The sequence below is a fragment of the Atractosteus spatula genome, chromosome 12, assembly GCF_055471065.1.
Source record: "Atractosteus spatula isolate fAtrSpa1 chromosome 12, fAtrSpa1.hap1, whole genome shotgun sequence".
Lineage (NCBI taxonomy): Eukaryota > Metazoa > Chordata > Actinopteri > Semionotiformes > Lepisosteidae > Atractosteus > Atractosteus spatula.
The window spans coordinates 15,686,064-15,810,919 of record NC_142717.1 but is presented as its reverse complement, the minus strand read 5'-3'; the positions used below and the strand labels follow the sequence as shown (position 1 = coordinate 15,810,919).

Below are 124,856 nucleotides of genomic sequence, written 5' to 3'. Positions count from 1 at the left end.
AAACTAGGGTCACACCTCCCCACTCAGTGACAGACTATCAATCCAGTCACTGTTTTTTCCTTTTCAACAAGGCTCCACAAACGGTACCCTCATACAATGCCAGATCACCACAGGTGGCTTTGTTCTACCCTGCACAAAAGCATGCCCGATTTTCTTCAGCAAAACTGGACTACCAGTTGTGATGTTAGACTGGTCCAAATCAATGCCCAATGTCTTCAGTTGGCACTGCATTGCGAACTCCCAGGCAAGTTCAAATTGGTGCTGTCAAATCTTGTTGCTGCTGCCCTGGTCATGCAGTGTCTCACAACTTACCCAGTCTTCTGATGCAGCCTGAGTGTTACAAGGGCTCTGGTCTGATGATGACATAGGAGTCTCGCAGTGCTCCTCCAGGTCCAATTCAATGCTCAAACCTGTCGGATCAGGGACCCAGACACCAGGCTACTGACACCAGCCAGCACAGTCAGCACTGCTTAGTCTGGGAAGGCTGCTTTTGCTGCTGCTGTCCTCTGTGTCTCTTGTCTACTGGATCTTCAGTCTTAGGCATGTTGTAGAAGCTAGGTGGAAGAAAACTAAGATTCATCCTTAGGTTATTTTCCTTTGGTTGTAGAGAGCTGTTGCTTTGGAGCTGATGGCTGCGTGGCAGTCTCTGTATTGAGCGGTGGATCACTGTTTGCTGTCTTCTGTACAGTAGAACATTCTACCATGGACTGTTCTAGCCTTGATACTTGATCATCCAGAAAGACCAGAAAATTTGATTTTCCAGGGTTTACCACCAGCAGAACAGTTCTTTCACGCTTAGTGAGCAACTCACTCTCCCTATTTCTGATCCATCTACCTGGTCAGCTCTAGGGTCGCACACCTCTACCTTTTCACTAACAACTTTCACTGAAATCCATCTGCTGCTCAAACTTCCTCAGGTCTTCCTTTTTCATCTCACAGGGATTTCAATGTAGGTTCAGATGACACCTCTACATCTATCAAACTTGCTTTTGACTTGTAATTTTTTTCTTCTATTTTCTCTTCTCTTTTCTTCCTCTCGTCTCCTCCACTAAAGCTACCAATCTCTCCTCTGATCTTATAGTCTTTACATCCAAATTTAAAAAACAGTTATCTATTTTATTTCCTAGTTCTCTGTGAGTGACTTTTATTTCATTATCTAGCTTTTGCAATTTAGTTTTTATTTTGTTTTTTAGCCTTCCCTCTGAGTTAGTTAAGGTGGGTACTGTAGCTGCGTCAGCATGGGTAGGCTGCAAAGGAACAAGTAATAGGTTTATTCCATGCTGAAAAGAGAAGAAAGAAAACACAACATTTCAGTACATCCATAGCTTGTTGTGTCAATGCCACTGTAAGGTTAAAGTGAACTGTTGCTCAAATGTAAAAAAAATGTAAATTATTACTCTTCACTCACAAAACTGTTTAAATGAGAGGATCAAACACTAAGTCCAATTGTAACAAATGGAGGATTATGAAAATCAGGAATTGACTGAGCAGTTTAGTCAATAAGTAAAATAATTTTTATAACCCCCAACTTGTAAATGATTTCTCCAGAATATGCCCGAGCAGTTGCTAAAGTTAGAGATGTAATTTTTTATCTCTGGCACAGACTTGTTGAAGAAAGTAATTATCCAGGCACACTTGGATAAATAAATATATACTGTATGTACAGTATTTAAATATTTAATGATGACAAGACACAGACTACACTACACACAACAAAACACGTTATTACGTTTACGGCATGTACAAAGAAGGCGTTAAGACTTCTACTAAGTATTAAACTCTTTAATAATGCCTACAGAGGCCAAGTAAGAGGTAAGCTGCCTTATACTGTATTGATTAATAATTGCAATACAACTTCTCTCTCTCTGCAAACCCGGGTGCCACAAAATAAAAGGGAGCCCATCTCCCTATTCAAAAAATGCACATCTAAGCAGGAAAGACGTCTCTAACCAAGGTATCTTATACCCAGGAAACCCAAGTTCCCTAAAAAACAAAGAATAGCATGGTCTCTCCAGAAAAGTGAAAAATACTTAGTTTTGTTTGAAGTAGGGGCTCAAGCTTCAAGTTCCAACTCTTCCTGACTCCTCTCTTGTTTCTCACCTATTTCTCTTCTCTCTCCTCATTTGACCAGCAGCCATATCACTCTGTAACTCACAAATGGCAACCCACTGAAGCTAAGCAGGTAGGAGCCTGGTCACTATCTGGATGCGAGACCTCCTGGGAAAAACTATGGTTGCTGCTGGAAGAGGTGTTAGGGGGTGCTCATTTTGTGGTCCATGTGGGTCCTAATGCCCCAGTATAGTGATGGGGACACTATACTATAAACAGGTGCTGTCCTTTGGATGAGATGTAAAACTGAGGTCCTGACTCTCTGTATAAAAAGTAAAACTTTATAAAAAGCTATATTGTTTTAACCTTTTCTATGAATACTTGCTGTCTATATTGCGGTAAAAAAACATATGGCATTATGTTGTATTTACTGTGCAGTATTGTTTATAGTATACTCCCAGTTAATTGGATGCTATCATATTGGCATTGCTGTGGATATGACTTTATGTGTGTGGCATATCTTTGTTCAAGTTTTAAAACTACACAAAGAAAAAACGTGTCTCTCAATTGTTAAAAAAGTGTAAAACACAAAGTGCAGACAGTGCATCAAGACAATATACAAACAAACAGTAGACAATGTACAAGTAAACAAGTAACAACATGTAAACAATGACTGCAGATGTGCAATAAATAAAATTATAATGAGGTAGATGGTGTAGGTGTGGTCTGAGGAGCATGGCCAAATGTGTTCGCCAATCACACTGCTTGTGGATAAAGCTATTGAAGAGTCTGGTGGTAAGTGTCTGTATGCTCTTGTACCTCTTGCCTGAGAGCAGTGGGGCGATCTTAGCCAATGATCTTCTGGGCCACATTCACCATTCTATGCAGTGTTTTTCTCTCTTGAGAAGAGGTGTTGCCGTACCACACGGTGATCCTGTTGGTGAGGATGCTCTCGATGGTGTAGTGGTAGAAATTCACTAACACAGGTACTGGTTTCCCCCATCGCTTGAGGCACCTCAGGAAATAAAGGCACTGCTGAGCCTTCTTCAAGATAATGTCCGTGTTCACAGTCCAGGTTAGGTCATTAGAAATGTGAATTTCTAAAAACCTTAAGCTGGTGACTGTTTTCACTTCCGTTCCATCAGTACTGAGTGGGCTGTGAGTGTGTGGCCTGTGTCTCTGAAAGTCCACTATTAGTTCTTTTGTTTTACTCACGTTCAAGTCCAAGGCTGTATGTAGAGCTAGAGAGACAGCATCATCCAATGATCTGTTGTTCTGGTAGGCGAACTGCAAGGGGTCCAGGGACTCTGTGATGGAGGAGTTGATGTGTGACAACACCAGCTTCTCCAGGCATTTTATCATCACAGATGTTAATGCTACTGGGCGGTAATCGTTCAGGGACGTCACTTTTGCCTTTTTAGGGAGGCAACTATTCAGTTTATAGAAAAATTCCCCCAGAGCCACATAACATTGTCCATGCCCTTCTTGTGTCTAATTTCAAGGCAGTAACCCTATAACAAAAGGGAATAGTGTATTGGTCCTTGATTATGGTTAAACAATACATACTGTACAGTGTCTGGTAGAGTTTCAGAATCATGACTTCCCATCAAGGTTTGGTACCAATCATAAGGGGAACTCCAAGGACTTTCTTGTTTGAAATAAACTGTGCTCCAGCAAATAATGTACAGTATATCGCCTTCTGCAACACTTTACATGATAAGGACATTGTTTAATTGGGGTGGCTGTAGGAAAGTGATATAGGAATGTATAAATGTTGTTATTACATGTAATAGTCCACCAATTGTCTCTACCCATTTTCCTAGGTTGTAGGACTCTTCCGGATGTTATAGTGTTGGCGACAGAAAGAAAGAGAAAACCAGAGAGAATGGGGGGACAATTGGGAGATAGTTAGCGCGAGAGAAAGATGTCAGATCGGTACTGTAATGTGCTGTACAAACTAACTTTTCTTTAATACATAGTTCATTGTGCCACACCCGCCTCCATGTCATTCTTTGCTTCATGCGAAGATACAACAGTGGCGTTACCCACTTCTTCTCACTATACAGTATGACACAAACGTGAGTCAGAGTGTCTATTAACAAGACAATGCGCCATCCAATAAATTTAACTATGTCTTATTTTTTTCCATTTAAGCTAAATGTGGCAAATAGAAAGTCAAATCAGTCAGGATCTTGGAGTTTAATAAGCGAGAGCTTTGGTCTAAAATACTTAGCATTACAAGACCGTCTAGACCGCATCTAGACAGTATACATTAGTAAACATTGGCTCACTTAAAGGTGTAACATGTCTGTCTTCACTGTCATGGTACAGTTTCAACATATTGATAAGCTGTTCACAAGTTACTGGAAATTTTAAAATAATCCTTCCTTTGTTTACTTAAGAATTCCATGAAGAAATACTTAATCATGACACCATCACTTCTAATACTTTCCTCCAGAAACACACACTCACGCTGGAGCCAATTTTGCCAGAAAAAAACCTCCCAGTAAGTCTTTGGACTGTACAGTACTGTACATTACAATATAAGGTTTCGAGTTTTAAATTTAAAGTTAAATTGTTTGCTGATTAGTGGTTGATGAAATTTGGAAAAAGACAAAATATAGATTTTCTCAACGTGGATGTAAACCTGAAAGAGGCACATCACGTTCACATCTATAATAATAATAAAAAAACTATTTCTATATATTCGGCTATGTAAAGCACAAAACAGTCTATGAGTGTTTCATTGTCTTTTACCACTATAAGGACAATAAAAGATTTCAAAAATTGAATGCCAAAATGTTTCCAAAATATCCACAAGTGATATTTTTGGCTGCTTAGTTACATGTTTCCCTATTAACATTCCCTGTCTAGTGGTATTAAATCAGTACAACCTTTAGTGCTCTTACTACATATTCTTAGAAAAGGATTAAACATGATAGTTTTTTTATGAAGTACAGTATATAAACTTTATAATGTTAGAACAAGCACATTAAAACTTTTCCAAAATACCTACTGTAAATTATAAAGTTAAAGACTCCGATAAATAAAATATTTATGAAGAAGGTGGAATACTGTGTACTTTTTTATATTCAACTACCACTACCATCCACTGTATGTAAATTAGGTATTTATTATGTTGTACTGTACTTCTGTTTTGATTTTCCAGTACCAAAATTTACCTTTAGATTTTCTCAATGCAGAGGAAAACCTGGCACATCGCGTTCACATCAAGCTACAGTATAATAATAAACTCTTTTTATATATCCAATTGAGTAATTTTGTGTTTAGAGAATAGACCTACTTTTTAATTAATATAATATTTAACATACTGTAATACACAGTTTAAAATTAATAAAAGTCTAAGCAGTATACAACTTACATTCTATAAATGGAAAAAAATGTCACAAGGGGCTCAGCATTGACCAGGAGTGCTTTCATATGCCACTTTTTAAAAAAATGGGGTGTGCTATGGTGCAATAGGGCATGCACGCTGCAATATCCAGCACAGATTCTGAATGGCTGGATCTGTAACCCAAGATAAACTTTCCAATTGTTTTTAATCAGGGGAACCCCTACATCTCTGAAAACATCCTCTCTGCTTTGAAGCTGGAAGTGTTTAAACTGGCAGGTGTCACAGACTTTATTTATACTCTTAGAGATATTTCCAAGTCACCTAAAGCTGTAACAATATATTTATTTATAATATACAGTTTAGTTCCAATTTTTTTGCTGTATAAACTTTTCAATACAAAAAGGAATATAAAAATAGAGGTGATTAAAGGGATGCGGTTCTGAGAATCATGCTATAGAATCTGTGACTTAAATCTTGGAAACCTGAAATATTCCAATTTTTTCATTATGCTGGATTTGTTGATGATATACAGTACGTGGCAAGGCTCCCTCTGTGTCCCTAAGGATCAGAGCAGAGGTATATTAAAAATTTAGAATCCCGCTTAGCATCCTATTTATGCACCTGTGTTACACAATACAGATAAGTAATACAGACCATGACACAGCTTAAAAGGCTTTCCGCGTCACATTATTCAGAGTCACTGTGGTGTTTCCCAGATTAGACAGTTGTTCACTTAATGTTCACTTATTCCTAACAGAATCAAATTTAGATATGTAGGTTTTCTCAAATCATCAGAGACAATTTCAAAATACTTCAATAATGTTTTAGTATTCCAATCAATCAATTTGTCACTGAGTGTTTAATGGCTCATCTGAGCTCCCAGTGGGAAAAATAAACCTCTGAGGATGCCAGACAAACAGTTGCCTCTCTTCCAGGAAATAGCTTTGTGGTAGATTAATTAAAATGGATTGTGCAGTTGGTTGGTTTGTAACCATGCCAGTGAAGGTGCCTTTTGTGTTGCAAGTTGATTGGAATGAGGCAGTGGGCACCTTATGCACCTACCTTTAGGTTTAGAAGGTTGTCATCAGGTGGATCATGAGTTGTATTTTCAAAGTCCACGCTAATATCCTGCCTGAATATGTTTTTAGAGGGGTAGCATAGTGATGCAGTGGTTAGCATTGCTGTCTCACAATGCTGGGGCCATGGGTTAAATTCATGGGGTGCTATCTGCATTATGTTTGTATGTTTTTCCTGTGTTCGTGTGGTTTGCCTCAATGTACTATACCATGTTTCCTCCCATAATCTAAAGAAATAATGATAAGTTAATTGGATTCTGTAAAATAGACCCTAGAATGAGATGCTTGTATTCCTGCATGTGTCCTGCAATGAACTGGTATCCCATTCAGGATGCAGTGTGTATCTAACCTTGAGCCCATTGCTTGAAGCATCCCCTGCCACACTGTATTGGATAAAGCAGCTAAGAAAATGGATAGATGGACCTTTCGTAGTATTTTCAGTATTTTACTGAGATATTTCTGCCAGAAATATATTTTAGAATTTAAAAAGTGGTTTTACATTAAGTTTCTTTTTGAATTCTGTACACAAATGGTGATTTTAATTAATGTGCATTTTTTCCTTGTTGAAAATATATTTGAAAGGAAGTATGAGGGATTGAGAGGTGGATTTAAGAGAAAGACAGCTATTATGGAGTAGACCAAGTTTAAATGAGACAATCATGGTCTAACATAATAACTGGCACACAGAGAGAGTAGATTCCACATAAGGGAGAGGAGCAGATAGGATAAGCTCTTTTTAGAATTGACCACTCATCAGGGCTAATGGAGCAGCCAGGAAGAAAAAAGTTTTAGTGTTTATTAAGGCTCCAGCATGGGATGAAGGTAAGAGCTCCAGAGGGAGTTCTCAGTTAACCTGTCTCACAGGCCTGTGGGAACTCAGTAAGTCTTAAGAAAATATAGCTTGGGATTGGCAACTTATGGCATCAGTGTCATCACTGGAACACAAAGGGATTTTTAATGACACTTGTAAAAGTCGTAAAAAACTATGACTGTTCTGTAATTCTCTACAACATTCTAACTTTGGTGTAAAACTTGGTTTATTTACTGCATTATTTTTAGTTGGGCTAGCCTATTGTTTTCATAGGAAAGCTTGCAATCTCTGCCACTGATAACATTTTTTATACTTAAAGTCAAACATTTTGGACAAAATGGGGGTTACACAGAAAGCAAAGTTAGATGTTTACTCATTTCAGATATTTTGGAGAGACGAATATGGATTTGCTCAACATAAAGACGTGTTGTTTGTTTTCCGAGTGCGTACTGTAAATACAGAATAAGCAACATACTGTACAGTACCACAATTAGCAATTCTTGTGAGATCATGTTACTTATACGGAATTCGAGAAGAGCTGTGCTGCCAAAACAGTAGGTGATCTAGCTAAGACGTTTATTAATCATTTTGCAGAAAGAGGAAATTACATCAACAAAATATAATATATGCCCCAGCTATGGTCGGGTCAAACAAAAGGATTCATAAAGATCATTCATCAGGAAAAGTTTGTGCCAAGATTTTAAATTATGAGTTTAATTATGTGTGACTAAAGTAGTGAACAACAATACATTTTCTTGTTGCTCAATCTGCCTTGACACAGAAGCAGTTTTAAATTATACTTTGAACCTGAGATGGGAGAACCTGGCAAAGGCAAGGTTTATTAATTTTAGATATATTTTAATATTACACTTTTATTCAAAACGTAAGTCGGGATATGATTGACATTGTAGGGACAAGACCTATTATTTCACTTAGAATTAAGTTTCATAAAAGATTTCTAAAAAAAGATTTCTAAAATTCTTTGTGTGCCTTGACCAAGAAGCTGGTGCTTGTCTCTAAATGCAGATGAATGTGACTAAAGAGGCACCTCTGATAAGAGACATTGTAAACCTGAATCAATGCTATATATTTAACGACATATAACGCAGATGGGCTCCAGGAGGTCTCCAGGGTGGTTTCATCCCAAAACCACAATGGTCAATATCCATCACCTAAAGTAAGATACTCCAATGAGTGATCTGTAGGGTGAATGCCAGAATGATAACAATGATTCCTACAGGAATGGCTGAGATGATAGCATGCTTAAAAAACAACATGCATAACAGACAACAAATGGAATATCTCTGGAAAACGATCTGCCAGGTAGCGAATGCTGATTGTTCATTCAAGGATTACAAGGATAATTTCTTACAATATATAGCTTGTTGTGGTGTGCTTTTATTTTGCTGCTGATTTTAGGTTATATCAATCTATTGCATATTTAGATTTCGTGTGTGAAAGATGTTCGATTGGATCCTAAAAGCTGTCAAATATTGAACTAACTAGAATAATCCATTAAGTATTTGTTCTCAGATAAAAGTGTAGTAGATCTTTATTCTCAGGCATGACATTTAATTTGTCAGACCAAAATAATAAATGTCAAATAACTGCATTATTTTTATTGTTTAATTGTATGACCTATTCAGCAGGATTGACTACTAAATTATTTTATTTAGAAATGATTTTATTTAGGGCAAATTAGATTAGTCACCATTTTGCCTTTTATAGTCTCCAGTTTGCATTTTTATAAGTAATGGTTTGAATCCTAATGAGAAACTGGTTCAAAAATTAACTTTTTAGCAGAACTATATTGGAATGGATTAAGAATCAAAAGAGCATATCCTTGAGTGTCCCAGTCAAAGACAAAGTCAAACTTGATTTGAATCCTGTTGTCCATAAGCGATCACCTAGCATCTTAGAGATATGGGGAAAAACTGAACCAGGACAATAAATAAAAATGGTAGAGACTTGTGCAAAAAGACTTGTGTAATTGTTGCCAAAGGTTCTTCCACCAAATATTGAGTTAAGCAGCTTATTTCAGAATTACATTTTTTCTTTAGTTTTGTTAACAGTTAATTACAGTTAAAATATTCAGCTCAATCCTGCAGGTGTTGAGTAAAATATTGAAATATTGTTACAAGTATTGTGACTATGAAAGTGTCTTTAAGAATCCTGATCGATGGTAACACCTCAGCATTCGCAGTTCTTGGGAGCTTCAACAAAAGGAGATTTTTGCTGAGATGTAAGGGTGCAAGATTCAGTGATCAAAGCAAACATAAAGTTTACCTTTGTTTTGTCACTCCCTGACTGGGAGAGACTTGTATCATGCATAGCCAGGAGCAACCAGCATATTGGCATGGGGATTTAGCCTTCCACCAGACCTGTGCAAACAAGATCTGGTCATCACTTAATTAGAACAAATATTTATCAATGAGGCAGTCAATACACTGGTTAAGTGGAATATTTAAGGTAGAACTCTCCAATAGATCAGTGTTCCGACATTTAAGCTGTACTGCTAAAGGCTACGGGTAACACTCTTCTAAAACTACGACCTTAACTACTGTATCTAGGAAGCACCAATCCAGTGGAGACATCATTTTCTAGGTATCTCTTTCACTAACACTTCTGAAACTCAGCCCGCTGCTGGTCCCACTTTATATCCTCCTAAATCTCCTCAGGTATTTTCTTGGCAAAATCTTTACAAATTGGAGGGTATGATTATTTATTTTACTTGTTTTTTAATCCACTTGATCTATTTCTTGTATTTCTCTTCTTTTATAACCCCTATTTGTCACAATATGAACTTTTTATGTTAAAAACATGCTTATGTATAATTTTGGAATAATTTTTGAAATAATGCCTAATTAATACAAAACAACAGTTTTCTGATCAAAATGAAGCACAATTGTCAATTTGTCTTATGAGTTGATCTCAATAATTGTAGTGACCTAGTTAAAACACTGAATGATTTATTGGTGAGACATGGGTTCCCCAGCTATTTGTTTCCATTACACGGAATTCAATACTACTAGAGTGGTTTAGGTTATATCTTACTGAGTTTGGTTTCATTAGGTGTCTCTGAATTACAATTATCTACTGTTACCTGCTTTGGCCTTAAAAGGTTTATTTTTAATAATTTTAAAAAAATATTTCTGTTATATTTGAATGGACTTTTATGAACAGTCCAATTTAACAAGAAGAATAAGGAAGCACTGGAAGTCTGGGTAAGTCTGGGTAAGGGATTGTGTTCTCTTTTATCAAGCCCCAGTGAAATTAATTGTTAGGGATTCGGTACGAGGGACCGAACCAGTGAGTGAACCCACTTGCAGGAGCGAACAAAGCCAAGCCGTAATCGTAGGAACGAGCCGAGAGTCCAGGGGAAGCCAGATATCCGAAAGGGAACGAGTACCAAAGCCGAAGCGTGATCCGAAGTCGTAGTCAGTAGAGCAATCCGATAATCCAGGGGTAGCCAGTGATCCGAAACAGAGCGAAAGTAACCAAGCCAAACCGAGATCCGAAAAGCCGAAGTCCAAAGGGAAAAACCGCAAACCGAAAGCCAAGACGAACACAGAGTAGAAGTAGCGCAACCAGGAAGCTCGAACGGAAAAACCAATACTGAGCAACGAGGTAGGGAAGGACAGGTGTTTAAGTAGGATGAGACGGGGGTGTGGTGGTGAATGGGAAAACTAATAGGTGAACTGATGGATAGGGGCTACGCCTACTTCTGCCTCCTCCGTTGCCGGGAGGCAGGGATCGTAACATTAATGATTGTCCCATTGTTAGGAACATCAACATTCACTTTTCAGGCATCATTGGATAGTTTATTTTACTTTTTAAATGTGTATTAGATTATTGTACTCTGCAAGTTTGCTGTGGTTTCACTTCAGGATTCTTGTGGGAAATTTGGACAGAACATTACTGATGGGGAAAAATGTTTGTGATTTTGTTCTGCAAACAATTTATCCCTTGAGATAAGAGACTGCTTTTTCTTTCTTTATGCTGGTTGGGAATAGTTTTAAATATGTTCTTATTCATGGTCAATATATTTCAGGTTAAGCTGGTGCTGAGGATAAGTTATGCTGCTGCAAATATTCCTCAAATATTCCTTGCTGGGTCCTCTGTCTCTCCTCTTACTCATCAGCTAAACTGAGATGCACAGTTCTGACTGTGGTGGTTATCCAGCTGAATGAAATAAAATCCGACATTTTGGTCTTCAGGCTTCTTCATGTTCAACTGACAGGCCATACTCCAGGTTACACAGGAATCACAGCTAGTAGATGTTGCTCATCACTACCTCTGGTTCTTCATGATTTATTTTAAAACAACTGCCGTAAAGCATAAAGCTTTTTCCTGAGTCAAGGTCAGACTCTCATAAGAAATACTGAATAATTTTCTGATTTACTCTGTTTAGAATCATACAGATAAGATAAGTATTTTTTTGAGTCCATAATGTTCAGTTGTTCAAGAAGAGATCTGCTTTTGACAGGATAAAACACATTTTATCCAACACAAGATAAAATAAAGATAAGATTGGGTACGCAATATGGGATTGTGACTGAGTGATAAGTTTTTACTAAATTATGGGAAGTGCCATTCTAGTGATTGACGTCACTGTGTGTTCTTGGGAAGGTGTGGATAGCACATTCTCTGGAGGAGGGATGATGATGGCCTGGAATATTCTGTCAGTGGTCTGACTTTTCTGACATTTGTGTTGGCTGAGAGGAGATTTTACCATCCATGGGATTGACTATTGAGTGATTAGCTAATAAATACTATTACATGGCCACTTATTCAACTAAACGTATGAGGTGGAATTCTCTAATCCTGTTACAGTGTATCTGAGTTTACTGACCTGGTCAATGGGTACAATTAAGAAGGAAGTGCTGCATTTCTGAAAACAAGCATCTCGGTGAAAAAAATTGTCTTTGCTCTCCTTTATGAACTGGCAGCATTTGGCCCAGATGTTTTCAGCTCTAGTTTAATTCTCTAACTAAACTACTTTCAGACCTCTGTAACCATAATTTAATTGTTGGCATTGACATTGAAGCAGGTAATCCTGTTTCTTTTAAAAACAGGATGTGTAGACAACAGGGAATGACTTACATCAGAGCATGGTTTACTCAACACTTTGTAACCCTTTTAAACCCTTGGAAGATTCTTAGATTTCTGTAAAATATTGTTTCCTTAAGGATTTTAATTTTTGCTTCTAAATCTCTGACAATTAGTTAGTTATAATATTATTCTTCTAGTGTCTCTCACAAATCTCACAAATTATAATGCATGTTTTTTCTCCTTCTATTTGCTGCTATTTTCACCAATGAAGATGCTTCAATACTACTCATGTAGAAAGAATCAATTTTTATTTTATTGAATGACTACAAATTCAGTGGATATCTCACTTCTTTCGATGGATTTCAGTCATTGTTTTGTTAGTGACAATGCCCATATTTTATAGAATTTAATAAAAGGCTTTATTAGGAGTCCCACTACATAATCTTCTAGATTTAGGACTCTGCAACAATTAAAGATTTGCAAGTATTCTTGACATCAAAAGTACAAATAGAGTTATAGACTTAGATTCAATCTTAGTAAATTGTATTTTTTTGGTATTCAGAATTAAATAGTTCTAACATCCCCCATGACATGGACAAATGAAGGCTTTCTGTTGCCATGTTCCTGAGAGTCAATCAGCTTCTCTGGGAGGGTCTATTTTTTCTGATCAAATTGAAGGAAGCATTGCTGTGTTTGAACAAAAGCAAATCCCCTAGATTGGATGGCTGAGTTATTTCTCTTGGATGAGATGGAATACTTACTATTTAAGATGATGTGAACATACAGAGGTAACTGGTCCTTTAAAAGAGACAAATGTTCAATTATTTGATTAATATAGAAAACATGCCACATTTCTTTGTGCCAGCTATTGACCATGCCTAATAAATTCTGATGTTAAGCTGCATGTGTCCTTGCATGTATACTCGATAATTACATAAATCAATTCATCATAACCAAACAGGATTTAATAAAATTTGGTTAGTGGCAAACATGTTTGTCTTCTTCCTATCATTTAAGATCGTATGGTGGATTATCTCTGGTCAATTTTATTTCATATGACATAGGTGACAATTCATTAAAATAATAAAACTTTTATATTCAGATCCATTTGCGATGGTGATCTATAAATATACCAGTCCTCATTTGTTTTTAAACTATTTAGGATTGGAAACTGAGAGACACAGTGGCCAGTTGTTAGCATTGCTGCTGTGCAGTGATGGGGCCCTGCATTCAGTTCTAGACCTGAGGTTCTATTTGTGTGGAGTTTCCATGGGTATCCTTTGGGTACTCTGGTTTCCACCCACAGTCCAAAGACATATTGGTAGGTTAATTGGCTTCTGGGAAAATTTCCAGTTGGGAGTGTGTGTGTTTGTCTGTGTGTGCTCTGGGATGAACCAGTGTCTAGTCCAAGATGTATTCCGCCTTGCGCCTTGCACCCTCTCAAACGCCATAATATTCCCAAACCCACTGTTTCACGATCCCATTCCTAACTGAACCCATCACATTCTCACAGGCACCAGATTCCACAGATTCTCCCTCCTGAACCAATTATCCAACCATGTCCCTCTCCCTTCACTATTTACACATGCACCAAACCTTGCTTACTATTGAAAAGCCTCCGTTAGAGTTTTCTAGTGTGTGTTTTTGTCTTGTTGGATTTCCCGTTTTTTGGACTTTTTGGACTTTTCCCTTTTGATCTCGTCTCTGGGATTTCGCCTTTTGGACTGTCTCGGCTCTTTCTGGTTTACTGATCTCTAGCTTCTCCTATCGACCTTGCTTCTGGATTACGATTTTGGTTTGTTTGCCTCTGCATCCCACAGAGCTCACAGCTACGCACAGGATCCTTGGAGAACTACCTGCCGGATCCCTGACAGAATAGTGAGCCACAATATGGATCCCGTGAGCCAAAATCAATTTGACGTTCTCCAGGAACACTCCCAGACTCTGGGCCAACTAACTACGGCAGTCCAGCAACTAGTGAACCATGTCGCACGATCACCACCTCCACAACCTGCAGCTCCCGTTCCTGCCCCCCCGACTCCTGCACCTGTAAATCCATTACCCCCACCCCCCCAAAAAAAGATTTGATGGAGACCCCTCCAAGTGTCAGGGTTTTCTGACTCAATGTTGTATGGCTTTTCACATCCGCCCAGACTGCTTCCCAACGCATACAGTAAGAATTGCCTTTATGGTATCTTACCTCACTGGATGAACTCTGGATTGGGCCGCGCATCTCCTTTCTCCATTCTCCATTCCTCCTTGGAATGCTCCAGAGACTTCCAACTTTTACCTTATTGAAGCTGCCCTTCATTTGGTTTCCAGGCACATTCACTGGCATCACCTTACTGTTGCACGCCTCACTTCCCTCACTCAAGGATCCCATTCCCTTCAGGACTACATCACTGAGTTCCGCTTCCTGGCTGCTCTTGTCCCTTGAAATCACAAAACCCTTATTCACCAGTTCCGCCTTGGATTATCGGTTGAATTTAAGGATCTTGTTATGCAGCTACCCCTGGGACTTCCCATCACTTGAGGCTTTCATCGCACGAGTTTTGAACTTGAGATTAGGCTTCATCAATGTAAATTGGATAATTGAACCCCCTTCACCCCCTCCTGTCCTCCTTCTTTTTCTAGATTACCCCCTGAAGAGAGAAGCCGCCGAATCGATGAGGGACGCTGTCTTTACTGCGGTTTTCCTGATTACCTCCAGCCTTCTGCCCCAGATTTCCCCCCCCACACCTTTCCACCCACAGCCAGGGTCAGTATTACTTCCTCTTCCTCATCTGGATCGGAGCTTTTTCTCCTAGCTGACCTTTCATGGAACAAGGAGCGAATTCCTCTCTCTGTTTTTGTTGATTCGGGATCCGAGGGGAATTTCTTGGACTCCGGACTCGCTTCGTCTTGCAACATTCCTCTGTTACACATCACGCCTCCTATCCGTCTGCTTACGCTTGATGGATCCCCCCTCTCCCCTGTTTTGGTGAAATGGCAGACACCTCCTCTCAATCTCCGTATTGGAGCCACCCACCAGGAAGTTATTCAGTTCCTTATCATCCAGTCCCCTTCTCACCCAGTGGTTCTTGGTCTCCCTTGGTTACAGACACACAACCCATGCATTTCCTGGTCGGAAAGCAAACTCACTGCCTGGGGAGCTCACTGTCTTTCTCATTGCTGTGTACTTTCCGTTTCCTGTATTTCTCACAATAATCTCTCCAAAATACCTTCTCACTACTCTGATCTACACCTGGCATTTAGTAAACAGAAGGCTCTATCCCTCTGTTCTCACCACCCTTATGATTGCCCTATAGATTTAATTCCAGGAGTCCTTCCTCCCAAGGGTCATATCTATTCCCTCTCCTGTGAGGAGACGCAGGCTATGGAGATCTGTTTAGGAATCTTTAAACTCTGGCTTCATTCTCCCCTCTTCCTCACCTGCCTGCGCTGGTTTCTTTTTCGTTAAAAAGAAAGACGGGTCCCTCAGACCCTGCATTGACTATCGCGGTCTGAATAATATAACAATTAAGAATAATTACATCCTTCCTTTAATTACGTCGGCTCTGGAATCACTCCAAGGATCTACTATTTTTTCCAAATTGGATCTCCGCAGAACTTTGAGAGAATTCGAGAGGGTGATGAATGGAAAACGGCGTTCATTACTACCCAGCAGCCATATCACCCTGCATCTCACAGCTGGCAGCCCACTGAAGCTAAGCAGGTGTGAGCCTGGTCAGTACCTGGATGGGAGACCTCCTGGGAAAAACTAAGGTTGCTGCTGGAAGAGGTGTTAGTGGGGCCAGCAGGGGGCACTCACCCTGCAGTCTGTGTGGGTCCTAATGCCCCAGTATAGTGACGGGGACACTATACTGTAAACAGGTGCCGTCCTTCGGATGAGATGTAAAACCGAGATCCTGACTCTCTGTGATCATTAAAAATCCCAGGGCGTTTCTCGAAAAGAGTAGGGGTGTAACCCCGGTGTCCTGACCAAATTTCCCATTGGCCCTTACCAGTCATGGCCTCCTAATAATCCCCATTTATAAATTGGTTTCATTACTCTGCTCTCCTCCCCACTGATAGCTGATGTGTGGTGAACGTTCTGGCGCACTATGGCTGCCGTCGCATCATCCAGGTGGATACTGCACCTTGGTGGTGGTGGAGGGGAGTCCCCATTACCTGTAAAGTGCTTTGAGTGGAGTGTCCAGAAAATCGCTATATAAGTGTAAGCAATTATTATTATTACTCACAGTCATTATGAGTACCAGGTAATGCCATTTGGGTTGGCAAATGCTCCTATTGTCTTTCAGGGCTTCATGAATGACGTTTTTAGGGATGTCTTACACAAATATGCCCTGGTGTATTTGGATGATATTCTCACATTTTCCAGCAGTCTCCAGGATCATACTGTATCTCCCATATGCATGAGGTGCTTCACTGTTTGATACAGAACAAACTACATCAAACTGGACAAATGTACTTTAATGTTCCCAGAATTCATTTCCTTGTCTACATCATCTCATCTTTTTCCAAGAAGCTGTCTCGGGCCGAAGTCAATTATGATGTCAGAGACAGGGAACTCCTGACTATCAAACTTGCCCTGGAGGAATGGCGACATTGGCTGGAGGGGGCACTACACCCTTTCACTATCCTCACAGACCATAAAAATCTTTTCTAATTGCAGGCTGCCAAATGGTTAAACCAGGCTGGCTGGTCGCTTTTCTTCTCTAGATTCCGCTTCTTCATTACTTATACACCAGAGTCCAAGAATGTAAAGGCTGACGCCCTATCTCATCTCCATGACCCACCTGACTTTGTGGATCCTCCTGAACCTGTTATACCCCTTGAGAAATTAATTGCCGCAATTAGATGGGACCTGGAGAACCTGATCAAATGTGCACTTACAAACCAAACTGTTCCTCCCCAATGCCCCAATGCCCCCCGGCCAGACTTTTTGTTCCTGACTCCATTCGTTCGACTGTTCTCCATTGGGGTGGCCATCTATGAAGATGAACGTTATTGGGTTGAAAGAACCAACCAAGCCCTTCTCACTTACCTCCGAGCTTATGTCTCCGCTTCACAAGACAACTGGACCTCTCTTCTCCCATGGGTGGAATCTGCACATAATTCTCTCTCCTCTTCCATGACTGGGATGTCCCCCTTCTATTGTTCCCTGGGATACCAACTGTCCCTTCTCCCGGATTCTCTTCCTGACTCAGATATTCCCTCCCACCAAACCTGCCTCATCTCCCTAAAGAAGATTTGGAGGCATGTCAGATCCTCCCTTCTCAAATGCTCCTTGAGACAGAAGGCCACTGCTGATCTTCACCGACGATCTGTTCCCAGGTTACGGCGAGGGCAATTCGTCTGGCTGTCTACCAGGAATTTACCCCTTAGGCAACCTTCACATAAATTGGGACCCCGTTATATTGGACCTTTCCACATTCTTTCCCAGATCACCCCTGTCACTTATCATCTTGCCATTCTTCCGACTCTCAGGGTGCTTCCCTCCTTTCACGTTTCTCTCTTGAAGCCCTACCACAGATCTCCCCTCTCCTGACCTCGACCTCCTCCTCCACGACTCATTGACGGCCTGCCTTCTTACACAGTTAATAAAATCTTGGATACCCGCTGGCTCCGGAGCCGCCAGCAGTTTCTTGTCGACTGGGAGGGCTATGGCCCTGAGGAACTTTCCTTGGTCTACAAGGGAGATATTTCGCAGCCTCGTTGATGTCTTCTTGCATGAACGCTCAATGGGGTCGTCAGGAGCTGACCCTGAAGGGGGGGTACTGTCATGCCCTGCACTTGCCCTGGCAAACGCTATTATATTTCCAAACCCGCTGTTTAATGATCCCATTCATAACTGAACCCATCACATTCTCTGAACCCATTCTCACATGCACCAGATCCCAAAAATTCTCACTCTTTCCTCACCAATTATCCAAACACGTCCCTCTCCTTTCACTATTTAAAATTCCCTCATGCACCAAACCTTGCTCACTATTGAAAATCCTCCTTTAGAGTTTTCTAGTGCGCATTTTTGTCTTGTTGGATTTCCCGGTTTTTGAACTTAACTTTTCCCTTTTGATCGCGTCTCTTGGATTTCAGCTTTTAGATTGTCTTCTCAGTTTGTCTCGGCTTTTTCTGGTCTACTGATCTCTAGCCCCTCCTATTGACCTTGCTTCTGGATTACGATTTTGGATTATTTGCCTCTGCATCCCGCAGAGCTCACGGCTACACACAGAATCCCCGGAGAACTACCTGCCAGATCCCTGAGAGCACCCATTGCTTGCCAACATACGGTCACTGGGAAGCCGGAGCCTCAATTGGGTGAAGTGGCTTAGAAAATGAGGGGATTGTTTGGAAATCTACCCATTTCTAAATGAAACAATTACATATTGCTCAATGTTTCCATTCCCTCTCCACTCAGGATACTAGAGTAAGATGCAATTAATAGTTTCTAAATTTCTGTGGAAGGAAAGGCATCCATGTATTACATGGTGTTAAATCCACAGGAGGAATGTCTCTACCAAATTTTAATTTTAATCTCTCTTCATTTGTTCTGCTGGGCATTGCAGCAATAGGGGTTTGTATGGATTTGAGTCTAAGGTTTTTGTTTCATAATGTCCTCCAGAGGAAAATCTGGCTTTTCTTTAAATAGTACTATATTTTGTTGTCACTAGTGTGTATAATTGAAGGTAGAAGGTATAACTGAAATTTGATCATATTATTTATTTGACCATTGTACAAATTGTGTTTAGTGGAAAGGCATAATTTAAGTAAATTAATATGGCATTTGTACTCCTTAATCATCTTCGTAATGTTGCTTTTTATTCATATTTTTGCAATTTTGAATAATGACAACTACCTTTGTACTACCACATTCGACTTTACCTGGCACCTCTTTTCTTCTGTCTATGCCATTACTTACACAATAACATTTTACCAATTTTTAACTTATTTTGTTATAAGGTAAGGCAGACACAGTTTCTCATATAAAACTGATCATTTCTAGCTATGTAGAATTTTAAACTTTTTTCTCTACATAAACCTTTACCTTAATAAATCACTGAATAATCACCTTCACAGGTAGATACCCCCAGTTTCATTCAAGACATGGATGAGAGCTTCTAATCACTTAGCAAACAATTAAGAAAAATGGGCAGAATGGTCTCTTTGCTCTGGAACGCCAAACCATCTGGGCATGATTCATCTCAGTTTTATTTATGGAAAATACTTAACCCTGTGGAGATTTTTTTTTGGGGGGGGGGTTGTCATTGGCACTCCATTATAACTATAAGCCAATGTATTGTTTGATTGCTAGTAGTTAAGTGATACCAGGATTTTGTCCAGCTGCTCCTTCAAAAAAATCTGGAGTATGAATTTCAGAAACAAAGTTGAGTAATTTAAGATCCACAGCTCTTTTCTGAGTTTTAAATGAAATTTGCCACATAGTACCCACTTGTTTCCTCTGGTTTGTGTTTCACTGTTGATTCTGAAGAAGTCAATTGGGTTGACATCTGAGGATTTTGACACACGTGTAGGCCTTCTCTGTTCACTTAAATCTTTTACTCTGTCACAGTATTCAGAGAGAAAAGAGACAGGGCTTCTTCTTTCAGTTTTTATTGTGTATGTATTTGTAATTTAAAACATATGTTTTTAATTTAGTAAATGCTTATTGTCATTTGTACAAGAATGCACATTGTGCTGTTAACCTTCTGATCTCAACTTTGTTAATTTCTTATGGGAATTTTCTACCCTTAAATAACTATTATAAACAACAGCTAAAATGCCACTAAATTGAGTAGTTTTCAACATTGATTTATTTTAAAGGAGAATTACTACAAAATTACTTTAAGATCATTATATTTTCGGGGAGAACTACAGTATACAGGACATATCTCTACTAAACTTTGAATAGATCTAGAAGGATTTTTCCAGGATACAATATTTTATTCAAACATCTGTCCTTAAATGTTTAATAAGACAACCAGAGGCTAGTGGGCAGATAGAGTATGATGATTCTTTAATCTGGTGAATAACCTGGCTAGGAGCACATGTATTTGACAGACTGGTGTCACAAAACATTAAGGTACAGATAGAAGTATTTTTTTTGCCTTTTAAAATAATTACAATTTCAAAGATCAAAGAAATCAAAGAATTTGAATGGCTAAACAGTTTTTTTTTAATATAAAACGTGCTTACGCTGTTGCTAGGAGGGTTTATGGTCCAATAATTTTTATTCAGCTTGTTACCTAAAGCCTCAACAACATAAGCCTCAACAACAAGACTAGGTAAATTCTGTCCATCTACTTATGGCACCTCAAGGAACAAAGTGTCTATTGTTTTAAGTCTTAAATACTCCTGCATTTGAACTTGAGAACTTGATGTGTTCTATGGGTGGACTTGATTTCTGGCTTTTTGGACATTAAGAAAATTAATTTTATTTTCTGTATCTCTGTAATGTAAATTCTATTTCTTTTACTTTTAACACATCTCAATTTTATCTAGCTAAAGAAAATTATAGTAAATAACACAGTTATCCTTTCTGTAGGCTGTTTGTTCAAAGTGGATATAGTGGTACTGTATGTATAATCTTACAGCTACATCTGACTTCTTCTCTGCACTAGGTTTCATTTAGTGTATGTCTGATCCCTCCACACTACCTTAATATCTCTTTCTGGACCAGAAATCAGAAATGTCAAGGGGAAGATTGCTGCCATAAAGAAACATTTGGTTGATAAGCCCTAAAGGGCTTTTGCAGTAATTCAAGCATGATGAAGAACAATATTTATACAACTGATACCCATACATGTTAACACTGCTTTCTATCCAAATTATTACCTAATATACAAATCTTAACAGCTCACATTGTACGTATGGGTATGTATATATGATATACTATAATGTATAAAAATTATAATACATATACCGTACATGTTATTATAATATACTGTACATAAAGAACAAGTAATAGGTTTATTCCACGCTGAAAAGAGAAGAGAGAAAACAACATTTCGGCTGTGGAGAAGCCTTCTTCGGGTGTGAGCACCTCTTCACACCCGAAGAAGGCTTCACAGCCGAAACGTTGTGTTTTCTCTCTTCTCTTTTCAGCATGGAATAAACCTATAATAGGTGGAATAAATATATAATAGGTGGTATAGACCAGCTACCCACCTGAACTACTGTACATAAAACATATATACAAACATATACAGGACATGCAGATTCTGTTTGAATCCCAGACATCTAGCAATGCCAGATGAATATGAATTAACAATTATTTATTTTATACAACATGCATATTGGTTAAAATATTGTTGATATTATAATGAAGCGTGTCCTTATAGGATAATGTTCATTTAGATTAGGATTAATGCGAGACCTTCACATACTTTTTTTGCGGTAGAAGCAGCTTGCTCAATAACTTTAAGACTGCAGTAAGTGATGGCAATATCACAGTACAGTACATCTCAGCACCTGAATTTAAGTCAATTCATTCTTGAGTCCACACTTTCTCCTGGTGGCTGCAAGCATTCCTGCATTCCTTATTAGGCGGTAGCCCACGAAAGCTGGGAGCTGTCCATCGAGCTTTCCTCCGTTTTCTTAGGTTCACTGATCTTGCTTTATTTGGAAGTCCCGGAAGCTGTACTGTTACTGCTTTACTGAAACACCAGGGTTGCAAGCTGCGGCATTCCTTTCACAACGCAGGGATCGGTGTGGTGAGGAAAAGGGGGACATACATATCCAGGTAGTACTCTTACATTACATTTACTACGCAGTGTAATTTGATGGCATAATATAGTCAATAACTTTGATTTAACTGATGTATTTTATACACAATAATAAAATCGTTTGTAGGTGTAGGGACCATCATGGTGTTTTGGCAGGAAATAACGGAGGGGCGTGCGGAAGTGGTAGTAATCAGATACGGTATTAGTTTGCCTACGCCTAATATCTAGTTTTGTTTATTTAGTACTTTGTTGTATTTCCAAAATTGTGTTGGAGTGATAAGGTTTCTATTGTATTGCATGGTACAAGGTTAACAGACTACAAAAAGCCACGTCTTCACGCGTTTATATTTTTAGTTGAACAGTACCCTTTTCACAATATGATATCGGTATTTATTGTTGGTTTTCCTTTATTTTGCATTTCACACTTAATGCAACTCAAAGTAATAGGTTATGAATTGCAGTGTGCACACATTATTTAAATGCAAATATCAGTTCAGGTAAGAAAATTCTATTTTTAACTGAAAAAGCCAATCAAATAAATAACAGTTATTGGAATGCGATCCGTTGTGCTACTTATTGTATACTGTTGGTGGCATTAGACCACACTTTACCATCCAAGGCAGCAAAAGCTTTAATGCTATGCTGCTGTTTACAAAATAAACAGTTTTTGTGGTTCCCCATTGGATTTTACATTGAACTCACAGACTTGCCCTCAGACAAGGTATGAAAAATGAGTAACATTTTAGGGCATTGTGCCCTTCTCAGTCATACTACAGGTTGGGCCTCAGAATAGATGATAGAATAGCATCATATCACATAATAAGAGTTTTTGAAATTTTAGAATTTTTATTTCATTGCCATTTTTCCTGTTTATTTTATTTTCCTGTTAAATTGACTGACACTTTTCTCAAAATAAGCTTATATTGAATTAAGTACCTTAATCAAGAGTTCCACTGCAGTGCCACACATTGGAATTGAGATTATGACATTTCAGTGGATCCAGAGCCCTACCCACTGCTATCTAACCACTGTTAAAGCTGTATTGTTTTATACAAACCTCAAAGGATGTACTATTTATTATCCTGAATGTTATTGACGCAGATCTTAAAATTATGGATATGCCCTCTCCTAGCATTGAAGAATTTGGCAATGTCTAGCTTTTATAGTGTGAAGTGGTTAACAAACAAGTATTGTTTTGCTTCTGTATCAGTGGATGTAGATAGAAACATCCAAAACTGTGGATAGTATAGAGGGAGGGCATACAGCATGGCTCACTGCCACTTAGCCTTTTACAGAAGGTGACATCACCTTGGAACTTGGATAGCTCGCAATCCTCCCATAGATGGGGACCTGGTCTTTTGGTGCAGTGGAAAGTTTTTTTACATTGGGGCTTTGAAACCAGAGACATCTTTAAGTGGCAATGATTGAATCCTGGTGGAGGAAGGTACTATTTCACATTCAATACTAACCTATAAATGTGCAAACTTACAAGATCACATTCTTATGATGCACGTGTTGTCAGATCTTTTATTTCAGACTCAAAAGATTTTAAGCAAAGGGGACAAATGTTCTACAAATGCTCCGATTTCTATGGAATAATCGTTTATGTAAGCTTAATTAATGATAAATGAAACAGAGCCCAGACTGAATGGTGCATCCAGAAACACCTTCTGCCCAGTTTTGAAAATTAAGTAAAGTAAAAATGTATTTTTTTAATGGTGGTTTTTAAAAAAAATCACCAAAGCATAGAAAAAAAGCATTGTAAGCAATTCACCTTCCCCTGCATAGATTGGCCTAGCATTTTTATCGCTAAGTCAAGTCTTTCTTCTCTTCTCTATCAAAGTGACCTTTTTAGTTCTTCTGTAATACTCTTGCTCAGACACTCCAGGCTGATTCTGCTTGGTTAGGGATGTCTCTGTATAACCAACATATGCATTTTTGACCCAACAGTTTTCACTTGCAATTTTCTCTCATTGCACAGATTCACAGGGGGACCAGATTGAGACCTTCTCTATCTTCATGTCATCTGTTGTTAAAATATAGAGAGTACTCTGTGGTATCTAGATTTCTTCTTCTCCTCAATGTGGAGAAGACATGCTGCTACCTTAAAATGCTAATGCCACCAGTCAGCTCTTTTCCGGGCAAGTAGGTCAAGTCGGTAGCTGCGTCAGCATGCATAGGCTACAAAAGAACAAAGGTTTATTCCATGCTGAAAAGAGAAGAAAAACAACGTTTCAGCTGTAGGCCTCTGATACACCCAAAGAAGTCTCCCCAGACGAAATGATGTTTTTTACTTTTCTTCTCTTTTCAGCATGAAATAAACCTTTACTTATTCCTTTTCTAGCAAGCCAACTTTGTTCCCTGCTAGTGCATTTCTTCCCCATTAGGTCTGGCACACACACTACGATGCAGACCCCCTGTCCAGAGCCTGTGATACCTCTCAGTACAGCTTAAGCTGTATCTTTTTCAAACTTCCCTACCTTGCTGAGTCCCACAGACTTATAAGCCAGACCATTCCTTTACTAGTAAAAACTCTTACTGTCCCTACTTCTCTCCTTGAACCTGGAAGCTTTTTCCTTCCAACTGGATTATTAGCCTCTTAATTAGCCCCGAGGAGTGGCTAATTCCATGCAAGGATTATCCTGAGAGTTCCTTTCCCTTATGTGGAATACCACACCCTCTGAGTGCCAATGACTTATTAAAATGTTGTTGTGCCTCATTCTGCAGGGTTTCCCAATTAACAGGCAGAAATCTTGGTTCAGTGCCAAACCACTGGACTTGAATTTTGATCCATTATGCTGACTTTCCCACAAAACTACTTCTCACTGCATCACAGTCACCTCTTCTCACATGCCTCATAATCTTGAGTTGTTGATGGTTAAATAATTTACTGTCTATTCGGTGAGTCAGCTACACTCCAGCAGAGAATTGTTGTTAAATCGAATATGGTGCTCACTTCCTTGTTTGATGCCCATCTGGATTTCAAAGCTGTAATGAGTCCATTATTGAGGAGTAGATGTATATCATGATGAAGCAGAAGAATGTTGTAAGCAAATCTTGGATTACATCTGTACTTCAGGAGAATTGTAAATGAAAACTCCTTCATCAACCCAGGCAGTACTCAACACGATCCTCAGTCACATAGACATGCTTCACTTTTTGAAGAAAGTACAAATGTGGTCATTAGAAGTTACCACTTTATGGTTTGTATGATTTTGGTGATGGCTTAGCTGGTTTTGTGGGTGCACTCAGAGCAAAAGTTAAGTCTTTCATGCAGGGTAAAAAATAAGGTAAATACACTAATAAACAGCAGTCATTTTTGGTTGGCACATAAAAGGCAAGGCTAAAGCATAAAATTGGTAAATTAGTAATTTAAACATTTATATTTAATTTACATGTTTGTTTATGCTCTGAGTGGTCTCTTTTGTTTAGAGTATCGATGTGGTTTCTTCTTCTGTATTTGCATTAAAACTCAAACTGGGGCACTTCAGCTAAGGATAGTTTAGTAGTTCCTTTCCCAGGGTCACAAATTTGTATTCCACAATAGTTGGGAGATTATTTTTTGTATATAATAAAGACTTGGCAAGATATTGTGTTTAATATTAGCCGAGCTTTGGGAGAGATCCAATTAAACGAAAAACCACCAATGACCTTGAAGGGGTCATGAAATAGATGTAGAGAAAAATAAAGAAATAAAAAATAGGGTTTATACAGTGTAATACATTCTGTGCATGTTGGTCATTAAACCACTGTTTACAGCTATTTTGTTTGGCACATTGGAAACATATACTGTATGAAGCAGATGGTAGTAAAAACAATAAAAAAGGTTTTGGACCAGCACAGAGAATGCTCTTCTGTGACATTCACAGTGTCAAGCTGCTCACTGTTTGACTACTTCCCATGGCATTATTGATAAGAGCTCTAACTGGAAGAATGATGCATGTCTAACCAGTTACAAAGCTAACTTACACATCAGTGGCACAAACTAGGGGGTGCAGCTGCATGTCAGACTAAGGGTGCCCATGTAACATAGCTTGGTGGTATTGAGCATGTTAAAAAAGTAATGTCCTGAAATTTACAAAGAATAGAATTCTCCAGTGGTAGAAGACAGTCATTTGCCATAGTAGTGCTTTGTATTGTCTGGGCTTAACATTGTAACTTTACCAAATTCTAAGAAGTTAGCAATAGGGGTTTACTACAGATCACCTAATCCATAAATAGCATACTATATGATATGAATAGCAAGGTAAAGTATGTATCAAAGGTAATGTGAAATTACAGGAAGATCTTAATCTCTTACACATGAAGATATTGTGATGAGAAATATAGATGCTGACATTTGATATGGTTTAGATGGTTAATGAATACTTGTAAACCCAGTTAGTGGAGGCACCACCAAAAAGGAAAGCTCTTACCTACCAAATTGTTTTAAAATGCCAGGAAACAATTATGGTAATAGATGTGATAAACAGCTGGGAAACTGACTGCAATATGTCAACAGCTGATGTGTACTTTAAATCTCTGAATGATGTAGAGCTTACAAGTGGTGAGCTGGAATTTCATTTACATGTACAATCGTGATTTTCTTATTGAAAAATATAATAACATTAATAGTTGTGTTATAATTAATCTATGGTGGTCTGGGGTTTATTTAATTGGTTATTCTTCTTCTTCCCTAACTCCTATATAATTCCATGCAGACATCAGTTTAGATACCATTGCTCATTAAGTATTAGCAAGATGAATTGGTTTGGTCACTGAATCTGACACAGAACCTGACAAATGCAATCACTCTTCTTTCAAAGTCACTGAGGACCAGCATTTTATATATGACGCATGCTTGGTGTAGATGCTGAATGTAAACATAATGCCGGGATGTTATTTGCTTAATGCATGAGTCAACCCTGCGTAGAAGCTCTTGCTTTCAGTTTATAGAGCTTTGCAAAAGTATTCAGACCATTGCACAGTTTGCACATTTTGTTGCTTTAATGCTTGAAGACATGGCATTGAAGTAGCAATTAACATGTTATGTACACAACTTACTGCACACTTTTAAAGCTTAACAAAAAAAGTAAATAGTCTTTTAAGTCATTATTGCATAAGTATTCCAATTATTTTGCAATGGCAAACCTAAATTAATGTACAGTATGTGTACAAAATTACATTAATTAGCCACACAATTAATTGTGTGGCATAATGCCCATATGTACAGTAATAATAGTGATTCACATGATTTCAAAATTAAGACACCTATTTCTGTAAACCCCTCCAGTCAGGTAGTGAATGTCAATATAAGATTAAACCATGAGACCAAGAAACTTTCAAAACAACTTAGGGATAAAGTACTATAAAGGCACGGACATTTCAAAGATCCATAGTATCTCTTTGAGAGTGATGATATCAATCATCCCGACATTTTGTATCACTGTGTGGTATGGTAACCTGAGTATTAAGAGTAAAGGGAAATTGGCCAGAATTGTTAATATTTATAGTAATAAATATTACTATAATTATTATAATATAATTGGTCAGCCGCAGAAACCGCTTAAGACTGTATTGTATTGTAGTAATGCATGGCAAATAATACAGCAGAATGCAGTGTACACACCCACCGAGTTGCACTTTTTAAAAAATATTCTGACTGCAGTACTTTGTGAAACTGCCGGTTAGTGCAGTGAGTGCTTAATGTGACGTGTGGAAGCACTGGGCTGTCGCCAGAAAATGCCTGGTTTCGAATCCCGGTCAATGCTGAGCCCCTTGGGGCAATCTTTTTCCAATGATAGAGATTAAGTTGTATACCGTTAAGACTTTTATTAATTTCATACTATATATATTGTATATTACCGTATGTTTAACATTAAATTAATTTTAAAAAGAAAGCAAGGCTATTTTATTAAGTCGCACATATAAAAAATGTTTATTATTATAGTGAGCACGATGTTCTTCTTTCAGGTCTACATCTGCATTAAAATAATCTATATTTGGTCTCAATGCAAATTTAAGCAATAAGTAATGAGGAAACAGTTTTACTTTAAATTACTACAGTATATTTATATAGTATACCGATCATTGACTTGTACACTTGTTTCAGGATATAACTTCATGTGATTCATGTGTGTGGCATGTCAGGAATTGTCTTTTAATCATTTTTGATTCATATGGCTGACGTTTTAAAACTACATTACATGCTGTTATATTACACCCCCAGTGTAAGTTGTGAGAAAGCACTTTAACTTAAAATATAAGTTAAATCCTGTACGCTCATATACGAATTTTCCTTAATCTGAACATGAAGAATTTGTGCCTTGTAATTCGTTATATAAATTAAATTTTGCTAATTCGAACTTTGAAGTTTGAAGCTGACCGATTTTGACCGAGAACCTTCTGTGGACATTTGAATTCAGTGTCACTGAACAGCTGTTTGTTTCTGCGCAGACGCAAGACATTATTGTTAAGGATGCCGTGAGGCAGCAGTTCTTTGTTTACGATCACAGCGAAAGCTTGTGCTCTCATTTTCAAAGTGTTTTTTTTGTGTTTGTTTTGTACTTGCTGTTCAGTATGGACCCCAAAGAAGAGAAAAAGATTCTTTAGCATAATAGTCGATAACAGTATGCACATTGTTCTAGCCGATCGCTTGGATAGCGATCTATTACGAAAGAATGAAAAATGTAAATAAGATACCATTAATTATTTTACAGCTATAGCTAGCTTATTTGAGTAGAACTGCGTTGTTCACTAAGCTTGCTATAATGGTAGGTATGGTATTTTATGTTCAGAGTGGTTTTTGAGTGAACTTGTCTTCGGTTTGGAATGGGGAGGAATTTTCACCATAAGAAATAATGGAAATTTTTATTTTTGATTTATGATCTCCTGCCTTCCGAACAGTTTTTCAGGAATGAATTATGTTCAGATACTGGGGTATGAGTGTATATGATTTTTACACTCATATTAATATACATAAATATATTTACAAACTGTATATTGCTGGTTGTGGTAGTTTAAATAAAAAATGCACAACAGTATTACATTTTATGCATCAAAGTCTTTTTCTTGGTCACTTACTGTGGTTATTTTGTAAAAGCTTTGATGTGCTCGTTCTGACTATATTAAGTTTAGATACGTTATAAAAAGCTGTAATGTTTTAACCTTTTCTATGAATACTTGCGCTCATTATCACAGTAAAAAAACGTGTTTTTTTTCCAATTTTGTTTATTAAATATCACAGCAGAGACATAAATTTTTACACTTTTTAATAGAATATCAATGAATGTAAGAAAAAGAAATGAAGAATGGAATTAGGGAAAAAAGTGAAAGAGGAAAGAAAAAAAAACAACCAAACAAAAACAGGTACAGTCACAGCTATATCAGAGTTTACCATAAAAGGGCATAAAGGTTATAGCATAATTATATATAATGGCTTAGGAGTATATACTGAGCTCCTCTTTTAAACTCTCTAAGGCTTATCCCACAAATCTTTAAAACGGTCCAGTTCACCTTTTAGGATGAATCTTAACTTTTCCAAAGAGATCAAGTCTCTTATTAGTAATTCCCAGAGAGCTAGAGAGGGAGGCTCATCACCCACCCACCTGATCATGATTGCCTTTCTTGCCAGCATCAGAACAGGCTGGACTACTTCTCTATGGTTCAGCATCTGAACAGGCAAGACTTCCAAGACGCACGTGAGAGGATGAGGATCTAACTGTATTACAAAGATCAAAGATATTTTTCTACATACCTTCCCCCAGAACTTCTGGACATATGTACATTCCCACAGACAGTGGAAAAGTGTTCCAACCTGGGTTTTACATTTAGGGCAGTTAGGTGATGTGTCTGTGCTAAGTTTACTATAGATCTGTGGAGATATATATGCTCTATGTAACAAACTGTTCTGCATTTCTTTATACCGGTTACAGACAGAGATTGTTGAAGGCAAAGAAAGAATAGTTTTCCAAGTGTTATCATCTATACAGCACCTCAGTTCCTGGCTCCAGGTTGTCTGCAAAGATTTTTGGGAGTCAACCTCATGCCTAGACAAGAGAGTGTAAAGCTTGGATAGAAATTTCTTTGAGTTCCCGTTCTTTAGGAAGATTTTTTCTAGTGTGTGCAAACTGCTGAACAAATCAAGACCGCCATTCTTGGTACCCACATAATGCCTGACCTGGAGATATTTAAAGAAGTCTCTTGTTGGTATATTATATTGTGCTTGAAGACGTTCAAATGATTTAAATACCCCTCCTTCAAATAAGTCAAAAATTCTATGTATACCTGCTGTTTGCCAATTAGTTTCACGAGGAATGACAGCAGCCGAAAGGTTGGGAGAAATTAGAATTCACATTGGGATGTGAAGACTTGGCTTAACCTGCTTGGCTGAGGGCCAACCTCCTGGCCATTGGACGGGGAGAATAGGACCCCCAAAAGAACCAAGCGGGACCCCCAGTCACCATTGCAGAAAAAAAATGATTATTGAACTGATTCAGCCGAGGAGAGAAAGTGCCTGCTTGAGGATACCAGAGTTAGTTTTAATGTATGCGTGATAAGCCTCGGAGGACCAACGGCCGAGTTGTTTGATGAGATACTCGGGTATGCCTTGGCGAGCGGCAGAGGAAGCAGCCCCTGATCTAAAGGAATGACCGGAGAATCAATCAAGAGGGTATCCGGCGGTTAGAAGGACGTCGTGGAGGTGAGAGAGAAACCAGTCGCGGGTCACGATAAGGCCCTTCTCATTTACGAACAGAGGCTCGGTAGGTAAAGCTCCAGCAGAGGTGCGAAGATGCGCATAAAGAGATAAAGGCTCGTATGGGCTTATGTAGGAACGGAGTTTGAAATAATAAATGAGGGTACCGGACCTGAGTTGGTCGGTTTTGCTTTTCTTAAGATAGAAGGTCAATGTATCGGAAGATAAGATAGAGATGTCGGATAAACAGGGTTGAGAAGAAGGATCGAAGGATGGGGAAGCAGCGTTAAGTTCGGAGCATCTCAGGAAGCCGAAGAATGCTAGCAAGAATAATGATTCGAGAGTGCGGTCGACCCAGGGTGAGTGGTAACCAGCCCTGAGAACGTAGATGCAGGATTCCAGGATGTCTGAGGTAAGTGGTGCGTGCTGGTTCGGACGTGGTTTTTCAGATCGCTGAAAGCCTTTAAGAAGGAGAGTAATTTGAGGGTGGATAAGGGATGGACAGGTCATGCCGAAAAGGAGTTTATGGAAGAAGTTGATGCCGCAGAGATATACTTTGGTGGTGCATACCTGTACTTTGAGTGAGTTTCTACAATAGCAAACAAAGGATGATATGGTGAGAATATCGAAAGAAGGGAATTTTATGTTTGCGGAGAGGTGGAAGGATTGGAAGCCCTTCCAGGCAGTCCAGTAAGAACCGAGAGTTCGAGGGGTAATCCCTGAGAGGATAGTTTGCTGGGCCAGCTGGAGATAGTGATGGAAGGGATGATTCAGAGGAACGTGAGTTCCGAATAGGGAGGTACTGTGCACGGATTCAGTCTTGCATCTGGTGCCAAGTTCCTGAATTTCTGAAATTGAAAGTGAGAGAGAGAGTCAGCTATCTCATTAAGGTGGCCTGGAATATGAGCTGCTACGAGGATGAATTGGTGTGTGAGAGAAATCCATATAAGGTGGCGGAGAAATTTCATGATAGATTGGGATGAAGACCTTCCTTTGTTGATTATATGAATTACTGTGGAGTTGTCTGAATGAATGAGGACGGATTTTTGTTTCCAATTGTAGCCCCAAAAAGCGGCAACAACAATAGGAAATATTTTGAATAAGGCCGATGACTGGTCGGCAAGAGGGATTGAAAAGAATTCAGGAGGCCAAGGGGCCGCAAACCATTGGCCTTGGTAATAGCCTCCGGAACCAACTGAGTGGGCTGTGTCTGTGGAAAGCTGGATATCCTCAGGATCAGAGAGGAGGTCATTGTAGAAGAGAGATATGCCATTCCAGTTGGCCAAGAATAGCTGCCAAAGCCTGACCTCTGATTTGCAGTTGACTTACGTGGTGGTAAAGAGAGGACACGGAAGAGGTGAGGTTGAGAAGGTAGGAGATGAGTGACTGTCCTTGAGGAATGATATACTTGGCATAATTGAGGTGGCCGAGCAGAGTGAGAAGTTCCCTCTTTGTGTAACATTTGGCAGAACAATAGGTAGAGATATACATCTGGATCCCGTCAATCTTGTTGCGAGGCAGGAAGGCGGAGAAATTGATGGAATTGAGGGTGATCCTGAGGGATTGAATGGTATGAGAGGGGCCGGTTGTTTTGTCCATGGGGAGAGGTACCCCTAGTTTCCTAAAAACGGAAATAAGTGTGGAGGAGGCTCTTGCAGGTGGGGCGTGGGGAAAATCTATGGTAAGGAAATCGTCGAGAAGGTGGACAAGAAAAGGAAGCTTATAGTTATTCAAGAGGATCCAGCAGAGAGCTTCAGCTAAGGTATCGAAAATTTTTGGGCTACTCCTACATCCGAAAGTTAGGCGGACTGCGAAGAAGAACTTCCGCCAATAAACTCCGAAGAGGTACCAGAAGTCTGGGTCGAGAGGCATGACTTTAAAGGCGCTAGAGATGTCGGCCTTAGCAAGCCAGGCACCCGGACCTGTGATTTTGATGAGAGAAATGGCGTGGTCAATTGGGGCATAGTGGAGAGAGAATTCTGAGCTGGGAATGAGGCTATTAAGACTTGGCACGCGGGAATTATGAGGGGCTGACAAGTCGATTATAAGGCGTTTTTTACCGGAATACTTACGGACCGCTATACCGATGGGATTAATGCGGTATGCAGGGAATGGGGGAGAGTCAAGTGGGCCGATCATGAAACCGTTCTCAACTTCAGATGCTAGCGAGAAATCGACGGACTGGAGATCGGCGGTAGCTGATTGCAGATTTTTGCAAAAGAAGAGGGAAAGAAGGAAGTGTGCACAGGCCTTGTGAGAATTCAAAGGAAAGGCCGTCGAGTAAGATGTGAGTGGAAGAGGGATCGGGGTGACGGAGCAGTTCAGAAGCAAGAGCGGGGATATCAATTGGGGTAGACAGATAAGCCAGTCATTTGGGAACGCTGAAAGTGGAGCGAGTGTGGAAGGGCCAGTGTGGGCAGGCAGAGCGAGCATGAGCTTCGCCGCAGAAGCTGCAAATGTGAAGGAAGCGACAAAGGGAAGAGGTAGATGTCGAGGAATTAAAGTTGTTGCAGATTTGTTGGCCTCCGATCGTGAACGTCTTTGGACCGAGAAGGTTTGAAGAAGACCTGGAGGGAAAATTGATGCTGTGGGGGAAAAGGGGTGGAGTTGGGGTTAAGCTTGCAGATGGTATCTGGGATTTGATGAATGTGTCGGGGAGGAACAGAAGTCGCAGGAAAGAGCTCTGACGCTGGCGAAAGTGTGGCAGTAAAGCTCGATGTTGAGGGCTCCCCAGTAGGTGCGCTGATTCCATTGGAGTGGGCAGGCAGCGGCCTTGGCCGAGAACTGCTTATGATAATTGTAGAACAGGGAGCCCTCGAAACGGACAGATAAATTGAGGACAATGTGCATGTATTCATCGAGTTCCTGACGACAGCTGGGAAAGGCGGAGCACATGATGTCGCGAAAAATACTGAAAGCCAGACAGAATTAGGAAATTCTAAGGACTGAAGCAGAGTGAGGGTTGGAAGATTTGAGAGTAATGGAGATCGTGCCGCAGTCGACTGTCCTAGAATTGGAGTTGTAAGTGGAGGAAGAGAGAAGGTGAGCTAGATTGATGTCTGCACCTCGTAGAATTTGCTGCCGGAGTGAAAGGGGGATGGGAGGAGGACTAAACTTTAGTGTGTTAGGAGGAACTGGGAGAGGAACAGCTGTTCGGAGAGAAAAGTCCCTAGTAAAGGGGAGATTGGAATCCGGGGCCAAAGGCGTGAGATGACTGATGCCGTGTTGGACACAGGGGATGGGAGAAGATGAGGAGGGAAGAAGAGTGGAAAACAAATTGTGGTAGGAGGGGTTAGAAAGATCTAGGGCCTGAAGCTCGGTGGTTTGGGATATGAAGCCGAAGACTGTTGAGGAGGAATTGAAATAGGGGTGAAGGCTGCGTGAAGAACAGAGGAGGTTGTCGAGTCGTCTTAGACGTCAGGGGGTGTGGGAGGGTAAGGGCCACCTGTTGGTGAGCTGAGGGTCGTTTGCTGGATGACCTTTGGGTCGTGGAGACAGCAGCAGGGGCCGAAAGAAAAGAAACCGGGGCTGAAGGCACCAAGCAGGCGGAGCAGGAGCCCTGTTGGACACCGGAGGTAGAGACAGAGGGGGGTGCAGAAATTAGATTAAGCAGAGAAGAAGGGGCTGGGGGAGGGGCGTGAACCTGGGGCCTTGGACTCGGCAGCAAGGAGTTAAGGGAAGGAGGCTGAGTGGAAGAGGCTAGGTGCAGTTGTCCAGCAGAGGTATGGATTGGTTGGGGAAGAGACACGGACACAGATATATCGGGACAAGACAAGACGGAAGATGCGACAGGCAGAGGTGCAGGCAGCGTTGGGATCCTCACGTTGGGATGAGGGGCAGCGGCACAGGTGATGTCATCAGAGGGCGCTGGGGGAAGCTGTGGAGCCGAGGTTTCCTTTGTGTAGACTGCAGTTAGGTACGGGCAAAACAGAGCTTTTTTGGAAGCGTTTCTTTTAAAACGGACGCCATATTTTCGAAGTATCCTCTGGAGGCTTGCTACGGTCCAGTTGGAAGTCATGAGAGATGATACAGGAGAAGGGGGAGCCGATGTGCGTGAAGTGCGGCGGCGGGGATGACCTAGTGAGAAGCGGGGGTTATTTGGAGACTTTGCCGTAGAGGAACAGGAAGGCTGAGTTTGTGATGAGAGAGGGACTACGACGGCGGAACGCAGTCTTCGGCGAGGAGTTGGATCTTGTGAGGACTGGCTGGGAGATGAGTGGCACTGGTCTGGCACGGCAAATGATGTAGGTGATGGGACAGAGGTAAGGGGAGCAGGGGGGGCGGACTGGATGAGAGGGGTAGGGGAATCCCCTGCACTGCCGAAAAGGTCTTCTTTGGAGCAGGAGATTTGTAGATCCATGAGAAGTGGTAGCGCGAGAAGCAAGCACAGATTTGGGCTATGTGAAAACAAGCCATGCAGAAAACGAACGAGGAAGAAGAGAGGGTGATGTTTGGTATATATGGAGACCGGTTGCTTACATCAGAATTAGTGGGAATTGCAGCAGCTGTGTCGAATGAGCTTCGCTGCCTTCATTCCTCCCGAACTTTCATTAAAAACTCCATAAAGTGGGAGCCTGTCTTTTCAGGTAGTAGGTCCGGGTTGCCCACCTTTGAAGATAGCACATAAAGAGAGGGATGAAAACTTAAGAATTTAGTTATCTTGATCCATGTTCTCAGTACATTTATTATTGAAGGGTTCTTTTTAGCAAGTGGAGGTACATTAGTCATCTTCCTGCCTAAGAGGTTTACAAGAGAAGCTGGTTTACCGAGTTCAGCCTCCATATCCACCCAGGTGGAGTCTGGTGGTGCATGAATCCACTGCTGGAGGATTCTTGCTTGTATTGCCCAGGTATACTATTTCAGATTCGGCAAGGCACATCCACCGTAATCCCTGGGTAACTGCAAAGTCTTATATTTGATTTTTTTCCTGTCCATACAAATGTTGATATTACTTTATTCAGATCCTTTATGTCAGCTTTAGTCATGGGAGTGAATATCATAAATAGAGGATAGAGAAGTCTAGGTAATATTATCATCTTTACCAGGTTAATTCTGCCCAGGAAAGATATTGGTAAGTTTGTCCACCGTTTCATGTTTTCCTTTAAGTATATTAGGAGAGGTCTTATATTTACAGAATATAAATGCCAGATTTTGGGGGTCACCTGAATCCCAAGGTACGTGATACCTTTAGGATTCCAGTGAAATGGTTTAATATAGGCGGGTTCTCCTTTTCCCATGTTCCCCAAAGGCATAATCTCAGATTTACTGAAATTGACCTTATAGCCTGATATGGTTGAGAACACTTTTATACCAGTAATAATTTCAGGTAGGGAGTGAACAGGGTCTGTTACTGTCATTAAAACATCATCAGCATACAGCATAATTTTATGATGTCTCCCCCCCCCAGTTGGACCCCCTTGATGTTTGGATTACATCTAATATATATAGCCAATGGCTCAATTGCTATAGCGAATAGCAAGGGTGACAAGGGGCACCCTTGCCGTCTGCCCCTGTGCAGCCTGAATGGGGGGGAGATGAGACTGTAAGTTTGTATTGTGGCTTTAGGTGCACTATATAATAACTTAGACCATTTGATAAACTCTTCACCCAGATTAAATCTCCTTATAACATCAAACATATATTCCCACTCTACTCTATCAAAGGCTTTCTCAGCATCCATCGACACAAGGAGGCCTGAAACCTGTAGCTGGTCAAGATGGTGCATTATGTTAAACAGTCTCCTGGTATTATTAAATGAGTTTCTTCCTTTAATAAACGCTGTCTGGTCTGGGTCAATAATGCTAGTCATTATTCTCTCTAAGCATGTTGCCAGTATTTTAGCTAGCATTTTTATATCAACGTTAATAAACTTATGGGTCTATATGAGCTACATAGTTCAGGATCTTTTCCTTTTTTGTGAATAACTGTTATGTTAGCAATATTCATAGATTCTGGTAGGGAAGCTTCTTTAATAGATTTATTGATGGCCGTGTTACAGATCTGATCCTTCATTATTTAAAAAATTCTACAGGATAGCCATCAGGTCCTGGTGTCTTTCCTGACTGTAGTGATATGATAGCTGTTTTAATCCCTTTACTGGAGATAGGTTTATTTAGAAGTTCCTTCTGTGTATCATTGACTTGAGGTATGTCTATGCCTTTAAAAAAAGTGCTATCCTGAAGCAGTTTTTTTATCCGTTTCTGAGCTATATAGCTTCTCAAGAAAAATTCTTAAAGATGCCATTTATTTTCTTATTTTCCAGTGTTCGCTGGCCATTCTCATCTTTAATGGCAGAAATGAAATTTTTGGATGGTGCCAATCTTGCAAGGAGGTGGTTGGGTTTATTGCCCTTTTCAAATAGATGGTGTCTTCCATATAGAACATCTTATTATTAAGTTGTGACCTAAAATCTCAGATTTAGCAGTGTAGAACTCTTCTTCCAATTTTGATTTTTTTTTCTCGAGTGCTAATTGCAAAGAGATTCGTTCCTTTTTCTTTTTATTCGTATAAGAAATTATCATACCTCTCATGTATGCTTTTTAAGCCTCCAATACTGCCCTAGGATCGATTTCTTTAATGTCGTTGCACTGTAAGTATAGCTTTGTTTGTTCATTAAGGAACTTTCTGAATTCATCATCCAGCAGATTAAATGGATTTAGTTTCCATACAAGAGCGCTCCACTGGTCGTGGAGAGGACATACTCATTGTCACAGCAGCATGATCTGATCTATGATTAGGTTAGTCTCAACTGTATCGTCTCCCGCAGTGAATTCGCCATCTTGCTCGCCTTCTCTCTGTTGTCGTCATGTCTTTCTTGACGCTTTTGTTTGGTTTTGGGCGAGCGGGGTTTGTCCGAAATAGTCGACAAGTGACATTATTTCACTGTAAGAGTGTTATATTAGTATTTTGTGTTTAAAGACTGTATTTTTATGCCTATTTTGCTAAATTCAGCGAGGAGCTCGACAGATACACGTCCTTCTCCTCTGAGGGCATAGCCACGCCCCCTCAAAAACGTGTACTTTTTATAATCTGCTTAATAGGGAATATAATATGGAATCATGTATGTAAAGGAATGAAAAACGATATTAATTTAAGGATCTAAATATATTTAAATAGCTCAAAGCATTTCCGTAGTCCACTTTCTTTGTAAACATCTGCATAAATTTGACTCATTCACTTGTGATTACTTGGAAACATTTTGCCTGTCCTTTTCAACTATAGCTTCAGCTACCAAGTGGCATGATGGCATAATGGCTTTAAGTGTGTGACTCGTACCCTGGAAACTAGGGTTCGAATCCTACTCAGGGCTTGAATTTTTCTTTAACAAGTAAACATTTCTTTAAAAAAAAACTAAAATAGTAGATGTCATGGACACTATATAGATTTTTTTAGCCTTAAAACGAAATCGTATATATTATCATTATAATCACAAATAACAAAATGGTATTAAAAAGACCACTGAAACTGAACTATAATAATGTATCTAATATTTATTAACAATATGAATATGTTATTAACAATCTTATTAGTAACAGCTAATAATTTCAAACTGCTTGTTTTTTGAAATTGTATTTTGTTCGGGGTGATTTATGACTGTTTTCACAACCTTCTCTTTTTTATTAAAACGCCTTTTTTTGAGAAAGAGTGTTCCAGACCACTCTTTAATTTGTGAAACTCTCTGTATTTCCTGTTTTCACACAGATAAGAATAACCTACATATGCAAATATTTTCACAGGTGGAAAGATGTTCTGTGCTTATTGGGTCTTTCACCACAGTATGCATTATGTTCCTTTTTTTAAGCATTAGTCAAAGTATACAGAAGTCTGTCAGAATCATAATAAATGTAACTAAGATAGTGTAGCTGAGACTACTATCTGTCCTGGATAAAGCAGTTAGAAAACAGAAACTGGTGCATTTATAGTAGTAAAATCGATGAGTCTTTCCTTTTCCGCTTGGAATTAACTTTTATGTATTACAGCCACTTTATGTAACACAGGTCTGTACTTCTTCAACAAATATCTTGTCACAAAGACTAGGAGTGTTACACCCCACTGTGTTTATGTAGAATAGACAGTTATGCTTGGGGGATGGTGATGGAAAACATTTATGTTCTCATAGTGGTGTACTGGGGACCCCACCCTGGACAGACAAAGGTGATAAAGATGTTAAAAATCCAAAGGCTGGCAGAGTTCAGCGCCTTTTAAATTACTGAGAGGCTATGAACAGCAGCAGCACCTGTGTCAATGTTGGTGGTTTTATAAAAAAATAATATATATAATAATATCATTAACAACAACAATAATAATAATATAAAGTATCAAATTCTAAAAAGATTAACTAAAGAACGTCTTCTATTTCTGTTTCAGCTTAATGGGGCAAATATAAAGTTAAATCGGTCAAGATCTCGGACTGTTTTCTCATAACAAAACCGTGAAAGAAGTAGACCTTAAACTTATATTGGGTTTCTCCATAGGTGTCGGAACAGTTCAATGAAATAAACTTCAATACAGTTAGGCAGACAGATGTCCTGGTGCGGTTTCAACATATTGATGAGCTGTTCTCCGATTACTGGCAATTGAAAAAATAACCCTTCTTCCCAACATTGTCACAACATAGTAAACAACAGTCTGACTTCACTGTCATGGTGCGGTTTCAACATATTGATGAGCTGTTCTCCGATTACTGGCAATTGAAAAAATAACCCTTCTTTCCTCCTTTAATTTAAAGAATTCTGGGAAGAAATCCTTAATCATGAAACTATCACGTATAATAATTCATCCAGATACAAATTTTGCCAGAAACAACCTCCCAGAGTAAATCTTTGGACTGCACAGTACTGTACAGTACAATATACAGTTTAAAGTTTTACATTTAAAGTTAAATTGTTGGCTGAATACCGGCTGCTGAAATTTGGATTAAGACAAAATATAGATTTTCTCAATTCGGATGTACTACTGTGATAATTTGAGCTAAAGTATAGGAATATAATTATATCGTTATCAATTTCTTTAGATACACAATTCCATATTATATTCCCTATTAATCAAATTCTAAAAAGAATGTGTTTTTTTTACTGCGATAACGAGTGCAGATATTCATGGGAAATGTTAAAACATTATAACTTTTTATGAAGTATTTAAACTTAATATAGTCAGAAGGAGCACATTAAAACTATTCCAAAATAACCAAAGTATGTAACAGAATGAAAGACTTTGATGCTTAAAATGTTTAGGAAGAAAGTGGAATACTGGTGTGTATTTTTTATTTAAACTACCAATACCAGCCATGTACAGTTTACATAATATGTTTATGTTTCTAAATTAATATCGTTTATGAGCGATCTCCGGGAAACCATGATAGGCATGGTGAATCAGAGATTCTCAAAACTTATTTTGTATGATTGCAAACGAATACGTGATCGGATTGGATGCTGTGGTGTTACTTTTTGTCAATGAAAAAATAAAGTATTTTCGTGTCGCAAAAGTTAAACTGATGCAGACATTTACAAAGAAAGTGGACCACGGTAATACTTTGAGCTTACAGCATGTCCAAAATCATTCATTAATAATACTGTTAGTAATATCTTCCGTAAAGACTTTGATGCATAAAATATTTCTGCATAGTTAAAATATTTATGATGAAGGTGGAAGTTTGTGCTTTTGTCCAACTGAGCAATCTTGTTTTATAAAATATATCGATTTTTTAATGTTTAATGATTAACATGCTGTAATACACAGTTTAAAATTATTAAAAGTCTAAAGAGTATACAACTTAAATTCTTAATTAGAAAAAGATTGTCCCTCAGCAGTGCGTTTTCTGGCAATAGCTCAAATGCTGTACATGAGACATTAAGCTTTATTAGCTCCACCTGGCGGTTTTACAAGGTGATTCTGGATGCTATTATCATAACTGCGGTATGATGCGGTATGACGCATTATGATGTGTTTGACGTGCCACACCTACCGCGTTTTAACGCAGCGTACTCCACGCATTTTGAATGTCTGGATCTGTAAGTAAATGTAAAAATACAAAAATTCACATGAGCAAAAAGTTTTTGAAATGGAGCAGGTGTAACTTTGAAATGAGCAAACAGAACAAAGGTGAGTCATCACCAGACATAGTGCAGAAGAGGGATGCAGGATCCCTTGGAAATGCTTAGATTAAAAAAAAAATCACAGAATGCTGTGTTACAAAAGAACATGTGAACCTGAAGTAGATTTGGCAGAGAGGGGCTTGAATAAACAGCTGCATTTCTGGCAGGGAGGGTATGAAGGTTTGATGGGATAATTAATTAGCACATATGAAAAACCATGCAATTCTGTCAGAGAGCCTTATAAGGTTTTAATTGAAAACTTGGTTTCGTGGAAGGCTTCTGAAATAGTTGGGTATTCAGGTAGATTGCCAGCGGAAAGGATTTCTAAATATATTTTGTTAAAACAAGTAAGTTTTTTTGCAACACATAAAGGACTTTTTTTCAAGAAAGTGATTTAGCTTTTGTCACTAATGGAACCACTAAATAAGGACAACAATAGAAATCTAAAGATTTTTTTTATTCTGTGTTGGTAGCAGGATGAACTTAGGACTCAGCAGCTGTCGGGCTGAGCTCAGTGTATATTTTGTTGCAGAGCTGGTGCACGATGTTAACGGTGAAAACAGGTATTTAGAAATGGTTCATTTCAAGAAGGAGATTTTCAGAATAATTACAAATCTAATAAGATAGGGCAAGCATAGAAAATAGGCAAAGCTGTTTAGCAAAGGGGTGTGAGAAGAGTGACAAACCAATATAGTTTAGATCTTTTTTTCTGAACCAGATAAAATTTGATCATGTTTCTCTATAACAATAATAATTAACTTTATTTTATCTAGCACCTTTAAAAGTAGCATCTCAAAGCAATACAGTAGGTGTAAAACAGTTATAAGGACCACAGATTACAAAGTAAGCACATATAAGAAAGACATGCAGTTAGAAGTGCTGCAGAAGTTAGAAAATGAAGTAGATAGAGACACTAAATAGCCTTTCTGAAAAGAAAGGTTTTGAGTTTAGATTAAAATGCACTCAGGGTAGGTAACTGATATCACGGGATACAAATCCAGAGATTTGGGGTAAAACAAAAGAAGGAACTGTCACCTGTAGAATGTAGATGGTCTTGAGCACATCTATAAGACTAGAGTTAGACAAACAAAGGTGATTGCTTGCCTGCGACCCGGTCAGGATGCTGGCTGCCAAATTCTGAACATACTGGAGATTGCTTGGTGTAGATTAAATTACCCAGTGAAGATGATGAAGTTAACAGACTCCTTGCATATCTACTGCTGAATGTTTCTATAGATACTGAAATGAGGATTTTTTTTTAGATTTTGTGCAGTTGCTAGCATTGAACTGTGTGTTGGATGCTCATAAATTGAAGGAATAGGCAAACATAGCTGATGCTTATCCACGGAGCCAGCATCTTAAGATGTTTGTATTTAGAGACAGTTTGTTTCAGTACAGATGAGTTGTGGATACTGATGTGCCAGAGAGGTGGAATGGCTGTTTCCTTAAGCCAGCACTATAAAATAATTTATCCCCAGTGAGGATAACTGCTGTTTCTATCACTGTGTATAGTTAGTTCCATCCATTTTCTAATCTCTTTATGCAGTACATGGGATCTCTAGCCTATCCCAGCAAGCCATTTGGCATTATGATGGACATAATGCCAGTCCATCACAGGGCAGACAAATGGGCACAAACACATCACGGCCACCTTTCCCACAACCACAGTATGTTTTGGACTGCAAGAGGAAATCAGATCACCTGGAGAAAACCCACGTGAACTGCCTGACGTGTACCCCAAAAGTCCTATAACAATAAATGCAGAGGCGTTCACATTAATTCTTCCCTTACCAGTAACCATCATCAGTAACATGATAAAAAGGTAACTTAAACATTAATTAGTCATTTAAAAATATCTTAATTGTATGCTATTAGGTCTAAAATTAGTTTTTTCAAATGTGTTTTCTTTCTTCTCTTTTCAGCATGGAAAAAACCTATTACTTGTTCCTTTGCAGCCTACACAGCTACCCACCTGAACTACATTTAAATTTAAATGTTTTTTAAATGTTTTATGGCTAACCATATTGACAAAAATATGTTTTTCTGTTTTATGGATGAAATCTATTACTTCTTCATTATTTCCCTCATTATTTTCCTAAAACCATGATTTAAACACTTTTATTTCACTTAGAATTAAGCCTATTATTATTATTGCACTTAGAATTATGTGTTATTAAAGATTTCTGTACCGTGACAAACCAGCCTGGTGCCTCTCTCTAAATGAACAGGAATCTGGCTAAAGAGGTCCGTCTGATAGGAGACATCATAGAATGTACAGTATCAAGCTGTACATTTAGTGATCTATAGAGCAGATGAGCTCCAGCAAGTCTCCAGGCTGGTTCATTCCCAGTACCATAAGTCAAATGTCACTATCCACCACCCAAAGGAAGATCTTCCAATAAGTGATCTGTAAGGTGGATACCAGAACTAAACCTGATAGCATCTTGGCCGCGGGCCAACTGGTGATGTCCTCCCATTAAACACACTGACTTGAAAATCTCTCTCTAAACTGACCAACTGATTTTTATGACCCTGTGACTGCAAGCAGTCCAAGTCAGGACTTCAGCTTTTCTCCAAGAAGCCAGGAGAGTGAGTCATGAAAGTACAGAATTCTGTTCAAGATATTCTCTCTGAAACAGAAAAAATTTTATGTTATGAACCCAGCTATTTTTACTTGATCAATTAAATTAGACAGTTGTACTTTTTTTGTCAACATCCAGAATATTCTGAACAAAGCTATAGCATGGAACAAACTGAGTTCCCCTTTCATCTTGAAAACCTTGTGAACCTTAGGAAGACAAACTGTGCACACACTGTTATAAAGACCAAAGCCAGTAAGACACTTCTTTGGCAGAGCTGTCTGATCCCAGCACAAGGAAAAGTTCTTTCATTTCTCTAGCTGCTATGGAAACCCAGCCAACTTTTTTTCCAGCACGAAATGTAAACTCATTAAGGATGTCTGGACAATGAATTGTTGAATTTAGCTTTATTAATCACATCATTCTTGAGAGAGCTATTACAAACACATTTGTTGTTTAGTTTATGATAGTAAATATATATTTACTTGTGTCTGAGAATATACAGTAAATGAGATTTAGTTTTATGAGACAGACAGAGCCTACGAACTAGACTTTACCACGTAAGAGTTGATGCATATTTGAATTCTGAAGTTGTTAACTGACCTTTTTAATCCCTATGTCAATAAACAGCATTCATGTTCACAGCAGCTCATTGTTCACAGATACATATTCTATTGTGTAGTTGCTTGTTAAGCATGTTTGCTTATATCAATAAATTGTATAATTTATATTTAAAATCCATGTGTGAGACTGTAAATTTTAAATGTTTGATTGGTTCCTAAAAGCCGACAAGGATTCTGGCAATTTACTGTTACAATATTTGATTGTAACAGCAAATTAAAACCCCCAGCCTTCTACAGTAACATAGTAACAACTACAGGTATTAGCCTTATCTTGTATAAGTTAGATTTTCGGAGTGCACTCTACTATGTTTGCAGTTTTCTCCTAGGAAACATGTTGAATAACAACATAAGAAAGATTAGAAATGACCATTTCTGGACCATTAATAGTTCATAGCCTATTGATCCAAGTTTCCTATTCAGCCATGTCTTGAAGAAGCCAGGGTATTGGTTTCAAGCCAAATTTCTGGATAGCTTGTTCCATACTCCCACTACCCTAAGGTAAAAAACATGCCTCCAGTGCTCAGTTTTAAAGGTCCTTTAGTGTAGTTTCCCCCTGTGGTTCATGTTTCGTTGTTCATTCTGAAGTCCATTGCATTGACTTTTCAAATCCTCAAAAGCATTGACACCTATGCTAAATCCAAATGTGCATATTTCCTGATTGCCAGCTGCCTGTAATTTGAAAATGGGGGAACTTTATCAAAGCCTAACTGAAAATCTGAAAAGTCAATATTCTTATGCCTCTATAACTGGTTTTCCACATATCCTTATTCTCCTTGACCTCAGTGCTGCTTTTGACATTGTTAATCATCTTAGTTTTTCATATTTAAACTGTGTTTGAAGTTTCTGACATTGCTCTTAAAGGGTTAAACTCTTACCTTACTGATTGCTAGCACTTTTTCTCTCTTGGGGTCTCAGTTCTGTAATTCGACTTGTTACGTCTGGTGTTCCTCGGGGCTCGATACTGGGCCCCTACTATTCCACATTTACAGTGGGTATAGAAAGTCACCACCCCCTTTCAAAATTTGTATCTTTTGTTGTATGACAAAAGCAAATTAAATTAGGCTTGTTCCATTTTTATTTACACACAGTAACCCACATTAGCCAAATGAAAATTATTTTTTCTAAAACATTCTGAAAATTGATTAATATTACAGCAGTAAAATACCTAATTTGGATAAGTGAACAGCCCCCTTACAATTGCATTTGTAAACTTGCTCAGGAATAACCAATCACCTTACAGATCACACAACAAATTAATTGACTCCCACCTGTGATTAATTGAGGTGATTTTGATTAGTTCCGAATAAAAGCAGCTGTTTCTAGAGGTTTCCACTGCTTGGAAGTGCGTTTCAAAGCAAAGAATCCACTAAGGGGGGGGAGAGGTGCTTTCAAAAGAACTTAGAGATAAAGTTGTGGAAAGGCACAAGTCAAAAGATAGGTATAAAAAGATTACACAGGCTTTAAGTATCCCATGGAGCACAGTCAAGACCATCATTAAGAAGTGAAAGGCGTATGGCACCACCCAGACCTTGCCTAGATCAGGTTGTCCCTCCAAACTGGATGACCGAGGAAGAAGGAGACTGATCAGAGAGGCTACCAAGAGGCAAAGACTGGTCATTGTGTGCATGTGACAACAATATCACAAGTGCTCCACAAATCGGGCTTGTATGGGAGGGTGGCAAGAAAAAACAACATCATGTCTTGTTTATGTTTTGCTAAAAAGCACCTTCAAGATTCTATGGCCAAGTGGCAAAAGGTACAGTGGTCAAATGGGACCAAAATCTAACTTTTTAGCCGGAATGCAAAACGGTACATCTGGCGAAAACTCAATGCATCTTACCATCCAAAGAACACCATTCCTACAGTAAAGCACAGTGGTGCTAGCATCCTGTTGTTGGGGGTGATTCTCTTCAGCTGGGACTGGGGCACTTGTCAGGATAGATGGGAAGATGGATGGTGCAAAATACAAGCAAAGTCTTGAAGAAAACCTGCAGTCCTCAGCCAGGAAGTTAAAAATGGAAAGATGGTTCACCTTTCAACATGACAATGACCCAAATAACACTGCCAAAGCATTGGCATAGTCCTGGAGTGGCCTAATCAGAGACCGGAACTAAACTCCATCTAAAATCTTTGGAATGACTTGAAGAGGGCAGTCCATCAACAGTCACCGTGCAGTTTGACTGAGTTTGAAAATATTCCTCCCTCTAGGTGTGCAAAGTTGGTAGAGATGTATCCAAACAGGCCCAAGGATGTAATTCAAGCGAAAGGTGCTTCCACCAAGTATTAACTCAGTCGGGTGTTCTCTTATCCAACCCGCTTATTCTACTTTTTTTTCAGGAATTTTGCTTTTATTTTCACTTGGATGTTGCAAGGTACAATTTGTAAATGAAACTGGAAATAGTCTGATTTTATTTGTCTTCTTTTTGGGCTTCAGGGCAACAAAAGGAGAATGTTTAGAAATGGGTAGTGACTTTCTATACCCACTGTACATTAATCCATGGCCTAATTATCATTTCTATGGTGATGATACTCAAATCTACTCCATAGATTTGAGGCAAATCAAGCTAACACTTATATCGATGGTTCAGTCATTTGAACTAATTTAGGAGCAGTGTTTAAGACCAGGTGTGGCACGGTGGTGCAGTGGTGAGCATTGCTGCCCTCCATTACTTCCATACTAAACCTGACACTTAAATGGCTGTCTCTCCACTGTCTAATTGCATCTCTGCTATAAATAACTGGATGACTCACAATTTCCTTTATTTAAACTGCTGCAAGACTGTACTTAAATTTCAATCTAAAGTGAAGAATTTGGGGTTGATATTTGATCCAAGCTTGATGTGTGACTCACATGTGCAAAATATTGTGTCCTGGAGTCCTTTCATTGGCTTCCAACCAGGTTTCATAATGACTTCAAAATCATCATGCTCACCTAAATTGCTGTACATGGCTCGGTACCTCAGTACATATCTGACTTATTATTGTCCTACTCCCCACCTCACAACTTTTGTTTATTTAGTTCTGGTCTTCTGTCCACCTCCTCGAAGTCCGTCTACATACTATGGGTGACTAGCCTTTCTCTTGCTAACCCCCAAAGCTCTGGAATTATATATCTAAGGATATCAGAGAGTCACATTACCTGAGCACTTTGAAATCAAGACTGAAATCATTCCATTATATTTTATTTAAATTGGTTCTACTGTATGTCTATCCCTTTGATTTCCTACTGTATTGCTAATCCTTATTGCAATTGTGTAATTCTGTTGTCTCCTCTCATTGTGTGCTTTTTTTCTGTCCTCTAAAGCACTTTGAGAAGCCTGTTTTAACAGTGCTATATACAGTACAATAGTTTATCATCATTGTTTTAAATGTATTTTTTATTTCCGGTAAAGCTCTTTGAGAAGATACTTGAGATATTTTTATAAAATAAAGTTGTTGTTTTTATAAGATCAAAATACACTATATGCATCTATTCCTACTGCTGCTTGTTCAAAAAACTTAAGTTGGTTAGCTACCTAAATCATGCCAGAGCCAATCCGAGGACCTTATTAAAAAATTCAAACAGTAGTTGTGACAGATGGTGAGTATAAAGGGCAGCTTCATCTTGTGCAGCTGAATCCTGCTAGTCCTTCTAAGAAGTTGGACGCCGACCATGCAGAGCAGAGTAACTACTTAGCATGCCAAAATACAGATTTTTAACATACATCTGTCGCCACTCCTCTTCCATACCCATTGTAGACCATGTCGAAGTCTACACATGCAGCATGTCAGTGCAGCAAAGCACTAAATTCTGTGTCATGATCTGTTTTCTTTAAAGTTCAAATCATAAAATGATGACTTCTTTAATAGAATTTCTAAATTGTAAACTTTCTTATTAAATTTTTCATGTGATAAGGAGGTACTGGAACTGTGCTTCAAGGACCTGGAGTCTCAATAGTTTCAAATTGTGAGTTGCCGGAGCTCAAAAGCTCCATCATAAATTAAGCATACTTGATACCTGCCAGAACTACACTCCAGAACAACTGCAGTGCTTCCTAGACAAGCTCTTCACCATTTATGTTATGTTTTGCTCCTCTCCATACCGTCAGTAGTCAAACTCTAAGGAAATGTTATGACACAAAGAAAAACTCCCTAACTCTAATAACACATCTCAATAAGGTTTAAATGAAAACTGAAAATGTCTCTTAAGACTTTTCAGTTTTTGGATATAATTTCAAAAACATTGTATCAAAAAGTATTTTTGAGGGTGTCTATAGCATGTATACATATATAGACAATATAGAAATGGTGAAGCCCAGATAAAAGTTTAATCCTTCTGTAGTTGGATTGTTGTTGCCATTCATTTCAGTGCATTCACTAGAGCATACTAGAAACAAGAAAAATAACTAGAAAAATAGAAAATCTAAAATCTTTTAGAACCTGTCTTTTGAATGATAAAATCAGACTATAACAGTGCCTTATATTTCACAAACAAGATAATGAAATGTTTTATATAATTTGTTGTAGAAATCCTTGAAGGGGGCTCATTTGTCTTAATAGGCTTCTGGTAGAAAACTGACTTTTTGAAACTTTTTACTGACTCATTAAACTTAAGTTTTTAATGTAAAACGCCATGCATGTGACAACTGTTTGTGAGAGCGTTATCGGAGGTGTGTGACAACCATATTTTCTATGACACTTAAAACTCAACAGAGGACAAATTGAATCGCACTAAAAGTGATTCAAGTGTGTTTTATAAAAAAGGAGAATCCAGAGTTTTCTGCTGTCTGTTAAAGGTAGGTAAAGAAAAATCTTTGATCCATAAGATCTAACATTATAATACATTACATTATAATACATTATACTATATTACATTATAATAGAGCTAACACTGAACTGTACATTCTACATTGGAAGTATGTGTGATTTGAAATTTGTTTTGGTTTTGAATGTGGAATGCTCTGATAATTTTTTATCATTGTAAGTGTCTTTTTGTGAACCAATTTTATTATGGACACACTGTGTTTAGTGTAACGCATGAGAGAATATTTAGAAGATGCCTTGTGTACTTTAACACGAATGTACAAGTTTAATGTCTAGTATGTGTGTTGATAATTGTAATGAACAGCATGTATCCCATGTTTGTTTTTGCAGTGTATCCACAATGTCTGACTTGGAAGGCCTAATGGAACGTCTAGAAAAAGCTGTGATACGACTTGAAAGCGTGTCATCCAAGCTACAAAGATCACCTTTAACTGAGGATAACATTGTGAATGGGCTTAATGGAGGTAATGTATAATGATCATGAGCATACTGTCACAATACAATAAGAGAACCCTGTGCGTGGCAATATCTATTTGGTCACAGAAGGTATATTCTGATGAACAAGTTCTAGCTTCATAGCTTAATTTACGCTTAAACTGTCTAATTGTGTATTAACGTTTAGCATACAAATGTGTTCACAGTGTCTCAAAATTCAGGTTTTTCTGTATTCTCTATTTGTGATGTGATCTTTAGAAAAATATTCTAGCTGTTTTGTTTCCAAATTGGTTTCAGATTTTCAAACCCTGGTGCATCATCTGTCTTCCATGATTAGTGTTAGTGGAGCAGAGGGGAGTATCAGAATATTAATTTCTGTCAAGCTATACTAATTGAAGCACTTTATTATAAATTACCAACCATAATAGGCTTTTGAGATTTCTTAAAATATTTATCCCTTATTGCAGGGTTTAAAACTTTATCTGAAATGTTACATCCAATTTAAATGAAAATTAGGCTTATTGGTTTCCGAGTTCCAACATATAAGCAATTGTACAGTCATGTGAATCCTGCAGACGTCACTGAAAATTAAAACTGTTTTTCAGACTTGGAAAATGTCCTACCAAATTACAAATTCATCAAAATAATTCTGAGTGCTATTTTTACTAATGTGTTTTTAAAAAAGATTTCACTATATACAGTATAGTTTTCTTAGGAATTTCTTCTTAAAAATATAGAGGGGTGCAAATTGTATCTCTTAATCAGGGAGATCTACAATGTGTGTTGGTGAGTTGTCATACCTTTGTAATTATGTAGTTGTTTTTGCTTTGCAAATTGGCTAAATTGCTGAAAAACAAAAAAAAAGATGTGGGAAATTAAGTGGGTATGTGTGGTAGTGTGTGATTGTTTGAAACCACAACTTGCCCAGGCACAGATTAATAAAATGTGTGGCTGATGTTGGTTTGTGCTTCTATACAACATGAAAAAGACGAGATTATGCAAAGAGTGTGGTTCAGTGACATGCAGTGAGGCTAATTGAATACTCCAGTGCTTGACTGAGTTAGTGAATAAGGATTGGTGAATTGGGCGACACTGTGGGGAATACTGAAATGCCTGGTGATTAATGAAGAGGCAGACTTGAAAGGACATTGAAGAGGTGATGGAACGATCTAATAAGTATGATGAGCATGTGCAGTATAAATAACAAGTAAAACCTAGAATCCTGGAGGAGTCCCAAAAGAAGAATGAGATACCTCTTAATACCCAAAAAACGTATGTGACATATAGGCAGGGTTGTTTGCTTGGTTTTGTGCTGCATTAACGTCTATGGACTTAAAATCCGTAAAATTGTACCTTTTAATGACTTATGGTCATAGTGAGAACTGCTCTAAGTAGCAGAAAGCTGTTGACAACAGCAGACTGCAATGTAAGTTTTACAATAAAAATTTAGTAACTTCCAGAATGGTATAAAGTGGTATTCATGTAAAATATGAAAAAAGACAACAGCAGTGACTTACAAAGAACAGCTGCATGGAGATTTGAATTTCAGATTTCCTCTGGCATCTTCATTTGAAAGACAGTAAAACAAGTTTAACAACATTGTTCTCAACAAGTTTGAGAACATTGCCTCCCTGCCTTACAAATAATAACAATTCAAACAGGATGAAGCAGAGCAGTGCTAATCTTCTTGCTTCTTGTGTAATGCAATGTGGTTCAGTGAGATGAGAATATAAAAGTTATGCTGTGGATGCCATACTTATTTCCCCGACATTTATACAGACCTCCTTCTATATAAAGACGGAAGTTTTCTTTTTTGTGTCTACCTCCAGCTTCTGCTAGCTTCTGTTCTCTATTCTCCGTCATGATTAGCACACATACCTGTTAACAATAAACACTATTGAGCCTGAATTTCTGCTCTTCTGTCCCCCTTTTCTTACTCACACATGCAGCTAGAAAAATAAGGGAGATTGCTGCAATATCATGAACTGAAATTCTTTATATACAGGTACATGCAATGGCTAAGAAATGGTGACTTCTACCTTATATAAGATTCAGGTCAGGTAAAAACTTGCAGAACAGAACCCTTACTTAACACAGAGTGTGTGTATAGTTCAAAACGAAAAGTCTGTGAGAACCTGTATGGGAAATCTTAACTAAATTCCACATTATTAAATCCGTTCTTTATCACTTGCTACCTCAATGTTAGAATTATAACTATTCCACAATAAAGCTAAGAGGTCTGGTTTTCCTTCTCTGTGTAACCAAAAAGATCTTCTACTTCACAGGTGTGCCACCCTCTTTAGAGGCCTTTGACATTCTACTGGCCAGTGCTGTGACCAGGTATCTCAAGAACAGTAGGGACATAGGAGAAGATGTGGAGAAACATGTGAGTACTTCTGGTCAGCATGTTTTATCATGCATCTGATATTGAACAAATTATATAAAATATTGTAGCTCCTTTGTTTCCAAATCGGTTCAGATTTTCAAGCCCTGGTGCATCATGTGTCTTCCATGATAAGTGTTAGTGGAGCAGTGGAACTATTTACGAAATACAAGAATGGCAAATTCCTGTATAATATTACTTAGTTTAAATTCAGATTATATTTAAAACAGGACATTTTTAAACTTTTATGAAGGTTAAGACTTTTCTTTTCCTTCTTAGCACATTTTTATAAACAAGCAATATATGTTCCTGGATGTAGATAAGATTAACCAGTTAAATCTGATAATGCAGTAATTGACAATCACTGTTCTTTTTCTCCTTTGGCAAAATGTATGTTTTAAATAGCTTCTCAGTTTGATTGTGGATCAGTATTCACTTCAGGGAGGATATTAAAAGACAGCTGGTCATTTAGTTCAAAGTCTTATTTAAGTTGATGTGTGCAAAGAAAGCCCAACAACTGCAGCCAACCCCAAATAATTGAACAAAGGGCTTCTTTAAATACGTATGGTCACATTTGATAAAGCTCTGAGCTTTCTGCAGCTGCTATCATGTGTGCATTTATATAGCAGCTATATTCAGTTCTTATACTAAAACTCAACACCTGTTGAAAAGAAAACTTTTTTGGAGGCTCCACAGGGGAAAAAAACGGTTCAGTAGCTAGCAAAAAGACAGAACATTATTTTTATTACAACTACATTTGGACCTTTAGGAGAAATACTACTGAATCTGATTTAAAAACTACTGTGTAAAAGCCGATTTTAAAATAATTTTAATGATCCTAGGAAAACTAGTACATTAATTTCTTAGTACACCGTGTCCTTCACTTTCTAATTTACTCTATAAAAAGTGCAGATTTGAAGAGTAATTTATGAAGCAGCTGAACAATATCTTAAAATTGTAGTTATTTATAAACATATTAAAGTTCTTATGTAATCTTATGATGATTTTTGCAGGTTTCTTCCTATGATAGCTGTTATTGAACTGATTTATTTTTGAAAATCATGAGGTCTTGGAAACCAATTTCTCACAAGGCCTTCCAAAGTGACCCCTTCACAGAATGCTTCTGTAATTGATAGTTAAAATTATACCCTTTTTATAGCCTAAAAATAGCCTTTTTATTTTTAGTTTGTGTGTGATGTATTGTCTTATTGGGCACTACAGTTTCTTGAATTAGAATTCAAAATCAAAATAAGCTACAACTGCATAATTTATGGACTTGTTTTACAGTGCCCTCCAGAATTATTTGCAACCTTGCTAAAGATGAGCAAAAAAGGCTATGAAAAAATGTCTTTTTTGTTTATCAGCTTGATCTTACACTGAAAATAGGAGAGAAATCTAACCTTTCAGTGAGGTAAAATTATTCAAAGGGAAAAAAAATCCTTATAAAAAATAAACATTTTTCTCAAAAACACAGGTGTCACAATCATTGGCACCCCTAGAAATTCCTATGAACAGAATCGAATTCATATTTTACCTTTTTTAAGCACACCCGAGTCTTTAGGAACTCTTAAGTGGTCATCCTTGACTTCGTGTTTCACTGGGGCATAAATATGAGGTATCATGCAGGCCAAACACTCTTAGTCATCCATCAACATGGGGAAGACCAGAGAATACAAAAATGAAATGAGACAAAAGGTTGTTGACCTTCATAAATCAGGCAATGGCTATAAAAATAGCTTCACACCTAAAAATACCCATCTGCACTATTAGGACAATAAATAAGAAGTTTTAAACAACTGGAGCTGTGATGAACCTGCCTGGAAGAGGACGCAAGTGTATTTTGCCCACGCACAGTGAGGAAGATGGTTCGAGAGGCAAAACTTTCTCCAAGGATAACATTTGGACAATTGCAGGAGTTGGTTGCATCCTGGGCTCACCAAGTCTTCAAAACTACAATTAGACACCACCTCCATGCCAACGAACTATTTGGGAAGCTTGCCAGAAGAAAGCCTCTGCTGTCATCAAACCACAAACATGAGCACCTGGAGTTCGCTAAACATCACTGGAACTTTGATTGGAGCCAGGTTCTGTGGTCAGATGAGACAAAAATAGATATTTTTGGCAACAAACACCAGAGGTGGGTTTGGCATAAAAAGAGTCAAGGTCATGCAGAAAAGAACCTAATACCCAATGTTTAGTATGGTGGTGGATCTGTGATGTTGTGGGGCTGTTTTTCTTCCAAAGGCCCTGGGAATCTTCTTAGGATACATGGCATCATGAACTCATACCAAGCGATTTTATATCAAAATCTGGCTGCCTCTGCCTGAAGGCTAAGACTGGGTCGTGGTTGGATCTTCCAGCAGGACAATGATCCAAAGCTTACCTCCAAATCCACAAAGAAATAGTTCACTGACCACAGAATCAAGGTTTTGCAGTGGCCATCCCAGTCTCCTGACCTAAACCCCATTGAAAACCTGTGGGGTGAGCTGAAGAGGAGAGTCCACAAGCAAGGACCAAGGACTCTGCAGGATCTGGAGAGATTTTGTATGGAGGAATGGTCTCAGATCTCTATATATGTGTTCTCTCACCTCATCAAGCATTATAAGAGAAGACTCAGTGCTGTTATCTTAGCAAAGGGAGGGTGCACAATGTACTAAATGCAGGGGTGCCAATAATTATGACACGTGTTTTTGAGAAAAAAAAAATTTAAAAGGATTTTTTTTCCTTTGAATAATTTTACCTCACTGAAAGGTTAGATTTCTCTCATATTTTTGGTGTAAAATCAAGCTGATAAACAACAAAGACATTTTTTCATAGTTTTTTTTGCTCATCTTTACCAAGGGTGCCAATAATTCTGGAGGGCACTGTATATACACAACCATGTATAGGTCTTATTATTGTGGTTTGGATTGTTACCAAAACTAAACTGCATTTCACTAAATTTGATTTCTTTTATATGAGATGCCTAAAACTCCAGTACTTAGATTTGAAACATTTTGAGAGGTTTTTTTACATTACTAAGTCCATTTTCTACTATGTAGTATTAAGTGTGCAACTGTAAGTACTTGCAAAAATTCTAATCAAGGACTTAGTTAAATGAAGGCTTCAGTTAGGTAATTAAACTTGGCTGGAATGAATGTCAACAGGTGTTTAGTTCTGCAGGATAAGAATTGGGACCCCTATCCTGTTGAACTACCCTTATTTTCATAATGCATTTAATGCATTGGTTTTGTTTGCCACCTACCATCCCTTGATTTTTAGTAAATTGTAAATCAATTTATGGTTGAATTAACTGGCCTCAAAATCCAGTGCTGTTAATTGAGATTCCATATGTAAAAATGAAATACTCCCATGTGCACTCAATCTATGGATCTATCCAAATATTCTTTTCAAAGACTGTTTTGCAATCCAACCCATCATTAACATATACTGTATATAATGTAATGAATGCTAAAGTGAGTTTTGAACACATTATGATATCTTTTGTCTGCTTATTTTGGAGGTAACTTGTGTGGGTTATTAGAATAAAAAAAAGAATGATAAACCCTAGAGACATTTTCTGTAGTGACATGCAAAGGTGTCTTACAGTAAATTAGGTGGCTCTGATCAGAGTTCTGTAGATTAAACCAGTATATCCAGACAGCAATACAAGATAATTTTCTCTCGCCATTACAGAGTATAATTTACCACCCTGAATGGGGAGCTGTGTTTCAAAGAAACAAGACAGTGTTTATTCGGTTTTAATTATTTGATTTTTTTTTGTTCTAGAGAACTAAACCAGAGAACTAGTTTGTAGATCTGCAGTTTATCTAATTAATCTTTTTCTCTGATTCAAGTCTCTGAATAATTCTCTGCTAAAGTGACTACATTGGAAAACTGAGTTAAGGGGAGTACTGAATGAGGGTTTCATACCTACTAGATATGATCATTTGTTTTTATTAACATTGAACTCATTTGTATAGTGTGTATGAACTGTGTCTATGTATTGTGACTGAAGAATAGATTTTTTTTAAGCCAGCAGTTTTCTAATTGTAGTCAGCACGAATGCAAACAATGATCTCACAATCTGACTATTCAGTTAAACATAAACCAGAACTGATTACCTGTAGAAAATAGCATTAAGCATGCCCAAATACAACAGTAGTTCACATTGTTGTGAGCATGACTACAGGTAATTTCATAGTATTTGATTTTGGAAATAAATCAAAATCAACAAAAACCCTAAAACCATTTTTTTATTAGTTGGAAAAAACATTTATTTATTAAAGTAACTTATATTTTTAGCTAGTACATTGTTTAATTGGGATGTTATAATCTCCCAGATACTGGTACTGGTAATAATAGTGTCTAGGAACTAGTAAAGGTTTATTCCGTGCTGAAAAGAAAAGAAATACAATGTTTCGGCTGTGGAGCCTTCTTCGGGTGTCAGGGCTCCAGACTAAAAAAATTAGTTGGGAGCCACTGGCTCCTAAAATGAAACATTTAGGAGCCAAATGACTTTTTTTAGTTGCCAAATTACAGAAACAAAATAGTTTATATTAACATAAAAAAGACTTACTGTGTCCTCTGTTCTGTGCCTTTAGGTCTGTCCTCTTTCATTGCCTGATTCTTGCCCTCCTCCATTGTGCCTGACCTCTGATGGCTGATTGGTCTTTTGTTCAAACTTTAAAACTATGTACTCTTTAAGTTAGAACATTAAAACTATATACAGTTTCAAATGGAGTGTCTACTCATCAGATTATGAGCCAGTGTCACTGACCATCAAAATATTAGTGTCACTTGGCCATCCTGTATACTGAGGCCTCCTCTTCCTCTTATGTGAGCTTCGCCAGCGTCTCACACAGGGCTCGGGATCAAACTGTGAAGGGCCTTCTGAGCTGATCCTGATGAAATCATCCCACGTTGAGATATTAAGTGAATTGCACACTTTTAATTTGATTCTGTTTTGTGCAGAAAAGCCTCGTTCACACTGTGCAGTTGATATGGGTAGCACAAGCATGATCTGAACAAAATGCAAAACATTCCTGAAATCTGTACAGTAAGGCTCTTTTGTCAAGATGATCTCCAACAAACTACTGTAGGACATCTGCAAACTGGCCTTTGATGAGCAATTTGAGCAATCTGCACTCTGGATTACCTCCAAATCACACCCATTCTTCAGCAAAATGGTTTTATACCATTTTACTAGAGTGCAAAGGAACAAGAAATAGGTTTATTCCATGCTGAAAAAAGAAGAAAGAAAACACAATGTTTTGGCCGTGGAGCCTTCTTCAGGTGTGAGAAAGACAAGGCAGTAAGCAAAGGTAAAGTACCGGGAGAACAAAGGCTGGGAGAGAGGATGAGTGAGAGTCGGGAGCAGGGGACAGAAAGAGAGGCCAATCAAGAGGTGTGAAGTCAGAATAGGTGTAGAGAGGTGTGAAATGAAACTTTCATTGAATGGAGAAAATTTAGAAGAAAAGTAGTCTGTCATTAAGAGAAGGGGGAAGGTGTGATCCTAGCTGCAGGATAATTTTGGTTTCTGTAGTCTTTCTGATGTATGAGTTTGGAAAACCATCTTTGAGAACACAGACGGAGAGATTAGAGTGGTCATGGCCGTCAGAGGTGAAATGAGAAAACAATGGGCTTGGAGGGATCTTTAATCTTCACAGCCCTGACGTTCTCTGAAGCGGTCTCCGAGTCTCCTTCCTGTTTTTCCAATGTAGATGGCTGGGCATTTACTGCAAGAGATACAGTAAATAAGGTTGCTGGAGGTACAAGATGCCATCTGGGTGATCCGGAATTGTCCTGAGGCAGCTACCCACCTGAACATTTCACTAGAGTGTCAATCTCATCCTCTCCATAGGTGATGAGGTTATCAGGCAATGAATCATGACAGAAGACAGAGATACACAGAATGATCTCTGCCCCTCTTGAGCTACCTTGCTACCTCATAATTCCAAATCTAGTTCTGTGACTGTAACTTCCACTGTTTTTTCAATCTGTTGGTTAAGGTCATCTCTGAAGCTTGTATGACTCTAAAAGCCCTTGAGCTGTAGCTACCAATCACTGTTTTGCCATGCCTTCGTCATGACTATTTAAGTCATATAGCCTAGGTAGTGACTGTATTAAGAGTTCAATTGGTGCTTGAAAACATTTTTTTCTAGTGGTAGGTACATTATAAATGCTTGCATTATTGGTTTGAAATATGTTAAATTAATTTCCGCTATATTCGTAAAAGTGGATTTTCTTGTGTATTTTGAAATATTGAATGTTTCATCACAGTAATGAGACTAAATAATCTCAAAATTAATGTACTACTAGAAAATTCTGGGTTTTGCCTGTTTTAATGTAATCATCAGTAAGGTAATCTAATTTTAAAGAAAGCTTTTATAGAAATATCCTATGAGGTAGTTCAGAAAAAAATAAAGTTAATAAAAATATTGATATCAGTAAATCACTTAAGCAGTGGATTTTTATTGCAGTACTGCATTTAATTACATTTAAAATCTAGTTCATAAGGTCCTTTTATTGTGGCCATGAGACACACCTTTACCAACTGTCACACTAAAATGTATGTAAGAACCACAATACGTAATGATCTAAAACAAATGAAATGCTTACTGGATGCCAGAAAAGGAAAACCATCTCGTTATTTGTTTGACTGTAAAAAATCTATAGAAGAAGAAACAGAGAAAAAAATGCATTCAAATATTAGTTTGGAAACTTGAGATCAAGTATAAAAGTCTCTAAATTTGTAGTTATGGCTAGATTTTTGACACTTTGATTGGACTGGATTCTGAATTATAATTAACAGCTTGACAGGTTTTCTAAATATTATTTTAATGGATAGTGCAAATTCATACTTTGACCCTATTTGATACACTTAATCATGTAATAAAATATTTACTTTTTAAGGCACTTGGGAGGGAATTTTTAAACCATAATGTCAGTGTTAATTACAATATCAATAAATTACATTTTTCTCTGTTGAAATGGTAGAAAGCTGTATGATTCTGACAAGATTTAAAACAGAACTGATCTGTTAAATACCAAATGTGTAATACAATTTGTTACAATGTGTTATACAAGTACAACTTTTTTGCTATAAAATAATGATATTTTGCAGACGATTTACATTATGTATTGCAGCAGCAAGCCAGAAAAAGAAAATAGATTTTATAAATAGTTGTAAGTATAATTGTTTGTCTTTTGTGGGTGAGAAGTTCAGCAAGCTTACACCTATGTACAGTATGCTATTGGCCCAAGTATTTGGGTCAGGGCTGAAAATATAGTACAGGTATCAGACTACAGGAATCCCACTGGCCTGATTCCACAGTGCCCTCTTGTGGTACAGCAGGGAGCTGGTCTCTCCATTAATTTAAATATACCATGATCATTTTTCCATACATTTGTGAGAAATAAAAATTAAACTCTTTGGAATCATCTGTGTTCCTGGATGAATTCCTCCTAAAAATAGATACACAAAATTTGATTAAACATATAAGACACAAACAAATGTACTTTTTCTTGTCAATATTAAACACATTGTTTTTCACTGTCTGTGCTGGACAAAGTAAGTTATCCTCTAGGATAATGACCTCTATTAAAGGTAGCTGGAGTCAGAAGTTTGAATCCATGACATGACATTCAGCTGTGAGTTTGAGGTCTCTGCCCTATAAAAAAACCCAACAACTTTGGTTACCAAATGAGTCTGCACAGATTTGTAGCAGTGAAATACGCCCAGATCAAAAAGGTTTAAGAGTACCACAGAAGAAGAGTTGTCAGCAGCTTGGTAACGTCAAGATTTCCATGGTTACAAGGAATTTGACAGGGTGTATGGTTAAGATCATGTTCAGAACAATTAGCAAGAATTCCAATGGTCAAGGTGCTTGCCCTCCCTTACAGCCTTGAGATAAGTTTAGGTTTCAGTGATAAGTAAAATTCCACAGGATTAACAAGGAGTTTCATCAAGAGGATCATTATTCTTGGGGACTTTAATATACATATTGACTCAAGGTCTTCCAGTTTGGCTAAGGATTTTCTAGCTCTGTTGGGATGCTTTGATCTAACTCAGTTTGTTCTTAGCCCAACACAACAAAGGACACACCCTAGACTTAATCATTTCAAATGACTTTTGTTTCCCACATCTCTTCCCTTGAACCGAGCCTCCCTGACCACTTAGCTGTTCTTTTCAATCTGGAATTACCTGTTTCTAACACTTCCCCCTCACGCTCTAAATTTCCGCAACTGGATATCAGTTGATCAGCCTAGGTTCACAAATTCCATTCTGTCCTCCTTATCTTGTTTCTCTTCCCCTGACCCTCTAGAACACTTTGGTCCTCAAAGTGTGGGAGTGTGCGCCAGGTGGTCCGCTGGCTGATCTAATCAATCTGTCTTAAAGCAAGTCTAAGCTAAGTCAGAGGAATGAATATTGTAGCATCCGCTACGAAGGGGCTCCCCCTAGGAGCACTGTTAACAACTGCAAGCTGTATATAGTGGGAGAAGGGACTTGTGTTTTGGTTCTAGGTATTGGGGTTTCACCAGCCGTTAAGGGGACTGTGTGTGTCAGTAATGGGGCGAGCACCAGCTTAGTCGTAGGCTTGGCTGGCTTGAGGGTCTGCCGAAAGGGCAAAGTTTCCATTCATTCTCTTTGGCTGTACCCTTCTGTTGCCTTTGTGTTTTAATGAAGCTTGAGTTATTCAGTTCAATTCAATTTAACTTTATTTGTCATTACACTTACACAGGTGCATAGAATAGTGAAAAGTGTTTCTCATTAGTCACCCAGGTGCAGTATATAAATAGAACAGAAGATAAGACAATAGACAGTAACACAATAACAATAACAGTGTAATAACATAACGTAATCAAAACTGTGCAAATACGCAAACAGAGAAAAGTACAACAGGACAAAAACAGTGCAAAGTAATTCGGGGAACAGTGCAAAAATAGTACGGTGATTAATAAATATTACAACTAATACAGTTTTAAGTACAATTTCGGCTTACATTCAGTTGTCATGTATGTAGTGGTGTTGGAGTACAGTGATTGTAGTTAGGAAAGATCATAGTGTCATAGTATGATCATAGTAAGTTCATAGTTTGGGCGGAGCGGTGGCTCTGTGGCTAAGGATCTGCGCCTGTGGCTAGAAGGTTGCCGGTTCAAATGCCGCAGCCGGCAGAGGAATCCCACTCTGTTGGGCCCCTGAGCAAGGCCCTTAACCCCAACTGCTCCAGGGGCGCCGCACAATAGCAGACCCTGCGCTCTGACCTCAAGCTTCTCTCCCTGTCTGTGTGTCTCATGGAGAGCAAGCTGGGGTATGCAAAAAGATAATTCCTAATGCAAGAAATTGTAAAGGGTTAATAAAGTGATGTTATAAGTATGATGGGAGGGAGTGGGGCCGTCACCAGCTTGACGGCTCTGGGGAAGGAGCTATTTTGGAGTCTAGTTGTGTGTGACTGGAGTGACCGGAACCTTCTGCCAGATGGTAGGGGGACAAACAAGTAAACATGTAAGGTCCTTAGAGATGTGAACACCTTGGAATTTGAAGTTATTCACCATATCCACCGCAGACCCTTCAATGTAGATGGGGGAGTGGACTTTTCCTTGTCTCCTGAAGTCAACAATCAGCTCTTTGGTTTTGCTGATGTTGAGACATAGGTTGTTGGTTCGGCACCAGTCTGCAAGTTGTTTTATCTCCTCCCTGTAGGCAGTCTCATCGTTGTCAGTGGTCAGGCCCACGATTGTGGTATCGTCGGCATACTTGATGATGGTGTTTGGCAGTACAGTCGTGGGTGAACAGGGAGTAAAGCAGTGGGATGAGCACACAGCCTTTAGGGGCACCGGTTTTGAGGTGTTGGAGGTGAGGTTGCCAATCCTGATAGTCTGGGGCCTGCTGGTGAGGAAGTCTAGGATCCAGCTACAGAGGGTTGTATCTAAACCTAGAGCCCTGAGTTTGGTAGGAAGTTTTATGGGTATGATGGTGTTAAATGCTGAGCTAAAGTCAATGAATAGCATTCTTGTATAGGTGTTCCTTTTATCCAGGTGGGTTAGTGTGGTGTGTAAAGCTATAGAGATTGCATCCTCCGTGGAGCGGTTTGTGCGATAGGCAAACTGGAGAGGATCAAGTGTTTTTGGAATGCTGGCTTTTAATGTATGGCGAACCACCTCACCTCTTCATTCTCCCCATCAGCGCCTATCGCTTCAGTGTTTTAGTTTTATGCACCATGAATGAAATGATGTCACACATTGAAAACGAGACAGTCAGTTTGGCAGCGACGTCCTTGCCGCCCTGCAGCAGTCTATTGACATTAGTGATGCATGGGTCGGCTTTTTTTTTGACCCGCCCAACCCAATTTAAAATGATAAAAGAACTGACCCGAAGCCGGTCCGAACCCGCTCCATTAGAAATTACACCGAACAAGATTCAAACATTCATTTGATCAACATTTACTGAAACAGCATATCCAGATTCCTTGTTTTAAACAGACTAAAGTAGGCTAGTCTTGTGACTGTCATTTTTGTAAATTGCTTCACAATCGATGCAGATAACGAAACTTGTGCTTTTTTCTTCTGTTTTGCTGACTAGCTCGCCAAACTTCTCCCACGTGGCTTTTGTCCCTCTCTCTTCTTTATTTTTATCTCATTGTTCTGGAGTTCTTTCCTCATCTGCTCTAACGAGGTTGCCATTATGTTTTTTTCTTTGTAATACTATTACTAATACACTGTTTTCTGTTTGATTGAGTTTTCTCCTTCTTTGCCTTGTGATACAACCAATTGGGGCTTAAATATGGTAAAATGTCAGTTTTAAAACTTGAAATCACTTTAATCTAAGATACAAATGATCGGTTTTCTGCAATATTTTGGTTTTGGTCATATATCAACCCCCACCTGCCCAACCCGATCTAAAATCTTTTTTTTAACTTGAGTCAACCCGCACATCACTAGTTGTCATGATTGGGTGGTTACGCTGTTTACTTTTTGATATGTGAGTGTGGTTCGACCGTTGCACTTATTATTGTTCGTACCGTTTTGTTCTCACTTTTGAATATCTTACTTTGAGTTTGAAAGTTCAAGGTGTAATTTAAAGAAACAGTCAAAGCAGAAGGGTTATTGTGGATCACTGGTTCAAATCTGGGACTCTGAAATGCAAATATAGCAATGATAGTGACAGCGCAAATGCGAGTAAGATGCAGAACAGAAGTAAAAATGCGAGTGAGGTAATTTGTGAACCGTACCAGCAGTGCTGTAATTCTAATCCCAACAGTTTGAAAGCTGTTGGAATAAAGCTTAATAAGCAGAAGGTGTGCTTAATGTGATGTCTTTGTCTGCTTCTGGACAGGAGACTAAAGTTGTCTAGCTTAGATCTAGATATCACTTCTCTGATTGCTCAACAAAAGCAGCTCCATTCTTTACATTATGTTTTTAAGTAATAAAAACATTTGTAAAATATGCAGCTCTGTTTGTAGTACTTTTAATAAAATGTAATTCAATATTAGCTGTTTTTAGAACATTCATAGGTGATGATTTATACAAGGGAAGAAGCGGACATAGGCATAGGTGGTCCACCGCATCTGTGACTTGGTGTAAGTGGTCCGTGGACCATAGAACTTTGAGAGCCACTGCTCTACAGGACAAAATACATTTGCTTAATAGTGCTCTTTTATCTACTCTCAACTTTGCTCCTCTAAAAACTCGAACCATGTCTTTTTCTCGCTCTCCCCCCTGGGCACTGACCAACTGCGATCAATGAAGACAGTCTCCAGGAAACTTGAGTGTAGTTGGCATCTTTCTGGCCTAAACATATATTATCAGGCTTGGAAAGATTACTTGTCTGAATATAAAGATATGATAGGGTCTGCTAGATCCACCTACTTCTCACATCATTAAAAATAACCATAACAACCCCAGACATCTTTTCTCCACCATCAACAGAGTGCTTAAGCCAAACTGCCCCACCACAATACCTGCTCATCGCAAATTTGGAACACATTCTTAGGTTTCTTTTGCTCTAAGATCTACAACATCCACCATTACATTCTTTCCACTATGCATATCATTCCCTTCTCTTCAACTTCTCTTTTCTTAACTCTGCATCCATCAGTAAACTGGCTTCACATATGAAATCCACCACCTGTATATTAGATCCCATCCCTGTCGCTTTATTTTAGTCCTGTTTCACTTCTCTCTGCCCCATTGTCCTCAATATAATAAATGTATCCTTGAGCACTGGTGTTGTACCAGTGGTCCTCAAAACTGCCTCCATTACTCCCATGCCAAAAAAGCCTAACATGGCTCTGAACAATCTAAACAATTTTCACCCCATCTCCAACTTACCCTTTCTTGCAAAAAATCTAGAATGTGCTGTTACAATTCAGTTGAATAAACACTTCATTGCAAATAACCTTTTTGAACCCCTTTAATCTGGCTTCTGGCAACTTCACAGCACAATAACTGCCCTGGTCAAAGTCACCAACGATCTTCTAATAGCTTCTGATTCTGATTCTCTTTCTATCCTCATTCTTCTTGATCTCAGTGCTGCTTTCAACACTGTTAACCGTGATATCTTACTTTCTCATCTTGAGACTCTGCTTGGAGTTTCTGACACTGCTCTTAAATGGTTCAAGTCTTACCTCACTGATCGCTGTCACTTTGTCTCTCTTGGTGGATTTAGGTCTGAAATTGGACTTGTTAAGTCTGGTGTTCCTCAGGGCTCAATACTCCTTACTTTCAGCATTTACATGTTTCCACTTAGTCAGGTATTAAGATCGCATGGCTTCAACTATAATTTCTATGCTGACGATACTCAAATCTACATCCATACCAAACCTGACACTGGGATGTGACTGTCTCTACCCTATCCAGTTGCATCTCTGACAAAAAAACATGGATGATTCAAACTTTCCTTTATCTAAACTGTAACAAAACTGAAGTCATGCTTATTAGCATCCCCCTTCAATTTAGTAAAGCCAATGCTGTAACCCTATCTGTGGATGGTACCTTACTTGAGCTTCAGTTTAAATTTAAAAACTTGGGGGTGATATTTGATTTAGGCTTTGACATTCGACCCACATGCGCAGCATATTGTCAAAACATCTTTCTTTCACCTCAGAAATATCGATAGACTACGTCCTGTGTTATCACTAATTGTGTCTGAAAAGCTGATCAACACATTTGTCTTCTCCCAAATCGACTACTGTAACTGTACTCACTGGGGTTTCTAAATCCACATTGAATAAACACCAGTATGTCTACAATTCAGCAGCCAGAATCCTGAGCAGGTCTAGTACAAGTGATCACATTACTCCTATCCTGGAGTCCTTGCACTGGCTTCCTGTCAAGTTTCGTGTCAAAAATCCTCATGGTCATCTATAAGGCTCTGCATGGCTTGGCACCTCAGTACCTGTCTGAGCTATTATCACCCTACTTCCCACGTCGCAGCCTTCACTCTTCTAATTCTGGTCTCCTATCTGTCCTCCAAGCCTGTCTACACTAAATGGGTGACAGAGCCTTCTCCTGTTATGCCCCAAAGCTCTGGAACTATCCCCAAGGATATCAGAGAGTCACCTTCTCTAAACTCCTTCAAATCCAGACTCAAACCCTTCTTTAGAAGAGCCTTTACTTAACTGATTCTGTTCTTTACCCCTCTGCTCCTACTGAATTTAGTAACACCTTCTACTGTCTCTTCTATCTGTATATTAATTATGTGTATCTTGTTTTCTTTTTGCTGTTGTTGTATAATATTGTTGCTGTATTATATAAAGGTGTTATATAAAATAAAGTTTATTAATTATTATTATAAAATTTCACATTGAATATACACTTTGCAGGTTTTGTTAATATTGATCCTCTGTCATACTGTATTTAGTATTGTTCAGTTTGATCATTACAGTTTTGAATAAAGTCTTTAAGAAAACATACATTACTATCAATGTAATCTTTTCGGCAGGGGGTAAATTCTATTGCAAGACATTGTAACTGCTTATGTCAATAGATTCACATTAGAAACTGCTATCATTTTAAACTGTTACTGACCAAAATGGTGAACCTAAGACTGAATTGTCCTCACATGGTGTAGTGAACTTCTTAAAACAATAAGGCACTTCTGATAAAGGAGAAGAGGCAAGAAAGTAAATATGACTTTTTTAACACTGGCATATCAAATATTGTTGATATTTGTTTTGTTGTTTTACAGGCTGAAATGGTGAATGCTGCTTTCCAAGTGCAAAGAAGCTTTCTGAAACTGGCCAGTTTACACCAGCAGCCACCTGAGGTTGGTTGTACCTTTTCTTTTATTAATATATTACTAAAAATAAGATGAATATGTTCAGGAAGAAGCTAATCAATTTCAGAATCTTAGTGTTACAACATTTAGTAGTTTGTTGCACAACCCCACTGTTGTTTGTGTCAAATGATGTCTCACAATTTCAGTCTTCAATTATTCTCTTCTCGATGATCACATTTGCAAAATGGTCATTGTTTCAATCACACGAAGTACTATTTAATAAAATTTGAAGGAGTTATTGAAAAGGTAAAAAATTCAGTACAATTCATTGTTCAGTACAATGTGTTATTTGTGTTGGTATTTTGTGCTCTTTTAGTTTCTCCATGTTGTTTGTATTAACCTCAACATCCATGTTACAGAGTCTGCGCTGATAAGTTCTTTATTGACTGGGTGGAGCTTTAAGTTTAAAAGAATATTCTGGTGTGAGAATTGGAGCTGGTGATGGAATTGTAGTCAGCAAAGTGTGAATGGGCTACAATGTCAGTATTTGGTTTCAAGGAGTGTTGTGCTAAAAACAACTAAGCTACAGTCTAACCTTTAGATTTGGAGGAAGATGACAACTTTATTGTTCACCATTGTTAATTTTAAGTTTTTATTTCTATACCAAATTTGTAAACATTCAGACAAAAGAATGAAATATTTAAAAATACTGTAAATGAACTAATATATAGATGCCAGCCACACTTTTCACCAAGCTTAAGATCACTAAGCTTGTGTCAACTGTCAAGTTTTACATTGATAATTATACTATGGAAATAAATAACAGACGGGTGCTGTTAGTCTTCTTTATATAGTCCATAATTAGACTCCAGACCCTCAGAAAATGTTCTGGTGACTTGGAATCCAAAAACATATCCTGATATGATCAGTTTCACACTATCATTCCTAAAAGCAAGAAGAGTGGGAAGATTTACAGTCATTAGGAATCATTTTCTTGGCTGCTATTTCAAACATTAATGCCAACTCTTTTGTAAATGTGAATATTGAAACAGCTTCTGAATAACCGAAAAGAGTAAATTTATTGTTGACCATTTATACTCCCCTGCAGTTTACTGCCCTTCATCTCATGGCAATATCAAGTTGTTTTTTTTTTGTTGTAAATATTCAGCTTATTTGTTTTGTATTTTAGTATTACGTACACTTTAAAGACTATAATTAATATTAATACGCACAATTCACAATGTTGTTTTTTTGTACTGGAATATGGGATATTGAAACGTGAAATTGACATTTTTAACCTTTTCCAGATTGATAAAAAAAGATGAACCAATAGAAAATGTTAATATAATGGAAAGTAATTAAAACATAAATGAGAATTTATAGCATTAGTTGAGTTAAAATTCTGCATCTTTTGTTTTCAACTTTTGGTGGTGAATTCAAAATTGGATTGTCAACGTAGTGTTAAACATCGAGCAAAGAAAGTAGTTATTGTATTAAGAATTGCAGGTTAACACATAGGTTTAACTGATGTGTGCAGGAGTTTGCATTCAACAGAAATTATTCAACAGTTCATAATAAATATACAGGTGCAGCCACTCAAAATGCATGGTAAAACCCCATACCACGTGAAAATATCTACAGTTTAGAGCAGTATGTGATTGGCTGGCCAAAATGACAGAGAGGCGGCACTTGTGGTGCTTTGGTTGTTAGTGAAACATTTGTTTCATTTAATGTCTTTACTGTGCATGTTTAAATCCGCTTAATATTGAATATTAATATGGAATTTTACAACTAGAGGGAAATTTTAGTAGCTGAGCTGAAAAAGAAGTGAAGCATAATGTGTCTGAAGGTCATAAACGATATTAATTTAGGAATATACTGTAATCATATTATGTAAACTGTATATGGCTGGTATTGGTAGTTTAAATAAAAAATACAAACCAGTATTCCACTTTCTTCAAAAACATTTTAAGCCTTCATTTAAAGTCCTTCATTTGGTTACATACTGTGGTTATGTTGGAAACGTTTTTACATGCTCCTTCTGACTATATTAAATTTATATACTTCATAAAAAGTTATAATGTTTTAACATTTTCTATGACTACTTGTGTTTATTATCGCAGTAAAAAATGCATACTTCTTAGAATTTGATTAATAGGGAATATAATATGGAACTTATTACCAACAACGTTGGTGTGATTTGGTTTTGGCATATGACTTGCATGCTGGAGGTCAGGGGTTCGAACCCACCTGTCGCCATGAGTTTTCTTTTAACAAATAAACATTTCTTTGAGAAACTAAAATAGTAAATATTATCAACACTATATTGAATTTGTTGGTATTTCTAAATATCACAACACATTCAAAGTTAGGTGATTTATTAATAACAACTAATACTTTCAAACTGCTTGTATTTTAAAATTGTATTTTGTTCGGGGGGATTTGTGAATGTTTTCACAATCTTCAATTTATTTAACGTCTATTTTTGAGACGGGGTGTTCCAGACCTCTGTTTAATTTGAATGAATTAAACTTGTGTTATCGCAATAAAAAACCTCATACTTTTTAGAATCAGCTAAATAGGGAATATAATATGGAATCACTTATCTAAAGAAATTAATAACGATATTAATTTAAGGATCTAAATATATGTATTTCTTTAGCTGGTCGTTACTGTAATCCACTTTTTTTGTAAACACGTTTTATTTTTAATTTGACTCATTCAGACATGATTACTTTAGAAACATTTTTAAGCTGTTCGTCACAGCTGTTTCTGAGCAGCCAGTTGGTACAGTAGGTTGGCGGATAGGGGTTCTATCTAGGCGATCCGAGTTTAATACCTGGTTCGGGCACAAGTTTTTCTTCTAACAAAGACTTTTTTAAAAAATAAAAAAATAAATATTATGTACACTATATTAACATTTTTTTGTGTTTTTTATATATTATAACATATTCAATTTTAATTGATATTAATAATGAAATAAAAACATGTATGACAGAGATCCTGCATCCTACAGATTTAAAGATCGCGATTTGTGAAAAAATTCACAGCTTTTATTTAAACAATATCTAGTACCTGGTTGCATTTTTAGAAACCTTAGTTTGAATAAAGCAGATCCCAGGTGCAAGTGACTTCATAACGCGAGAAGGCATTATACTATATTTTTTATGCTTCAGTTGAAGCCTTCTGAAGTCTCTCAAAAACATAAAAATGTAACATATATTGTGTGGCACAATGGGCAACCGATTCTTTTAATTTGAAAGAAAATCAAAAATAGGAAACAATAATGTGTGTCCCTCAAATAGACATTTAATGGTTTTAAAACCCATAAAAACGGGTTTAGTTAAAAACACGAAATCCATGAAAAGCGGGTGATTTTTTTTCCTTGTGATCAGCTTAGAATCTTTGTGTAAGATTTAAGTTTGTTTTAACTTTTTAATTAAACATTTTAAACATTTTAATTTTGTAAACACAACACGCATTTCCTACAGATACAGTACAATCACATTCTCCTGTCTTCCCCTGGTGTGAAGAAAATGAGCAGGTGGCTGAGAAAATAACGCACCACCCACTGAGCTCAGAGAAGAGGTGGTGCCGTAAGGAGATAGTTCTGCAGCTTGCAGTGTTTATGGCACTGAGCGTGTCTGCCTTAATAATGAAATTTAAATAATTTATTTTAACTTGAAATGCTTTATTTATCATTAAACATAGCTTTCTCACCAGTTAGTTTGATATTTTAAACCATCATTAAACAAAGCAGGTTATTATTGTACTTTCTAATGACATTACACAAGATTATACATTTTAATCGTTTTTATACATTTTAATTTTTTAAAAATCAATTTTAGTAAAGTTTCATCTACACAAATATCACAGACTATTTTCAATTGTATTTCTGACTGTTATGTCACAGTTCAATATTTTATATACATCTAAATAAAGTCAGGTGTCAGGTGCATAAACTATTAGTAATCGATAATTAGTATTAAAATGTACACTGTAATAAATTGTTGCGCTTTTACATCTTGTAAAAACATTAATTTCCAAGACTGTGTTCAAACATACGTTAAATCTGACTATCAAAAAACCATGGTTCGCTTTTTTTCTGTCTCACCCTACTGTCTCTCACCCGCTGCGATTCGGACACAGAAAGGTTAAAAATGGGAACAGGTCAGGCAGGCAGAGGGAAGGGGAAGGGGGGAGGCATCTTCCCACCACTAGGACTAAAATGCCAAAGAGAAATGGCTTGAGCGATATACAGAGCCGAAAACGTTTGGTGCTGTCTTCTCCGCTTTAAAGGTACTCTCCTTGTGGAAGAATTTTCACCTCGAACGTTTGCCCACCAGCTAACACACAGAAGCAAACTGAATACAAAATGTACTTGCAAGAATAGCGATTACAAACATTAAAAAATATATACGGTTATACTGTACAGTGTTTTAAAACTAACACTATGGGCAGTACATTGTGAGTAACGCTGCCAACTAAACCTCTTTTCCACAATTTTATGGGGGCAAGCTCACTTAGCTGATTCACAGCTGGATACAATTTTATCTGGCAAAAATTCTGATATTTGTCAACATATTTACTTAAACTATCCATCTCGGTAATCTCACTGTGTTAGTCTCACTGTACGCCCCAGTGCTCACCCAATGTTCACACTCCCCGTTAAATAAAAAAACTGTTTTTTTATAAGCTAAAGTGCCCGCGGTCATTTTTTTCACTGACAAAGTTGATTAAAACTCATTCAAGAGGGTGTGGTGTGTTAACAAATACTCTGCTTAACAGAGCTGCTAAAAGCAAGGTGACTTTCTGCTCTATTAAATAAAGTTACAGTACAGACAGATTTTAAATTCTTAAAGCAAAATTAGCTGTTTGTCAAAATCAGCTACTTTGCAAGCAGTACAGGACTTCTCAAAAGGTACCTTTTGTCTCTCATGCAAACTTAACAAAGTTTTATTTTTTTAATTATGAAATTTGAACGGTATACCTCAGGGACTCATTATACTATTGTAGGGAATGTGGTTCGCAAAGAAAAATCTAAATACCACCCCCCCTCCCAGCCGGGTCTCACCTCCTGCCGTTCCAAAGCCTTATGGTTTCAAAGTATGTGTGAAATATCTTTTCTTACTCCAGTTATTATTCCAAACTATTTTTACTCATCCGGCTATGTAGAAAATATAGCCAGTATATACAGTATGATACCGTATAGTTTTAAAGCCACTACAGTACAGTATGTGTGAAATATTTTTAATAATCAAAATTAAAATTTTAAGATTTTCTTAATGCAGATGTAAACCTGAATGAGGCACATCGCGTTTACAACAATAATTTAATAATAATGTTTTTTTATACATCTGTCTATGTAAAATGTATGGCCAAAAGGATCGCTCTGACCGGGATTTGAACCCCATCCCTTAACTGCTTAACTGCTGTTCTAAACTGCCGCTTGGGTGCAATGTGCTATGAGTATTTCAATGTCCATTACCACTGTAAGGACAATAAAAGTTTTTTTGTTTCACAAGTGATATTGTTAACTGCCAAAATGTCTTTAGTTACACTATTAATGTAACTGTAGGGTTCGTGCGGTGGTAATTAAACACTCTGATGGATGGAGACGGATATATATTGTTTTGCAGTTTATTATTGAACAGCCACCTTTACTACTCCGCATTCTCTCCTCCTCTCTTCCTGATCTCCCGCTTTCCTTGTCACATTCTCCCCAGTAACCCATCAGGAAACACAAAGTCACATTACCGTAAACCTATCCACCAACAGAACCAGAAAACTCCACACAACTCAAAAACATTTCAGACTGCTCAATTGAGCAAAACAACAGGACCTAAGCTTACATTAATATTCCCTATCATGTGGTATTAAACGAGCATTGCACCATTTGTTTACAACAACAATGGCAAGTGTTTTTATTACATATTCTTCTAAAAGGATTATAGCTTTTTATGAAGTATATAAACTTTATATAGTTAGAACAAGCACAATAAAACGTTTCCAAGATAACCACCACAAGTTACCAAGTTAAAGATTTTGATCCATAAAATGTTTATAAAGACAGTGTGTAATTTGTATTTTTTTATATTTACAGTAGCTACCACTACCATCTACTGTGGTACATTAGGTATATACTATGTATGAGACCATATGGCTTTAAAGCCACTGCAGTACAGTATGTGTGAAATATGTTTTTCACAATTGAAATTTAAAGTTAAATTATTCTGATTACTCATTGCTGAAATTTGCATTAAGGCACAATATAGATTATCTCAATGTGGATGTAAACCTGAAAGAAGCATATCTTTTCAAAACAAGCCAAATTAGAATGAAAAACTATTTTTCATATATCGAACCGAGTAATGCTGTTTTTGTAAAATAACCCTACTCTCTTTTTTAATTAATTTAATATTTAAAATACTGTAAAACACAGTTTAAAATTAATAAAAGTCTAAACCATGTACAACTTAAATTCTATAATTGGAAAAAGATTGTCCCTCAGCATTGATCGGGATTTGAAACCAGGGTGTTTTCTGGCAACAGCCCAAATGCTTCCACGCATTAAGCTTTCACTGCCCCATCTGGCGGTTTTACAACGTATTCAGTCCGACAACTGAATATTTTTAAAAATGTGCAGTGCCCCGCAACACACACTGCAATGTACTGCATTCTGAATGGCTGAATCTGTATCAATCGTCTTTGGCCAGTGAACCACACCGTGCTATGCTGCGTTACCACTAATGCAGTAATGAGGATTAAAAGTTTCATATGTAATTAAGCCAAATACATTTCTTAAATCTTGCATTCAACAAAAGTCTTGAATGAGAAACAAAGCCTAGAGATTAATTTGATATGGGATGAGAGATAACAATCTGCTGTTTCTTATTTTTAGCCCACTATTTTTTTGCTCTTACAGGCAGAGCTGGCCACCTTCCTGAAGCCCATCTCAGAAAAGATCCAGGAGATCCAAAACTTCAGGGAAAGGAATCGTGGTAGCAAGCTGTTCAACCATCTGTCAGCTGTCAGTGAAAGTATCCCTGCCCTTGGTTGGATTGCTGTGGTAGGTCTCGGCTTTTAAACATTTCATATCCTGCTATCCTCTTCATTCTTTGGAGGATCATTAGGGTCCCAAGAAGAGCTGATAAAGGCAGGAGGCTAGTCCATTACAATAAGCCTCACAACTAATACGGTGTTTATAGAAAGCCTACACATCCTTTCCATAGTAACATATTGGAAAGGAAAACTGAATTTTTCAAGACAACACTCAGGATGACAACAAGTTGGCGGTAAATACATTCTCCATATTGGTTAAACAACAAAAACATCACCAAAAACATGCTGCTGCTCACCATCAGAACAGCCTGTCCATAGACCACTGGAGTCTAGTTTTCAGTAAACTGATGGTCCCACTGCTGACAGGGTTGCAAACACCAACTTGGTGAGGAGTCTAAATTGGGAGATTAAATAACTTGGGATCAGAAACAGGGAAGAAACAACTATACAAAGACAACGTATGTGTGTACAGCAACTCTTAGTCTTTTCTCAGCAGCACCTCTGGGGCACAGGCTGCATAATTAATGTGCCATCATTGCCCTCAACAGTATCTTAAGATGGTGTTGTGGTTATTTTTCTTTTCTTTTCATTTTCAGGCTGTTAGGTGTCACTTTCTAGGTGTCACGCTTCACCCCACCTAAGCCAGACATCTCCCATCAGCCCCAGATAGTTTTACAAGGCTACACTCAAAGTCCCCTAGGAGGCTTGTGGGTCTACAGATACATGTTGAAAGCTCCAGTGGGGCTTCTGTTGCTATGGAGGATACATCAGAAAGGTCCTGTGTGGGACCATCTGGACCTGGCTCCTTTGGCCTGTCTGGGTCTAAGCCAGTGGCTGATGTGGAGTCCTTGTGTCTTCAGAGGGGGCCAGCCGGTCCCAGTGCAGCACAGCTACCAGTGACAGTGCCCGAGCCTCACCTGGTAGAGCACATCCAATAGCTGACTAAGCACAGTGCAGGGACCCTCCCAGGATGGTGAATGACTGACCCTTCTCCCTCTGAGGCTTATAGATCCACACCAGCTCCCCAGCAGAAAAGGTCCATCTGGCCTGGTGGACATCACACTTCCTCTTATGCCTGGCTCCTACTTTAGACAGATGTCATAGGGCAAATGCATGTACATTGCCCATGTTTTCCTAGAGGCTAATTAGATACTCTTTAGGAGACAACTTGTTCCAGTAGTAATCTAGGGGCCTACTGAACACCATGTTCACTGGGTGCACAGTTCCTGCCCCAGCATCAAATCTGCTGGAGTACATTCAATAAACTCTTCACAAGTGTCTGTCCCATTCCTTCTGGTGAGTGGCAGTAAGGGGTGATAAACTGTGTAGCAAGTGTCCAATTGAAGCTATCCATCAACCCATCACTCTGGGGGTGTCATGGAGCTGTTCAAGTCTTATAAATCCCTACACCTCCCCAAAGAGAGCAAACTCGAATTTCCAACCCTGGTCACTATGCAGCTCCTCTGGATAACCTAACCTGCTTAAAATGTTTTCCAGAAGAGCCTCTACACCAGTGACAAGCAAAAAGTGATTCCAGAAACGTTTGGTTAGCTAATTTATGCAACTACTATTTCATAAAGTTCAGAGACCAGTACTCTTTCAGCATTTAGATTAAATGGACAGAAGCTGATTCAGAAACTAATCTTGTATCAAACTGAATTTATTAGGTGTCATATATACACTATACATAATCATAGCCAAAATAACAAGAAGCAGTAATTTAATGATTCAACAGGGACCTTAACCTGAGTTAAAATATTATTAAACTCCTTTTATCATCTGTGTCTTGGCCAAGGCAGATCTGTTTATACAGCAAAACAATATCCATCATCTTAAACCATCATAATAAGGCGACTTTACCGAGGACTACAATCATTGCTAACATTCCTAAAACTTACCTCTTTCCCCAGCCACAACAAAATTGAAGAATTTTATTAGTTAATATTGGTTTGTCTAGATAGGAAAGATACATTGTGATTCTAATAGATTAAAAATAAAGGCATAACATTTACACTGGTAAGAAAAAGGTTGTGAACCCCTGTGAAAGATCTCCCTTTAGAGGAGGGGGGAGGGGTCTCCACACAAACCGTAACTGTATCTTCCCTGGATAGCAGTGGTAATAACCTCTCTCAGTCGATTCCGGTTGGCCAGGTACGCTCATTAACAGTCTTCTTGTTTACCGGCGTACCAACTCAGAAAACGATAGAGGCTGCGACCGGTTTTATCCCGTTATAAGTCCTTTCTGACTTGTGCTTAACAAAAGTGTTATCTCTGAATTGTCTCTTTAAACCTTTGAAACAGGGACCTTTGTAGGGATTTTATTTGCAGACTTCTCCTCTGCTTTCAGTATAATTTCAAAGTACTTCAATCTGAATGGTAACTTGATGAGGTGGATTCTAGACTTCCTAACTAACAGGTCTCAACAGGTCAAATTGGGGAAGTGCTTATCTGACATTCCCTACACATCAATTGGTTCACCACAGGGTTGTGTCTTGTCCCCTCTGCTGTACATTTAGTACACTAATGATTGCATAAGCAAACACACAGATAGACATCTCATTAAGTTTGCTGATGACACAGCCCTGGTCAGTTAATTAAAGGACACGGAATACCATCATGGGCCCATTCTAAATAATTTTACTCACTGGTGCAATGAGTTCTCCCTAAAGTTAAATGTTTCAAAAACAAAGGAACTGATTATTGATTTTAGGAAAAACACCACAACCCCTCAACCCACTATAATTGATGGTCAGCCTGTTGAAATTGTTGATGTCTATAAATACTTGGGACTGGTCATTGACGAAAACCTAAAATGGGACAAATGTTGTGACACTATATAAAGGCCAACAGAGACTCTTCTTTCTTAGAAAACGCAGCTACTATAAGGTCAGAGCCAACTCTATTTTCTTAGGAGGCTCAGGTCCTTTGGTGTGTGTGGAACACTGCTACACATTTTTTATGAATCAGTGGTGGCGGCGGCCATCTTCTACGCTGTGGTGTGCTGGGGCAGCAGCATCATGACAAAAGATGCAAATAGGCTCAATAAACTCATCAAGAAGGCTGGCACTGTGCTGGGGATGAGCCTTGACCCCATGAAGGTGGTGGCTGAGAGGAGAATGCTGAACAAGCTCACAGCCATCATGAACAACACCTCTCATCCGCTTCATGGGACTGTTACTGGGCAGCGGAGCACATTTAGCAATAGACTGCTCCAGCTACGGTGTTCAAGGGAACGTTTCCGCAGGTCTTTCCTCCCGGCGGCTGTCAGGGTGTATAACGCTGCCCTAGGCTAGGACTGTTAGCCCTTCATTTGCTCCTCTATGGACAGCATGTTTACTCCATTGTACTTTTTGGACAATCAGTCTGTATAAACCAATGCACATTTTGCACATATTTTATTGTTTTTACAGCGACTATGATCAGCACATTTTGCACACACCTATGTATTTATTTATTTTTATTTATTTTGTTTGTCTTTTGTTTTATAACTATTCTGATGTCTGTTTTGCTTGTCTTGGGCTGGACTGCTGTAACACATCAATTTCCATACGGGATTAATAAAGTATTATCTATCTATCTCTAAATAAATCTTACACTTTTCCACAACTCATCAATTGAAAGTGTCTTAACATACTGCTTCACTTGTTGGTTTGGCAGCATAAGTACCAGTAATTGTAATAAGCTTGGTAAATTAGTGAATATAAGTGGCAAAATAATCAGGAATAATCAAATCAACTTAAGCATCCTTTACAAACAGAGGTGACTAAGAAAGCCAAAAGCATCATGGAGTGTGTGTCTCACCCCTTCCATTGTGAATTTACACTTCTCCCATCTGGGAGACTCCTCTGTGTCCCCAGGTGTAAAACCATCAGACTCAGGAAATCTTTCATTCCCACTGCAATTACACTCTTAGAAAATTCCAAATAACTTCCTTATCTCTTGTTTATTTTCTCCTGTAACACTACTGTATTCTCTTCCCTTTTGATGATGTTTATTTGTCGTTGTGTTGTGTTGTGTGTTTGAATGTGCCGTAAAACAAATTTCCCCTAGGGGACAATAGCGCTTGAATTGAATACTCACAGTCTTACTAAACCATGAGGGTCCATGAAACTGTCTGTGACTGTCTTAAGATCTGCTTTTATAGAGAACTAAAGTCACCAGGTGCATTCACCTAGAAAAGAGTGGTCTGCAGTTAATGGGTGTTACTCTGTGGTCTTGGCAACTTTCTTAATTGTCTTTGTTCTTTTAGAGATTTTTGTAAGACAACAGCTCCTAGGTAGTGTGGCTATAGTATTTAAATGTTTCCATTTATAGATTGTCTGTCAGTGGTTTGTTGGAAACCAAAATCCTTAGAAAATGTTTCAGATTTATGAGCAGTCCTTTCTGATTTCCTTATAATCTACAAACCTGTATGGTGAAGACCAGTGTTTCTGATCATTATACAAGATGGGGCCTTTTAAACTTGGCCCCCAGGATCGACCAAATTATTTAAACACCTGATTCTAATTATTTCTTTAATTGAGTGTATGAAACTAGGGGTTCACTTTTTCGTATGTATTGTATGTACATGTTCCTTAATAACTCACTGTTCAATTCATACATCATTATAAAGCCTATTGGATATTTAGATTTAGATTGGTTTTGATCCAAATATTTTTCCCTTAAAACTATAAAATTTCCCGTTATCTTTGAGGTTCTATAACTTCCAACACTGATAAGGATAAGATCTTCAAATTTTATATTATTAGATAAAAATATTTTTACATTAAAAAAAATATTTGAAACCTCATTTACATTATTTTTTCTTTTAGAGATTATTACTTGTGTAGAATACTATTACTTGTGTAATTACTTTAACTGATCATTTCCTTCTCTAATGTTTTTCTGCTTCAGTCACAAAAACCAGGTCCTTATGTCAAAGAGATGAATGATGCAGCCATTTTTTATACTAACAGGGTGTTAAAGGATTACAAAGACAGGTAAGTCTTCATTTCTTACAGAAGCTTAAGGCTGAGAATTAGTACTTTTTATTTTAGAAAATTACATTTTAAAAGAATTACAATGCTCACCAAAAGTACTTGGTCAAAAAGGTAAAAAATGGTGTATGTGATTAATATGAAAAATATTAATCATGCACAGTATGATATCCTACAGATGCAGCCATTCAGAATGCGTGGGAGAACAAGCCACCTTGGTTCATATCGGTAACATCCATTCAATGGTTATTACACAATCTAGGCATTGTCATATGACAACTAAAGTCTTGTGACAACTAAAATCACAACTGCTGATTGACTATTCCAAAAGATGAACTCATTTGGCACCTTAACAAAACTCAAATATCAAATAGTAGTGTTTTTTTTCTAAAATCATATAACTTAAGCTCAGTTTGTACCCTAAGGAGCAATACTACTTCCACAAGTCAACAAACCAATGCACTCACACTATATTGTATATGTGCCTCATGAGCTATTGATTTAAAACTTACAATTGCATTTTCCATGTTCTTCAGTATAATAATAATAATCAGTATAGCAACAGAATTAGATATATCAAAGTTGAGGTTCACAGAAAGATACAGCTAACACCACTATAGTCAGTACTTCCCATTTTACCTTAGTTTCATTCTTCCCAAGGCTCCTATCATAATTCCAGTGCTTTTTTTCTGTTTCACAGTGATAAGCGACATGTAGACTGGGTAAAGTCGTATCTGAATATCTGGACAGAGCTGCAAGCCTACATCAAAGAGCACCACACTACAGGGCTGGCTTGGAGCAAGAGTGTGAGTACTGTACTGCTTTTGTACCAACAGGATATACTGAGCTGCTGAGAAGCTCAGGTCTCATGTTTTTGCCTTCACACAATGTCTTCTGTTGCAGCTACTGGTATATGCTAAAGCTCTATAATGCATTTTCAGAATAAACCATTGATAAGAAAAGTTAAAACTTCTCTGAAGCGTAAAGAAAAGCATTAATGTGTGTAGGTTTTAAAAAAGTTTCCTTGTTTTGCATTTTCTTTACAATGTAATTATAAATATATTGTCAGAGGCAAAATTGATGCATTTAAAGACTATGTGGAACAGTATGTCATGTTTTAAAATGCTTACATATCATATAATAATATAAGAAGTATAATAATAATGTATCATAATAGAAACATTTCACATAGATACAGTGAACAATAAAACACAGATTATATAAATACAGGGCAAGTTGTTTACTCAGACATTTGAGTTGGAAATTTAGATGTAAGTTCCATATTGTACATTAACATACATTTAAGAATAGTTTTTGTTAGAATCGTATCTCAAACTGTATCATAAAAGATTAATTTCCACAGTGCAGAGATTTAGGAAAATGTATACTTTTTTAATTGAGAACTGATTAATAGAAAGCAGAGAATAAAGCTAAGAGGTAAATGCTGAAATTGGGGTGACATTATTAGAGGAGTATCACAGGGATCTGTATGGGAATTGCTACTTTTTGTAATTTATATAGTTTCTGGTAAACTAGTCATACTTGCAGATGAAAACAAAACAGCAGGATTGATCAACATTTTTTGAAGCAACAGATTAAATTCTCTTAATTTTTGTTTAAGATGTAGAATTCAAGATGGAGCAATCACTCCACAGATGATATTTGATATTGACAAGTCTAAGCTTAAGCAGGTACAAAGAACAAACTACAAACACAAAATGGGAATTCTAAGATGCATGAGGCTACTTTAAAAAAATATTTTATGTTGAAACATCATTAACTCCTGTTGAGAATGTAAGAAGAATAAAAAGACAATTTTAAGATACATACTGTAGTTGAATTACAGTGTTGCCAAAGCGTATACAATCAACACAACATCTACAGACAAATATATGACAAACGCATCAAGACATTTTGCTACACAACACAGCTTTATTGAAAGACAGGCTCAATTTTCCTCAGGCTGTGACCTCGTAGATGTGACCAGTAAGTAGACTTACTGTGCTGCCAGCTCAGTAACACCATCTTTCTATTACAGGTTTCCTAATTCACTGAAATGTTTAGCAATCGACCAAATATATTTTCCCAGCTATGTAGGGCAAAAAAGATTACTCAAATTAGCAAGATAATTTTGTCCAATAAAAATAATGATGACATTTTTTCTCTTACATAAACCTACTTTTCAGCCTTTTTTAGGAAAGTTGTGTGGCTAAGTTTTGTACTCAAGACACTGTTTGAAGAGACGGTTGTGACCAATTTTTTGTAAGCACAAACCACTTCCATATTAGCTAGCTAAACAGAAAACGCGAAACACTAAAGCTGTAACTGTTCCATTGCTAGCATTCTATATACATATTTGTGATGGTAATGCTACAGGGACCAGTCAACTGTGTTCACATGTGTGGTCATATGCATCAAAGGGTGACTTAATATTTTATTAAACACATATGAAACCAAAAATAGATGAAATTACAAATTAACTCATTCATAATTAAATTATTCTTAACATGGTATGACGTTTTCAGGGGTTGCTGGATCACATCCATCCGGGATCTCAATGTTTTACTACCAGAGAAAAAGCCAGTATTACTCACTTTGTCCTTTACTAGAGTCCAAAATATGACATCACCAAAAAGACTCTAACTTGTGTTTGTCAAGCCCTTTTAAAGCCAGCAAGAAAGTAGCTAATCTCTCATAGCTGAGACTCTTTAGACAGCAAATTAGCAGGCCATTTCCCTAAGGCATCTGGAGACATGTAGTTCTCCACTTCCCCCTGCACAGAGGAAGCTACAAATAGTTAAAAATAAAGAGAGAGGATTAAAAGGGGAAGAGGCTTCGTAAAACTCTAGGCCCAAAATACACTCTGAATGACCCTGCCCCACATTTTGTCAAAATGGGTAAATACTGCGGTTTGATTGGTTGACCCACTTTCTGACACCCAGCCATTTTGTGTCTCAGGTGAATATGAATAACAGTTCATGATAAATAATACTGTATTTATTATAAATAAAAGGGTTTTCTTAAAGAAAGGTTGACTCCAATACTCACAGAAGATTCATAATATGTGTAGGGACAAGGCCTTTTATTTCACTTAGAATTAAATGTTATTAAAAATCTTTAATCTTTGTGCTGCCTTGACCAAGCAGCCTGCATTCTGTTAAGCAACACTAGTCAAAGCCAACAAAGGGTGCAAAGTCACAGAGATAATTGCAAGGTAATGCAAGGATTATTATGATGGTATCCTGGTGCCACAAGGAAAAACAAATTGCCCCTAATTAGGACTTTTATCTCCTACATAGAATTTATTAACTCTTACATATCTCCAGTGTTTTTTGTGCATTGTCCAATGTTTTTGATGGGACCTCAGAGTTAAGTACAGTGGTGTGAAAAAGTGTTTGCCCCCTTCCTGATTTCTTATTTATTTGCATGTTTGTCACACTGAAATGTTTCAGATCATCAAACAAATTCAAATATTAGACAAAGATAACACAAGTAAATACAAAATGCAGTTTTTAAATGAAGGTTTTTATTATTAAGGGAAAAAAAAATCCAAACCTACATGGCCCTGTGTGAAAAAGTTATTGCCCCCTAAACCTAATAACTGGTTGGGCCACCCTTAGCAGCAACAACTGCAATCAAGCATTTGCAATAACTGGCAATGAGTCTTTTACAGCGCTGTGGAGGAATTTTGGCCCACTCATCTTTGCAGAATTGTTGTAATTCAGCCACATTGGAGGGTTTTCGAGCCTTAACCGCTTTTTTAAGGTCATGCCACAACATCTCAATCAGATTCAGGTCAGGACTTTGACTAGGCCACTCCAAAGTCTTCATTTTGTTTTTCTTAAGCCATTCAGAGGTGGACTTTCTGGTGTGTTTTGGATCATTGTCCTGCTGCAGAACCCAAGTGCGCTTCAGCTTGAGGTCACGAACAGATGGCCGGACATTCTCCTTCAGGATTTTTTGGTAGACAGCAGAATTCATGGTTCCATTTACCATAGCAAGTCTTCCAGGTCCTGAAGCAGCAAAACAGCCCCAGACCATCGCACTACCACCACCATATTTTACTGTTGGTATGATGTTCCTTTTCTGAAATGCTGTGTTACTTTTACACCAGATGTAATGGGACACACACCTTCCAAAAAGTTCAACTTTTGTCTCGTCAGTCCACAGAGTATTTTCCCAAAAGTCTTGGGGATCATCAAGATGTTTTCTGGCAAAACTGAGACAAGCCTTTATGTTCTTTTTGCTCAGCAGTGGTTTTCGTCTTGGAACTCTGCCATGCAGGCCATTTTTGACCAGTCTCTTTCTTATGGTGGAGTCATGAACACTGACCTTAACTGAGGCAAGTGAGGCCTGCAGTTCTTTGAATGTTGTTGTGGGGTTTTTTCTGACCTCTTGGATGAGTCGTCGCTGCGCTCTTGGGGTAATTTTGGTCAGCCGGCCACTCCTGGGAAGGTTCACCACTGTTCCATGTTTTTGCCATTTGTGGATAATGGCTCTCACTGTGGTTTGCTGGAGTCCCAAAGCTTTAGAAATGGCTTGATAGCCTTTTCCAGACTGATAAATCTCAATTACTCTGTTTCTCATTTGTTCCTGAATTTCTTTGGATCGCAGCATGATGTCTAGCTTTTGAGGATCTTTTGGTCTACTTCACTTTGTCAGGTAGGTCCTATTTAAGTGATTTCTTGATTGAGAACAGTTGTGGCAGTAATCAGGCCTGGGTGTGGCTAGAGAAATTGAACTCAGCTTTCCAAAGATGTGATAAACCACAGTTGATTTATGTTTTAACAGGGGGGGCAATCACTTTTTCACACAGGGCCATGTAGGTTTGGATTTTTTTCCCTTAATAATAAAAACCTTCATTTAAAAACTGCATTTTGTGTTTACTTGTGTTATCTTTGTCTAATATTTCAATTTGTTTGATGATCTGAAACATTTCAGTGTGACAAACATGCAAAAAAATAAGAAATCAGGAAGGGGGCAAACACTTTTTCACACCACTGTACATGACATGATGGAAGTGGCTGTGCATATTTATTTCAAAATGGGTCTTAGTTACCAGGACATTGCAACAATTATTTGGTTGCAATTAATAGAAAATTGATGAGAATAGGTATGTGAAAATGATCCTTGAAACATTTACTTTTATTTCACCATAAAACTATTCAGACATTGTGGATGTGGCATTATTCTTACTGCAGGAAAAGCAAAATAACTACAGTACAGATTACATAGATACAAACTGATGCATCACAAGTGTATTCAAAAAGCATTGGTAGTTGTTAATCTCACGACCGTAGACTGCAGTCAAGGAGCTAGTGACCTAACCATATACAATTTGATCTTGCTTCATGAAACGAAAACTACAGACTTTTGTCAGGAAATTTACAAAACTTATCTGGCTGAGTAATTTCACTTTGTGTCACAGCGCTGTGGAGCTCATTGAATCTTAACACCCTCAGTAATCTAAACACAATATCTGTTAGGTACACCCTGCTTGAACTCTCAAGTGGGTGCAAAACAAGGTTAATAACTTGTTTCTTAAAAAGATTTCAGATTTGGTTTAGAATTTGTACTATGGTAACTATTAATACAATTGCAATTATATTCAACATTGTACTGTTTTTCGCCTAATAATGCAAGTCATACTTACAAGACATGTATTGTACCAGTGATGGCTGTGTGGGTGGGTATAAAGTATTACTACACAAATTCAGTCTTATTCTAAAATATTCTGGTATGGTACACAAGACTTTTTTTCTCCCAATTAGGGCTTTTGATACTACTTTTGTGTATGGCAGACAGCACATATTCACCCAGCTAAGTAAGTAGCATAAATCTTTGTTGTTGTGGCAAGAGGTTACTTTCCAAAAGTATTTTACATACAAACATAATTGCCACTTTTGCTAACAATTGTAATATTGACATATTTTATGTACTTAAGAACAAGTAATAGGTTTATTCCATGCTGAAAAAAAGAAGAAAGAGAACACAACGTTTCGGCCGTGGAGCCTTCTTCAGGTGTGACACCTGAAGAAGGCTCCACGGCCGAAACGTTGTGTTCTCTTTCTTCTTTTTTTCAGCATGGAATAAACCTATTACTTGTTCCTTTGCAGCCTACGCATGCTGACGCAGCTACCCACCTGAACTTTTATGTACTTAGCTTAGTATAGTGTAACCTTAATATAGGGTACATTTTACCCTCTTAACTATCTCCAAATGAATAAAAAGGCAGTTTATCTTTGTAAGAGAAATGTGTTTCTTGTACTTAGTTGGTTGCCCTGGTTTTCAGAAACAACACATTTTACAACCTCTGAGAGGAGTATCAGAAATACATTATTAGGAAAGCATACGCACCAGATTTGCTTAGATATGCCACTTTTTTGGCAAGTGGCTGCAAAGTTCTGCACTCTAGTTGCTTTGTCAAATAGCAACACTTCCAGATCTTGGGATTACTGTTTTATGCTGGTGTCCCTGCCACTCCAAATATAAATTCTGGCTACATCAGTACTGACAGCTGCCTCTGTCATTGATGTTGTTTCTTAAATTAGCATTAAAACAAAATATAAATTGTTTAATGTGTATGTAAACCTGAAAAGACCACATTCACGTCACAACAGGCTGCACAATAAACTATTTTTTGTGTATCCTGCTGAGTAAAACAGCTCTATGTGAAACAGCCCCCGTGTTTCATGTTTGCTGCACTGTACTCTATGTGCTATTTATATTATTAATATTAATTTAATATTTAACATAAAATATATTATAAAATATATTTTATATATTTATAAAATTAATAAAATTGTAAATGTAGGATATTATTTTTGTATTATTAGAAAAAGAGTCTATATTATCCCCAAGGATCAATCTGTTGAAAGTACAACTTGCATATTGGCTAAAATTGAACCCAAACCTTCTGCATGGCAGACAAAAATTCTTGAACCACCTCTGCTTGGATGACATAAATTAAAAACTACAAGCATTACTTTTTTCATTACACTGCAAGAAAGCATAAACAGTATTACAGCTTTAGGTGTTAGATGAAGTTTTTGACACCTGGCACTTCTATCTTCAAAGCAGAGAGAATGTTTGCTGAAATGTGAGGGGTCCCTTGAGCAGAAACAATTATAAAGTTTACCTTGGCATACCTAGTTAAACTGTGGGTTAATGACTGTCAACAAGCTGTACAGAAACACACCCTATAAGATCACATTAAGTGCACAGGGGAAAAAAAGAAGCAGGAACAACGAGAAACAAGGAAGTAGAGGAGAAACAGGAACAGAGATGAGCCAAGAGGAGTTGGAACTTGAAGCTTGCAGCAGGCAAGAGCCCCAACTTCATGATCATCCAGACAAAAGCTTGCTAGGAGAGCTTCCTAAGCTATGTTTTTAGGGAACATACGTTTCCTGGGTAAAAGATACCTCAGTTAGAGACATCTTTCCTGCTTATTGTGCATTTTAGAACGAGAAAATAGGCTGCATATTTATTTTGTGGCAGCCAGGGTGCAGAGAGAGAGAGATTTAACTGCAGGTTGATTTGAATTTAGTTTTGTGCTTATGGAGAATCCAAACATGGACATTGCCATTGACATCTTCTACTGTATAAACCTATTTGAGATGTTCATTTAGCATGTCTGTCATCTACTGTTATTCCCAATGTGGAAACAAAAATATAGTTTCCCTGTAATGACTACTCTTAATGTCTTTTTTCAGCTTGTACCAAGGTGCAGCATACAGTATTCTTTTTTGTATTTGAATCTGCAAGCCTTTATGCATACTGTAGGACACTCTCCTACTTTGATGTTTAATATTTCCATTAAACTAAGGCTTTTATAGCATTAATCTTCATTGTTTTAAAAAAATAAATTCATTTTGAGTCATTAGCATTGTGTTATTGAAATATGACCAGTCTTTAACCATTGATTATGTATCTGTTCCTAGCTAACTGCTTGTAAGCCTTCCTCATTTTTTTGTAGTTTTTAAAATTGTTAACCTTAATTTTAGACTGTTTTTAAAATTTAAGTGTATATTTAACAATACTGTGTTACTATCCTTATTCTTCCAGTGCAACTGTTCTGTTGATGTTTGTTAATACGTTAATATGCCATATCATTTTTAGCCATATCAGTTTTGGCTTCTGAATTCCCATAATGATACATGTGTTGAGTGTTGAAATATCTTTATAATATACCATCATTTTTGCTACATAGTTTCCTGATTTTATCATATATCAAGAACTTGCACCCATGGCTGTGTTAGATGATGTGTAGCAACGGTTGCTAAATCCCTAAAATTATATTTTCCACTTAAGTCATACAAGTTCTAAACTGTACCCACCTGTTTCAATTCTCTAGCTATAAGGTTATTTTTAACTTATATTTCCATGCTACCACTTCTCTCCTGGGAAAAACTAAGGTTGCTGCTGGAAGAGGTGTTAGTGGGACCAGCAGGGGGTGCTCACCCTGTGGTCCATGTGAGTCCTAATCCTCCATTATAGTGACGGGAACACTATACTGTAAACAGGTGCCGTCTTTCAGATGAGACGTAAAACCTAGGTTTTGACTGTCTGTGGTCATTAAAAATCCCAGGGCGTTTCTCTAAAAGAGTAGGGGTGTAACCCCCGCGTCCTGGCCAAATTTCCTATTGGCCCTTACCAATCATGGCCTCCTAATAATCCCCATCTATGAATTGGCTTCATTACTCTGTTCTCCTCCCCACTGATAGCTGATGTGTGGTGAGCGTTCTGGCGCACTATGGCTACCGTCGCATCATCCAGGTGGATGCTGCACATTGGTGGTGGGGGAGGTGAGTCCCCATTACCTGTAAAGCGCTTTGAGTGGAGTGTCCAGAAAAGCACTATATAAGTGTAAGCAATTATTAATTACTACTGTCTGTGTTACGTTATATTGCACTGAGGTGTGCGCACTGTAAATTGCTGAATTATCCGGCACTCATTCTGAATGGCTGGATCTGTAAGTGAAAATGACAGTATATCAAACAATTGCTGTTTTTCCATTGGCAGAAGCCCAATTGGTTGCATAAATTTCAGCAAACACAGCTGAAAGGGGAGTTCTGACATTGAGACATTTGTGAAAATGTCAGTTGTTGAAGCACTGTCTCACTTATTTAAGAGCTGCTGGTGCATAATGGCTATCATGTGTAAACACAATGGGTGTAGCATTTCAGTGGTAGATGAAGTGGGTCTCTTCCTGTATTTGCTTTTAGAATTGGGAGGTAAAGTGCAATATAAATGCATTATCATCATTGGTACCATGTTGAACTACATGGTATCAAACAGTGATAATGAGTTGAAATATATTCTCTTTCACATCCTCTCCAGGGCCCATTGGTCTCTGAATTTTCATCTGCTGGAGGACAGTGTCCACCCCCCCCTCCTCCTCCTGGACCTCCTCCTGTCCAGGAAAGTGAAGTTCCTAAGACAGACTCATCAGCACTCCACTCTGCTCTCTTTGCCCAGCTCAACCAAGGAGAAACTATCACCAAAGGTAACCAAAGCACAAGTCAATGAGAGAAGAGAAAGATTCTTCAAAAGCTTTTGGGGGATACTGAGTAACTAAACCAGTAAAGACACTCGCCCAGGCCTAGGTTAAGCTCTATGATTATGAGGTCAATCCTAGGACATATCTATACACAGCTCTGAGTGGGATTCTCCAAGTGGGTTGATCAGTGTTTTGTTTTATTCTCCTCAGCAGAAAGAAAATTTTCTTTAAAAAATAATTCTTAATTGTGAAATATCTATTCTCCACTGTATGGCTTGATAATTTACTTGAGTCAGTTCATACAGTAAACTTCTGATTTTAAATTAAAAACTAAGCCACAAACAGCTGTTTCACCTTTATTAGGGCTCATTAGTGTAGCAACTGACTTTAAACAGTGAAATGGTTGTATAGGTGTTATGACTCAGCAAGGAGCTGCAGACATCGGTGGAGGAGTACAGGCTTAAACACTGAGATCAGGGGTTGTAATACGGCTGTGTTGCAGGCAGCTGTAGTGGGTATTAGCTGGAACCCAAGTGCTAAAAAATCTGTAAATCAAACCTTTGTTGAGTTAGCACAAAATAAATGGTTACCTTGCTCTCATAGGCAGCTGTCTTAGCAAATGAGTTTGTGTTAACACATAAGAATTCAATGCTAACGTTATACAATTAAAACAATAAATAAATGAATGAGGGTATTAATCCATCCATCTTGTCTTCTGTATGTCACTACTCCATGCAGATCTCTGTAGACCAGCAAAAGCTTCCTAAACAATAGCTATATCCACGATGTCCCTCTTGGATCCATGGCAGCAGGCTATGATGTAAGGTGTGAGTAGGCTAGGCTGAAGAAATAGATCTTCAGTCTGGATTAGAATACTGAGATCGACTCAGCATCCCGAATATGGGTGGGAGACTATTCCATAAGCTAGGCACCCTGTAACTAAAGGCTTTACCGCCAACTTTTTTATTAAAGCGTGGAATATGAGGAAGACCTGCATTCTGTGATCAAAGCAGACAACTTGGAAGGTATACATTAATAAGTTCCATTAGATAGACAGGTGCCTGACCTCTGAGAGCCTTGTAAGTAAGTAGAAGGATTTTGAAGTCCGCCCTGTACCAGACAGGAAGCCAATGAAGCTAAGTATCGGGGTTATATAGTCTTACTTTCTGCTCTGAGTAACAATTCTAGCTTCTGCATTCTGAATTCGCTGTAGGGTGTTGAAAGAGTATTAAAACTCTGAAGTTGGCACTCCTACAAACAGCTCAAATGCTGAAACTCATTCATTAGTGCTGTATTTGTGCCTGTCTTTGCCATTGAAAGCAGCTTCCCAGTTGCTTTAGTTCCCAAGATATAGAGCCTTCTTTTTTGGGTTGTCACGTGATCTTGTACGGCGACTTTGACCTCCCGTAACCCTGTCTGTTCAATTCAAACACTCTCTTACTGGTGCAAGGATAACAATGTCTGCAATTTCGTTTCTCTGTTTACCCAGGGGGTGGGAAGTGGTTGATTTTGCATTTCATATCAGTATCTTCTTTGCGTTTGTGCGAACAGGAAAATTAAATTTTTCAATATTCAACCCTAATCAGAAGAGCTGCGAGTTGAACCTTAAAAAGCGAACATTAGCGAACAGATGCATGGTCTTTAAAAGGCTTTAAGCAGCTAAAATATCACAGGTGGACATTTTGGAAACATTTTGACATCCATTAAAAAACTTTTATTGTCCTTGTAGTGGTAATGGACAAAGCAATGCACCCAATGGTTCAAAGCATGTTCAGAGTATTACTTTCAGTTTGTTTCTTATATAGTGAATACATAAAAATAGTCCACTATCATAGCTTGTTGTTGGCTCTGGCATGAATTTGTGTATCTGGATAAATTAAGTGATACAGTAGTATTGTGATTAGGGATTTTTTCGCAAAAGTTAAACAAAGGAAGGAAGAAGGGTTATTTTTACAATTTTCACTCCGAGATTCTGACTGATTTAATTCCAATCATTTAGCTGAAACGGATAAAGAAATCATGCAGTAGTTATACTGTATGTATTGGAAGACGCTGTGCTTTGTTACCAGACACTCCAACTCAAACCTGTGTTGTACAGTGATATAGATGTGGGTAATGTCATCCCCATCAAACAATGTGCAAATCCTGCTAAACTAGAAATTAGACACAAGAAGAGTATTATTGGACAATGTTGTGTGGCTCTGGCGGAATTTCTTTGTAAACTGAAGAGTTATAGAGGAGACACATCGTGTATCGCCTCTTTTTATACTTGTAAGAACATTCCAGTGTTAATGCAGCACGGAAGATATTATTAATAATCTTTTAAATCTGAAGCTGTTAACTCTACTTCACACCTGCATGTCAAGATCACAGTTTCAAAATAAAAAAAACATCAAACCTTTGATTGGATGAAAACGTCATGATTGTTTCACAAGGATGTGAAACGTGACGAATTTGTTACAGTTACTATCAGGAGAAAAAAAGGTTATTTTTTATTTATTTGTGGCTGCTGCAGTGGCTTGCAATGGCTGGATAGTTAACACTTCAAAATTGCTTTATCAGTCTGTCCGTGGAGGGAAGGAGGGAACTCTCCTTCACAGCTGACACTCCTCCATATGCTTAAGTGAAAACTTAATAAAAACGCCAATGTAAACGTCATATTTACAATTTGTGGGAAATAAAAATGTAAAGTTCTCTAAAGCTTTCTCAAGTACGAGAATTCACCTAGGGAGCTATGTAAGCATGCGTAGGCAGCAAATGATCAGCTAAAGAGGGAAGAAAACGCTTTCAGAGAAAACAGTGTTTCAGGTATGAACAATACAGATTCCCAATTCAATTGCAGCCTAAACCTTTCCCCACACCTTAGTCCCACTGTGATCAGAATATACACAAACAAAGCACTGAAAGCTTTACAGTAGATGATCAGGTTTTTCGCAGACGTAGGGATAGTACGTAATTCTGGCTTTATGAACTCACACCTGGGATTCGATTAATTCAAAATTTTGATTTTTTTTTTTAAAAAAGGTACTTGATCTTGTTTATATTAAAGTTATATCACTGGGCAGTGGCGGACGGTGCGCTATTTTGTCAGCAACTTGGTAATCTGCTTAACACCTGTAGAAAACATTATTTTATTTCTGTACAGAAATTTGTTGCGTTTACAAAATTAAAGTGTTTCAAATGTTTATTTAAGAAGTAAAAAGAACTTACAGCTTACACAAAGACTCAAACTACAATATGGATGGAAAAATGAGTGTTAAGAAAAAACAGGACATTTGATTGCTGGTTGCCTTATATTTATTTTAAAAAATAAAATAAAAAATAAGATACAATGACGTGTTCCTCCCTAAGTCAAACATTGCGTGATTTTAAAAGCTGTAAAAAATGGTTTAGATAGCAGAAAGTCACCTTATAATAATAATAATTGCTTACATTTATATAGCGCTTTTCTGGACACTCCACTCAAAGCGCTTTACAGATAATGGGGACTCCCCTCCACCACCACCAATGTGCAGCATCCACCTGGATGATGCGACGGCAGCCATAGTGCGCCAGAACGCTCACCACACATCAGCTATCAGTGGGAAGGAGAGCAGAGAGTAATTAAGCCAATTCATAGATGGGGATTATTAGGAGGCCATGATTGGTAAGGGCCAATGGGAAATTTGGCCAGGACACCAGGGTTACACCCCTATTCTTTTCGAGAAACACCCTGGGATTTTTAATGACCACAGAGAGTCAGGACCTCGGTTTTACGTCTCATCCAAAGGATGGCACCTGTTTACAGTATAGTGTCCCCGTCACTATACTGGGGCATTAGGACCCACATAGACTGCAGGGTGAGCGCCCCCTGCTGGCCCCACTAACACCTCTTCCAGCAGCAACCTTAGTTTTTCCCAGGAGGTCTCTCATCCAGGTACTGACCAAGCTCACACCTGCTTAGCTTCAGTGGGTTGCCAGTTGTGAGTTGCAGGGTGATATGGCTGCGGCTCTGTTAAGCAGTTAGTGTTAACACAAGACCCCCTTTGAATGAGTTTTAATCAACTTTGTCAGTGATAAAAATGACTCCGGGCACTTTTCCTTCCCCCCAGGTTGTTTAAAAAAAACTCGCTCTTAATGGGCTAATCCTTCAGTCATTCTCTCTGATGCAGTGCATCAGCTGGTCAGGTGACTGAAGGTGGCACGTTATTTCCCACTGCATTACAGGGAATGTAGTTTTGACAAGAACCTCCATCTTGTCTCCATCTATCACTCTCTCACAATTCATCATGCATGAATGAATTAAATTAAAAATAAAACATGTTTACAAAGAAAATGGATTACAGTAATACTACCAGCTTTATAAATACATATATTTAGATCCTTAAATTAATATTGTTATTAATTTCATTAGATAAGTGATTCCATATTATATTCCCTATTAATCAAATTCTAAAAAGTATGCATTTTTTTACTGCGATAACAAGCATTTAGAAATCCCAACAAATTCAATAATATTGATATAAATATAGATAATATTTACTATTTTAGTTTTTCAAAGAAATGTTTATTTGTTAAAAGAAAACTCTTGGCGACAGCTGGGTTCGAACCCAGTGTATGAGGTGATACACGACATGCCTGCTCTATAACTCTTCAGCGTACAGAATAATGTCCGCAAGGTTACACAACCTCATTTCAACAGTCACTGGCTTACTTGAAGGTGTAACACGTCTTCACTGTCATGGTACGGTTTCAACATACTGTACAGTATGTTCTCCATTACCACTATAAGAACAATACAAGCTTTAAAAAAAAAAACAAATGTCAAAATGTTTCCAAAATGTCCAAAATATGTTTCCAAAATATTTTAGCTGCTTAGTTACACGACTCCATATTAATATTAATATCAAGAGGTATTAAATCAGTACAACTTTTATGAAATTCAAGTAGTTTAAACGTTATTAAAAAAATTAAAAAGTACTTTTTAACTATCTAAACCATTTTTGCAGCTTTTAAAGTCACACAATGTTTGAGTGAGGCAGGAACACTTCATTGTATCTTAGTTTTTATTTAATTTTTTTAAATAAAAAAAAATTGTTTTCCCATTGTGTTGATAGGCTTTTCTCCGATTACTGCGATTATTTGTAAAAAAAATAACTATTCCCCCTCCCTTCTTTAACTTAAAAATTTCCATTAAGAAATGCTTAAACACAAAACCATCACGTGTCGATTTAAGTTTCCTTCTTTAAGTTGGGTATGCATGATTAGCAACATGGGGTCATTGTTATGATTTCTCTATTATTATCAAATCCCTCAACTAGTTCACTTGTGGTTATTTTGGAAACATTTTGACAAGTTCTTTTTAACTACATTGCTGTCGATATTGTAGCAATAGACAAAATGAAATGCTTGGAGTTTGTAATGTAGGGCGCTCTGAATGAGTTAAACTTTGATGCAGGACAAATAAATGTATTTCCCACAAAATATACTGTAGTGGCAGTACAGTAGCAGTTTGAAATTATTCATTGTTATTAATAAATCACTTAGCTTTGAACAAGTTGTGATATTTAGAAATATCAAAAATGTCAATATAGTGTCCATAATATTTGGTATTTTAGTTTTTCAAAGAAATGTTTATTTGTTAAAAGACAACTCATTGACAGCTGGGTTCGAACCCCTGACCTCCAGCATAACACACGCCTAGCCCATTACACCAACGTGTCGCTTAACAGCTTAAGCTGTAGCTGCAAAGGGCAGGCAAGATGTTTTCACGAAATCACAAGTTAATGAGTTAAACTGATGCAGACGTTTACAGGGAAATTGTTCTACTGTGATAATTTGAGCTATATGAATATAATTACATCATTATTAATTTCTTTAGATATGCAATTCTGTATTATATTCCCTATTAATCAAATTCTAAAGAATATGTGTTTTTTTACTGCAATAACGAGCGCAAATATTCATAGAAAAGGTTAAAACATTATAACTTTTTATGAAGTATATAAACTTAATATAGTCAAAAGGAGTACGTAAAAACTTTGCCTAAATAACCACAGTATGTAACCGAATTAAAGACTTTGATCCTTAAAATGTTTAGGAAGAAAGTGGAATACTGGTGTGTATTTTTTTTAAACTACCAATACCAGCCAGATAAAGTTTACATAAAATGTTTATGTTCCTAAATTAATATTGTTTATGACCTTCAGACGCGTTATGCTCCTCTTCTTTTTATGCTCAGCTACTAAAATCTCCCTTTAGTTGTAAAATTCCATGTTAATATTCAATATTAAGCTGATTAAAACATTCACAGTAAAGAGATTAAATGATTAAACCGTTTCACTAACAACCAATACACCACGAGTGCCCCAGTCGGTCGTTTTGGCCAACCAATCACCTACTGCGGTACAACGTGGTGAACTGTAGATAATTTCGCATGGTATGGGGTTGTACCTTCTATTTTGAATGGCTGCATTTGTAAGTCAGCCTCAGTTGGGTAAGATTCTGGTGTCAGTCGTCGATTCTTTCACCTGCAATAGTATGCTGTATTTTTTTTTTGTTTGCATCACAGGCCTCCGGCATGTTTCTGATAACCAAAAAACCTACAAGAACCCAAGGCTGAGATTGCAGGGTGGGGTAGGATGCTTGCCACCAAGCAAGAGCCACAGTTCCAACCTACCCTGCCCTAGAAGCCCATCCCACAACCATCCACCACTGCTTCAGCTCGAGGGCAAAAAATGGAGAGTGGTATGTACCCTAAGAACCTGGCTGCTTTAGAATGTGTGTGTATGCAGAAAAGAACATTATCTCTGTCAAATATGGTAGTGGATCTTAGTGGATCCACTAAGTGGGTAGTGGATGTTATAGGGTTGTTTTCCTTCCAATGGTCCTGGGTCCGTTGTTAAATCATGAACTCTATCAAATACCAGGACGTTTTGGTATTTGGTATAAGTGGATCTTTCTGCAAGACACTGATCTCAAACACTCATCAAAATCTAAGAAGAAGTAGTTAATTGACCACATAATCAATATTTAGCAGTGGACATCTGAGTTTCCCCATTGAAAACCTGTGTTTTGAATTGAAGAAGTCTATATGTGTGGACTGGGTCTGAAAAATCAAGGATCTGGAGGAATTTTATGGAGGAATGGTATAAGATCCCTTCCTGTGTGTTCTCCAGTCTCATAAAACATTATAGAAAAAGCTCCGTTCTGTTATCTTTGAAATAACACAAAGAAAGAACTGAAAATAGGGGTGCCAGTAATTTCGGCACTTTTTTGGGGGGGAATAAATTTGTAATGTATTACAAATAAATGTGTAATTTTGTAAACTGTTGTGTAACTTTGTTTTGATAAACACAAACTCCGATCTTTCAAAAATATGTGATTAACACAACACCCCCCCCCCCATTTTCATCTCATGATCTCCTGTGGTCAGGCAGACTGCATCTGTTGTCTGACATCTGGTGTGAGTTTAAAGACTGACTCAGCTTGGGCTGAAAAGGCATCTTGCACTGCACAGGGGGAAGAGGCAGGGTTTAGAGTTTATATCCTTGCAATTGGTGCTCATTGAAGTCATTGCACAGCTTTCACTAAGCTATTGCTAAATCTTAGACTTTTCTTGCTAGGGAGAGTTTGGTTTTTAGAATTTCTTTTGTAAATGATCTGAATGATCTAAATGCTTTACTGAATATCTTCAATTATAGTGAAGCAACCATGTGCACATTTATCTCACTGTTGCACACATGGGCCAGATGAAGTTAATTATTTTCCATTCTTTTTTCCTTTTTAGGAATACCAGGATGGGTCAAATGATCTTGTCATATCTGAAACTGAGCTGAAACAGGTGATATACATCTTCAAGTGCAGTAATTCCACACTACAGATAAAAGGCAAAATCAACTCCATTATTGTTGGTGAGTTTTTGAGAATATTTACTTCATTTTACAAAGAATACCCAGATGGCATTTAAACATTTTTAATGATTTGCCAAACAGCACAAAACAAAATGTCACAAAAAGTAAAAAATGGAAAATCTCACATTAAGGCAAGGAAAAAGTGGGTAAATAAATGAGCTTCTAATATAGGAAAAGGCTACTTCTATATTTTTGCTAGGTTTTGCTTTAGCAAAAAATCTGCTTCTTTCCATAAGAGCAATTTCTGCATATAAGCACCACCAGGCAAGTTCTAAGGGTACAGATGCAGCCATTCAGAATGTGTCATTTGTTGTGGTAAGTTATGTGATTCACAGGCCAAAGACAATCAATAAATGGCATTTGTGGTGCGATAGATGTTAGTGAAATATCATCTGTTTATTTTTAAATCCACTTAATATGGAATATTAATATTCTAAAGGGAAATTGTGGTAGTTGACAATAAAAACAGCATAACGTCCTGAATGTCATAAACGATATTAATTTAGGAATATACAGTAAATATATTGTACATATTTATACGGTTGGTAGTGGTAGCTAAAAATAAAAAAATACACAACAGTATTCCACCTTCTTCATAAACCTTTTATGCATCAAAGCCTTTAACTTGGTCACTTGCTGTGGTTATTTTGGAAAACATTTTGCGCGCTCGTTCGGACTATATTAAGTTTATATACTTTAAAAAAGCTATAATGTTTTATCTTTTTCTATTAATACTTGCAAGCGTTATTGTTGTAAAAATGTTGTACTTCCTAAAAAATGAAATAGTAAATAATTTGTACACTATATTGACATATGTACACTATTTTATATATCACAACGTTAAATATTGAAATGATATTAACAAATAAGAGTTGTTCAGATCATTATTAAGAATAAATAATTATTTTGAACTGTTTTCACAACCTTCAAATTCTTATTAAAACACCTATTTTTGAGACACAATGTTTCAATAACTTTGCAAACAAATGACACAGAGCCTTCAAACCACAGGCATTTTAAAGATTGCGATTTGTGAAAACTATCATAACTTTTATTTAAACAACAATTTGGACTGGTGGATTTATGCTTGTAAAAACTTTCCAATTTATAAGATAAAAGATCACTTTATTGGCCATATGCAATTTCTTTTATTAGGAATTTGTCTTTTCACATACCCCAACTTGCTCTCCATGAGACACACAGACAGGGAGAGAAGCTTGGGGTCAGAGCGCAGGGTCAGCCATTTATACGGCGCCCCTGGAGCAGTTGGGGTTAAGGGCCTTGCTCAGGGCCCAACGGAATAGGATTCCTCTGCCGGCCATGGGATACGAACCAGCAACCTTCCAGCCACAGGCGCGGATCCTTAGTCACAGAGCCGCTGCACCGCCCAATGCAGTTCGGAACGCCAATACAAGGCGAATGCCCCCCGAGCCGTGTATGTAGGGTGACTTGGTGGTAGGCGGGCCTCCGGGCATCCGTGTTCCAATGCAGAGCCCGGAACAGAGTGAGTGTCTGGCTTTTGTAGGGAGACTGGAACAGGGAGCAGGTGTAGAAAATCAACTAAAATGTGAACGAGCTGGAGCGCCCTTAAGGGGTAGGGATTGCAATCGTGACAATCTGGCTATGTAAAAAATCTGCTGCTTGAACGCAACGCTCTATATTACAATCTATGAGCAGTTCATTATTCATTACGAGAACAAAAGCCTTAAACGAACATCAAAATGTTTCCAAAATATTTTAGCTGCCAACATTTCTTTATATGATTACATATTATATTTCCCGTCAAGTGGTATTAAATCAGTATGACAACTTTTTTTCAACAAAAACAACAGCTAAGTACAATGTGTTTATGATGTATTCTTAGAAAAAGATAAAACATTATCGCTTTTTAATGAAGAATATAGACTTTATATAGTTAGAACAAGCATAAGACTGATGCATTAAATGTTTTGAAGAAGTCTGGGATACTGTTGTGTAATTTTTTTTAATTTAGCTACAACTAACATCTACGTATGGCATATGTATGATCGTACAGCTTTAAAAGCTAATCAGTACAGTATGTGTGAAATATATTATTCATAATCAAAATGTAAATTTAAATTGCTTCCTGATTACTCATTGCTGAAATTTGTATTAAGACAAAATATAGATTATCTCAATGCGGATGTAAACCTGAAAGAAGCACATCAAGTTCACAACAAGCTACAGTATAATAATAAACTATTTTTTATATATCCAACTGAGTAATTTTGTTTTTGTAAAATGACCCTATGTTCTTTATTTAATTAACTTAATTTGAATTAACTTTCTTTTTTAATTAACTTCATTTTTGACATGCACAGTTTAAAATTAATCAGATTAACAGTATACAACTTAAATTCTATCATTCAAAATAGATTGTCTCGAGGGGCTCATCATTGACTGGGATTAATTTGGCGACAGCCCAAATGCTTCTACACGCCACATTAAACATTCACTGCTCTACTTGGTGGTTTTAGAAAGTAGTATGTTTCAGTGGCTTTCTTAATACCACTTTGTTATTCTAGATCAGGGGTTCTTAACCCGGGGGTTGCTATAAAGACGTGAAAGTAAATTGTCCTGAAAAAACAGAGAAAATAATTTTGATGAGTGTGGCACCACCTAAATGTAACATAATGACGTTTATTAATTTCCATTAGGTGGGCCATGATTGCATTTATATTGGTAGCACTTTTTTCTTCCACGCAAAGTAGTTGTGATTAGCCTAGGAATGGAGCATTTTTTAATAGGTGGCACTGGAAGAATGAGAGCTAAAGATGTGGAGAAACGCACAGCAGAAAACAGAAAAAAGAAAATGAGAAAATACGACAAAAAGAACCTAAAGTACGGATTTACACAGACAAGTGATGAAGAGGATGCACGACCGCTATGTGTGATTTGTGGCGAAGTGTTGGCTAAGGAAAGCCTCAAGCCGTCCAAACTCCTGTGCCACTTGCAGACCAGACAGTTTTTTGAATGAAAGCTGCAGGAGCTAAGAGGCCAACAATCTACCCTCAAAAAAGCCACCACTGTGAACCAGAAGGCACTTCAGGCGTCTTTCATCATAGATTGGTTTGTCAAAACTGGGAAGCCACACACATTAGGTGAGACTTTTATCTTACCATGCGCTAAGGCAGTGGTTCTCAAACTTATTGGACCGAGTACCACCCCTGATCAAACCAAAGCATCCAAGTACCACCTACAAGTCATCTTCTCAGAGGAACCCCAGAAATTTTCAGTGACCAACATGAGCGTGCGTGTGCACACACACTCACATACACATATAATAAATATTATAATAATAAACTTAATTTGATATAGTGCCTTTAAAGGTGGCTTCTCAAAGCGCTTTACAGAAAAAAAAACAGGAATAACAACAAATAAAAATAAACAATAAAAAGGCACCATTTCAGTGAGAGGGGTTTGCCTGTTTAGTCGAGCAAAGCAGATGTGAATTCATTTTTTGAGCCTTGATACAATTCACAACAGAGTCTAACAGATTTTAAATCATCAGGCATTTTCTTGACGGCAAAGGTCTTGCGGTGGATGTTACATTGCGTCCATTCATTTCTGGAGCAACCTCTAATTTGTGCCACTACACTGCTGTGTCGGCTTGTCATTGCTCTAGAACAGTCTGTACAAACTCTGACACATTTTATCCAATCAATGCCATTCTCTTCGATAAATTCATTTAGAAGCTGAAATATGTGCTCTCCTGTAGTTCCTGTTGGTAGCGGCTTACAGAACAGAAAGTCCTCATGGGACGTACCCTTAAACTCGTATCTAACGTAAACGAGCAAACTGGCCAAATCGACTACAGACGCATCTAATTGCAGTGAATAGCATCTGCTCATCTTAACGCGCTCTATCAGCGTACTTTTGATATCATCCACCATTTCAATAATTCTATAAGTGACTGTGTCTTTCAGAGGGGGCAGCAGGTCGAGCTGTTTAGCAGCTTTTTCTCCACACATAATATGTGTCAGCTCTTTTGCCAACAGTAAATAAGGTTCTTCAAAAATAGTGTGGGGCTTACCTGCTTTAGCAATCCGCAAGCTTGCATTTTTCCCTGTTTCCGTTTCAGGAGTCTGTCTCAGAATTTTTCTCAAATTAACCTAGAACAGTTCTTAAATATTTATTTCTGTTATCTATAATGCTTTCCTGTGCTCACAAGATTACCAGCGTTCGTTAGTACGCATTTCTATGCATTCCTGTGTTTACAACATTGGCATTGTTCCAAAATCACGCACATTCTCCTATCTCCTATTTGCTGGAGATACTGTAGCTTTTTTTAAACGCAATTGGTCACTTACTTCATAACACACATTCCTATAGAGTGGTATAGAATTACATTGTAGCTCTGTGTCCACTCAAATATTAGCGCGCGCTGTATCGTAGTACGTAGGCTGCGTATTCGACACGTATTAAAATAAAAAAAAATGAAAACCCGTCCTGATTTTTCAGCGCACACAACAAAGTTCCAGGGTCATATGGCGTACCAGCTGGCGGCGCTCCGCACAACTGAGACCACTGATGTCTCCGAAGAAATTAATTTTCTTTTTCCTTTTTCCTTTTCCTGAACATGCCACTGGTGATCAACTTTTCGTTTTGCTGGACACATATATACGTGAGCATGAAATTATTGATATGACTAGAACAAGTGTGTGGGAATTTGCTCTGTCGGTGCACAAGCTATGACTGGCAAACACAGTGGGCTAGTCACGAACTCAAACAAGTAAAGGATGAAGCTGTTCATACTGTAAATTCCATCAAGGCCAGTGCAACAAGTGCAGAACTTTTCAAGATTCTCTGTCAAGAGTTGGGAGTATCTGAATATCATCAGCTGTTGTACCACAGTGAAGTACAATGGCTGTCCATGGGTAACGTACTGAGTCGCCTTTACAAACTCCGAGAGGAGCCGAGAACATTTCTATTTGAGAAAAACTCCATGCTAGCCGCTAAATTTTCTGCCGAAAAAAATGACTCGCCCTGCTGGCCTGTTTGGCTGATATTTGTAAACGTCTTAACGAGTTGAATGCGGGACTGCAAGGGAAATATGCATCCGTCTTCTTTTTCTCCAACAAAATTGAAGCTTGGATCAGAAAGCTGTGCTTGTGGCAAACTCGGCTGGTCGACAATAACTTTGAGACTTTCTCTGCACTAGAGGAGTGTTTGAATGAAAGTGTTTTAAAGGCTGACCTGTGTGTGCTTATTCGGGCTCATCTTGATGGAATGACAACACAGTTTCAGGAGTATTTTCCAGAAAACGGGTCAGTGTCTGTGACAGACAAATGGATAAGGAATCATTTCTCTGGAAAGCCAACAGGAATTGCTCTTGAAATAGAGGAGTCATTGATTTATCTGACTACTGATATGGCCCTGAAGCAGAGGTTCACGGAGAGGCCTCTGGCCTACTTCTGGATTTCAGTACAAACTGAATTTCCAAGACTGAAGACGTTGTCACTTAAAAAACTTGTCCCCTTCACATCGACATTTCTATGTGAGTCTGTATTTTCTACACTTACTTACCTTCAAAACAGATACAGAGCCCAAGGTTAAGAACCCCTGTTCTAGATTATAATTATAAAAATACATGTATCTACGATTTATTGATGTGTAAGTCTTTGCTTGATGTGTAAGTTTTATATAAAAGTACCACTCAACTTATATAAGGCTGATTCCAGATTCTCATTCTTGTTCCAGATTGCCTTGTGTGTGGCTGAAAAGTAGTGTAGTGATGTGAAAGTGCAGTGAAGAAGCGTGATACAATTACTTTATATTATTGATACAAGAGTAATACGTGTTACAAGAGTAGTTTTATTATTAAAGTACTGTAGTGTATACTGTAGTAATTCATATTACTTTTTAGTTTACTATTAATATTGTAATGGTGTAATTCTCTGTTATTACAGTTCTGCAGTAATAATAACAGTTGAAACTGCAAACATAATGTTTAAGAGTATGTTCTGATTTGCATACATTTTGGCTTACGTAAGTTTGTGAGCAACCTGTTCAGTAAAATTTGTTTTATCTTTTACTTTTTAGAATTTTTTATATTCTTGAAGTATGTAGTACTTTGTCATCTTTAAGATCTCCAATACATTAATCAAAATCATTTTTCTTACACAAGCAAAAGAGAGGCTCTATGAATTATTAATATTTAATGGAACCTTCAGTCAAAGAATGAATTAAACTGTTACTTGATCCATGACTTATACCTTGTTCTTCTATTTTTTCAGACAATTGCCAGAAGCTTGGCCTGATATTTAACAATGTAGTTGGCATTGTGGAGATAATAAACTCAAGAGATGTTCAAATACAGGTAAATCTCAAAGGCAGCTGAAAACCTCATTCAAAGACCTTATTGATATGAATGGAAATATTGATATTGTGACATTATGTGATTATTGATGCTATCATCATCATATGACAATATCTGTATTTACACTCATTTCATTTACACTACTAAACTATGTAGGACATGGTAGATAATAGATAGATTAAGTATTTTTTATTCACAGAACCCTAATCATGACCACCCTAGCTTGGACCAAAATTCAGGAGTTTGTAATAGTATAATAATGTAATATAACTCATACCATTTTAAGATATTGTGCCAAGACAGTATAGCTGACTCCCAGGTCTTCTACTAGAACTGTGGCAGTATGGGCATATGTATGTCTCAGATTCTCTTTCCTTCTCTGTTCTAATTCCCACTGATCATACAGCCAGTTTGCTATACCTTTGCTACAACTATACCTGAGATGGATCTGAGTCACAGAGAATCAGAATTCCCTCTACCAAGATGTTCAAACTTTTGTGTTTGATGTTTCTGAATAAGAAAATTAGCTCGTTTTTTCCTCAGTTGACTCCATCCAGGATTGTGGATTCTGTTTGTAGATAACCTGTCAGCAACAATCATCTCTGGACTAGTGTGCAGTAGACTATTTGCTTAGTGTGTTCCCTCACATTTCAGGCCTTAGGAAGACAGTAATTCTTTGATTTTCTCATTAAAGATGGCTCTACCATCTTTGGTGTTAGTGGGTCCAGCAGGGGGCGCTCACCCTGTGGTCTATGTGGGTCCTAATGCCCCAGTATAGTGACGGGGACACTATACTGTAAACAGGCGCCGAGACGTAAAAACCGAGGTCCTGACTCTCTGTGGTTATTAAAAATTCCAGGGCGTTTCTCAAAAAGAGTAGGGGTATAACCCCCGCGTCCTGGCCAAATTTCCCTAATAATCCCTATCTATGAATTGGCGTCATTACTCTGTTCTCCTCCACACTGATAGCTGATGTGCGCACTATGGCTGCCGTCGCATCATCCAGGTGGATGCTGCACATTAGTGGTGGTATCCCATTTTCTGCTGTGGTTCATTATGAAAATTATGCCCCTTTTAGGATCCTCGTACCATGAAGCACCCACCACCTATCTCCATTATGTAGCACATTTCAAACCAACCATCTCTACAGGACTTGCACTCCCCTACAGATTCTTGGCTTATTTATAACTGAGGATATCTAGAATGCACCCTTGCTACCAGCCTCATTTCATGAATGAGATTTACAGTATGTCTGAAGTGACAGATTTAGAACAGACTTCCTTCCTGTCAGGATTATACCCAAGTAATTCCTTCATATTGTTCTCTCAGCTTCTCCAGGCATCTGGAGAAATGCCTCCTAGGTTAGTAAGATACCAATCATCATGCTGCCACCATCTCTTCTCAGTGACTTGTTTCTCCATTTTCTCTCAAGCCTTTTAATCTGCCACAGTTCTACTTGGAATCAATATTTTCTCCCAGAGATAGGTCTTTAAGGTGTTAGGGTTTTATTGCTAAGGACCTTTAAAGCACCTCTGGCGGCTTTCAGTGACATCATGTGAGCAATGGCTGCTTCATTTTTTCGCTCTCTCAGTTATCTTTAAAAAAACCCAACAACTTTGTTAAAATTGTGTCTTAAATAATATAAAACAAACACTTAGTGTTGGGTGACAATGGAAAAATGAGGAAGAGGACATAAAAACTCGAAACTACTTGAAAAAGGGTTTTGAAAAGGAACGGGGAGATCGCAATACTTTGCCTGCTCAGCGGGGCGTAAGGAGCCAGTCCGAAAACTCTGAAGATCACGGATCCCCTGTGAGCCTCGAGAAATTGCTTTACGAACTGAGAGATTTCAGAAGGGATATTAACAAAACGTTGATGGGATTTACAGAGAAAAACAGAACGAGTAAGAGGGTAAACTAAATTGACGAATGCATTGAGCAAACCGAGGCGTGGGGTGAAAAAACAGATGGCGTGCTTTTAGACCTGCTCCAGAAACAGAAGCAGTTAGAGGCCAGAATAACAGATTTGGGGGCAGGTCGAGGAGACAGAACCCGAGGATCTATGGAATCCCGGAGGAGAGCGAAGGAGCATCAATAACCAAGTTCGTCGGAAAGTTTATTAGAGAACAATTTGAATTCCCCCCTGAGACTGATTTAGAGATTGAAAGAGCTCACAGAGCTCTTGCCCCTAAACCAGTGAACCCCTAGTCCAGACCAAGATTTCTGCCACCGAACTTCAGCAGATGACAGAGACTGTATTACCTTCCTCACAACTAAAGCATCTGTTTTATCAATGGGATTAATGTTATAATTTACCGTAAGGTTCCACCCCTTTCATTACCTTCCAAAGTACTAGATTCAATTAGTTGGAAGTAAGGAAGAAATTTATGGAGTTATTTGTGTTTTGTAATATAAATTTGGTTGATGTAGATAAATAACTTAATCTTGCAAATTAAGATTTAATATAATGTTAGTTTTTTGAAGGTTAAAATGTCCTTGTTAAATAAATTCAAATAGATTAGAGACCGAGAGAACCAAAGAAACATAGTAGTATATTTATTTAGGGTCCTCTTAGACAAGAAGAGGTTTAATTTTATTCTTGTTCCCTAATTCCCCAAGATTTTTATCGGAGCATAAAGGGTGGGGTTGTATTCTAGAACCCCCACATAAAACTCTGAAGTTTAAAAAAATAAAAGTTGTTGTTTCTTTGTTTATTGTTTTTGTAGAATAGTTTAAAATGGCAGCATCGTTGAGAGACTGGGATTTATTTGTAGAATTCTTCATTTAAATGATGTCTTCACAGAATATTAAAGTAATGTATTTTAATGTAAATGGTCTGCATAATCCGATAAAAAGAAGTAGAACACTGTAGTGTGCTCTCACGAGGCACCAGTTCTGTAGGGGTTTGGGCATTTACTGGGACAATTATTAATTGTAGCCGTATATCACAAAATGATTCTTTTAATGGCCTTAGAATCCAACCATGCAGTATAACTCAAACAACACACACACACAGGTACTAATACACGAGGATACATTTATTAATACATAGAATATGCATGTAAACCTAACAGATCTTATCGTGAGGGTCATCAGAATACAAAGATATATATTCATTCAGTTACGAAGAGTTACACATATCAAGAGGACATACGTTCGGTATATCATTCATTTAGACCGTTTCGTAATTGAACTTGGTTCTACATTAGATACTCAAAACAAGTACATAACTCTTAGGAATTAAATTGATATCAACTGGTTGGGATAACAATTGAATTCTCGAGCTGTAATGCAGTGAAGTTGAATACTCATCCAATCTCTCAGGATTCAGATCTCCTGCGGGCACAAAGAAGCAGTTGCAGGCTTGTTGCTGTCCAATCCGCGCTCTCTGGTTCCGTGCCAGGCTGTGCTGTGCTGATGCTCACTGAAGACTGGCTAGTTAGTTTTGGCTTTAACTAGCGAAGTTTGTGCACAGGAGAAAACTGACTGTGGGTCCCAGCAGGTCAGGAAGAAGACCGGTTCATTCCTGATGAAGCGCTAGTTCTGAATAGTGATTCAGCTGTCCAAAGTTCCGACCTGTTCACGAGGCTTGCTGCTGATGCTAACCTCGGGTGGATCCTTTGGTTACTCATGGCAACCTCCGCTCTCGACTCTTAGAACAAAGGAAAGTTGTGGCACTCGGACACACTGGCCGTTACGTGGTGGTCCAGGCTGAGTCTCAGGATGGTCAGGAGGCGCGCTGCGAGAATGTCCTGCGCTTCCCAACTGTTCTGGCCTGCGGGCCGTCCTGCCCTGGAATTGTTCTTCCCCTGGAGTTCTCCTTCTCAGGCCCTCTGTGTTGCCTGTTTTTACCTGGAGGAACTTCAGCTCGTTCATTGGCTGAAAGTTTCATGGGCATCAGAGACCCACATGGGTTACTCGGCCCTACCAGTCCCTGATTGGTTGATCAAGGTGAGATATGAGTCACTTACTCCTGACACTTAGGAATGCAGTCCAGATGTCCATCTGGCACTCCCTAGACAGATAGGCGCCAATGGATGACCATTGATCATGATAGCCAGGCTTAGCTAAGTTTCTCCAGGAGACTCATCTATCTGATGCAGAACATGCTAAATTGAAAAGGATGGATTTTGATAGTGTTCTAATCATCTCATAAAGCAGGACATAAAAGAGGAGTAGCTATACTCATTCCGTCAACTGTTAACTTTCAGTATTTATCAGAGATCAAAGACAACGATGGTAGATTCATCAATTCATACTTTCTTATGTATAAATTAGACATATCAAGAGTAAAGGACTGTGAAATTGGAACCTTGGATGCACCAGTTTATCTAACTTTAGACTTAAATCTGGTAAAAAAAAAGAATACTGCTAGGAAGATTAACTATAGTGTATTGAATGATAATGATGTTAAAGAGCAAATTACGCATGAGATTGAACAGTTTTTGCAGATAATGATATGGGAGAGGTTTCCCCAGCAATATTATGGGATACAGTTAAAGCTGTACTTAGGGGGAAACTTATTTCCATTTGTTCATATAAAAAGAAAATAAGACAAGCCAAATTAAAAGAATTACAATCTGAATTAAAAATTCTAGAACAAAAACATAAAAAACATCCACTTGTACAATACGTAAACAATAACTGAAAATTAGGGAAGAAATAAATAAATTACAAATTATAGAGGAAGAAACAAAACTAAAATGTCTAAAACAAAATTAGTATGAATCAGGAGCTAAATCAATAAAAATATTAGCAAGAAGGTTACATAAACAACAATCTAAATAATCTCCAAAATAGTTAATCCAGTAACCAACCAAATACAATCCAATTAAAAGAAATACAATCAATCTTTACAGAATACTATAAAAACTTATATTCCAATTCTGAAACTCAAAATGAACAAGATATAGTACTTTTATTAGAGTCACTTAACCTTCCCAATTTAAATGACGAACAAAATAAAGCATTAACTAGAGTAATAAACAAGGTGGAAAGAATAATATTATTTCAGATCTTAAATCTAATAAAACACTAGGGACAGATGCCTTTCCAAGTGAATTTTAAAAGACATTCAAAAAACAGTTGGGTCCCTGCTCCTGTCCACTTGCAACTGGATAAGAGGAGGGGATTTACCACCTTCTTGGAATGAAGCTATAATTTCTGTTATCCCAAAAGAAGGAAAAGATCAAACTAGATGTGGATCTTTTCGCCCAATTTCTGTACTTAATAAAAAAAAGATTAGAGAAAATATGACCTCAGATTATAAACTCAGATCAAACTGGTTTCATTCAGAACAGACAAACACAAGACAATATTAGACGTACCCTTCATATTATGAGGCATATTAATGATCAAAGGAGGGAAGCAATTTTCGTCAGCCTAGATGCAGAAAAAGCCTTTGATCGGGTTAATTGGGAGTTTTTATATCGGACATTGGAGAGATTTGGATTTACTGACGATATTATCAACATAATAAAAACAATTGATTTAAATCCTATAGCACAAATCAAAATCAATGGACATCTGTCTAAGAGATTTTGTTTGAAAAGAGGACAGGGATGTCCCCTGACACCTCTTTTTTCTCCATATATAGAACCCTTAGCAGAGTGGATTAGACAAGACCCAAAAATTAAAGGTATAGAAATTAAAGGACAAAAACATAAGATTGCATTGTATGCAGATGATGTCCTGCTATATTTGGATGACCCCTATGAATCATTTGTCAGAGTGATGGATCTTTTGGTTGTTATCAGGGTAAAAATTAAATGTAGAAAAAACAGATGTTCTATGTTATAATTAAAACTCCATAGATCAAATAAAAGAAAAATTTAAGTTAAATTCGTTATCACTCTCTATTATGTATTTGGGTGTATATTTGCCAAAGGATTGATCAAAATTATTGAATTCAAATTTCAGTCCTCTAATATGTAAAATAAAAGATGATCTGGCTGGCTGGAGTCTGCTACCTCTTTCATTGGGATCAAGAGTAGAAGTCATTAAAATGAATATTCTGCCTCGATTACTATATCTTTTTCAGTCTCTTCCAGTGGAAATTTCATCAGAACTGTTTAATGAAGGGGAATAAATGATTTCAAGATTCATATGGAATGGAAAGAAACCAAGAATTAGGTTTAAAACACTACTATGGTCCAGGGAGAAGGGTGGATTAGCCCTGCCATGTTTAAAGTCATACTTCCAAGCAGCTCAGTTTAGAACACTACTATGTTGGTGCAATGGATATTATACTGCAAAAAGGAGAGAAATGAAGTGTTTGATTATAGGTGAATTCCCAACACAGACAGTCCTGGGAGATAGATCTTTGGCAAAAATTATATATAAAACGGCTAAACCTTGGATAACTTTAACAATTAAAATTTGGTTTAAGATAATAAAAACCTGTGACTTGGAGAGAGAGGTAAAACTATTAAGATGGATAGTTTCTGACTGAGATTTCCTCTCTGGGGAATCACACAAATCTGACACAATCTGACACTCAAGGTTTAAGATTTGGGCTACAAAAGGGATTACAGCAATATGTACTTTGATGAAACAAGACTATCTGAAAAACTTTAAAGATCTTTCACAACAATATAATCTAGAAAAAGAAGATTTTCATAGATATATTCAAATTAGACATATACTGTAAATAGCTGGAGAAAACAGCCACGTAAAAAGGAAAGTAATAAATTGCTTGATAACTCTGTAGCTGTATATCTGCAAGGTAATTTGAAAAAAATCATATCAAAGCTGTACAGTAGTATTGAATATATGAAAAAGACTCAACGGAATATATTAAAATAAAATGGGAAAAAGAAACCAACACAACAATTTCTATGGATCAGTGGAATTATACTGTATGTGTAGATTTCAACAGGGCTCTACAAGTTCACAGACTTGGAGAGAGTTTTGTTTGAAGAATTTGACCTGGTTTTTTATCAGCCCTTAAATTTAAGACAAAAAAAAAAGGAAGATTGTTGGAGATTATGTGGAGAGCAAGATGCGACTCATTCACACATATTTTGGTCATACCCAAAAATACACCAATACTGGAAATCTATACATATAACTCTTCCATATAATTTAGTAAATTTGAATATACCATTTGACTTTTCTGTTATTTACTTGGGCAATTTCGACTTTGATGATATTGAAGTAAAGGATAGATATATATTAAGTATTCTTCTGACAGCTAGTAAAAAAGTAATTACACAAAAATGGTTTATAAAAGTACCTCCAACACATGAACAATGGGTTAATGTTGTTAATGAGATCTACATAATGGAAAAAAATAACTTTTTCTCTCAGATTGCAGGCAGAGAGGTTTAGCAAATACTGGGAAACATGGATTCAATTTATTTCCCTACAGGGACCTGATTCTAGTTTATGAGAAAATATGCAGTGATATTTATGTGTAGACGTTTTTGCTGTTTGTTGTGTTTCTTATCAGAGAATTGTATATTTTTTGCATGATCCTCCATACCTGCTGACATAGTGTAAATAGTTCATTTTGTATATACAATATGGCAGAAATGCAAGATGAAGGCAAATGTTTATTCTGCTGTTTTGGTTATGTTGTTTGTAAACCCTTTCATCCCTATATAAGTTTAACCTACTTGTGTGCTGCTGCTTGGGGAATCCTGGTCACAATTAGCCAGTGGTACAAACCAGGCTTGGAAATGCAGTGTTTAGAACATATACAGTGCCCTCCAGAATTATTGGCACCCTTGATCAAGATGAGCAAAAAAAAGTCTTTGTTGTTTATAAGCTTGATCTTACACTGAAAATATGAGATAAACCTCATGACCTTGACTCTTTTTACACCAAACCCAACTCTGGTGTTTGTTGCCATAAAGCTCTATTTTTGTCTAATGTGACCATAGAACCTGGCTCCAATCAAAGTTCCAGTGATGTTTAGCGAACTCCAGGTGCAAACTTGGGATTTTGCAGTTCAAGTGTAGTAGCAATATAAATACTACTTGAGAATTAAAGCAACGTGCTATACCAAGTTTTCCTTAAAGATTTATTATGTTTTTTTCATTCATTATATCCTACAGGTAATGGGGAAGGTGCCATTAATTTCTATTAACAAAACAGAAGGCTGCCACGTGTACCTCAGTGAAGAATCTTTGAACTGTGAGATTGTGAGTGCCAAGTCTTCAGAAATGAACATTTTGGTGCCATTGGATGGTGATTATGTAAGTTTAAATGCATCTCACAATAACCCTCTTTATTTGTATTTGTATGTGTTTAAAGTTTAATGAAAGGTCATTTCAAGGAAAATCTAGATTATTCTATCTAAAGGTAGAATGTTCCTAAAGATTCCTTTAGATATTGGTGTATGTTTTAGTATATTATTGAAGTACTGAGAATAACATCTTTTATGGTTTTAGACAGTGCACTCAGAGCTTTTAATAGTATCAATGACAGCACCCAGTACACAGTGGTTAAGTATCCAGAGAGTACAACAGCTCAATTTGCTGTGGTGCTGGAAATAGTGATGTAGTATTTATAGTGGTGTGCATATATCAGTCTTTCAGTTACATACCGTGGTTATTTTGGAAAAGTTATTATGTGCTCCTTCTGACTATATTAAGTTTATATACTTCATAAAAAGTTATAATGTTTTAACCTTTTCTGCATTTTTTTGTGCTCATTATCGCAGTAAAAAAGTGCATACTTTTTAGAATTTGATAATAGGGAATATAATATGGAACTGCATATCTAAACAAATTAATAACGATTAATACAGAAAGTATGATGACAGTTTCTTGAATTTCGGTTTCACATGCATAATTGTGGACACTGAAGAATGTCCTCAGTGTGTTGTCTGCCTTAAAGTGTGACTGCTGAGAGCATGCTCCCCTATAAATTGAAACGTCATTTGGAAACTGTTCACATTAGTTTGATAAGTAAGCCTTGTGATTTTTCACACAAGTTTACAAGATTACAAGCCGACGCAGCGGTGTAGTTGCACGAATTTGAGAGGTTGCTCCAGATATGAAGTGGACGCACTGCAGAATCCACTGCAAGGCCTTGGCCATCAAGAAAATGCCTGAGGATTTAAAAACTGTTAGACTCTATTATGAATTGTATCAAGGCTTGACTAACAATAATGGCAAGTGTTCTTATTAAATATTCTTAAAAAAGGATAAAGCATTATAGCTTTTTATGAAGTATATAAACTTTATATGGTACACATCCAAACTTTTTCAAAATAACTGCAGCAAGTTACTGTGTTCAAGACTTTGATGCATAAAATGTTTATGATGGTAGAATACTGTGTATACTTTGTATTTTTTATATTTAGCTACCACTACCATCTACTGTATGTACATTAGGTATATATTACATATCAGACTGTATGGCTTTAAAGCCAGTACAGTACAGTATGTGTGAAATATATTTTTTACATTTAAAGGTAAATTATCCTGATTATTCATTGCTGAAATTTATATTAAGGTACAATAAAGATTATCTCAATGCATACGTAAGCCTGAAAGAAGCACATCAGTTCACAACAAGCCACAGTAATATTATTGTAATAGTATTGTATTTTTTTTCATACATCGAACTGAGTAATGTTACTCGTTTTTTAATTAATTCAATATTTGAAAATACTGTAGTATACAGTTTAAAATTAATAAAAGTCTAAACAGTATACAACTTAAATTATATAATTGGAAAAAAGATTGCTTCAAGGGGCTCAACATTGACCAGGATTCGAAACCAGGCGTTTTCTGGTGACAAGGCTGTCCAAATGTTTCCACCCACCACGTAGAGCATTCACTGCTCCGCCTGGTGGTTTTACAAAGTAATGCAGTCCCACAACAGAATATTTTTTTAAAAGGCAGCATGCTGCACTAAATTGTGATGTGTGTGGTGTAATGTGCTGCATTATCCAGCATGCAATCTGAATGGCTTGATCTGTATTTGTATCCCTTCATTTTTTTGCTCTCTGGAAAGCAATGAACCTGCTTCAAAACCTCACTGTCTTACCTTCAGCCTACAGTATGCCACATCCTCCACAATATGCATATACTGGGTCTTGAGAGAACAAGCTTAATGAAATGGTAAATGGAACTATAAGGTAAAAAGTGTTCTGTGCAATGCAAATAAACTCCAAACAAAACATAAGCCTAATTTGTTCCCTTTCTACCTCTGATGCAGCATATCCCAGATATATGCAGATATATCCCAGGCAGGGGTTAACAGCTACTGTACCTCTTTTTACGTGTTACCCTATCAGTTATATTCCTTCAACTGACCAGTAAACAGAAGACTATAGGTCTATAGTCTTTCACAGTCTTTTCTGTACTGTTCTCTTACATACACTTCAGTCCGTAAATATTTGGACAGTGACACAATTTTTGTTGTTTTGGCTTTGTACTCCAGCACATTGGATTTGAAATGAAACAATGACTGTGAAGTTAAAGTGCAGAATGTCAGCTTTAATTCGAGGGTATTAACATCTATATTCGGTGATCCATATAGGAAGCACAGCCCTTTTTATACATAGCCCCCCCATTTTAGGGGACCAAAAGTAATTGGAAAATTGTCTGCTCAGTTGTTTCTTGGCCAGCTGTGTGTCATGGCATCATTAGTTCATGCACAAGAGAGCTAACAAAAGGTCTAGAGTTGATTCTAGATGTGGCATTTGCATCTGGAGTCTGTTGCTGTTGTCTCTCAACATGAGGACCAAAGAAGTGTCAATGCCAGTAAAGCAGGCCATCATCAGGCTGAAAATCAGAATAAATCAATCAGAGACATAGCCAAAATATTAGGTGTGTCAAACTCAACTGTTTGGTACATTGTTAAGAAGCAAGAATGCACTGGTGAGCTTAGTAATAGCAAAAAACCTGGTAGACCACGGAAGACCACAGTAGTGGATGACCGAAGAATACTTTCAATCGTGAAGAAAAACCCCTTTTTGACTGTTGAACAGATCAATAACACTCTCCAGGATGTAGGAATACAGTAAGTGTGCCAAAGACTGTCATAAAGAGAAGAATACACCAGCATAACCCCACAAGATGCAAACTACTGGTAAGTCTCAAGAACAGAAAGGCCAGGTTACAGTTTGCTAAAAAGTACATTAAAAAGCCTGTAGAGTTCTGGGACAGTCTTATTGACATGGAGTCTTATAGACGAAGATTAACCTGCAAAAGAGTGATGGAAAGATGAATGTGTGGAGAAAAAAAGGAACTGCTCAACTGTGAAAAATGGTGGAGATAGTGTCATGGCTTGGGTGTGTATGGCTGCCAATGCCAGTTTATTGATGATGTTACTTTTGATAACAGCAGCAGGATGAATTCTGAAGTGTACAGAAACATCTTATCTGCTCAGATCCAACCAAATGCCTCAAAGCTCATTGGACAGTGCTTCACCTTGCAGCAGGACAGTGACTCCATATATACTGCTAAAACAGCTATGGAGTTTTTCAGGGCCAAAAAGTGGAATGTTCTTGACTGTCACCCGACCTGAATCCCATTGAGCATACATTTCAGTTACTGAAGACGACTGAAGGCAAAAAGCCCCAGAAACAAGCAGGAACTGAAAATGGCTGCATTACAGGCCTGCATGTGCATCACCAGGGAAGATAACCAGCGTCTGTTGATGTCTATGAGTCGCAGATTTCAGGCAGTCATCGATTGCAAAGATTTGCAACCAAGTACATGACAATTTTATTTAAGATTATGTTAATGTGTCTAATTACTTTTGGTCCCCTAAAATGGGGTGACTATGTATAAAAAGGGCTGTGATTCCTATATGGTTCACCCAATATAGACGTAAATACCCTCCAATTAAAGCTGACATTCTGCACTTTAACCTCATAGCCATTGTTTCATTTCAAATCCAATGTGCTGGAGTACAGAACCAAAACAACAAAAATTGTGTCACTGTCCAAATACTTATGGACTGCACTGTATATAATGTCTGGTTTAATTAAGTCCACCTTTTATAAATCATTGTTCCACCTGCCATTTTCCAATTTGTGGGTAGTACTCAAATTCTAAGTAATATCATAGGGTGAAAAAGTGGTAGAAAAGGTGAGCTGTTGAATGGTTTTTCCAATGACGAGGAGAATATGTAACAGAGTAACCAGGCTGTTGTTCATATCAAAACAACATTTCCTAGAAAGCTATGTGGGAATGACCTACTGTTTTTCCTCATCTGACCGACTGAAGGAAGACAGCTGGTTGGGTGACCATTCAAAACCAAGATGTAGAAACTTCCAGTGGCTGTCAACTTTTGCCATCTATGAACAAGAGCAGAGTCTCTGAAATTCATTGCATCAGATCTAGAAGAAACTGTATAGATCAGAGAGAGAAAGGCTTTTGTTTTATTTGGAGTTTAACTCCAAATCACTGTGATTTGAAAGATCACTAATGTTGCCTTGCTACTGCATTTGTATGTCTGTTTTCCAAGACCCACCTATTGATAGATTACTCCTTCTGCCATTAAGCCCCTGGATGTGCCACAATACTTAAAGCTACAGTACATTAGAGTAGCTAATTGTGAAACAATGGCATGATTTCTAAATACAACATGGATTTAGAAGACAATGGCCTCATTTAACTTGCTAAAATCCTTTAAACAAACTATGCTGACTTGCATGTGTTTTTCTAATACAATTTGACAGTCTGATAAACACCATTCAAAAATTACATAGGAGTCAGGATTCCAAGCTCCAGTGTCGCTCTGGTGTTCTACTGAGCAAACACCATGGAACTATACAATTAGGAGTGACCCTAAAAAGATACTAAATAAAGTTTGATTATTATCTAATATTTATATGCAGATTACATTTTGTATACTCTGCTAGTAAAGATTAGTTTGGTTATGTATAGCAAAAGATGTTATCTACACAATTACAATAAATGTCAGACTAGGCTGGCAAAACTGTTTAAGTTTACAGCATATACCAAAAAACACCAAAAGGATAAGTTTTGAAATTTACTATTAAATCTAACTATATAATATTATAAGATGAAATAGTAAATGCATTCTTAATTACAGACAATACTTTTGCTGGTATAAACAAAGAGGATGGCTCACCAATAACAAACCTTTAAGGACTTCCTGTTTATAGTGTTAAAGTACAGGCAGTGCCATAGAGGTAATGCTTCCAATCTGCAGTTAACTAAACACAAATGACCTGCATAGAGATCCAAATTAAAATAACTATTTAATTAAATGCAGAATACAAACTACAGGAAAAAGTAAGATTAAGACATCTTATATTTAGACTTCCATAAAACTTATTATGAAGTATATATTAAGTGTATGATTCTCAAATTAAAAGCCATTCAGAATCCAAGATAATGTATACACATTGATAAAAAATGGTTGGTTATCAAAAGGGGACAACCTCCAGCTCTACTTCAGGGCTGCATTTTGGATGTTTTGCTCTTCTTGATCAATATAAATCTCAACAGGTTCTGATATAGTTAGCCAACTGGTTAAATTTGCAGATGATGCTAAAATAGAGAAAGTAACAAATGAGTGATATCCTCTCATTCAGACAGGCTACAGGGAACACATCATTGCTAAGGTTATGTCCTCCTCCTTGGCTATAGCATTTGGGACAGCTGTAAGCAATGAATGGGAAACGTCTTCCTCTTCCTTCAGAGAAAGTCAGTGACCCACCACAGTACAATAGCTGCTCTTGAGGCAGACACCACACCACTTCCTTTCTCTCTGCTTATCTAGGGACTACAGCAGTAAATTGTAGTCCAAGCGCATGATTCCCATCACCTTCAGGTTTTGGGGGGTTTTGAGGTAATTGCCTGAAACCTTCTGACAGCCTACATGTCTTCTTCTGGAGATGTAGTCCAGGGTGCGTCATTGTTTGCTTTTGGCACTGGCGACTCTCCGTCACTCAGGGCACTCTTGGGTACCAGGCTGCCTTGCCTCCCTCACCTCCAAGGACTCTTGGTTTGCAAGCTAATGGCTGGGTTCTTTAAAAAATTCAGTTAACTGCTAACTACAAACATGCTAGACGTGTTGAATGAACTTCAGTTAATTAAAATGTTTATTACGTTCTTGAGATGCAAGCAGCTATAAAATCTTAGGAATCTTGAGTCACCTCTCTTCTGGGGGCTACTGGAACACAAGCGGCTCTTTCTTGATCTAAACTTTGTCCTTCTCAGATTCTGCCTGACCAATGCTAGATGTGCACTCAGCTTCTGCACTTCTGTCTTGACCTTTTGCAAGACTCAGTCTTGGTTCTCTGTACCAGTTTTTCCTGTTCCACACCTTTCTCTTGCACACCTTATTAGCAACATGTTCTCTTTGCTTATGCTTGCTCTTTGCCTGTTAGGTATTCTGAAAATCTTATATCTCTTTGAGCATGACTAACAGTTACTGTGTCAGTGTCTGACAGCTGATTTCTTCTTTCAGATTCGTAACCTGTCTTACTCTTTCCTCCTCTTTTTTTCCTGCACTCCAGCAGAATTTCTATAAAGTGTTTCTTTTTTTCCAGTTCTTTTCTGCAAATGCCTGGTTGAGTTGAAACTTCAGAGTCTCAGTAGGTAGACTCTCAAAGATAAACATTTTCGTACTGCAGAAAGTCAAAAACAACATCTGCTACTCTTCCATCATCTGCAAGTGCCTTGCCCTGTTATTTGGACAAAGCAGTTTTGGATCAGCTCTGGTGCTTTCTTGTTTGGCTCACTTCCCTTCAGTTATTTTTGGAACATTCTCACCAAGTTGAGTTTATCTTGCCACAGTTCAGGGTTGTGCTTGACCCTCTTTCCTCTTTCCTGGGCTAGAGACTTCTACCGCAACTTCACACTCTTCTGAGAAGTGTGCTTATCATTTCTGCCACACCAATCCAGACTGCCTCAATAAATTAGTTGATGCTAGGTCGATATACAGTAGTACAAACAATGCAGCCATTCAGAATGTGTGTTGAAACTCTTGTCTGCAACAAGCTATTTGTGCTATGCTGCTGTATTGCGCATTATGCCGAATTAAGCTTTTTGCTGGCCAAGAAAGATCGATAGGTGGAACCTGTGGTGTGTTATATGTTAGTGAAATGGTAGCTTTCCTTAATCTGTTGTACTACTTCTTTAAATATTAATATGGAATCATGTAATAACCAATATATAATATTGTTTCTGAGCATCATTAACAATATTAATTTATTTATATAAATATAATATATAGCGAATAATATAGCTGGTAATGGTAGCTGAAAATAAAAAATACACAACAATATTCCACCTTATTCATAAACATTGTCTGCATCAAATTCTTTAACTCAGTCACTTGCTGTAGTTACTGTATTTGGGAAGAGCTTTTACATGCTTGTTTTAAATATATTTTCACTGAACACTTTCTGTTGTTATTGTTATAATGGCAAAATGTAGGGCTTGTAGTTTCATTGCCACTTTAAAAAAACTATATAAAATAATAATAACAACCATAATCCTACTGAGCAAGGCTCTGGGGGCTAACGGAGTAGGATTATGGGGCACCTTATAAATGGATGACCCTGTGCTCTGACCACAAGCTTTTCTCCCCATCTGTGTGTCTCATGGAGAGCACGTTGCAGCATGCGAAAAGACAAATTCCTAATACAAGAAATTGTATATGGCCATAAAGTGATCTTATAATTACTAGTGTTGTGCCAAACAAAGGGCATCAGCCGAGAGTTTGTGTTGAAAGTCTTCTTTATTTTATATGCATATGGGAGTCTTGCTCTTGTACGCAAGACTCCAAAGACAACACTTACAGTGCTCTTTTATAGAAACAGTGAAACAAACTATACAATATACACTCCCACATGAATCTCTGCTTGCATTGTGGCTATATATGGTCATTCAAGAAAGGTGACCAGTACATATATTTTCTTTACTGCTGGCTTGCGTGACAAGCAACCCCTTCTGCTGAATAGACCATTTGTTGCAGGAGAGGTCACTCTGTCATTTCCCTGAGAACTATGTCAGCTATGCGTAAATATACAATGTGGCTATATTATCTTTTGAGACAAGACATCCTGAGACAGAGTTAGTCAAATATAAGTACAGAAATACATAGCCAACAAGATATAATACAAACGTTTAGTAAAAACATTTAGTTAATTCCCTCACTAATGTTTATATACAGTGGATATAAAAAGTCTACACACCCTTATTGAAATTGCAGGTTTTTGTGATGTGTAGCCAGAAATCTAGATAAATAATGTCAGACATTTTTCCATCTTTAATGTGACCTTGCAACCAACAAAATTCAAGAGAAAAACAAATAGACAATTATTAGGAAAAATAATTGAAATGAAAAAACCTACAACACCCTGGTTGCATACGTGTGCACACCCGTTTATAATGGGGGCTGTAGCTGTGTTCAGAGTCAACCAATCACATTCAAAATCATGTCCAAAGGTAAGTAGCATACACCTGCCATCAATGAAAGTGATTCTGATTAACCCCAAATAAAAATCAGCTGTTCCTGTAGGATTTCCTTGAAAATTTCGTGGTTGCATCCTACTGGGATAGCCGTGGTCAACAAGGAGCTGACAAAAGAGAGAGGTATAAAGAATATCAAAGGCATTGGATATACCATGGAGCACTGTGAAGACTATCATCAATAAGTGGAGAAAATGTGGCACCACAGGAACATTGCCAAGATCAGGACAACCCACCAAAGTTGATGACAGGACAAGGAGAAAACTTATCAGGTAGGCTACCAAGAGGCCTACAGCAACATTAAAGGAGCTGCAGGGATTTCTGGCAGATACTGGTAACTCCTTGCATGTGACAACAATCTCCCATATTCTGCACATGTATGGGCTATGGGGTAGGGTGGCAAGATGGAATCCATTTCTCACAAAAAAAGGAACATCCAAACCTGTCTAAATTTTGCTAAAAAAATACATTAAATCACCCCAAACCATGTGGGAAAATGTCTTATGGTCTGATGAGACAAAGGTTGAACTTTTGAACTCAATTGCCTTAATTCTAAAAGATATGTTTGGTGCAAAGACAACACAGCTCATCACCAGGAGAACACCATACCTACTATGAAGCATGGTGGTGGCGCCATCATGCTTTGGGGCTGCTTTTTTTCAGCTGGGACAGGGGCTCTAGTCAAGATAAATGGGATAATGAGTAGCTCCAAATATCAAGATATTTTGGCATAAAACCTGCTGACCTCTGTCAGGAAGCTGAAGATGAAGAGGAATTTCACCTTCCAACATAATAACGACCCAAAGCACACATCCAAGTCAACCAAGGAATGGCTTCAGAAAAGGAAGATCAAAGTCCTGGAATGGCCTAGTCAGAGCCCAGATCTCAATCCCATTGAAAACCTGTGGAATGACCTAAAGAGGGCTGTACACAGGAGATCCCCTAGCAATTTGAAGGAGCTTGAACTTTTTTGCAAGGAAGAGTGGGATAAAATTGCAAAGTTGATAGAGACTTATTCACAAAGACTTACTGTTGTAATAAAAGCAAACAGTGCTTCCACAAGGTATAAGTTGGGGGGGGGGGGGGGTACACTTATGCAACCAGGGTGTTGTAGGTTTTTAATTTCAATCTTTATCTTTTTTAATTATTATCTTTTTGTTTTTCTCTTGAATTTTGTTGGTTGCAAGGTCACATTAAAAACGGAATAATGTCTGACCTGATTTATCTTGATTTCTGGCTTTACATCACAAAAACCAGCAATTTCAATAAGGGTTTGCAGACCTTTTATATCCACTGTAGCACTTTTCTGGACCCTCCACTCAAAGCACTTTAGAGGTAAGGGGACTCCCCTCCACCACCACCAATGTGCAACACCCACCTGGATGATGCGCACAGTAACACTCACCACACATCAGCTATCTGTGGGGAGGAGAACAAACTAATGAAGCCAAATCATATAGAAGGCCATGAATGGTAAAGGCCAATGGGAAATTTGGCCAGGATGCCAGGGAAACACCCCTACCCTTTTCGAGAATACACTGGGATTTTTAATGATCACAGAGAGTCAGGACCTCGGTTTTTTGTCTCGTCGGCACCTTTTTACAGTATAGTGTCCCTGTCACGAAGGACCCACACAGACCGCAGGGTGAGCACCCCCCTACTGGCCCCTCTTATACCTCTTCCAGCAGCAACCTTAGTTTTTCCCAGGAGGTCTCTCATCCTGGTACTGACCAAGCTTATACCTGCTTAACTTCAGTGGGTTGTCAGTTGTGAATTGCAGGGTGATATTGCTGCTGGCAAAGTGGAAAAGGCAACGCTTGTAGTTTTTAATTTAGCACATCCGGGCAGAGTGACATATTGATGGTTTAATAGAATTTTCTCCTGCCATGCGGGGAACTTGGGTTTAATTCCGAGCCAATGCACACCTTGTACTTCCAAAATTGACCGTTTTGGATAATAAAGTCTCTTTCTCCAATAATACAATTATTATTTATACTATGCTGTATATTATGTATACTATGATGACATTTTAATAATTTTATATATCACATTATGTTAAGTATTTAATTAATAAAAACAGCAATACCATTGACAAACCTGTTAAGACCTATTGTAGCAAATTGTGACAACAAGTCTGTTGTGAAAGCAATGTGTTTTTCGGGTTAACAGGACTACCTTTATAATTAATCTTTAACATACTGTGATATTTAAAAATAATAAAAAGATCAAAGTAGAATACATATTACATATAATATTTATTTTATTATAAGAGTCTTTTTTATCTTCAAGGGCAATTTGTTAAAAGAAAATTGCAATTTGTTATTTGGCCAGGAATTGAATCTGAAAAGAATTCTACCACTAAACTGCCAATACTGTATGTCACTCTGATTGGACTACTGAAATGTTGGAGAGTGGAAATGTAAATCACTAAATGTTTAAAGTGAGAAGGCATTATTTGGTTTTATATTTGTATTGTATTTTTCTGCTTTAAATGATCACTTCATATAGAGTAATGTTGGAATGAAGCCTATGGACCTTTGTTAGCTCCTATGAGCTACAGGTTGTTTAACCCATACTTATGTCGTCACCAAATTAGAACATGAAAACTGAATCTTGGTGTTATTTCATATCTACTGTTTTTTTCCAGTTTTTTGTAAATTAAACAGTTCACATTTTTTTGTATGTATGAATGAACAACTCTATATCAATGTTCCTTCAGTTTTGGTTTCTTTCAAGCTACTGATGTTTAAAAGAACACTATTTGTGATTTTGCACACGTTTTATTTAATGTTTATTACCTGATTGCTTTTTGTTTATGCGCAATTGTCAGTTCATACACTGATTCAATTGCTGTTTAATGTATTTATGCAAAATAACTGCAAAAGACCATATGAAGCAGAAACACAAACTCAAAATATGTTATTATATGACAACATTAAGACAGATGTAATTGTACTATTGTATGGCACAAACTGGCAATAATGGAGCAATAACAAAAGGGATTAGTGCAGTTCTTCTATGCAACTCATGGGAAGCTGACACCCCTAAAAAGGGTACTATATCTCGGGAACAAAAACTGCATGAATGCTGCTTTCAACGGCAAAAACCAGCACAAACAGAGCAAATTGTTTTTGGTGATGAAAGATTATTGATGATAGTCTAACTTCTTTTTTTATTTTAAAATGGTCTATTTAAAATGGAACAGGAAGTATTTCATTCACACCAAGTGCTGTACTATAGTTTTAAAATGTCGGCCATGTGAGCCAAATAAAGACTACAATTCCTGACGTGCCACACATGAGAATAACATGGTCATATTCAGAGATATCCTAACAGTGCTGTACAGTACATCAACAACAGTATAGTACTGATTTGCGTCATTGTTGCAGTCTGCCATTACTAGCACCACTTCTTTCCCAAATGATCATTAAACTTACATTGTATAACTGTTTATATCTTGCAAATGTTTACCATAAGGAAAATGGCAAAATGTGATATGTCATGTCATTTGCCACACTGTTTTATACCAAACGGTGTCATGGGAATCCTGAGCCTACCCGGCAAGCAACGAGCGCAGGGCAGAGTGGGGCACCACTCCATCGCAGGGCAAGTGCAAGCCAGTCATACATGGGGGCAATTTAGAGGCCATGGTAAAGGTCAAGGGGGGAAATTTGCCTGGAAATAACTCCATTCTCTTATCAAGAAATGCCCAGGGATCTTTAATGACCATTTCGAGTCAGAACCTTGGTTTAATGTCTCACCCGAGAGACGGCGCCCACTACAGTATAGTGTCCCAGCCACTATAGCAGGGCATTAGGACCCACACAGACCCACTAACACCACTTCCAGCAGGAACCATAGCTTCCCAGGAGGTCTCCCATCCAGCTACTGACCTGGTTCAACCCTGCTTAGCTTCAGTAAGTAGTCATTTGAGAGCTGCAGGGTGATATGGCTGCTGGCCAAAATGTGATATCAATAATTTAAATATACCAATGTAAATATGGTGCAGACTTGTATTAGCTACAACTTAGTGTATCAACACTAAGTCATTCAAATCAAAACATATCTGTTTTGTTTTTACTGTAAGCATTTGCTTTTAAATAAAGAACAATACTGTGTGGGCACTATAGTATGTGTATAATATATTTTCATAATGTCTAAAATTAAATTATCTGTTTAATTACTATTAGAATTATTAATTACAGAATTAATAATTCTGTAAATTGTGAGTAATTAAAAATCCCAATCCTATCAAACTGCAGAGTGTGACAGTATTAGTGTTATACGGTATTGTGACTGTGACACACTACACAGTATGTCATTTATAGTTGTGGTGTCAACATGGTAACAACATCCTGTCTCAATAAATGTAAAAATTGTATTTGATTATGTTGCTAGTACAGTATACATAGAGTTTAATTAGCACAAGAAAGCACGAATGGGTTAATAAACATTTAATACTGTAACGATTTGTGTGACAGCCACACACAGCTGTGGTACTTTTACGGATTCAATGGGCCACCAGCCACCAATTTTTCCAGAGTAATGCAAACCTGTATCAGATTATCTGAAAAATAAACGTCTATATAACATCTCCTACCCTGAGGATTCTAGATGGCCACTGACCTTACAGGAAGAACTAAGAATTTAAACATTAAAAACATAAAACATTTTTTTTTATCTTTTATCTCATTTTGTTTTATGGTTCACATGACTAGACTTGCAACACTATTGATACAGATAATGAAACGTAAGAAATAAGGATAATTTTCTGTGCTTATATTTTTTAAGTTTTTAAGATAAGTATTTTATACAGGATGGGCTGACTATGTGTTACCTTTTATAAATGGTACTTTGTCTCTTTTGCAGAGAGAATTTCCTGTTCCTGAGCAGTTCAAAACAATCTGGGATGGATCAAAGCTGATCACAGAACCAACTGAGATTGCTGGCTAATTTCATTCTTATGATTCTAATTAATACTTTCAAGTAGAAATTTGAACAAGTTTTGTATTTAGAATCTTAGGATTCTAAATATATTAATAGCTGATATTAAAATGTTTATTTTATAACTGCTATACTGATATTTACATTTCACTCTTTCTTAATAAAGAAATAATAAAATAATTAAGTTTTTTGATGCATGAGAAACTTTTGGTTATGTAAATTTTCGGTCCTGCATTTTTAGATTTCGAATGAACAAATGAAAATGTAGAATTTGTTCTCTCCAAAGCACTTGGCTGTACAAATATAAGAATAGTCTAAAATGACTTCCTGTTTATAGATTATTGTTACAATCTTAGTGGGAATCTACTTCATATTTCAGCCAATGTCCTGATGTGAAAATGAGGTCATGTCTTTACTGTGTTTTTTTATTTACAATTTCACTGTCTTCTTCACTGAAGATACTTATATTTTATGAAGTCTCAATTATTTGACATTTATATTTGGGTTCTTATATACTTTTAAAGCACTCTACAATATTTTATCTTTGGCACATATCTACTTCCATTGTAGTGTCAGTTTGGTAACTACTTATTGGTAACACCTAGGCTGAAAACCTGATTTAACGAATTCTCCATGACCACAAGTGCAACTTCTTCATAACATGAACAAAGTTAACATCATAGTGAGTTTGGATGTACAGAAGTTCAATTAAGTCATGAAGTTGTCAGTCTTCACACTATTGATGTACAAAACAACTCTTATTCTGAAGTCCTGTGTTTGAAAGTGTCAATTTAATAAAGGTTATTTTATCAGATTGGTGGCTGTTGTAATAAAACATTTCAGTTGAGAACTGTGCAATGTAGTACTGAAGTTAATCCTGTAAGCTTTTAAAAGATACTTTTGATTGAAAATGCGTGTTCTAAATAGGTGGGACTTAAACAGCAGAAGACATCTGGGATAGACTCTGCAAAGCAAGAAATACAAAGAAAACATATCTATAAATTATAAAGTAACAAGTAAAGGTTTAGTCCATGCCGAAAAGAGAAGAAAACAAACGTTTCAGCTGTGGACCCTTCTTCGTGTGTCTATAAATTATATACGGTACTATGGAAAGATACAAGATAACATCTTGATATTACTGCTAGCATAATTCCAAGTATTTTATCACCATTGTTAAAAGAAATTGTTTATGACTTTTTTTAGTTGACTTGTTTCATATTGTAATTCATATTACAACACTTTTAATGTATGTTGTTAATTTATCATACATATTCATTGACAGTTGAAGATTCATGATCTTGTTCCTAGCATTGCTTATAAATCTCGACTTCTACATGTTTTTGTTTTTTTTTCAATTTTTCAGAACGATGTAAGTTGAAATAAGAAAAACAATACCCCATATAATTTGTTTTTTTTATTTTGTTTATATTATGTTTTTCTACACTGCTTCATCATAACTACTTCATTGTAAGAGCAGATATATATACTGTCCATTGTATAACCACAAATAAAAGATAGCCACCCATAATATGTTTTCTAGTGACATGTCACAGTTCTGTTGTATATATTCTTATGTAAGTTTGGCCCAAACTATGCTTAGTGTTAATTTGTAGTTACAATGTTTCTAAAACTGTTTCGCTATATAGTTTTATGTATATATACAGTCCTTTGTTGTTTCCTTTTTTAAGGAACCATCATCATAAACCAATAATAACAACAATCTCACACAAAAATACAACCTAAAAATCAAAAGCTGAGCAACACATATAAGATTAGATGTTATATATACTTAAACATTAGTGGTTATGTATCTGCTAAACCATTGGGTCAAGTGAAAAGGTTAATTTGTTCAGCTGACCATGATGTCCAAGTC

The 124,856-nt window shown here is 37.6% G+C and overlaps 1 protein-coding gene and 1 pseudogene across 1 annotated transcript; one reads left to right on the top strand and one right to left on the bottom strand.

The window, feature by feature from the left end:
* The first annotated feature begins 21,883 nt into the window (after nt 1-21,883).
* Nucleotides 21,884-123,796, top strand: cap2 (cyclase associated actin cytoskeleton regulatory protein 2). The gene is made up of 13 exons (XM_088929402.1): nt 21,884-22,085; nt 49,172-49,305; nt 51,562-51,662; nt 65,830-65,907; nt 72,785-72,928; nt 77,815-77,900; nt 78,598-78,703; nt 87,237-87,402; nt 93,947-94,122; nt 95,165-95,288; nt 101,546-101,628; nt 109,685-109,825; nt 122,909-123,796. Exons 2-13 carry the CDS (start codon nt 49,182-49,184, stop codon nt 122,990-122,992), a joined length of 1,413 nt encoding a protein of 470 aa, XP_088785528.1. The 5' UTR covers nt 21,884-22,085; nt 49,172-49,181; the 3' UTR covers nt 122,993-123,796.
* Nucleotides 31,513-34,760, bottom strand: LOC148822714 (uncharacterized; annotated as a pseudogene).
* Nucleotides 123,797-124,856: the final 1,060 nt, after the last annotated feature.

Bases quoted from the DNA above. Each gene is read 5' to 3' on its own strand.
- cap2 (XM_088929402.1), top strand. From the start codon at position 49,182: ATGTCTGACTTGGAAGGCCTAATGGAACGTCTAGAAAAAGCTGTGATA. The intron at 49,306-51,561 runs GTAATGTATAAT...TCTACTTCACAG, and splicing joins TGTGAATGGGCTTAATGGAG to GTGTGCCACCCTCTTTAGAG. The intron at 94,123-95,164 runs GTATGTACCCTA...TTTCCTTTTTAG, and splicing joins AGGGCAAAAAATGGAGAGTG to GAATACCAGGATGGGTCAAA.